The sequence below is a fragment of the Rhinopithecus roxellana genome, chromosome 1 (genome assembly GCF_007565055.1).
Source record: "Rhinopithecus roxellana isolate Shanxi Qingling chromosome 1, ASM756505v1, whole genome shotgun sequence".
NCBI lineage: Eukaryota > Metazoa > Chordata > Mammalia > Primates > Cercopithecidae > Rhinopithecus > Rhinopithecus roxellana.
In genome coordinates this window covers 196117068-196239234 of record NC_044549.1, presented here as the reverse complement: position 1 = coordinate 196239234, position 122167 = coordinate 196117068, and the positions used below count along the sequence as shown (strand labels likewise).

Genomic DNA, 122167 nt, shown 5'->3' with positions numbered 1-122167 from the left:
CAAGGAAGGTCACTCATAGCCACACACCCCAACCCCAGACACCCTGGCCACACATGCACCCACAGCCCCACACAAAGATGCAGATACACACAAATACCTCAATTCAGGAGCATGCAGCTGTTCGTGCACACAGGCACCTCCATGTGTGCACACTCATGGACACACAGGTGCAGATGAGCACACACATGTGAATGTGGTCACACATTCCCACATGTGAAGACATAGCCACTTGTGTGTTGCTTGTGCAGTGATGCACAAATGCAGGTGCACATACTGTGAAAACACCCCCTTCCCCAGGAAAAGCCATTGGGGCTCCTGGGACCATCTTCTCAGCTCCTTCCTTGGAAAAGCCACTGGGGCTCCTGGGACCCTGTCTTCTCAGCCCCTTCCTTGGGGATGGGACTATGGAGGGACCCTAGTTGGCCCCCACTCCTCAGGGAGCCCCTGACCCTGCATGGGGTCACACGGATCTAGAGATCCCACAGCAAGTTAGAGCAAAGCCCACCAGGATGAACTGGTGATTCTGATGGGGTCCTAAGGGTCTCTGGGAAGGAAGGGTTTTTGTCTGGTTCCTTGTGAAGGAAAATGGCCAGGCAGAGAGCCAGGAGAGAGAGGGTCTGTGCTGGGAGGGGACAGTGTGTGACAGCGAGGAGTGGGCTGGATGCAGAGTCTGAACACAAACGAGTCAGCACCTTCTCCTGCAGGTACTGAGGAGCTCCAGAGGGTGATCTGAGTATGTGGGGCACAGGCTCTGGCCTCAGTGCAGTTCCAGGGAGTGAGAAGCAGGCATAGGACCAGCCATCCTTCCTCAAGGTCACCTCAGGGAAGTGCAGAGATGGCATGACCCACACTCCAGCCACTTCAGGGTGGTTCTGCTCCCCTTCCTCAGCTAGGCCTGAGAGAGGAAGGAGCATCAGGTCATGGAGTCTGGACAGGTGGGGCTGCCTGGGGCATACTTCTCTCCCCACTTACCAGCTGTGTGGCCTTGGGCAAGTTATTTAACCTCTCTGATCCTCCATATTCTCATCTATAAAATGCAGACAATAATAGAATCCTCTATCAGGGGGCTGCTACTAATATATATGTCAAAGAATAACCCAAAGACTTTTCGCTAATTATTAGCTCTCTGTTTATTTTTGTATGAGGAACCTGTATCTACAGATTGATTTCAACAAGAGTTATATGAGAGGGGAGAGAAAAACTGCAGACAGGTAGGCACGGGAAATCTTGTTTGCACATTTTTGGGTGAACTGATTTGCTGGTGTCTTGCTTTGGCCAACTCTGGGTATAAAGACAAGTGTTTCAGTTTTCAGATTCCACGGGCAACCTTGACAGCATTGCTGTGGTGCCATGTGCGGAAGTCCCTGTCATGTCTCTGGCACCTGCCACCAGGCACCTCCCCACCCCCAGCTTGATTAGATCAGGTCTGCTCCATTCCCTCATTGGAACCCTCTGCAGGGTTCATTGAGATAAAAAGTGTCCAATGGTTACAGCAGCTGCTTGCACACAGTAAGTGCTCAATAATTATTCACTCTTAGTGTTCCCTCTATTCATTCAACCAGAACTTGTTGAGCAGTTCCTCTACCCCAGGCACAGAGGTGCCGAGGTGAGGCAAACAGTCTCTGGCCTCCAGGAACTCTCAGGTCAGCTGAGGAGAGAGACAGACTGGTCACAGGTCACCATTCCATCCAGCCAGTCTGCCACCAGGCAGTCAGTGAGTGCCAACAGCATGCCAGCTTCTCCAGGCCCGGGAGGGACCTGGAGGTGAATCTGACTTTCTTCCTCCTTTCAGGGAGTTTCCAGTCCAATCAGAGGCGTGGGAAAAGCCATGATGGAGCTGGGTGGGGAAGGATGCAAGACCGCGCTGCAGCACCGCAGGGCTTCCCCCACATCCCCACCCCATCCCTGTGGCAGTTCTCAAGTTCCCAGCCTCCTTGATCAGATCTGGGTGGAGAGGGGGCTGTCAGGGAGTCCTGTGTCCTTCACATCTCCCTAAGGCAAAGGAGCAAGGAGGGGTAAAGGGAAGGTGGGGAGAGCCTGGGAGAAGGATTTTCAAGGGAAGGAGGTCGTCAAAGGGGTCAAAGATAGGGACCCTGAGAAACCTAACCCAGGTGGGCCAGGTGCAGAGCCAGGCAGCTGGTCTGTCCAGGTGAGTACCAGTGCCACTCCTAGGTAGCACTGTCGGTCCCAGGCACCCTGAGGATGACCTCCCTATCCCTCCGGCAGGTGGGCAACAGGGGTGCTGGATAAGACACTAAGGGCCCTGGCCAGAGCCACGAGGAGGCAGCTGGAGGGGACAGTGCAGGTGCCCTGGCGGGTTGAGGGGCAGGGGCAAGTAAAGAGTTAAGCGGTGGAGTTGCCTCATGTGAGGGCTTTCCCTGCCACACACCAGGCAGGTGCTGCGGATCTTGGTGCTCAGGTTCCAGCACTGACAGGTGAGACCTGGCTGAGCTGTGGATGTAGTTTGGCCACTGTCCCCATGGGGGCCTCCGGGGCACCACAGCTGAGCTGGGCAGGGTTGCAGCCTGGCTCAGGCTTAAACACACTACACTGTCACTGGGCCCCTCCCCTGCTCCCAGGAGCCCAGGGCAGGGTGACCTCCAGTGGGTATGCTCCTCTTGACCCCCACATCCAGGGGCCAGAACAAGCTTCTCCTCCCCACCCCCAGCCAGCCCACAGCCAGCGCTAAGCACAAAGAAGTCTGCCTACCCACCTTCTCCCCACAGGTGTGCCTTTACATACACTGTCTCTCTTATATCCCTGAGCCTTGCACACACACAACACACATATACACACACATGTACGATACATGTGCACACACAAGCAATACACAGGATACACATACACAGCAAACACATGCCATGAACAACCTACAACACAAAACATACACACAGACTCTACACACAACTAATAGAAAACACAGTTGCACACATACATGCAAACACACAGGATACTTTCCTCACATTTTTACTTTGAGCAACAAACAACCAAAGAAAGTTTAAAAATTGAAATGGGACTCAGATTTGAGAGAATTGTTCCCACTCCCCGCCATATCTTTCTCAGTGGCCCTTGTGGCATTTGGGAAGCGGGCCCCAGGGCCAAGTGCTGGTCTTAGCTCAGTCAGCTTCCTGTCCGTCATGTGGGCTGGCCTTGCCAGGTGCCCTCCCCGGCCACCCGCCTCAGACACAGTGGAACTGGCCTCAGGCTGTCCAGTCACAGATCCACGGGACTTCCCTAGCCCTCCACCCCTCTTGCCATTTCCACACACCACACTCCCTGCAGACCCTGCTGGTTGTGGGTCACCCGGGGAAGGCCTCACTGCTGAGTGTGAATCCAGCCTCTCTGGGCCTCTGGGGGCCAGGGTGTCTGTGGCTATCTAACAGCCTCTGTTTATGAGCAAGGCCCTTGTCATGGAGTGAGTCACCGGATGCCCCCTGCCACCCCGGTGAGGGCCAGGGCCAGCGGTATGCCCATTTTACAACTGAGGATCTGAGACCCTAAGAAGTGGGGCACACCAGCTCGGGCTCAAGTAAATTGGCTGAACCTGTGTTCCTAACTCTGGGGTCAACCCACCGTGTCTGCTCCCTTGAGCCATTTTCTTTGAGCCTCGTGAGGGCCCCAGTGTGGGTGCACGGGGTTGTCACCCCTGCAGGGCAGTCAGTGCCAAGAGCTTACAGGGCTGGTCCAATTACTTGGCTTTCTCATGTGCCAGGTTCTTCTTCTCCCAACTGCGGACAATGGCAACATCTTCCCTATGGGCTGTGGTGAAATTAAAAGGTTAATCCATGTACGTCCTGGCTACTATGATTAACTTACTCCTAACAACTATTGACCACCCCCCTCCCCGAGGAAGCCCTCCTTAACACTGAAGTCTGGCTCAGGTATCCTTCCCTCCCTGATGCTGGCCTCTCTTGTACCCATTACCCACCACAGCCCTAACCCAGCACCCACACTGTGCAGTAGTCACCATTTAACGCGTCTCAGGGTCGGGGACCACAGACACGGGCCTCTGCATCCTGTGTGGAGTGTGTATGTTGGGGGTCTCCTTTCTGTCCTCTAGGCCAGTGTGTCTGCATGCTCAGGAGGCAGCTCACTGCCTAAGTGCAGTCTCTCCAATTCCTGGGCCCTAGTGGGTAGGGAGCAGCACCTCCCTCCTGCCTCCTCAGCTGAGCCTGAAGCTGGGGTCACAGGATCAGTAGGGGCTCCAGGAGTTGTCCTGTGACTGATCACAGTCACAAAGCTCCTTCTACCCCCTAGAGCCTCCCCACAAGCACACACGTGAACAGGCCTCCATAGATAGCACAGACACATACAGCTCCCCAAGACTCGGCCTCATCTGAGGGGGGCACTGTCAGAGGTTCTTAATCTCAGGGGCACCTTCAGGATACCCCTTCCCTCAGGTATCCAGGGCTGAGACCTTGGATGCTCCCTTCCAGAATGAGGGCCCTGTCCTACCAGGACCCCCAGTTGGTTAGGAATTCACCTGTCTTCCTGTCTGCCTCCACTCTGCCATCGAGAGGATACCAGCCATTCCAAGTACCCACAAGCCTTGCCAAGTGACCCTGCTAGCACCCCTCCAGTCAGGACCCTCCCTATGGGACACGGCTGGCTTATGGGGACCCCTCTCAGCCACATGTCCCATGCTAGTTCCAGTCCCATCAGGCAAGTCAGCCCTCCCTCAGGCACTGATGCATGACCAACCAGGACTCATGGCATAATGAAAAGGACCAGGTCAGGGGGTGAGATGAGTCTGCCCTGGGATAGCCCTTAGGAGGTCATATGTAAAGTCCCTGGAGTCCAAGTGTGAAAGTGTGTGCATGTTGTGAATGTGTGTGGCTGTGGTGGGGGCAGGGCTTACAAGCCTGGAGAGGCTGATGGGGCCACCAGGAGACTTCCTGGAAGAGGGAAGTCCTGGGTAGCAGTGAGAGAGAGGCACAGGCTCTCTAGGAGCCAGGGGAGGCAGGCTGAAGAGAGGCCCAGGTGTCCCTGTCTGAGCCTATGCTACTGGACACCCTCCCCCCCAGCACCCGCCCCCCCTTCAAGGATCCTCCCTGCGGCTCCCTGTGGCCAGCAGCTCTGCAGCACTCGGCTCTGCTCCACTCTGCTCAGCTCCGCTCCAGGAAGGCCACCTCCTCCTCCCCCTCCTCCTCCCGCTGTCACCACTCACCTCTCATAACCTCGAGGGGGTGGGGACCCCAGGGCTGGACACACCCCACCATAGCCCCAGAGCTCAGCCGGTCGGACGGACGGACAGTTGGACGCAGGACCCCAGAGCCTGAGGTGGGCAGTGTGTCAGGGTCCCTTGCGGCCTCCTCAAGGTCAGTGCCAGCTGGGGAGGCAGCTACTCTGGGGCTCTTGAGACTTGTGGGGCACACCCCAGGCCCTCATCCCAAATCATGGGCCGCAAAAGGGGCTTTACCCCAGGGGCATCTGGGGCAGGCAGGACCAGGGGAAAAGGGATGCCCCTATGTCCACAGGCCAGCCCTGGTCCGGGGGTCTATCAGGAGAGGCCCCAGGCTGGGGGCCAGCTCCTTGCAGAGGCCTCTCTGGGGACACCCCGCACCGGCCATGGGGAGCTAAAATTGGAAAGTGGCGAGTGGGAGGCAGCTGACAAAGCTATTTCGCGGGCTCTTCACCGTGCTCCGGTTTCAAGCTCCTGCTCCATTAACCTGATCCCCAGGGCCTCTCCACCCCCACCCAGCTGATGAGGAGGTGCCTCCATCCTCAGGCCAGCAGCACAGCCATCAGGCTGGCAGCCTCTGCTGTGGGGAGGGGCAGTGGTGGTCTTCTCTTACCCCAGATTCCAGAGGGGGTCACTGAGAAACCCGATCCTGAGGGGAGGCAGGCAGAAGTCTGTCCCAGGTCTGCTGTGTGACCTTGAGAGGTCCCTGCCCCTATCTGGCCCATGACCCCTCCATCTGTACGAGGAGACTGCGGGCAGGGTGTGTGGGGGGAGGGGGTGGCAGGGGAGATGGCTGCAGGGCTGGGGATGAAGATTTGGGGGAGGATGAAGGGTGGGCGAAAGGGCCACATCAGCCACCTCTTTGCCCTGTCAGCCCAAGGGGTGCCTGGACATGTTCCTCCCTTTAATTTGGGCCCTATGTCTGTACCCATGGGGTCCTTGGGAAGCCCCTGGGCCAGGCTGAAGCAGGGTAGGAAGGGCAAAGGTGCTAACTGAGCTGCAGGACGGCCCAGCAGTTCTCCAGGGGACAAGAGAGGCCCCCGCTGGAGGGAGTGGTGAGACTCAACCAGGGCCTGATTCTGGTCAGCACCTTGGACAGCAGCCAGTGCCCTCCCTGGCCCCGCCTGGCCCCACATCTGCTACTCCAGGGCACCTCCTCAAATAGCACAGCCTCCAGCCGGTGCCCAGGGCCTGAATACACAGAGCACTGAGAGAGTGGGGCAGTGTGGTTACGGACACAGGCAGGGACTGGGATGTGGCAGGCTGGAGCTCAGGGACTTGTTGGGGGAATGGAGGTCAGTGACAGGCTGGAGGCTTAATGCGAGGGATGGAGGCTTGGCTCTAGGGGCAGCACCTGGGGTGGTCATGGGATCTCAGGGAGGGGAGTGGGAGTCAGAGAAAGGGTCTTAGAGAGGCTGGGGCTTTGTGAGGAGCTGAGGGAGACTTGCTGATCGAGTGGGGACCCTGCAGGCAGAAACCTGACTGTAGTGATAAAGGCGGGGTTTCTCCGAAGGAAGGTCATGGGGGCCCTGGCAGGAGCGGTTTTAGCAGAGGGTGGGGCTGGTGTGTCTGGAAGGTATGAAGATGTAAATGAAGGTGAGGGAGGCAGGCTGCGAGTAAGGGCTCTGACAGCAAAAGCCTTGATGGGTGGGTGGGGACAAGAGCAGCAGCTGGGATGGGGCACTGGTGTTTGGTGGCCTGTGAGCAGTGGGGGCACAGGGGTGGGCAGAGTGATGGTACAAGGTCCCCAAGGGGCTGGTGAGACAATCTCTCTTCAGAGTGGGGTCCCCACTGGGGTGGCAGGACAATGAGGTGGGGCTAAGCTGGGCTGGAGACTGTAATTCCCTCACCCAACCTGTCTCCCCAGCCCCGTCCAGGCTATGGGCATCAAGACAGCATTGCCGACGGCTGAGCTGGGCCTCTACTCTCTGGTGCTGAGTGGGGCCCTGGCCTATGCTGGCCGGGGCCTCCTTGAGGCTTCACAAGGTAATGGCTGTGCCTCGGGGCAAATGGACAGGACCCTTCTTCCCCTGGGGGCTTCAGGGTTCCAACCAGCAAAGCCAGAAACTTACAGGCTCCGGACCCAGGGTATTCCTTCTAGAATGAGGCTGGATCTCCCTTTTCAGCCTGGGGCTCCCATCTCAGATAGGCACTGGAGGCTGGTGGAGCCAGGTTCAGTCACAGGAACACAGAGATGCAGAGACACTGACAGAGAAATGGACACAGAGTCACACACATAGATACACACACACACCGCACACACGCAGGCCTGGACCCAGGCACACACACACAGACCTAGACCCAGACACACACACACACCCCGACACACACACACACACACACACACACACACACAGACCTGGACTCAGACACACACAAACATACACATACACAGACACACAAACACACAGACATATACACCCCACCCCACCCCCCACACACACAGTCAGAGGCCTGGACCCAGACACACAGCAAGACCCAGACCTGTGGCCCACTCCTGACGCCCTTGCTCCCCAGGGTGGGGGCAGCCTTGTCCACAGGGGAAGGAGGGGCAGGGGATGTGAAGGCCCCTCTCCCTGAGGCCACACTGTGTTCTCAGATGGGGCCCACAGGAAGGCCTTCCGGGATTCTGTGCGACCTGGCTGGGAGTACATTGGCCGGAAGATGGTAGGTCCCCCACACCCCAGGGTCCCTCCCATCCCGAACCCTTCTCCCCTCTTCGCTGTTCCAGATGTTGTCAAGTAACAGAGAGCCTCTCACAGCTCGGGAGCCTCTGGCTTGAGCTTCAGTGCCTTCAGCTTCTCCACTGGCTCCTCCTGTATCCTCCTGGGACATCAAGTTTGCCCGGGCCCTGCTCACTTGGGAAATGGGTCACATTAGTGGAGTGTGCTTCAGCGGAGCCTCCAGCACCTCCCTTCCCAGAAACAAAGCAGTAAAGGGGGAATGGCAGGCAACGTACGGAGGAGAGGGCGAGCTTCGAGGGACCCAGCAGCCCCTATGGTGCCCTTCACTCCTCTCTACCCTTCTGCCTGAGTACTTCCTTCAGAGAGGAGTGTGGAGACCTGCAGGCACTTGTGTTTGTGTAAAGAGGACACATTGGGTTTGGCTAGTGGTAAAAAATAATAATTATTAAATTTAAAAATGATAATAATAAAAGAAGAACATGAAGGCTGGGAAGGTGCTGGGGCTCTGACCAGTCTAGGTTCCAGCTCGTCCTGCCCCCTCTCCCACCCTCACCTGCCCCACCTCCTCCTGCTCCGGACTGCCCCAGGATGTGGCTGACTTCGAGTGGGTGATGTGGTTCACCTCCTTTCGCAACGTCATCATCTTCGCCCTCTCCGGACATGTGCTGTTTGCTAAACTATGCACGATGGTTGCCCCACAGGTGAGCTGGACCCGGGCCACCCAGCCTCCCCCTGCCAGTTCCTGTTTCATCACAAGGGTTGTGGGAACCCCTTCCTGGGGTCACACCCCCATTTATATGGCAAAACTGAAGCCTTCTCCCTGTCCACAGCTCCGCTCCTGGATGTATGCTGCGTACGGGGCCCTGGCTGTGGTGGGCACAATGGGCCCTTGGTACCTCCTGCTGCTGCTTGGTCACTGTGTGGGCCTCTATGTGGCCTCACTCTTGGGCCAGCCCTGGCTCTGTCTTGGCCTTGGCTTGACCAGCCTGGCCTCCTTCAAGATGGACCCCCTAATCTCTTGGCAGGTGTGAACTGGTGCAAGGGTAGAGGGTGTAGGGATAAGATCCCAAACCTCTCACTTCATCCAAAGTCCTTGCACCCCAAGTATCCCCAAGTATTCCCTTCACATTTCCACCTGTCTTCAAGCCTTTGGGTATGCCCTGGCCACACGATCACCACCTGCATCACAGGAGGAACTGCCAGCTCATCCCCTGCTCCTCGCATTGCTGGGACAGAGCAGTGGCCAAAGTTAACTGCTCTGGAAGAGAGGAAGGGACAGGACCAGGCTGGGCCCCTATGGGAAGCTAGGGAGTGGGGAGTAGGTTTTCCAGAGACAGGAGGCACCCTAGTGAGCTGGTGGCCTGTTCTTTCCCCTCCAGAGCGGGTTTGTAACAGGCACTTTTGATCTTCAAGAGGTGCTGTTTCATGGGGGCAGCAGCTTCACAGTGCTGCGCTGCACCAGCTTTGCACTGGAGAGCTGCGCCCACCCTGACCGCCACTACTCCCTAGCCGACCTGCTCAAGTACAACTTCTATCTGCCCTTCTTCTTCTTCGGGCCCATCATGACCTTTGATCGCTTCCATGCCCAGGTGAGGGGACACTCTGTGGGCTTCTAGAACAGGGCTGAATCTCCCTTTTCAGATTGGGGTTTCCATCTTAGATAGAATTCCCGAAGCAGGCTGTATCCCCATCCTCAGGCATGGTTCCAGGATGAAGCCATGTCTCCCCTTCCTCCTCAGACCCCAGGATGGGACACCTTTCCCCTCCAGCAGGGACCCCAGGGTGGAGATATGTCTCTTTTCTCAGATAGGACACCCAGGCCATGAATGTTCTCCTCCCTCACAAATGGGGCTCCCAGGACAGAACTGGGTCTCCTGTGACTGGCTGTGAATCCTCCTCAGACTCCAGGGTGACCTGTGTCTCCACCCTCAGGCAGGACTCCTGGATAAAGCCTTGTCTCCTCCTGCCCCAAGTAGTTGGTGAACCCTCCTCAGACAGGGCTCCCCAGGCAGGGCTTGCCTCTTCCCTCAGACCCTTCGCATCCCCTCAGGTGAGTCAGGTGGAGCCAGTGAGACGCGAGGGTGAGCTGTGGCACATCCGAGCCCAGGCAGGCCTGAGCGTGGTGGCCATCATGGCGGTGGATATCTTCTTTCACTTCTTCTACATCCTCACCATCCCCAGTGACCTCAAGTTCGCCAACCGCCTCCCAGACAGTGCCCTCGGTGGGTCCTCAGAAGAGAGATGGGGGCAGGGCTGCCACCCCAGGAAAACAGACCCTCTGCACCCCCACGGTGCCACAGTCGGGGAAGCTGAGGCCCACAGGGCACAGCACCTAAGGGCATGGGAGCAGGGGCTTATTCTTTCTAATGCATGGGTCTTGGCATTAGCTTCATCCTGTGGGGCCAGAGCAGTATCCCACAGAGCCCACCCACTTCACCAGGCATGGCTGATTTCCACAATATGGGGGGGTCTCCGTGGGGCAGGCAGAGCCTGGTGTCTCCACAAGGAAATGGTGGGACAGGGTCTCCATGGGGGGCAGGCCCCAGGCGATGAACCCCAGGCAGTGATGGTGCCCTGTCCCCAGCTGGCCTAGCCTATTCAAACCTGGTGTATGACTGGGTGAAGGCGGCCGTCCTCTTTGGCGTTGTCAACACTGTGGCGTGCCTCGACCACCTGGACCCACCTCAGCCTCCCAAGTGCATCACCGCGCTCTACGTCTTCGCGGAAACGTGAGTGCCGGCCAGGGCGGGGGATCACCCCCTTGAACCACACCTTCCCCTAGCCTCTTCCCCCATGCCCGGGGAGGTCTGCACCTGATGGACACATGGCTATCTGCTTTTCTTTTACAGGCACTTTGACCGTGGCATCAATGACTGGCTTTGCAAGTGAGTAGGGGTGGGGTGGGGGTGGTCACAGCCGTCCTGCCAGGTGTCTGAGCAGGGCAGTGCCAAGATGGGTCCACATTTTAAAAGATTACCCCGGGCCAGAGGAAGCAAAGAGAGCAGTGAGGACGTCTTGGCAGAGGTCTAGGTGAAAGATGTGGAAGTTAGGACTTGAGTGAGGGCCCCAGAAGTGCAGAGAGGTGGTGGGAGGAGGGTCACACAGACAGCAGCCTGGACAGGACGTGGCCATGAAGTGTGGGTGTCGGGAAGGAGAGGGAGATGACGCTGAAATTCCTATCTGCAGCCTGGGTAGACGGAGGGCAGTTTCCAGAGAGGGCTTCAGTTTAAGAAATGTCTAGCTGCAATTTAGGAGATATCCCTGTGGAGGTTCAGGGAGGTGGTTGGGTCTGAGGGTCTGGGGTTCTGAGGGTCTGGAGGACTGATGGAACTCAGAGCATCCTGAGTGTAGGCAGGTGGTTTTTAGGCTTTGGGAGTGGGTAAGTCCTCAGGAGAGGTAGTGGCTTGAGAAGAGGAGAGATGGGGATGGCTGAGATTTGGCCTGCAAGAGCTCTGCTTGGAAGGAAAAGGAAGAGCCAGCAGAAAGGACTGGAAAGAGTGGTTGGAAGGGCAGGAGAAGAATCAAGGTCATGGGCCACTCTGAAAGCCAAGGGAAGACCATCCAGGCATGGTGGGGGCAGCTGGGTCAGATGCCACTGAGCCTCAAGGAAACTGGAGACCAAGGATTAGCGCTGGTGACATGGAGGTTTTCAGCCTTTCACTGGCAAGGCAGGGGCAGGTAAGGAGGGAAAGTCAACTGAGGAGTAGAGGAGTGTGTAATGACTCCTGGAAAAGCCTGGGACTGCAGGGGGAAGACAGGAGTGGCTGAGGGAGAAGAAGGATGCGTTAAATAAAGATAGGAGAGAATGGGACATGCTAAGAAGAATTATTCAACAGAGAAGCTGGTAATGCAGGATATAGGGGTGATTGATTTAATCACCTCAGGAATGAGGTCCCTGAGGAGGAAGGAGGTGATGGTGTCTAGTTCCAGGCAGAGGCCTGGCTTCAGTGGGAGGAGGAGGAAGAGAAGCCAGTGTAGATGCAGATGAAGGCAGGTTAGTGTAGACACATAAGGGATTCCACCTAAAGGCCTCAGCCTTCTCCAGGAAGCAGGAGGCACGGCCATCAGCTGAGAAAGCCAGGACTGGGGACATGGAGAGAGGCAACATATATGCCTATCCCCACAACCCAGCCTGGATCCCCCCACTCATACTATCTCTCCACTCATACTTGTGGTGAGATAAGGACACAGTGGCCCTTGCAGAGCATGGGAGAAGCAGCTAACTAGAGAAACCTTGGCACTGAGCACCCAGGTTGTATTGGAGGTGGCGGGCTTATGAACTCCAGCATGTGAAGATGTGAGATTTCCCCCATGGGGCTAGCTGCCTGGATGTAGCTGAGAAGAAAGTAGGTGATTGGGCTCTCACAGATGGGTGAGAAGGAAGAAGTCAGGAATAAGGGTTTTTAGATTATTTATAGTGGTGACTCATTGGATATAAGCCTGCTAAGGACAGTGGTGAAGATGGGAGGGTCACAAGATCAATGGGATTGAAGAACGGAAGCTGGGGGGCCAGGAGGTCAAGAGGGGCTGGGCAAAGAGTGGGAATTAGAAAGGAGTGAACTTTCAAGTGGTGACAAAGTTGGGGCATGGCCATGGGTGTGGGTGGCTGAGGTGGAGTGGAGAAAAAAGCCATTGGAAATGAGGAGGTCGAGGAATGGAAAAGCTGGTTATTCATGGGTCTTCCACTGAATTTATTTAACAAATATTTACTGGGCACCTGCTGCATGCCAGGCCTGTTCTAGGCACTGGGGATACAGCAGTGAACATGGCAAAGACCCTGACCTCCTGGAGCTTACAGTCTAGTGGGGTGAAACAGACCATAAACAGGTAAACAAACATAACTAAGATAATTTTGGAGAGTGGTAAGTGTTATGAAGAAAATAAAATGTGCAATGGGATAGAAGTTGGCAACACGGTAGAGGCTTCTTTAGTTGGGGTCTGGGCGGGCTTCTCTGAGGAGATGATATTTGAATTGAGATTTGAGTGATAAGGAGATGTGGAGCAGAGAATACCAGGTAGAGGGTGCAACAAGGGCAAAGGCCTTGAGACACAAACCAACTGTGTGGGTATGAAGGTCAGAAAGGCCAATGAGGCCAGCATAGTGAACAGGGGGAGCATGGTGACTGATGAGATCAGGGAGGGAACAGAAACCAGACCACTTGGGATCTTCTAGCCAGAGTAAAGAGACTGAGTTTATTCCAGTTGTAATGGGGAGCTATTCAGAGGGGTTAATCATGGAAGTGATGTGACCTGAGCTACACTCTCAAAAGATACCTCTGGCTGCTGTGTGTAGAATGAACTGTGGGGGCAAAAGCAGAAATGAGAAGACCACCTAAGAGGCTCTTGCAATAATTTATGTGAAAAGACAGATCATCTTGACTAGGGTGGTGGTTGTAGAGGAGGTGAGCAGTGGTCAGGACTGAGAGGAGCCAACAGAATTTGCTGGCTTGCTTGGATGTTGGTGATGAGGCAAATTGAGAATCCAAGAAGGCACCAAGGCTTATACCCTGAGCAACTGAATGGATGGTGGTGCCATTCGCTGAGATAAGGACAGAGCAGGGTTTGAGCAGGGATAGGGGAATCTGTCAATCAAGTGACATGGCTAGTAGCAATTGGATATACAAATCAAGAGAGACTGGCCTGAAGACACAGATTTAGGGATCATTGGCATAGAGACACTACTTGGAATCTTGGGTCTGGATGAGATCATTTGGGGAGTAAATGAACAGAGCTAGAGAAGCTATAATGTCCCAGGCTGAGCCTGCCACAATTTGAAGTTGGTTGGAGGAGGAGGCGCTACCCGAGGTCAGGTTGAATGCACCCAGGGTGACTGTGTTGAGGAGGTCCCCTGTTGTGTGTCCTCTCCCATCTCATCCCTGCCCTTTCCCATACTCCCAGTGGTCCTTCTCCCATTTTTCCTGCAGATATGTGTATGATCACATTGGTGGGGAGCATTCCGCTGTGATCCCAGAGCTGGCGGCCACAGTGGCCACATTTGCCATCACCACTCTGTGGCTTGGGCCTTGTGACATTGTCTACCTGTGGTCATTCCTTAACTGCTTTGGCCTCAACTTTGAGCTTTGGGTGCAAAAACTGGCAGAGTGGGGGCCCCTAGCACGAATTGAGGTGAGCAGGGAAGACCTGGGGCTGGGACTGTCTGGGTTATGGAGGGCAGCGGGGCACTTCTGCTTTCTGGAGTTGTCCAACCACCTGGCCCCCAATCCAGAACTTTCTCACCACCACCCTCCTGGTTGTCAGGGCAATGGCTCACTCTGTGGGAATCTGCCCATCCCTCCCTTCTGTGGGGAATGGAGCACCTGGGCCTTGCCATGTTGGTCAGGCCTTGCCCTCTCTCTGGACCTGTTTCCCCATGTTTAACAAGGAGGGAGAGCTGACCTGGGGCTCCCCAAGACCCAGACATAGCCCTAAGACCTGACTGGCCATGTGGGTAAGGCTGCTGACCCACCACGTCCCCTTTCCTTTGGCCTCTTGTCCCGCTGCCCATGCTTTCCTGGACCGAATAGGCCTCTCTGTCAGTGCAGATGTCCCGCAGGGTCCGGGCCCTGTTTGGAGCCATGAACTTCTGGGCCATCATCATGTACAACCTTGTGAGTCTGAACAGCCTCGAGTTCACACAGCTGGTTGCCCGACGCCTGCTACTCACAGGTGAGGGACAGGAGTGTGGGGTTACAGAAGGTGCTAGGCATCAGCCTCAAGGACTGTGACCTTCCAAAATACCTCCTACCCTCTCATCACCCCAGGACTCAGCAGGGAGGGCCCATCAAGTGGGGAGAGGGGTGGGAAGAGAAAGCTCGCCGAGGATGCGGTGCTGCTCCCAAGCATCTATGACTCCCTCCCCACACAGGGTTCCCCCAGACCACGCTGGTCATCCTGTTTGTCACCTACTGTGGTGTCCAGCTAGTAAAGGAGCGTGAGCGAACCTTGGCACTGGAGGAGGAGCAGAAGCAGGACAAAGAGAAGCTGGAGTAGGAGGGAGCGGGTAGAAGGACGGGCTCTGCTCAGCTATTCTTGGGCCATATGGGGCCTGACCGATAGAATAAAAGACTTTTCTACAAGGGCTTGGCTGCTCCCTGCCCCTTCTTCCCACAGTCCCCTGGCTCCACGTCCATGGTGGCTGAAGAGCTGGAGGCTCTAGGCCTCAGGCAGGGGAGGGTTCCCACCCATAGGGAGGAGGGGACACCAGATGGAGGGCAGAGCCCATCGACCTTGGCAGCCCAACAGCGGAACATTGAAGCCCTAAGTCTTCGAAACACCTGCTCACTGACTTGTGGAGTACTGATGCAGACCCTGAGCTGCTTGCTCAGAAGGCGCTTTATTCTTCCTAAAGAAGGAGACATGTCTGCACTGTACACTGCACTTGATGCAGATGCTCCCATCTGACAGACGGGAAGACTGAGTCCTGTGGGGAACTTTGCCAGCACACTCAGCCAAGCTGGGGGCAGGGCCAGGACATGGCCTGGGATACCGCCCTGTGGTTCTGGTTCATGGATCAAGACAACTTAGGGGGATATGGCAACACTGGAGAAGCCTCTAGTTTCTCATCCTTGCCCAAAAGTCCAGGACTAAGCAGCACTTCCCTTTCCTTGGCTGACACAGCCCCTGGGGCACCATAACTGGATCCAGGTAGGCTCTGGCCTAGCCTCTTCCCTGGAGCCCTCACAAGGCCAGGTCAATGAGTGTCACAGGATGGGAGGGGTACTTAGTTCAGTCTCCCTGAGCTGGTCACATCTTGGTCAGGCGCAGCACATTGAGCCGCACTGGTAGGAAGGTGGCACCTGCCGCGTAGGCGATCTCCCGCAGGACACCCTCCCACTTCTTCTCCTCCTCGTTATACCTGGGGGTGAGAGAGAGTGGGGACAAGGACGGGGAGCTTGGTCAGCTGAGTCCAGAGTGGAATGCAGCAGAGATGGGTGGCTGAGCGCGCTCGGCCCATCTCTAGGGAGATCTGCTCCTGAAAATCCCCAGGCTCTGGGAAAGGAGACCTTCACAAGACCCAACTCAAGGAACACCCACCCCACACTCCAGGAAGGGTCTTCCTCCCCAGGAAAGATCACCTCTCAAGGGGTGTTCCCATAGTCCTCAAAGTTCCCCTCCAAGAAAGTCTACACTCCCCACACCACCCCATCAATGTTCTCTCCTTGAGAACTTCCATGCTCTATTTCTACTAAGTCTCAAGTCCCACCCTCCGGCAGCACTGCTCCCCAGGGGCTGCCTGCAGCAATGGGGATGGCTGCAGATTCAGGAAGGAGATGCCCCAGAGGCTAAAGCTTCCTTCCCCCACCCCCACAAAGGACCAGCCATAGAGAGCAATGGTTCTGAAAGGCCAGGGCTCCAGCTGCTTCCCAGTCCTAGTGGCAGCCCTCCTTCCACACCAAGCACCTGGAAGGCAGGAGACAGGAAATCCGGCTGCTACTTGGGCCCTGTTTCTGTGGGTCTGTGACCTAAGCGTGGGTCTGTTCCCGTCTGCAACATTGTTGCTGCTCCACAGTGGGGCATGGTGCCATCTGTGCAAGCCCAGACTTTCCCAACAAACTGGCGAGAAACAGCCGAGCAGGGTATCTGGGCTGTTTCTCCCTACAGGACTCCCTAGAAGAGGGATCCGCTTTGCCCCCAGAGGAGCTTGCCCAGTGCCTTGGTACCCACCATGGTGCTATGGAGTGTCAGCCTTGCTCATGATGCCCCCTGGCCTCCCTGGGGCCGGACTCACCTCCAGATGTCATTGAGCTCTGTGGGAACCAGCTCTCCAGACTCAGTCTCCAGTGTGGCAAAGCCACCAATGGCATAGAGGGTACCCACCAGGCTGACCAGGCTGAGTGAGCTACGCTCCTGTGGGAAGGCTTCAAAGGGTGCCCACCTGGGGGTGTGTGAGAAGGTACATCATTAGGGTGCCTCGGCAAGCCCAGTGACTGTCCCTGCCACACAGCACCCACAGCTCCAACTGCAACACTTTGCAATCCAAGCCCCAAGCACCCATGCCCCCACACTGTTCCCCTTTCTGTCCCTCTGGTCTTCCCTTCCTTCCCCATTCTCTTGCTCCTCTCCTTTCCTTTCCTTGTCCTCTTGCCATTCTATCCAACCTGTCCAGCAAAGTCCACCATGGATCTCCCCACTGCCCCTCCTCCTCTCCTGAACTAACTCTACTCTCCAACTCATGACCCCTGTCCCTAGCAGGCCCCCAGCCTTGCCCTGGATGCAGTCCTCTTGCCCCTCAGTGGCCCCTGCAGCCCCGCCCCCCTTGCACACCTGCTCCGTCCTTCTCCCTTCACAGCCCAGTTGTTCTCAATGTATCTTCGCTGCCCTGGCTCCTGCCTTGGGCCTTAGTCCCATCCTCCAAAACTGCCCTCCCTGAGGTCCCCAGACACTGCACACGCACTGAGGTCCTACAGCACACAGTCCTGCTGACGTGACTTTCCTCACCTCCTATCTCTCCAGCCTCACCTTCATGGCCTCCTTCCTGGATAACGCAGCTGCCCCCACCATCAAGGCTTGGACCTCAGCTCCTCCCATTTACACCCTCTCTCCTGAGGGAGCTTGGCCCCTCCATGTGCTACTGACCCCCAGATCCCTCCCTCCAGCTCAGCCCTCTCTCTCCCAGGTGGGGCCCTTTTGGACACCCCCAGGCACTTCAAGTCCACATGTCCTAACTGGACCCTCACTTTCCCTACCCAATCCCAATGATTATCCAGTAAGTGGCCTCCCACCCTCACTCAGAAGCATGTACTTCTCCCCCTCTCACCCCCACATCCAATCAATAGCTAAGCCCTGTTTCTTCCACCTCCTAGACTCTTGCTACTCAAAATGTGGTTCACAGCCCAGCAGCATCAGCATCTCCTGGGGGTGTGTCAGAAATGCAGACTTACAGGCTCTCAGCCCTCCACATACTGAGAATCAGAATCTGCACTTTAACATGATCCCCGGGAGATTCACATGCCCATCACAGTGTAAGAAGCCCTGGCCTGTCTTTGTCCAATGCATCCCCTCAGCCTCATCCCCGCTGTGCCCCCAGCTCCAGGCCTTCATCACCCCTGACCTTCCTGTCCCCGGGAAATCCCTAATCTGCTCTCTATATCAGCTGCCATGAAGTACTTTAGTAGAACACAGATGAGATACAGTCCCTCTTCTGCTGGCCCTCACTCCAGCCCCAGCACCGCCATCCCATCTCCATCACCCACCCGCCTCCACCCCGTCAGGGCAACGCCTTCCCTCCTGTGGGCCTTGCATTTTTTCTCCTAACTGCCTCCGCACCACATTTCCTTGGTCTGGGACAACCTCCTCCCACCACCCTCACCGTTTTTGCCAGCTGAGTACAACTGTCTCTCAGTTCAGTTTTCTCTTTTCTGGTGTCCCAGGCAGGACAGCTTCTGTCTTGTTCACTGCTATATCCCTTGCACCACGCCATTGCCTGTTATGAGTCCCTGAATGAGGAACCTGGCATCCCCTCCCCCAGCCCTCTGCTCACTGCTGATCAGGAGAGAAGGTCTGTTTCTATGCTGATGTCCCAACTCAACACTGGAGACCCAAGACAGGGACTGCGGCTCCTGCTGAGGCTGACAGAAGCCCAAAGCCACACAGTTGTCCTTGGCGGAAGGGACAAGCTTTCATACTTATTGTCTGCGATGCTGTACACTTCGGCAGAACTGGTCAGCCCTGTGTCGGTGACCCCAGCTGCCACAATAATGCGGCCATCATGGACAGTGGCCCCAAAGAGTGAGCGGGCGGTCTGCATGGGTGCCAGCGCCTTCCACTCGAACTTCTTGGGGTCATAGACGCACATCTTGTTCAGGCACTTCCTGTGGGGTGGAGGGTGGGAATGGGTGGAGAGAAGCAGGAGCCCAGCCATGCCTCCCTGCAATCGCCTGCCGGGGTAGCCAGGACAAACCCCTGACAGCCTCTGAGGGATTCTACCTATGCTCCGCAGACTCGCTCCAGGCCCAGTCTCACCTGTCACTGCCTTTGCCGCCAATGACGTAGACAAGGTCCATGTGAGAGAGCACTGTGTGGCCATACACCGCGTAAGGCAGCGGGTCTGATTCACCCCATTTGAATGACCTGGAGGAGATGGGAGTGGGGGAGGGGGTGGGGGGTGGGCACCCACCCAGGCTCGGCTCAGTCCCTGTCTCTGCACCCATGCACCCATCCACCGAACACATATTCGAGGTGCATCAGATCAATTGCTGGAACTTCCCAGGCCTCTCAGTTCTTTGCTCCCACCCTGCCCTCCAACCTCCCTGCCCTTACCCAAGCCCACCTCCACTCTAAGCCCAAGGCTCTAGCTCCAAATCCCACCCCAGGCCCTAGACCAGCTGCGGCCTCCATGCCCCACCCACCCCCAGGGTGCTCAGCCCCACCCCAGCCACGCTTACAGCCTGTCGTAGCACATGACCGAGTCCAGGCAGCGCTCGCCGTCCTTGATCTCTCTGCCACCGACCACGTAGATGGAGTTGAGAGCCTCTCCCAGGCCAAAGAGGCAGCGGGGTGAGGGCAGTGGTGGCATCCCCAGCCACTCTGAGTCCAGGTGGTCAAACTGCAGGCCAGGTGTCCAGTCAGCAACTGCCCCCTACTCCCCCAGCCCCAGCCCAGCCCCACTCAGTCCCGCTGCCCCAGATCGCAGAGGAGGTCGGGAACCCAGGTAGGGCCAATGCAGCCTGGAGGCGCCCTGAGAGAAAGTGCCCCTCCTGCCATCAGGCTGAGAGCAGATGAGTGTCCCCCACGCCCAGGCAGGCTCCTGGCAACCACCATTATAGCAGGCGGTAGGGCACCACAGCACAGAAATGATGGGGAGCTCTGCAAGGGAGGTCCAGCTATGGCCTTGCTTTCCCAGGCTGAACAGCTCCCAACTGAGGCCTGCCTGCCCCCTGCTCTCCACCCCATCCCACTGTTCAGGAAACTTCTAAATACAGTCCTGCCTTTCGCCCTGTAAAATCTACAGTCCACAGCCTTGTTCACCTCCACAGCCTTGTAATAAAGATATTAATACTAGGGGCTCATGTTTTTGGAAAGTTTTCTGAGGGCTGAGCACTGTACTGATGAGCACTTTATAAGCATCATTTAACTTTCCAATGACCTTATCATGCAGGAAGAATAGTATCCCCACTTACAAACAGAGGCCCAGAGAGAATAAACAATGTGCTCACACTGCTGAGCTAGTAGCTGGTGAAGCTGCCCTCATCCCCCAGTGCAACTGTAAGGCCTGTGAGCTTAACCCTGGCACCAAGTGCCTGTCACCTCTCTCGCTGGTCAGGCCTCCCTGAGCATGCTGCTCACCAGGCTAAGCCCCAGTTCTATCCCTTGCTTATCGTTTCTTGGCTGGCAACACTACCATCTTCCCCTTCACATCTCCAAATCCCACCCCACTGGCAAGGCTCAAACTTATATGGCCAGTCTCCAGGAAACTGTCTCTGCCCTTTGAGATCTCACAGTCACACCCCAACTCAGACCTGGCACTTCACTCTGCTGATCCCTTCTGGGCCTCAGTTTCCTCATCTGTACAATGGGAGGACCAGACAGGATTGTTCCTTTGTCTGGGACACTGCTGTGAGCTCCAGGCCTGGCCTTCACGAAGAGGCCCTGCCCAGGATCCTTACACAGACCTTGCTCCTCCTCACTGTGCCCCACCCCAACCCCTGTGCAGGGCCAGAGCCTCCAACATATGCCATCTTGTGGCTACCTCACCCCTGAAATTGAGATACCAAAGTTATGCTGCTTTTTGGCAGTTGCCTATTGACTGTCTTCAGCCTTCAAGCAGATGGCTATCAGTCAACCGCCCCAGTCTACATCTCACCCTAGACCCAGTGGCATTTCCTTGTGTAGACACAAGCCCCTTCTGGGCCCCAAGACTGCCCCCAGTGCCCAGAGCCCAGCATTAGCTGGTGGCTCCCAAGGCTGGTCAGGCACCTGCAGGAAGTATGCGCTCATGGGGTCCTCTTTGTTGTCTTCGTTGTAGAAGAGGCCTCCAGCCACAAAGACCTGGTTCTCCTTGGTAACCAGACTGACGTGGTTCTTGGGGACCTGGTTGGAGAGGGAGGCACAGTAGCACTCGTTGGCTGCTGGATCGTAGGCCACAGCGCCCTCCTCACTGATCATGAAGATGAGGTCCTGCAGGAACATGCCGAAGCGCAGGGTGTCGTTGAGGATCCCAGGAAGGAAACGTTCGGCCTCCTCATCCTCCTCTGCTTTGGCTTCGCCTGTGCCCTTATCAGCCTCCTTGACCCCGGCTGCGTCTTTCCCCTTCTTTTTCTTCCGCAGCGTGGTGATGCGGCCCTCGTGTGCATCCTTCACCATCTGCACCTTGCGCAGCAACTCGGGCTGGGCGCGCACGAGAGGGTGGCGCTCCACGCGGCTTTCTAGAAAGGCGCGCGGCAGCAAGCGGCAGCGCACGCTCTCGAAGACGGTGGGCAGCGCGCGCTGGCGCTCAGCCTGCGCCTCGGCGTCGCCGCTGCCCGCCCACCGCATCACGGCCTCGAACACCGCCTCCTCCTTCTCCACGTTAAGGCCGTCACTAGAGATGATGGCGATGAGCTCGTCGGCCGAGAGTCCGAGGAAGTCAGCGTCGCGCGCCACCAGCGAGAAGTGAGCGCAGATGAAGTCGCGGGCAGCCACGGCGAGACGCGCGCAGTCGAGCAGGAGGCCAAGACGGAAGACGGCCAGGCAGTTGGAGAGGCACAGGCGCTTCTGCAGGAAGGACACGCAGATGGTGAAGATGGAAGGGATCTGGAAGCGGTGCGCCGCGGCAAACAAATCCTGCACGCTCGCCTCGTCCAGCGCGATCTCTGACGTGTACAGGTAGTGCAGCACCTGGGCCACCACGTCTGGGGACACCTCCTCCAGGTGCAGCTCGCCCGCGCGCTCAGGCTCCGCTAGGAAGCGCGCCCGGAAGTAGGGGCTGCAGGCGGCCAGCACCAGGCGATGGCACGGGAACTCGCGCTCGCCCGCCCGCACCACACAGTCGAGGAACTTGCCATGGTCCAGCATGTCCTTGAGTCCGTCTTGCAGGAGCGTCTGCTGGTACAGCCGCTGCTCCTCCGCCTGCTCCAAGCCCAGCGCCATGATGGGTGGCCTAGGGTGTGGTGGCGGTGCCAAGGGGGCTCCTCTCTGTACCCCTGCTCTCCTGCTGGGGCTTGCTTAGACTGCGCAGCTGTCTTCGAGGGGCTATATATAGAGGTGGCCGGGTCCCTGTAAGGCGAGCCGCCTAGCCTCCTGCACATGACGCACAGGGGACAGCTGGGCAGAGGCCCCCTCCCGGAGAAGCCTTGACTCAGCCCCGGGGGCTTATGGGACGGAGGTGGGGTGTCTGGGCCCTTCTGAAAGATGAGGGCCTGGCTGCCTCATTTCTAAATGGAGCACGGAGAGGCCTTGACTCCGGATTTTTTGGTCGGAAGATGCCCCTAGGAGAGTTGATGGCCTAAGCTCTGACCCTCAGTCCAGAGACGGGGAAGCATTGGAGCCCTTTTTCCAAGGTCTCCCTTCCTTCATGCTTTCTGGGAACATCTGTCCTGGTGCCTCCATCTTCCTTCTCGGAATATGTCTCATTCCAGCCATCCCCGGATACAGGGTCCTTGGGTTTTCTGGTCAGAACTTGGACATGTTCACTTTTTGGCGGCCCTGTTGCCCTGCCTTTATTTTAAGAGGCAGGGTCTCACTATATTGCCCAGGCTGGACTTGAACTCCTGGGCTCAAGCCATCCTTCTGCCTCAGCCTCCCTAGTAGCTGGGATTACATACATAAGACACCACCCCCGTTGCCTCACCTTTAAAATGGGAAGAGCTTTTCCTCTTTCTGTGCCTCCTCCTTGCAAGAAAGCAAGAAAGTACCTTAGGTAAACAAGGTTGCCCCTTTCCTATGAGGCCTGGGACAGGACATGTCACTCTGTTAAGCCTCAGTTTCCCTTCCTACACAATGAGGAGGTGGCAAAGTTAGATGCTAAGGGCCTCAGTTCAGCTCTGCTGGAGGTTCAGAAGCACCAAGGTACTGTGTCCTGGGAGTACACTGTTAGAGGGTGTTAACACTTCTAAGGTGTCAGATGTGCTAGAAAATTAATTTCTTAGGATTCTACTATTCTAGGTTTTTAAACCCCCAGGGTTTTAACATTGTAGGGGAGTGACATTCTGAATTCTAGTGTTCAAAAAGTAACACTACAAGTTTAATATTTCAGGACTTCAGCTGTCTATACTCACTATTCTTGGTGCATATTAGGCCAGACCTGAGCCTCCCTGGCCATGGGGCCCCTGCACCTTGTCTATGGTCTGAGGCACCAGGGTTGAAGCCCAGGACAGCCAGTCTTGATGCCTACCTTGTTCCGGACTCCTGACCCACCTCCCAACACCCTCCCCAACCCGCCCCACTGCCAGACACACGCGCTCGCACATACACATCAGCCTCAGTCACCAAGATTAACTTGTTCCCAAAGTGCCAGAGGCTGCAGCTGTGTGTTAAATTTAGCCCCCAGGACACTGGGATGAACTGTTATGAGGCACACCCCCATCATTCCTCTGAGTCACTTGTTTATTACGTCAGGCGGGGGAGTGGGGGAGGGGGGCGGGTATAGGAGAGATGACAGCAGGCTGGGCTAGGACTGAGTCACCTCCCTTTTGTGATCTCAGCAATATCACTCTCCGTCCTTTTTTTTTAGGTGGAGTTTCGCTCTTGTTGCCCAGGCTGAAGTGCAATGGCGCCATCTCAGCTCACTGCAACCTCCGCCTCCAGGGTTCAAGCGATTCTCCTGCCTGAGTCTTCCTAGCAGCTGGTATTACAGGTGCCCACCACCACTCCCGGCTAATTTTTTATTTTTATTTTTATTTTTTTGTATTTTTTGTATAGACAGGGTTTCACCATCTTGTCCAGGCTGGTCTCGAAATTCCGACCTCAGGTGATCCTCCCACCTCGGCCTCCCAAAGTGCTGGGATTACAGGCGTGAGCCACCGCGCCCAGCCTCTGTCCCTCTTAAACGGTGCATCTGACTGTCACTTGCTCACCCCACCAGCAGGTCCCAGAGGGACACAGCACCTGGGCAAGCTCTGGAGGTGGTCCAGTCCCTCTTGATGAAAAGGCAAAGGCTCACTCGGGGAGGGCAGGTAGTGAGATTCCAGCCCAGCCCTGGACTGCAGGGCATTGCTAGCAAGCACAGCCAGTGAGGAGACCAGGCTTGAGAGGGTAGGCACCTTGGCCAACTCACACAGTGGACATGGGCTGCACCAGGATTTGAAGCTGATCTGCCCTCCTCCAAAGACTGTGGGAACCCTTCCCTACCTTGCTGCCTCCCAAGAATTAACAAAAATGTTCATCAATTGTAGTCTCATTTTCAAAGATCAGGACAGAAGACACTGACTGAACAATTAACTTAGATTTATCAAATGACTTAATGAAATATTTTTAGACTATGATGGATTCCATAGTGCTCACTCCCTACCAGGCATTCCAGTAGAACATGTGTATGTGGCTCATTCATTCATCAAGAACCAACCGTACACTGCTTTAAATGCTGAAGAGGCAGCAGTGAGCAAATCAGGCAGGAATTCCTGTCTTCATGGAGCTTACATTTGTCAGGAGGTCGGGGCAAGGTTGGTAGGGGAGACAGAAATAAACAGTTATACGGGGCATCAGATGATGGTCATGGCTGTGGAGACAAGTGAAACAGAAGGCGCATGGCAAGTGGCAGGAGGAGGTGGTAACGATTTTAAATGGAGTAGTCAGGATGGACTCACCGAGAGGATCACATGTGAGAGGGGTCAAACTCTGGAGGATTCCCGGTAGGGGAACAGCTGGAGCAAAGGTTCCGAGGCAAGAGAGTGCCTGGCACGTTCCCAGAACAGCATAGAGGCCAATAGGGCTGGAGCAGTGAACAAGGAGGTGAGTAGGAGGAGGTAAGGGGAGAGGTTAGGGTAAGGGATCGTGCTGACCCCCATGGGCCAGCATCAGGACTTGGGTTTTCCTCTTAGTTGAGATGGGGAAACACTGTTTTATTTTTTAGTTTTATTTTTTGAGGCAGGATCTCACTCTGTTGCCCAGCCTGGAGTGCAGTGGTGTGATCACAACTCACAGCAGCCTCAATCTCCTGGGCTCAAATGATCCTTCTACCTCAGTCTCATGAGTGGCTGGGACTACAGGCACCCACCACCACATCCAGCTAAGTATTAAAATTTTTGTGGAGATAGGATCTCACTATTTTGCTCAGGCTGGTCTCGAACTCCAGACCTCAAGTGATCCTCCCACCTTGGCCTCCCAAAGTGTTAGGATTACAAGTGTGAACCACCATGCCCTCACTGTTTATTTTTAAATTATTACTGTGGAAAATACAAATACATACCAAAGTAGAGAGGACAATATTCTGACCTCTCATGTACCCATCTCCCCACTTTGATAACTGTCAAGTCTTCAAGTCACAGCCAACCCTGTTTCATCTCTATCTCCACCCACTCTAATCATCCCAGGAGGTCCCCAGAGGTTGCATGTGGGTGTAGAAAAAGAGAGGAGAAAGGGTGACTCCAAGACTTTTAGTGGAATCCAAGGGAAGATGTCATCTCATTTCATCCTTTTAATTTTTACTCGTTTAATCTTCACACCAAAATTATAAGGTAGGTATTATTTTTCCCATTTTACGGAAATGGAAATTTAGATGGCCAGCAAATAGGAAGCAGTCTAATATTTTAAAAACAACTTTAATGAGGCATAAGTGGCATGTGATAAACTGCACTTATTTAAGGTGTACAATTTGATAAGTTTTGACATGTGTATATACATCCGTGAAACCACCACTGCCACAATCAAGACAGGGAACACATCTGTCACCCACGAACTTTTCTTCATCCCCTTTTAAAACCTCTCCTCCATCTCTTCCCACACACCCCAACCCAATCACTGATCTGCTTTCTGTCACTATAATTCATTTGAATTTCCTAAAGTTTTATGTAAGAGGAATCATACAGTATGTACTCTTTTTTTTTGTCTGACATTGTTCACTCAGTATAATTATTTTAAACTTCATCCAGGTTGTCTACTCATATTTTTAACTGATAGCTTCTGCCTTCATTAGGAATCTTAGCATATCACAGGGCCATTTAAGGGAAACACAAAATAGGCCGAGTACAGTGGCTCACGCCTGTAATCCTAGCACTTTGGGAGGCCAGGGCAGCTGGTGGATCACCTGAGGTCAGGAGTTCGAGACCAGCCTGACCAATATGGTGACTCCCCGTCTCTACTAAAATACAAAAATTAGCTGGGCATGGTGGCATGCGCCTGTAGTCCCAGCTACTCGGGAGGCTGAGACAGGAGAATTGCTTGAACTCAGGATATTTGGGTGGCAGATATTTGTCACACTTTGTGGCCTTCCTGCATCTCCTAAATAGTCTTCCTATGTTTTGGACAGTCCCATGTAAGTAGTTCTTCTCCCCTGTGGTAGAAACCAGAATTTATTTTCCCAGCTTCCCCAGGAACACAGACATGCCACTGAGCTCAACCCATCGTATGCGCCCATCCCAAAACATCAGTTTGGAACAGGAAGCAGGAACCTACAGCATCCATATTTTGGTGAAGATGGCTGATGGACAGCAGTGTTGGAACTTCTGGAGTCCACTTTCCACTGTCCACCATACAAGCTGAGGGATCTGTCCCTACTGGCTGTGGTTTGGCCATTGTCTGGGCTATGTAGCCTGCAATCCTGACTCGAGCACTCCTGAAGGTTCTGTAATCTATCTGATACCACACCAGCCAGTCCAGTGAGGATTCTGTGGTCTGCTGCTAAGAGGGCTGTGTGATGTTGAAAATCATTTCAGGAGTATTCCAGCAACAGATGCTGAAGGGCGAGCTTGAGAAGTTGAGAGAATTTCTAATAACCTGCTTGCTTCTTCACTGACTTCTGGGTTAAAGGTGGCCTATGATGCAAGAAGTTGAGATGCTGGAAATGCTCTTATGTGACATAAAAGGATCCAAAGACAGGCAGCCCAGAATGTTGGAGTGGATTTATTAGGTATGTCATCCATCTGTTATCCATCCCCACCTGTGTTTGCTGAGAGGGCTTAGAAGACACTTTTGCCCATCATTGAATAACTTGTTGGTGAGGAATGCTGGCAACTTTGATCTGTCAGGGGTGTAGGTGGGAGCCTGTGCTTTGAAGTGGCCTTCCTGCTTTCAGGGAGGATCATGGGATCTTAGGGTTGACAGTGGCCAAGGAATGGCTCATAAGCACCAAAGGCAAAATGGGCATGGTTACTGGAATAAGCAGCAGGGCTGGAGAGGGTGGTAATCAGATGGTCTGACCTACAGAGATCCCTGGGAGTGACTAATGCATTGTGGGTTTCCTAAGAATTGAAAGAGTTCTACTAAAGTTTTACTGATATGTATTCTGAATCCGGATTTGCCTTCTCTGCCTGCCACATTTCTGCTAATCCCTCCATCCATAGACTTCATGCCTTACTCATTTTCATGGAACCAAATTCAAGCCTGCTTCTGATCGAAGATCGCATTTTGTAGCAAGAGAAGTGAGGCAAGTCTTCCAGTTAATGGTGGCAGATAAAATACATTTTTTTTGCTTCCTTTTGAAAGCTCACTACAATTAAAGTAGACGGTAAAGAGAAAAAAATATATAGCATACACTCTCAGGAACATAGTATACAACATACTCTACAGGGACATAACAATACCACCATGGATTCTGGAAAGCAGGTGATGTGTGATGTGCAGTGTAGCAGTCCTCACTCTAAGTCAGCAATGGCAAGCCCAGATGCAACTCTTCTATACCTCAGAATCCACAGAGAAGGTCCAGAATTGGCAACACTGGGTACCTTTAAACATATAGGAGAATCAACCACCACCTGGTAGAAGCCAGGGGTTTCATTTCCAAAGAAGATAAACCAGGGGGCTCTTGACTAAGATACTCAGCAGAGGTGAAGGCAGTGGTGCAATGTGAACACTGGGTAATTAAGAGAAACTCCATATTCTAAATGGAAAACCCTACTCCCACTCAGCTCCCAGAAAGCTGGCAGGTCAGCTATGACCTCCAAACAGGGAATTGAAACTGAACGATCTGACAGCCCAAGAGGAAACAAAAAGATATCAGTAAGCCTGGTCAAATCATCCTACATTGAAGCCCTCTAATTAACAAGGCCCTTCACACATGCTGAGTTTCCAATGAGCTCTTTGGCGATTGATATGGTTTGGCTGTGTCCCCACCCAAATCTCATCTTGAATTCCACTCAGCTCCCAGAAAGCTGGCAGGTCAGCTATGACCTCCAAACAGGGAATTGAAACTGAACGATCTGACAGCCCAAGAGGAAACAAAAAGATATCAGTAAGCCTGGTCAAATCATCCTACATTGAAGCCCTCTAATTAACAAGGCCCTTCACACATGCTGAGTTTCCAATGAGCTCTTTGGCGATTGATATGGTTTGGCTGTGTCCCCACCCAAATCTCATCTTGAATTGTGGCTCCCACAATTCCCACGTGTCATGAGAGGGGCCCAGTGGGAGGTAATTGAATCATGGGGTTGGGTCTTTCCCTTGCTGTTCTCATAATGAATAAGTCTCACGAGATCTGATGGTTTTATAACGAGGAGTTCCCCTGCACAAGTTCTCTCTCTGCCTGCTACCATCCATGTAAGACATGACTTTGCTCCTCCTTGCCTTCTGCCATGATTGTGAGCCCTCCCCAGCCATGTGGAACTGTGAGTCAATTAAATCTCTTTCCTTTCTAAATTACCCAGTCTCAGGTATGTCTTTGTCAGCAATGTGAAAACGGACTAATACAGTGATCTACTTTTTCAAATGTTTGAAAGGACGACTTCTGGCCTGGGCTAAATGGTGTAAACTTGTTTCTCCCTGTTCCTTCCTGTCAAGTACAACTATAAACTGTGAAAACAATGCAAGAGGCAATCAGAGGATAACTCTGAAAGCTGGCAAGGGAATTATGCATTAGTTTGGGACCCTAAGAATAAAGGAAAAACTCAGTAGCAGGATATCTTATGTACCCCCACTCAGTGGAAGATGACCCAGGCCTGGTGTTTCCCGACCCCCAGCCTATCAATAGAAATCAGTCAAAACAGGTTCAGCCTTCTTACAATTTGAAGAGGAGTCCCTCTGACAACTCCACATGAGCCCAGCATCACCAGAGGGGAGATTCCTCAGGTGCCCTACTAACAATTCTCAGTCAGGGAAAGCACTCTCTTTTCACACTGGGCCCGAAACTCACCTCCCCTGCCAAGAGACGCTAGGCAGCCTGACCTGGCAACACCACTTCTGCCCTCTCAGGCAGCACCAGCAGGAACCAGCAGGAGCTCCAGCGTGCCAAAGAAACCAAGCATATGAAAAGAACACCACAAAGGCTCTGAAAATTAAATTGTCATTGGAACCTCAGCCCACTGCAACCTCAGTCCTCAGACCAGGATATGCATGATAAATGTAAACAAGGCAACTGATGTTGCAACCAAGGAACTAAGTAGGACCCAGAGTCTCCTAACATGATAGCCAAAATATGTAAGACACAACTGAAACCTGTCATACCAAGAATGAGGAATATCACAACTTGAATGTGAAAAGAATCAACTGGCACCAACACTGAGATTAACCAGTTGTTAGAATTATCTGAAAAGGATTTTAAAGTGGCCATGATAATAATGCTTCAACAACTGATTCAAATTTTATTGGAATGAATTAAAAAATGTTTAAATTTCACCAAAAAAAGAAGTTATATAGAAGAACCAAATGGAAATTATAGAACTGAAAAATACAACCACAGAAATAAAAGCCTACTGGATGGCCTCAATAGGAGAGAGATGACAGAAGATAAAATCAGTGCTTGATTGAGGACAGATCAATAGAATTTATCCAGTCTAAACAATACAGACATAATATAGTGGGAAGAAATTATATATGTGTATATATGTGTGTGCATCTCTCTCTCTCTCTCTTTCTCTGTCTCTCTCTCTCTCTCTCTCTCTCTCTCTCTCTCTCTCTATATATATATATATATATATATACACCTAATAAATCCACTCCAATCTGGGCTGCCTGTCTTTGGATCCTTTTATACATATATATATATATATATGTATATATATATGGACAGAGAGAGAGAGAGTCAGTCTCAGGGGCCCATAGGACAATAACAAAAAAATCAACGTTTGTATCACTGCATATCATTGCAGTCTCAGAAGGAGAGGAGAAAGAATAGGCTGAGAGAATAACTAAAGTAATAGTGCCTGAAGACTTCCAAAATTTGGTTAAGACACAAACCAGCACTTTCAAGAAGTTGAGAAAACCCCAAACAGAATAAACCCAAAGAAATCCATGCCAAGACATGTCATAATTAAACTTTTGAAAACTAAAGATGAAGAAAAAAAATCTCAAAAGCAGCCAGAGAGAAACAACACATCACCTGTAGTTAAATGCCAATTCCAATGACAGTGGATTTATCATCCAAAACTGTGGAGGCCATTTGGGAGGCGTAGGCAAGCGGATCACTTGAGGTCAGGAGTTCAAGGCCAGCCTGCCCAACATGGTGAAAACCTGACTCTACTAAAAATACAAAAATTAGCCAGGTGTGGTGGCACACGCTGGTAGTCCCAGCCACTCAGGAGACCAAGGCAGGAGAATCACTTAAACTCAGGAGGCGGAGGTTGCAGTGAGCTAAGATCATGCCACTGCACTCCAGCCTGAACTCGAGCACTCGCTGGACACAGCGAGACTCTGTCTCTAAAAAAAAGCAAAACTATGGAGGCCAGAAGGAAGTAGTACAACATATTTCAAGTGCTGAAGGAACCATCAGCCGTGAATTTTGTATCCAATGAAAGTATCTTTCAGGAATGAAGGGGAAGTCATCCCAGGAAATCCCCATAAAAGGCTTACAGGAACTACAGGAACTAATCAATGAGTTCAGCAAAGCTGGAGGATATAAGATTAACACACAAACATTAATTGCATTTCTATTTACTAACAGTGAACATGTAGAAAATGAAATTTAAAACTTAATACCATGTACAGTCACTCAAAAGAAAATGAAATATTTAGGCAAAACACATACAGGATATGTATGCCAAAAACTACAAAATGCTGATTAAAGAAATAATGGAAGAGCTAAACAAATGGAGAGACAGAGTGTGTTCATGAGTTGGGAGACTCAACATAGTAAAGATGTCAATTCTCCCTAAACTGAATTATAGGTTTTATTCAATGCCTATCAAAATTCCAGCAAAGTTTTTAATAGATTTAGACAAGTATATTCTAAAATTTATATGGAAAGTTAAAGACCCTCAAATAGTTAGAATAATCTTGACAAAGAAGAATAAAGTGTGAGGAATCACTCTACCTGATATTGTCTTCCTATATAGCTACAGTAGTCAAGATCATATGATATTGGCAGAGGGATAAACATATAGATCAATAGACCCGAACAGAGGACCCAGAGACCCAGAAATAGATCCAAATAGGCTCAACCGATTTTTGACAAAGATGTAAAAGCAGTTCAAGACTTTTCAACAAATAGTGCTGGAGCAATTAGACATCCATAGGGGAAATAATAACCTCAACCTAAATCTCACACTTTATACAAAAATTAACTTGAAATGCATTGCAGATTTAAGATGTAAAACATCTAAAATGACCTTGAGCCAGGTATGGTGGCTCATGCCTGTAGTCCCAGATCCTCGGGAGGGTGAGACAGGAAGAGGATTGCTTGAGCCCAGGAGTTCTGGGCTGTAGTGCACAGTGCTGATTGGGTGTCCACACTAAGTTCAGCATCAATATAGTGACCTCCTGGAAGTGGGAGACCACCAAGTTGCCTAAGGAGAAGTGAATTAACACAGGTTGCAAATGGAGCAGGCCAAAACTCCCATACTGATCAGTAGTGGGACTGCACCTGTAAATAGCCACTATACTCCAGCCTGGGCAACACAGCAAGACTCTTGTCTCAAAAAAAAAAAATCTTGAAAAAGAAGAAAGTTAATGGTCACACACGTCCTGATTTCAAAACTTACTACAAATCTCCAATAATCAAAACAGTGTGGCACTGGCATAAAGACAGGTATATAGATGGTGATAATTTTAGGTGTCAGTTCGACTGGACTAAGGGATGTCCAGCTACCTGATAGAACATTATTTCCAGTGTGTCTGTGAGGGTGTCTCTGGAATAGATGAGCATTTCAATCAGTTGTGCATTGTGGATGGGAGTGTAAAATAGTACAGGTGCTTGGAAAAGAGTATGGCAGTTCCTCGAGAAATTAAAAATCAAATTACCATATGATCTAGCATTTCTACATTTGAGTATATACCCAAAAGAATTAAAAGCAGGGCCTTGAGGCCGGGCGCGGTGGCTCAAGCCTGTAATCCCAGGACTTTGGGAGGCCGAGACGGGCGGATCACGAGGTCAGGAGATCAAGACCATCCTGGCTAACACGGTGAAACCCTGTCTCTACTAAAAAAATACAAAAAACTAGCCGGGTGAGGTGGCAGGCGCCTGTAGTCCCAGCTACTCGGGAGGCTGAGGCAGGAGAATGGCGTGAACCCAGGAGGCGGAGCTTGCAGTGAGCTGAGATCTGGCCACTGCACTCCAGCCTGGGCGGCAGAGCGAGACTCCGTCTCAAAAAAAAAAAAAAAAAAAAAAAAAAAAAAGAATTGAAAACAGGGCCTTGAAGAGATGTTTATATACCCATGTTCATAGCAGCATTATTTACAATGCCCAAAAGGTGGAAGCAACCCAAATGTCCATTGGTGAATTAATTAGTAAGCTAAATGTGGTATATATATTATTCAGCCTTAAAGAGGAAGGAAATTCTGACACATGCTACAACATGGATGGAGTGTGAGGACATTATGCTAAATGAAATAAGCAGTCAAAAAAGACTAATATTGTATTATTCCATTTATATGTTAAATGCATAGAGATAGAAAGTAGAATGGTGGTTGCTAGGGGCTGGGGCAAGAGGGAGTAGGCAGCTACTGTTCAGTAGTACAGAGTTTCAGTTTGGAACGATCAGAAGAGTTCTGTGGATGGATGGTAGTGATGGCTGCACAACAGTGAGAATGTATTTAATGCCATTGAACTGTACACTTAAAAGTGGTTAAGAAAGTAAATTTTGGCCGGGCGCAGTGGCTCAAGCCTGTAATCCCAGCACTTTGGGAGGCTGAGACGGGCGGATCACGAGGTCAGGAGATCGAGACCATCCTGGCTAACACGGTGAAACCCCGTCTCTACTAAAAAATACAAAAAACGAGCCGGGCGAGGTGGCGGGCGCCTGTAGTCCCAGCTACTTGGGAGGCCGAGGCCGGAGAATGGCGTAAACCCGGGGGGCGGAGCTTGGAGTGAGCTGGGATCTGGCCACTGCACTCCAGCCTGGGCAACAGAGCGAGACTCTGTCTCAAAAAAAAAAAAAGAAAGTAAATTTTATGTTATATGTATTTTACCATAATTTTTTTTAAAAAGAACACAGAAGGCCGGGCGCGGTGGCTCAAGCCTGTAATCCCAGCACTTTGGGAGGCCGAGACGGGCGGATCACGAGGTCAGGAGATCGAGACCATCCTGGCTAACATGGTGAAACCCCGTCTCTACTAAAAAATACAAAAAACTAGCCGGGCGAGGTGGCGGGCGCCTGTAGTCCCAGCTACTTGGGAGGCTGAGGCAGGAGAATGGCGTGAACCCGGGAGGTGGAGCTTGCAGTGAGCTGAGATCTGGCCACTGCACTACTCCAGCCTGGGCGACAGAGTGAGACTCCGTCTCCAAAAAAAAAAAAAAAAGAAAAAGAACACAGAGACCCTTGGCAATCCCTGTACTGGACATGACTCAGAGAATAAGTAAGTGAGCATCTTTTTTAAAAAATTTAAAACCAAAGTATAAAACTTATAGAAAAAAAAAACAGAAGAATATTTCAGCATTTAGGGCTATGGAATAAGTTTTTATACTTAACACCAAAAGCATGATATATAAAAGGAAAATGTGATCATCTAGATCTTACCAAAATAAAAATCTTTTGCTCAGCAAAAGACCATGTGAAGAGAATAAAAAGACAAGCAGCAGATTGAGAAAAATATTTGCAATATCTAGACACACAAAGAACTCCCAAATTCTAAAACATACAAACAATCCAATGAGAAAATAGGCAAAAGGCATGAACCAATGTTCCACCAAAAAGGACATACAGATGGGAAATAATTTAATGAAAGGAAGTTCCGTATCATTAGTCATCAGGGAAATACAAATTAAAACCAAAATGAGATATCGCTACATACCTCTCAGAGTTGCTAATATTTAAAAAATAATGACAACACCAAAATACTTGTAAGAATGCAGAGAAATTTGATCACTCACATTGCTACTGGGAAGGTAAAATAGTACAGCCACTGTAGAAGACACTTTGGCAACTTCTTTTTTTTTTTTGAGACGGAGTCTCACTCTGTAGCCCAGGCTGGAGTGCAGTGGCCGGATCTCAGCTCACTGCAAGCTCCGCCTCCCAGGTTTATGCTATTCTCCTGCCTCAGCCTCCCAAGTAGCTGGGACTACAGGTGCCCGCCACCACACCCGGCTAATTTTTTTTATTTTTTTTGTATTTTTAGTAGAGACGGGGTTTCACCGTGTTAGCCAGGATGGTCTCGATCTCCTGACCTCGTGATCCGCCAGCCTCGGCCTCCCAAAGTGGGCAGCTTCTTTAAAAACTAAACATGCAACTATACCATATGACCTAGCAGTTGCCCTCCTGGGCATTTATCCCAGAAAAATGAAAACTTCTGTTCACACAAAACCCACACGTGAATGCATAGCAGTTACATTTGTAATACTAAAAAAGTAGAAACAGCCCTGCTCACCTTTCATGGGCAAATGGTTAAAAAAACCAGTACGTACCAGCCATGGAATACTACTCAGCAATTAAAAAGAAAAAAAAGAAAAAAAGAATGAACTCTTGGTACACGAAAAGACTTGGATCAATCTTCAGGGAATTAGACTGAGTGAAAAATGTCAGCCCCAAAAAGTTACATACTATATGATTCCATTAATATAACATTTTTATAATAACAAAAATTTTAATGGAGAATGGATTGGTGGTTGCCAGTGGCTAGGGATGGAACGGGTGGTGGCAGAAGGGATTGTGGTGTGTAGTTAGTTGTAAGATGGTAATGGTAACAGGTATCTTTGTGGGGTGGAATTGTTCTGTATCTTGATTGTGGTTGTGAATATATGAACCTGCACAGGTGATAATACTGTATAGAACTACACACACACACACACACACACACACATGAATACAAGTAAAATTGGGGGAAAGATAAGTGGATTGTGTCAATGGCAATGTCCTGGTTGTGATACTGCACTAGAATTTTGCAAATTGTTACTGCTATGGTTTGAATGTGTCCCCTCCAAAATTCAGGTGTTGCCCTGAATTTTGTGATAATGTGATAATATTAGGAGGTAGGGTCTTTAAGAGCTGACTAGGTCATGGGGGATTCTCCCCTTGTGAGTAGGGATGATGGTCCTTACAAAAGAGGCTTTACACAGTGTTCAGCTCTCTTGTCCTTTGGGCTTCTGCCATGTGAGGGTAAAGAAAGAAGATCCTCACCAGATCCCACGTCTCCACTAGGCAGTGCCCTAGTGGGGGCTCTCTGTGGTGGCTCTGAGGTTCTTTGGGGCATCCTTTGAAATCCAGGTGGAGGAAACCACACCTCCAGAGCCTGTGCACTGTGCTCCCTGGTGGAGATGGCACCTCATAGATGCTACCAAGGTTTACCACCTGTGCCCTCTGGAGAGTCAGCCACTACAGGCTACATCATACCTGGGTCCACCGGAGCTTCGGCTTGGACAGCTGAGGAGTGCTGTACCATTGTCAGGGAGCAGAGGTTTGGGTTGGCACAGGGCAGTGAGGGATGAGGTCCCTTAGGCACCCAAGTCCCCTCTTCTGACATAGTTCTGTCCTCCAGGCCTGGGCACGCTAGGCCTGTAATAAGAAAGCCAGCCCTGATGATCTCCAAAATGCCTTCAGGGTCATTCCTCCATTGTCCCCTTGACAAACAGGCTTCCACTAATCTATGCTACTCTCCTTATCAAACTGTTGCTTGGGAACACCCTTGGTGTTCTCTCTCAAACACATTGTTTCATTCTTTACAACATGGCCAGGCTCAGAATTTTCTAAATCTAAGTTCTGCTTCACTTTTGATTATAAAATCTGTTTTTAATTTATTTCTCTCTTCTTGTATTTTACTGTAAGCAGTCAAGAGAAGCCGTGCCACATGCTCAACACTTTGTTTAGAGATTCCTTCTGCTAAATATTTTATTTCACCACTCATAAGTTCCTCCTTTTACAGAACACTAGGAAGCAAACGCGATTCAGCCAAGTTCTTTGCCACTTTATGACAAGGATAGCCTTTCCTCCAGTTTCTAATAACATGTTCCTCATTTCCATCTGAGACCTCATCAGAATGGTCTGTACCATACACATTTCTATGAACATTCTGATTATGACCACTTAGGTAATCTCTAAGAAAACTGAGGCTTTATTTATAGCTCTCTTCTGAGCCCTCACCAGAATAGCCTTCACAGTCCATTCATGACTATATAGGGTTTTTTCTTAGCCTGTTCCTCCAAACTCAACTCTTCCCAGCTCCAAAGCTGCTTTCACATTTTAAAGTATTTGTTATAGCAACATCCCCACTTGGTACCAATTTCTGTCTTAGTCTGTTCAGGCTACTGTAGCAAAATACCTTTAACTGGGTAATTTATAAACAATAGAACTTTATCGCTCACCGTTCTAAAAGCTGAGTCCAAGATCAAGGCACCAGGAGATGCAGTATCTGGTGAGAGCTTTGTCTTCTTCATAGATGGCCGCATATGGCAGAAGGAGCCAACTCAGTGTCCTTGCATGGTGAAAGGGCAGGCAGCTCCCTTCCACTCTTCTATAAGGGCCAGTAATCCCATTCATGAGGTAGAGCTTCCTGACTTAATCACTCCCCCCAAAAACCCACCTCTTTATACTGTGGCATTGTGTTGTAGGTTCCAACAGGTGAATTTGGGGGTTGGTGGGGGAACACCAGCATTCAGACAATAGCACCATCCTGACCTCATGACCTGTGGCTAAGTAGGATGGAACATCGTCCTGTCTTGTCTTCCTTGATGTGTATATTAATAAGTCAGGGCTCTGTAGAGAAACAGAATCAACAGAATAAAGAGATATAAGAGGGGGTGTATTACGGGCATTGGCTTATGTGATTATGGAGGCCGAAAAGTTCCACAATCTGTCCTCTGCAGGTTGGAGACCCAAGAAAGCTGGTGATGTAATTCAGTTTGAATCTGAAGGCCTGAGATTAAGAGGAGGTGATGATATAACTCCCAGTCCAAGGTCAAACGCAGGGGAACCTGGAGTTCTGATGTCTGAGGGCAGGAGACGACGGATGTCCTGGCTCCAAAAGAGAGAGTGAATTCACTTTTCTTCTGCCTTTTTGTTCTATCCAGGCCCTCAGTAGATTGGATGGTGCCCACTCATATTGGATGAGGGTGGATCATCTTTACTCAGTCTACTGATTCAAATGGTGATCTCTTCCCAAAACCCCCTCACAGACACACCCAAAAATCATGCCTTACCAGCTATCTGGGTGTCCCTTCATTCACTTAAGAGTACACCTAAAACTAACCATCACGTTGGAAAAGATGTATGTATATGTATTAATTTTTCCTCCTCATAGTCCTCTTCTGTTTTATAAAGAGCCTGGTTGGTGATGGTTCCATTTACAATACAGTCCATACATTTCAGAACACCAAATGGGATCACAGAAAAGGAGCAGCTATTACCAACAGATCCTGGATTTGGAGCTAGATGCAGTCAGTGATGAGAAATTACAGTGTCCCCTTTTGGGAAGAGGATGAAAACATTTTTATTTATTATGAGGAAACTTGTTAATCAATAGTATTTTGTTGTTCCTGTTGTATGGAAGAGGATGTATGCTGTTGTTGGGCTGTGAACGGCTAGATTGTGGGGCATGTTTGTTATGCTTTGTGGCCACCTAGCATGTTTGCAAAGACTTTTTCTCATTGGGAATGAAGTACCTAGTGCATTCCACCTACCCAGCGTAGAAAACACAACTTGCTTCCCCAGCCTCCCTTGCAGCTAGTGAGGTAGGAGGTGGGACTCAACTCTGGAGGCGGGGCTTGGACATCAGACCTAATGAGAACTAGTTAAAACAGGGATGGGGTGGAAGAAGCAGCTTTCCAGTAAGACATGCTCACAAGTGTGCCATGTCAGTTTACCATTGCCATGGCAACACCTGAAAGTTACTGCCCTTTTCTCTGGAAGGTACCAAATTTTTCCTAGAAATTTCTGCATAATCCTCCCTTAATTTGCATGTAAGTAAAAGTGGGTATGACTGCAGTCCTGCCTCTGAGCTGCTATTCTGGGCACACTGCCTATGGGGTAGCGCTGTTCCACAGTACCAGTACCTCTGCTGCTGCTGTACACTGCCGCTTCACCAAAAGTTGCTAACACCTCTGGCTCACCCTTGAATTCTTTCCTAGGTGAAGCCAAGAACTCTCCCAGGCTAAGCCCCAATTTTGGGACTTTCCTGTCCTGCATCTCTGGGGCATAAACGTGACAGATCTGCCACTTAGACACACCCACATGAGACTTTGATTCAGGTAAGAGGGAAGCAAGGAAACATACTGCAGACTCGTGTTCTCTGAGGGTGGCAGAGAGGGGTTTAGTTTTGGTGGGAGGGGCAGTCGAGACAGAGCTTCTTATGAGTAGCCTTCAGCATTGTTAGTTCCAAGCTGGGATGACAGTCACACCTCCCCTGGGGCAAGTGGTGCAGGGTGGTTTGAGTTTGGTTTTGGCTGCATAACCCCAGAGGCTGAGTCTCTGGTTCTTCTAGAGATTTAATTGGCTCTGTTGTTTGCAGCCAATAGCACTGGTTCACCACCCACTGCCATGCTCTCCTGAATGCCACTGTGCACCAAGTACTGTGCTGAATGGAGGGGAAGTGGCATTGTTCAGCGCCTAGAGAACATGGCTTTGGGATCAGACAGACTTGGGTTTGAATCTGGCTCCACCACTTTCTGGCTGTGTGCAAGTGGCTTTACCTCTCTGAGCTCCTTTGCTTAGGTTATCAGCAGTCTCAGAAAGTTGTGGGGTGAGGAATGACCACAAAGTGTCCCCAGCACATAAGAGTTATAGTCTTAGGCCACAGCTCCCCAGGTACACAGGCATAGTTTTGGCAACAGAGGTTTCCAGAAGCCCTATCTCTAGCTGGAGAGAGGCAGGAGTGAGGTGGAAGTTCAAGGTGGGGTCCTGCTGAGCTGCTTTTCCTTCCCTGTGTGGGATCCCATTCTCTTCTCCATTCTCCACAGGCCCCAAGGCTATCATCTGTGGTGACAGCAGGTTTATCCCACCTGCAGCCAGTGGAACCTTAGGAGCCACTGCTCCTCTATTTGATTGCTGACTCTCCAGAGACTTTAGGAAGCAGCTCTACAGGCTGGATACTTCTCAACCTGACCTCTAGAGACTGCAAGGCCCAAGTGCAGGAGAGGATATGGCTACTCACTAATCTTTTTTTTTTTTTTTTTTTTTTGAGACAGAGTCTTGCTCTGTCACCTAGGCTGGAGTGCAGTGGCGTGATCTCAGCTCACTGCAACCTCCGCCTCCCGGGTTCTAATGATCCTAATGATCCTTTTGCCTCAGCTTCCTGAGTAGCTGGGATTACAGATGCGGTCTAATTTTTTTTTTTTTCAGTAGAGATGAGGTTTCACCATGTTGGCCAGGCAGGTCTTTTTTTTTTTTTTTGAGACGGAGTCTCGCTCTGTCGCCCGGGCTGGAGTGCAGTGGCCAGTTCTCAGCTCACTGCAAGCTCCGCCTCCCGGGTTCACGCCATTCTCCTGCCTCAGCCTCCGAGTAGCTAGGACTACAGGCGCTCGCCACCTCGCCCGGCTAGTTTTTTGTATTTTTTAGTAGAGACGGGGTTTCACCGTGTTAGCCAGGATGGTCTCGATCTCCTGACCTCGTGATCCACCCATCTCAGCCTCCCAAAGTGCTGGGATTACAGGCTTGAGCCACTGCGCCCGGCTCCAGGCAGGTCTTGAACTCCTGATCTCAAGTGATCCGCTCACCTCAGCCTCCCAAAATGCTGGGATTACAGGCGTGAGTCACCGTGCCTGGCGGCTACTCACCAATCTTTCCAGCTCTCCTCTCCTTCCCGACACCCCGCTGAAGTAAGGCATGATGCCGGAACTTGCTTTGGATGATGACATGGAAACAGAAGTGGTACACCACTTCTGGATGGCAGCACTGAAGAGCCAAGGTGTGATTCTCCACCTTGTCTTTTCCCTGGCTCTGGTCAGTCTAGAGGCCCATGTTGATATGGAGGTGCCCCAAGGTCAAAGCCTGGAATTCTGGGTCACCAAATAGAGAATGACTGCCCTGGAGCATCTCCTCAGAGCCCTAGATGTTGAGTCACGGAGGTTAGGAGGTGGTTTGTTACCACAGCAGAACTCAGCCTAACCTGACTTATTCACCTGTCCTGGTTCTAGAAAGCTACATAATCAGGGGGTAGGTAGGCCCAAGGGCACCACTAAGCCAGGGTGCCTGACCTCCCATCTCATTGATCCTTTAGAAGGAAGGAAAGTCCGGCCTTCCCCAGCAGGGCAGTGCTGCTCTGACCTATGCATGCTTCAGGACATGAGATGTTAGCAAGCTGCTTGGTCCCAAAGAGCAAAATGAGGGAAAGTGAGTGCTCCAGAGACACCAATCATGGTGCCCACCGTCCCACAGCCACCCAGAGGCCTCTGCCCCAGAGCCTAGGATGACAGTGCCCAAGACTCTGGAGTGTGAAGGTGGAAATCCTGTGAGAATGAGGGAGGTGGGGAGAGGGCTGGAGGAAAAAGAAGTGACATGCAACCTGATATAGCAGAAGGTGAACAGACTGGAAACACAAGAGATAAGTGGAATCCACACAAGAGTTGGGGAGGGAGCAGCCAGGCCCCCAGGCCTGTCAGTCAGCCTTGTTTCAGGGTCTCTTGAGCAAGCCCGTGTTTCTTCCATTCATAGCAGGACTGTGTAGAAAGGCAGTGCCAACATCCTAGGAACCTGCACCTCCTTTCTGGCCAGTCAACAAATCCGCCCATGAGACTTCTCTCCCAGTCCCTCCCAGTCCTGGAAGGTCCTGTCTGACCCTTTTCTACGTATGCAGAGGTAAGTGCCATAAGGAGACTCATTCTGCATGTGTCCCCGGGGCCTAGAATTCCATTTGGCACGGAGTGAGTGCTCTCTGTATATACTACTTGTGCCATGAAACAATTCTGAGTTCCCCAGGGAGAGCCATCTGCTCCTCTGGAGGCCACCACCTGTCTTCTATCTGAGCTTTTGTCTTCCCGGGCGCCTAAGTCAGCATCTCTGTTATCTGACCCCTTCTGACCTCCCCTGCCCACCGAGGGAGGGATGAGTCCATACTGCTCATCACAGCATCCCCAGGGCTCAGCACCTAAGTGGGAGCATTAGTTCCTGCTCTCCCAGAGCTCCTGTGGCTCCATGCCTGGTGCTCACAGGAAACCACACCTACACAGGCCCTGGCCTCCTGTAGCCATTGCCTTCAGGACCTCTCTTTCATGCCCCTCTGCCTCTGACCTAAGACCCACCTATTTGCCCCTCCCCCATCCCCCACTGCTGCCCTTGCCTCAGCTCCTGACTCTGGGTAGTCCCCAAAGCCCAGCCCCTTGCTCTGGTCCAACAGTCAAGGCAGGCCAAGTGCAAAGAAGAGGCTGGGCCAAGGGACACGAGTTGTACTGACTTTATTCCCCTTCACTCTTCTCACTCACATGCCTGCTGTGCCCCACACTCTGGGGCTGTGGGGTGCCTGTACACGAGCAGTTGTCAGTGGTCTCAGCACACGCCTGCGCATGGCCATTCTGCTACCACCAAGCCCTCTGTGAAGGGCACCGTGGAGACTACAGCAGCATGAGCCAGGGTTGAAGGCTCCCAGAACTGTGGCCACAGGGCTTGTGTTCATCACTCTAGCCACCCATCCCCAGCTGGCCTGAGACCAAAGAGCCCCAAGGAGCCTGGTAGACCCAGGCTCCAGGCCTCAGTTCTAGTCAAACAGGCTTAGAAGTCCAGATGGACAGTGGGTCCCCCACAGATCTCCTTGGGAGGGGATGATCCTGCCCCCTTCCCCCAGCCCTGGGAAGTGAGGATGGTACCCCAGTCCCCTCATTCTGACATCTGGGGGCATCTTTTTTTTTTTTTTTTAATAAAAAGGAGATGTAAAAGCTAGTAAAACAGGAACCCCTATCCATACTGGAACTGCTGAGGTGCCATTATTGCTTCTGGCCTTGTGGTCTGGCAGGAAAAGAGCCCCCACCAACAATGGCCCAAGTGAAGAGTGTTTAGCACCAGGGACACAGGCTCCTATCCCCAGTGGGGCAGGGACCTCCCAGGAGAGGGGTTGGTTGTGCCCACCTGGAGCTCCCATGACCGTCTTGACCAGTCCCTGGCCAGCTGTCTGGACCCCTCACCTGATCCCAGAGGGAAAGTGTACAAGAACAGGAAACCCATGTCCCGGGATAGGGTTTCATCCCCACAACTGTCTCTGACCTCTGCTTGTCAGTATGGCCCGACAGGTCTCAGCCTTCAGCCTGGCCAGGGCCACTCAGGCCCACTCAGACTGTAGTGGGGCCAGCAGGTGATGACACCATCAGCCCCTGTGGGAGACCTGGTGCCAGTGATGAGGATTGGAAACCCATGGAGGTCCCTGCCTACAGCCCACTGGGAGGGATCAACTTTTTTTGGGAAAATGTGAGCCAGCTCCAAAGAGCTGCCAGGCACTGGGACCAGAGGTTAGAAATAGCAATGGGGAGGGAGGTGGGGGGACCCTGAGGACATCACGGAAGCCCAAAGATCAAGGAGTGCAAGGAAGAAAACGAGCTACAGTAAAGCAGGGGCCTGGAGTCCCCAGCCTTGGGGTGGGGGCCCTGACCGGAAGCCTTCCTCCTTGGGGAGGGGCGAACCCTCTCTCCCCTAGGACAGCAGGGGCACCCGAGTGTATGTCTACAGCTCCAACATCAATTGGGCAGGGAAGCTGCTGGCACTGTCCCCTCCAAGCCCAGAGAACAACCAGGGTGGTGTGGCTTGGATTATAAATCCTCAGATCACTCGGGCACCTCAGGCCTGCCCAAATCTGTACAGAATAAAGTGCTTCGTTTATTGATGATTAAAATGTCCCCAGCTCCCTGCCCCAGCGCCATGGGCCTTACAAGGAGGTCAGAGGGGTTGTCAGTCCCCCTAACCATTCCCCCGGGGCCCGAGCCTCTTCCCACTCCAGCCATGCTGGGAAGGCAATAGTGTCGGGGAGTGGTGGGGGTTTAAGGTGCAAAGAGTATAACAAACAAAATTGTATAAACACAATAGGAAAGAGCTTAACTAGGAAACATGTAGCTTATGGAACCTTCCTCCCCATATTAAAGGCAGGAATAAAGACAGCAAATGACAACAAAAAAGGGTTTCCTATTAGTGCTAGCCTCATGGGGGCAAGCAGTGGGGTCTACGCTGTGCCTCCCCAGTCCCCCCAATCCCCCGAGGGGCCTGAACATGCAGGCTCCTTTACCAGCAGTGCTATGGGCGCCCCACCCACCGGTACAGAGGCCCAGGAGGGACGAGGATGCTGGAGCCAGCCAGGGACAGGTTGTGGCAGGGTCTAGAGGGAGGATAAGGCCTAGAGCGGGCCTTTGGGGGAGCAGAGATGGACACAGCCACACTTGTTCCTTCTGGTGTGGGATATATGGCCAGAGTAGCTGGTGAGGAACTGGGGTGCTCTGTGAGCAGCCACCCTGCCCCTGCCCCACTAATAGCACCTTGAAACCCTACCAACACTGTCCAAGCCTCATCCTAGGACTCTGCCCCCGAAGCTGGTGCTGCCAGTCAGTCTGTCTGCCCACCCAGGGTCTGGCTCACAGTGCTGTGAGGCACAGCAGCTTCTGGGGACATCTCTGGGACTCAGGACCCTTGGTGCCACCTGGTGCAGGTCAGGGATCCCTGGGCCTGCTGGCAGCAGAGTGAGTGGGGAAGGCAAGTCCCTGGGGTCCAGCCCCTGCCTGCCCTGCTCCACACAGTGCAGCACTGGTCTGCAGTCTTCGCACCTCGCCACCCCCCACTGCCCACGCTCACCCGGGTCGAGTCTCAGGCCCTGCCTCAGTGCCTGTGGCCCTCAGACTGGGTCTACAACTCCTCAAGGGTTTGCGGGGGTGGCACACCAACTTCTCCCCAAACCCTCCAAGATGAGGAAGCAAATTAGGGGCATAGGGGACATGGGGATAGGCTGCTGAGGCTGACCCAGGCTCCACCTGGCCAACCCCTCTGGTGCAGGCCTTGGCAGAGGGACTGGCCACACCTGCTGCCCAGGCCCCTTTCTTTCTGCTGCAGACCCCCAGCACCCCCCTCACCTGGAGGCGGGTGCTGCAAATAGTTTCTTTTTCCTTCACTTCCAAAAAAAAAAAATAGTAAAGGCTTCAAGGAGTCACAGAAAGTGGGGGCACTTGGTAGTGAGGTGCCCTCCACCAGCTCTGGGGGCCGCCAGCCTGCACACCCCTCATGGTCGGGGCCTCAGGCAGGGCACATCCAGCCACTTCTGGACGTGGAGCAGGGCCCAGGCCTCACTGCTGTGCTCCCCGGAAAGGCAGTGGGTCCTTCCTGGAGTGGGCCCTGGCTCCAGGCCCCAGCGGATGCACGGGTGCAGCTCGGCAGCTAGTTGTTGGCGTTCATCCTCCCGCCGGTGCCGGCAGTGGTGGGGAAGAGCGGAGGCGGGGGCGGCAGGTGGGGCGGGGGTGGCAGGGTCTGGGGCAGCCCCGAGAGCAGGGGCAGTGCGTGTGCCTGGGGCTGGGTTGGGGGCAGGCCTGGGGCAGCGGAGGTGCCATCGCCGGCCAGGGGGTGGCTGACACGGAAGCACTTCTCCTTGTGGGCCTTGAGCATGTTGGAGAAGCGGAAGCGCTGGCCGCACACGTCGCATGGGTACGGCTTCTCGCCCGTGTGCGTGCGCCGGTGCCGCTTCATGTTGGGCCGGCTGGTGAAGCTCTTGCCACAGATCTCGCAGATGTACGGCTTCTCTCCTGGGGGTTGGGGATGGGCAGCAGGGCGTCAGTGAGGGGTCGCCACACCCGTCTCCGTCTCCCATGGAGCCATAGTTGGACCCAGCCCTGGCGCTCAGATCCTCCCCGACCCTGGGGCATTTTGTGCCAGCCTCACCCAACCCTGGGAAGCAGGAAAGATGGGTAAACGGAGGCCCAGACTTGAGAAGGGGTGTGGTCAAGATTATTCCAGGTGTCCTGAGCGGGGCTGAGAAGGGGTCCCGGCCCAGCATGGGCCTGAGGCTGACCCACGTCCCACAGGGCAGCCTCACCTGTGTGGGTCTTCATGTGCTCATCGAAGTACTGCTTCATGTTGAAGTCCTTGCCGCACCACTGGCACATGAACTGCTTGTGGCCAATGTGGATGCTCATGTGTGACCGCAGCTGGTACTTGTACTGGAAGCGCTCATTGCAGTTCTGGGGGTGGGGTTTGGGGGTGAGGCCCAGGCACAGAGCAGAAGAACAGCCTTTGTGGAGGGAACAGCTCCCCTGTGGCCACAGGGCCAAGGAGGGACACACTCAGGGGCTCCTGGGCAAGGAGATGGGGACGTGAGGGCAAGCCGAGGTGCATCTGGATGGGCAGTGCATGGGCACAAGGAGAGGCCACAAGCACCCAAGACTTAGGTGGGGAATGGAGGTCAGGAAGTGGGAAAAAGCCACAGAGTAGAGGGAACCCCATGCTTAAGGCATGAGGTCCCTCATTCTTCTTCCTGATCAGAAGCCCAGCTCCTGCCCCCACCTCCCCACCTGCAGCTCTGTTGTCTCATCTCTGAGCTCCAGGCCTGGGATGCTCCTGAATCCGCCTCCCCAGAAAGCCTGCTCCTGGGGCTGCAGCCCACCCACACTTCCCACCCTGAGTGTGTGGGGCTGGGTTGGGGAAGGACGGGCAGGAAGGGGGTGGGCCAGAGAAGAGTAGGGGCTGGGTGGGAGTGTGAGGCAGGGGCTGCAGACCTCAGAGGGTGGGTCTCTCTCTTTCTGGACCCTACATTCTGCCCCCTAGCCCTTTGTTTTTCAGCAGCTGCTCTCCCTGATTCCTGCCCCTCCCAGGTGGCCCCTCGGGCAGGCCAGGCAGGAGATGGAAGCTCACCTCACATCTGAACGGCTTCTCCCCTGAGTGCTGCAGGGAGTGCACCTTGAGGGACATGCTGCGCTTGAAGGACTTTCCACAGGTCTCGCAGGTGAAGGGCATGTCCTTGGTGTGGGCTACGAGGTGGGCACCAGGGCCGTCATGTCTTACGGGCCTGCCCAAGCACCCCCACATTGGGCCCAGACCCTGCCTCCTGGGGCAGCCCTGTGCCACCACCCTTCCCTGGGGCTGGCCTTATACCCTGTCACAGGACCTGTGGTGATTCCCAGGAGAGGCCCCCTGCCTCCATGGCTGGGTCTCCTATCTGCTCTGAAGGTCTGCCTCAGACATGCCGGGACTCTGTGGTTCTTTAGCCTCTGGCCAGTTGAAGTGGCCAAGGCTGCCTTGCCCCCAAAGCTTCAGGGAAGGACTCTGGATGGACCTGGCTTCAGCTCAAATCCTGGCCCAACCACTGGCTTCCTGCTCAGTCTCTCTGGGCCTCAGCTTCCTCTTCTATAAAAAGGGACTCATAGTGGTCCTGAGCCTCAGGGATGGTGGGCTTTATAGGGGACCATCTGCAGAAAGGCCCTGGCCTCAGGCCCTAGCCAGCAGTCTGGAGGAAGTTAGGTGCACTCCTCCCAGCACCCACTGATAGCTGAGGACCAACAAACTTTAAGGATCTGGTAGGAGGCCACTGGAGACAGAAGGCTCCCCTCCAAGCTCACAGACACCAGTCCTGGTTTACCCAGCATGCTCCTGGCTGAGACCTAAAGCCGCAGGGTCCCAGCTTCCAGTCAGTTCACACTGGAGGGGCCCCAGCACTGTCCCATGGAGAAAGGGATTAGGACCTGGCCAGGGGCTCACTGTCCGCCTTGGCTACCCCTCCCCCTCAAGGCCCAGACTTGGGGCGGGCAAGGAAGGCAGGGCTATAGGGACATGAGACTCTGCCAGGCCCACATACAGCGGGTAGGCAGCCTTGCCTGGGGCAGTGGAGTGGCCAAAACACACACTTGGGTGACCTCCTTACTGTGTCCAGGCATGAACCCTGAGGGGAGGCTGCATTCAGAGAGGCCTGAAGCCCTATGAGGACCAGAAGGTAAGAAAGAATCAGAGGCACAGCTGTCATCAAACTGACACAGGGCCTGTACCAGCCCATACAGCACTTTGTATAATTAGGAAAAGGTATTCCTTTCCCTGAGGGGACACAAGCTCATGCCAGGATGCACAGCCTGGTTAGCAGTGTGCCAGCTTGATTCCAGTTCCCACCTGCCATCTTGTCCAGGCACCCTTGTGCAATGTGCAGCCTGCCCAACTGTACGTGCTAGCCCTGGCCCCAGAGCCTATCCAGGCTACACCTGCCACTGCAACCAACCTCCCCAGGCCTCCCAGATGAGAGGGGCCTCCTCACCCCTTCACATTGCCCTTGGATGTGAAGTCTTTCCCATCCACCAGCCAGAAGCTGGTCCATCTCTATCCTCCGGCTCCATCCCCCAGTGGCCCAGACTTACCAACCATGTGCTTACGCACGTGGGCCATGGTGTAGAACTTCTTCTCACAGATCTCGCATGAGAACTTCTTCTCCGCGTAGCCGTGCACAATCTTGTTATGCTCATGGAGGGACCAAAGCTTCTTGAAAGCTTTGCCGCATGTTACACACTGCAGAGTAAGAGGACTTGAGGCCCTGGGTCCTAAGTCCCCAGGGCCTTGGACCTGGGCAAGCTACTGCCCCCACTGGCCTCAGTTTTCCCACTTGAAATATGTTGGAGGGCCCTTGATGCCAGCTCTGATGTTCCTAAGGTTGGGGATGAAAACTCCTTAAACACCCCCAAACACACAGCCTGGTGTCCTCCTTCATCCTTGAGTTAACTAGGGTCAGGGGTCACCTCTTCCAGGAAATTCTCCCCTCTGGGCTCATTTCAACAAGGGCTTCCACAGGCATCACCCTTTGTCTGTCTATAGAGCTAAGGCAGACAATTAGCTGAAGGCCCGCCTCTGGTGTGGAGGCTACACACAGAGATAACAGGTCCCACAGGGCAAGCCACTATCACTGCTGCCTCCTCCTGCTGGGACCTGTGCCATGACACCATGGATATCCTCAAGAGGATGAGTCCCAGAGGCATTGGCTAAGGAGGACAGCAGGAGTCTCAAGATCCCATCAAGCAGAGAGTGGACCATATGTCCCCACTTGTTCTCCTGGACCCCTGTCCTGCCCATCTGTGCAGGACACTCCACAGGGATGGAAGCTAGGCCAAGGCTTGGGCAGAAATTGGTCAGGGGGCCCAGATTGGATGGCAGAAGCTTCTTTCTCCTTCAGGAGGGAGACTCAGGTGTGCAGCAGTTAGAGCATCAAAGGGCAGCCCAGGAGGCGGGCAAGTGGGCACAGGTACACAAGGGTGGGGCAGAACACCAGGTGACCCCCAGGTAACACTTTCTCCACAGGGCACTGCAATTAGCCATTAGCTCAGGCAATTAGCACCCACCTACCTGCTACTTTTCCCCCTTCTCCTGGGCCAGAGAGGTGAAAACCACCTGTGGGAGCCTGGCTGGCCCTTGAAGCAAGGGCCACCCTGAGAAGTGAGGCTGGCACAAACAGACTCAGGCTGGCTCAAGGCCCAGCAGCCAGCTCAGCTCCCCTGCTTAGCCCCAGCAGCCTCTGCTCTTCCCAAATTTCTCACCCAATCCCTTTTCCCCAGGCCCATGAGAGCTGGCATCCCCAAAGAGCTGAAAGTGGGGGCTGCCTCCTGCTGGGATGCCCCCCACTCTATACAGCGCTTTTGTGGGAAGTAGAGGATGGCATTCCTCTGGGCAAACCCCTCCTCCCATCGTGTGCTCATTTGTTGCAGTGCACAACCTGTGAAACTACACACAGTGGCCCTGCTGGCCTTCCTACAGCCCCAGTGTTTGTTAAAACCCTGTCTGACTCATCCCACCCAGAGTGGGCTGTCTTCTGGCCTTGTATGCGCAGACAACTCTCCACTGTCATCCTCCCAAGTCCATGTGTCCCCTTTGTCCCTCTGGCCAAGGGTACTGTTTGTTCCAATCCTCTGCACATCTCTTCATGCACCTAACTCTATCCACCTCTCCCAGGGAGCTCGGCTTGATGTTATCCCCTGAGCTCTAACCACCCTGAGAACTAGGCCTGGGCCAGCCTGTCTGGGGGCTAAGTTTGGTCTCCACAGACCATCTAGGCGCTGGGTGCCCAGAGCCCAGTTCTGGCCTAGCCCCACCTGGACAGCCTCTGCCCTGCCCCCAGCCACGTGAGGCCCACCTGGATGTTGCGCTCGCAGTCTGTCTGCCTGTGCAGCAGCAGCTCGCTCTCCAGCAGGAAGCGCTTGCCGCACTGGTCGCAGATCTGCATGCGGCTGTGGGTCACATTCATGTGTTTCTCCAGGTACCAGCGGTTGTTGAAAACTCGTGGGCACTTCTGGCATGGATGGTGCTGCTTCTCCTCCAGCTTCACCTTGGCCCCCAGCCCATCAGTGGCTGGCGGCCCTCGGGCTGATGCAGAGGCCACTCCAGGGGGTGGCTTCGGCCGTTTCCCACCCCGCCGCCCAGCTTCCTCAGGTTCAGGGGTGCTCCGGCGCCGGGCATTCTCCCGGGACCGTGTGGCCATGTGACTGTGGGGAGGGGGGTCTGCCCGGCTGCCTCGGCTTCCCCGTGGCCCCTGCTTGCCCCCAGCCTCCCCCTCCTCCCCCTCCTCCTCCTCAGAGCTCTCTTGATCCTGCTCACTGGGCCCTTCCTCCTCCTCCTCCTCCTCTTCCTCCTCCTGCTCACTGTGCCCTTCCTCCTCCTCCTCTTCCTCTTCTCCCTGACTGCCACCCTCTTCCTCCTCCTCCTCCTCCTCCCGTCCACTGCCACCACCTTCCTCTTCCTCCTCTTCCTCCTCCGCCTCCTCGTCGTCCTCCTCCTCCTCGTCCGAGTGTCTCTGCAGCCCGTCCTCCCGGCCCAGAACCATGGTGGCCGGGCTTGGCCCGGCACCTGGCTTCCCCTCTGGCCCCGTGGACACGTGCAGTGTCTGGTTGTTGAGGTTCACCTCCACGATGATCTGGGACTGCTCCCTGCGGCTGTAGGTGCCAGAACCCCCAAGCTCTTCCTCCAACTCTTCTCCACCCTCCAGCTTGCACAAGCTGGCCGGGGGCCCACCAGCCTCCTCGACACCACCCTCCTTCTCCTCCTTAAAGAAGGGCTGGGCTGGCCCAATGGTGGCAGGCACGGTGCCACCAGCAGTCCCTGCCCCGTCCTCAACACGCACCGAGTAAGGGTCAGGGCCCTCGCGGGCGTAGATCTTAGGCAGGCCTGGGGTGTCGGCCTCCTGCTTGATGTCACAGTAGTAGGGCGGTGCAGCTGGAGTGCAGCTGGCAGCCGGCTGGGCCAGGGCCACAGTGCCCGGACCTGGTGGGCCTAGAGAGCGGGCGTCCAGCAGCTCTTGGCAGGACGCAGCGATGTCAGCCATCTGCAGCAACGAGGCGGCGCTGAGCACCTCGTGGACGTTGGCCGCGTTGACCAGCAGCTTGGACGTATAGATGAAGTTGAGGATCTGCTGCAGGCCACCAGGTGCCAGCGCCTCCAGGGACAGCTCCACACGCTGCAGCTGCTTGTTCTGGGTGAAGAGTGAGTGGAAGAACTGGCTGTAGGCGGCTAGCACACCCTTGTGTGCTGGAAAGACGCTGCGCTGGGGCACCAGCACCAAGTCCACGTCGCAGAGGTCAGGCTGGAAGAGGCGCTGCTCGTTCAGGCGGCCCATCAAGCAGGCAAAGTGCAGCGCCACATCCTCCACCAGCGAGAACTCGGCCGCCGGGGAGTCAGTTGTCTTCTCAACCAGCAACTGCGGGGACAGAGGGCACAGGAGTGGGTCAAGGCCAGTGGGCCCCTGCCCGCCCTTCCCCTACCACCACCCCCAGCGTGGCCGGCCATCCAGGAGGCAGCCCATCACTGGTGGCTCCACTTTACAGCAACAGAGCCAAAGCTCTAGCAAGGAAGGAATTCAAGCCTGAGTGAGCTGCCCTCAGAGCTCAGACTCCACTCGTGACCCTCTGAGGCTGAAGATCAGGTCCTGTCACTTTTCTGGGCCTCTGAGTGGTCTCCTGTGAAATGGGAAAAGTCATCCCAGGAAGGGAAAGAGAAGGAAAGGGGACGAAAGAGAGACCACAGTGACCAACCATCCAGGTTTGCCAGGGACCTGGGCATTTTCTGGGTGCAGGGCTTTCAGTGCTAGAACCAGGACCATCGCAGGCACACCAGGACTAGGTGGTCACCCCAGGAGGGCCACAGGCATTCCTTCAGCGTTTCCTCAGCCCTGTGGATTCTCTCCACATATTCACTCACACATACCAACACAAGCAAGCTTGCCCAGCCCCAAACGCCTCAAGAACAGAATCTGGGCTCACTGCTCACTGCCCAGCCTCTGCCTACAGAACCCAAGGGGTAGCACCTGAGGGAACCCCTCATTGCAACAGCCGTGCAGTTGCTACAGAAGTTGAAATCTGTGAAGAAACCCAGCCTCAGGCCTATACCTTCTCCCTACTCTGGTCCTGCTGCACTGCCTGGTGAGGTCCCCTCATCACAGCCTCAGGTCTAGCCCCCAGCAGCTCTCCCTCACCCAGGGGCTCTGCAGGGGTGGAAGGACACAGCTGTGGAACCTGCCTACCATGCTTGCAGGCAAGAGGCCCCAAGGCCTGCCCCAGACCCTTTTCCCTGTAGACCCCCAGACCCCAGGTCAGGTACGGTCCATGTCCACAGGCTCTGGGAAATCCCTGCCTTGGAGGTCACACCATCTGGGGCTTCCAGAGCCCTAGGGGAGGCCCTCAAAGTCTGATGGGTCAGACTATCAGGCCTGTGGGCAACATCCAGCACCTGTGAATTGCCTTGAATAGAGGCCAACTCAGTTACCCCCAGCTCTACCACAGCAGCCTCCCCAAAAGGTGGGCAGCACAGACAGGCAGCCTGCCCAGTCCCTGCACGAGGACCATCGCATAGTGATGTGCAGATGTTCAGTTAATATCCACCAACCACCAGCCCGGCTGGACTAGCCCCACTGGTTCCAGGTTCTGGCTGTCCTCAGGGTCTGCCCAGCCAGGTCTGAGCCTCCTGAATTCAGGAGGTACCTTGCCACAGTATTTTGATGGCCACAAAACTATCAGCTCCATAGCTGTCAGCGCCTCCCTGGGGACCCTGGGATGAATCCTGGCCCCATCCATTCATAGCCTACCCGCCCCCCCCCCCCCCACCCATGCCAGGCCTTCCATTGCCAGGACAGCAGTGGGTAGGCTGGGACTGGGCAGGGGTGGTGGTGGTTGAGTTCCTCTTCTCAGTCACCTGAATGAGTGAACCCACCCTGGGCCTCAGGAGGAGCCTCCCTGAGCCACCAGGGGCCACCTGTCTCCAGGCCTGCCCTGGACCCTGCCCCCTACACCCAGCGGCCAGGGCAGCAGCCATCCTGTGCTCCCTCACATCCCAGTCTGGCCAGGCCCCTGGCCAAGGCTACCATCTTCCTCGAGTTCTCCACTACACCCCTTACCCCAGCCAAGAAGCCATCCATCTGCCCCTCTGTCCCAGGCTGTCCAGGCCTGGCCAATCTAACTGGGATGTGGCACCAAGCCCCTCCCATCTCCCTCCTCTGACTCATTCTGATTCATCTTCTGGGACCAACCCTACTACACAGATGGAGAAACCGAGGCTCAGAATGAGAGGGTTCCACAATCCAGAGCCCCTGGACTCCCAGCTCTGCTAAGACCACCCCTTCCTTGCTAGACTCCACATGGCTGGATTTCTGAGCCTTTAATGACTTAAAAAGCAAGAACACCCCTTCACCTGGGGACTAGTCATGCTTCCCCACACTCACCACTACCTCCTCTACCTGCTTCCTCCTCCCTAGAGCCACTGCACCTGCAGGTCAGTGAAGGATCAGGGTACAACTTGGGTTGCAACAGGGGCTCCTTAGGGTCTCCAGGGGCCAAAGAGTGGCAGAAGTGGCTCAGATAAGGGCTTGCCGAAGCCAGGCCTGTTGGGGGAAGTCCACCCCAGGCAACAGAGCCCCAGATCTCTCTGCTTTCCCTTTATGGAATGCCCTCCACTGCCCACCTGTGCCCACTTGCCACAGGGAAAGGGCAACCTTCCCATGTGCACTTTGGCCTCTAGGCCAAATGAGGCCTGACTTTGGCCCTCTGGCCTCTCAGCAGGAAAGGAGGGGAGTGCTGCCTCAAATACTCCATTGCTAAGGTGGTACCCTCAGACAAGCCAGCACCATCCTTGGCCCTTGGGAGGCCCTAAACCTCACGACCCGATTGGACTCTCTTGACTGGGCACAGAGATGCTGCCCGAGTCTACAAGTGGCAGCCCCTCAGCAGGGTTCAGCCACCTCCGTGTCTGGCCCCTACCACACAATGTCCACCAGCTGTGCTGGCCTCCACAGCCAGATGTGCTAGTTCCCGGAAGCAATGGGTGCCCCTCCCCTTCCGGCTGTGCCAGCTGCAGTCCAGGTCACTCCAGCCTAGCTAAGATGCAGGACCAGGGAAGTGGTCAGGCACTCTGGTTGCCAGGGGGTTTCATGCCTTAAAACCCTTGCCCCAAGTCAGGCTGGGGATTGGCCAGGTGCCAGGGACATCTCTCCAGGCTGCTCACCCAAGTCAGAGCCTTCTACACCTGAGGGGTACCTTGCCTCACTGACGAGAAGCCTCATCTCTCTACCTTGCCTCAGAGCCTCCCTGGAAAGCCCCATGATGAAACCTGGGGAGTCCATCTGCGACCCCCTCCCATGTCAATTCTTTCTATGCTGGGCAGCAGTGGATGGGCCCAGACTGAGCAAGGGGGCACAGGCTCATGACCTCTAGGCTCCTCCTTTTGGTGAGGGAGTGTCTATGCCAGCCTCCTCTGTGCACATACCTCCCCTCTTTCCCTTGGAAATAGACCCAGAGAGGGCGGGGGATCTGCCCAAGGTCACACAGGAGTTGGTACTGGAGCTATGGGTGTCCTCCCACACCCCCTTGGCCCGGGTCATCCCGAATCCCCAGGCAGGGCGGCTCCAGCGCCCACGTGGCCCAAGGCCCAGGCGGGAATCCGACTCCCTCTTTCCCCCATTACCCAGCCTGAGGGCGGCGCCGTCCAGGCGCAGGGGAGCGCCCTCCTTCGCCGGTGCCTAGCAAGACCTCAGCCTCGAGCGCCGGCGCCCCCACCCCAGGAATTTAACCCACTCCCCACCGAAAGCCGCGCCACAGCGCCGCATTCCCAGCCCGCGGGACCCAGCAGATGGAGCAAGGAGACCGGGGGAGGGGGAAAGATCCCTCCAGCCCCTCCACCAGAGCCCGCGGGCAGTGCGCCTGAGAGGTCAGAGCTGGCAGGTGGGCGGATAAGCGGGGGGACAGGCAGGGCCCTGCGTACCATGGTGCCGTGGCGCTGGGGGCTCACAGGGCCCCGCGGGATCGCGCTGCCCCCGGCGGCCAGGCCGGGGCCGCTCCATGAAGCGCTGCGCTGGGGGCCGCCCCCGCGCAGGGCCCCGCGACCATGGCCCCCGGGGGCGCGGCCGGGCAGGCGGAGGCGCAGGGCCGCGGCGAGTCCAGCGCCGAGCAGCTGCGGCCCCAGAGCCTCGGGCGCGGCGGGCGGGGGGCGCGGGGCGCCGATTGGAGCCCGCGCGTCAGCTGGGGCCGCCGTCTGGACGCTTAAAGGGCCAGGCCGCCTGCGTGCCGGCGGGGGGCGCGGACACGCGTGGTGTGCGCCGTCCCCGTGCAGCCCGCCCTGCTGCACGCTGCCCTCCACCCCCCAGCCCCTGCTCCAGCCCCCAGCCCGTCCCCACTGCTCACATCCGAGCAGATGGACCCCGGCCCCACCCTCCCGTGCTGAGCCTCCTTTCTGCCGGGAAGTTCGTCCGGGAGTCAAACATCGGTGCCCTCCGGTTGCGCCACGGAGGGGAAGCTGCCGTGAAATTAGGAAGCTGAGCGCGCCGGGCCCCGGATCCGATCAGAAAAGGCTTCCACCCGCTTCCCTGAGCGATCCCACGCTAATCCCACTGAACCCCGCACCCCGGCCGCGCTCATCACCCCCACCCTCTTGCCTGGGCTGTTCTGACCTGGGGGTGAGTCTGGGGTCCCCAACTGGTCCAGTCCCCCATCCCTATCCCAGGGCGGCGCAGGGCTCATTTTGCTCTGTGCCTCCAGGACTTGGCTCCAGTGGACCCATACCTACCTGGCGGCCTCATACTGCATAGGGCCACCCAGGGCAGGAGATTTAAAACCCAGGACTACAACTGCAGCGATCAAGTCCTCTAAGGTGACTGGCCCAGGACCAGGAGACAGAGGGACCAGAGGAGTAGGGGCCAGAGGCTCAGGCCCCACTGTGCCCCTCTAGCCGTGTGACCTGACAACTGCTGAGTGGCCCCCCCTGCTCAGCCTCTGCTGGGGAGATGCAGCCAGGCTTGCGGAATGCTGCTCTGGCACGGACACCCGTGGGGGCAGGGGGCTGGCTCTGTTGGCAGGAGGCTGTAAAGGAATGCCGCCAGGCTGAGCAGGCAGCAGGGTGGGGACCACAGGGCATTAGACCTGGCAAGGTCTGGATGGTGACTGGGCCACCATTGTAGAGGAGAGGCCTCTGTGAGCATCCCCTACTCCTACCCCAAGTTGACTACTGCCCATCTTGGGTCACTCTCATGTTGCCCCCATCTCGATATTCTGCACCCCTCCCCACATATGTGCGCTTGTGTTTACATACAAGTCCATGTCCAGCTGCAACAGCATCTCCTGGGTATGCTGCCCTACTCATGAGTGGGCAGGAACTCTGGCGCTGGCTCAGGGTGACTTGGTTCTAGGTGCCAGAGGAGAAATGGAGGAGAGACCAGGGTCTTAGGCAGGTGCCATGAAACAGCCTGATGGTCTGTCCCGTAAGACTGCAAAGGCCTCCTCCCCCACCCCCACTCTCTGCCAGAATACAGAGGGCTTCAGGACAAGGCTATCCCAGAGCCAGGGAGAAAATGTCTCAGGGGCCAAAGCTGGGGCATCTGGAAGCCCCTGGCAGCTGCTGCAGACATCCTGCACCTGCATGGGTGCACAGACAGCTGGCCCAGCTCCCAGAAACCCCAGGTTAAGGCCAGGCCAGAGCAGCTTACACGCTTCTGACCAGCTAGCCCCCTGAGGGCTGCCTTCTGCCTCTTCCTCCCAGCCCACTTCCTCATCTGACTCACAGTGGATCCTAGCACTGGCCCAGGAGGTAGTAAGGGAGGGGCTGTGTGCCCATTGGTTGGATAAGGACTCTGAGGCTGAGAGCGGGACAAATCACTTAAGGCATCAACATCAGGAGCCAGGGGAAACGGAGGTGGAGAGAGGGGACCTCTCCACGGGCCGGAAGAAGCCTGGCAGAGAGAGCTGCATGGGACATTGCTAGGCCCACTGCCAAGTCAAAGCTTGACAGAGGGTGTGGCCAGCGTGACTGAGGTAGTGATGCTGGCCCTGTGGGGCCTTGTTGGGGCCTTGGCTCCAGCAGTCAAGCTGCAGGAAGGGCTGGAGGTTGGGTGAGAAGGGAGGGGACGGGTGGTAGGGAGGCACTCAGTCTCCCTGAAGGCCTCGGCTGTTCCCCTTTTGTTTCTCTGGCCTGCAGCTCATCGGCTGGGGAGTCCCAGGGCAGAGCCTGACCTGTGTGAGCAGCTGTGGGCACCTGACAACACTGGATCTGGCAGGAAGGAGTGGTTTGAAGAGCTATCTGGTGGGCCCAGAGGGCTGCTCAGAGCTGAGCCTTGAACTTGAACTTGAACCAGAGCAATGAGGGAGTGGAAGGGCTTTCCAGACAGAGACAGCTCCTGCAAAGGCCAGGAGGTGGAGACAATTTAGTACCTGCAGGGAACTAGAGGGGATTTGGTGTGGTGGAGTCAAGATTCCTGTTGATCGGTTGTCTGGTCGGTGGGAGTGAACAGGTGGAGCTAGGCAGAAGCAGAATTTCTCTCTTGGTCCTGATGAGGGGCATGCAGGAGCTTCACTTCAGGGAGGTCAAGGCAGGCTTTCTGGAGGGAGGGACTGAGTTACTGTGGAGGTGACTCCTAGGCCAGAAATGCATGCCCCAGGGATGAGTCAGGAGTCTGGAGATGCTCACCCAGCAAGGACAGAGCTTAGTGATCCTTTACACATTTGGGATTGGGTCCTGGCAGGGTCGGGAAAGCTATGCCCCTGCCTCTGGAAGACAGCTCATGGGTTTTCTTTCAATTTCCCTAGGTATCTACCCTCAGTGCTGGAGCGTCCCCAGGCTTGGTTGGGGAAACCAGATTCAACCCCACTGAAGTTGGAAAGAACAGCCCAGGTTGTGGGTATGCATGTGTGGGAGCAATGCAGGGCTGAGTCGGCCCAGAGGGCATGGAACTGTGTGTAACAGCCTGGGCAAGAGGGAGAGCAGAGTGGGCAATGCCAGAAAAATATAGGCAATGCAACTCAACTCACACATCATGGGGCTGGTGGGGTGGCAGGGAAGTTCAAAGCTACCCAATAGGCGCTGACCCAAAGCCCAAAAGTTCTAAGCAGGGCGGGAAAACATGAATCCGCTGGGTGTGGGGTAAGGGTGGAGGTTACACCTGAATTCTGCCTCCACTGAACCCAGCACTAATAGGCTACAGCTGCCCTTGGTTGGGGGCCTCATGCAAACCGGCAGGTTGTCTGGTTTCCTCTCACAGCATAAACATCATGGCTTTGGCATTTCAGGTCTCTCTTCCAGCTTCCAGGATCCTCTCCTGCCCTGTTGGTTCTGGGGACCTTGGGCCTCTCCCTAGTGATTAAGCCTGGCCCCAGACATGAACCCTCTGGGACTCCTTCACTTCTAGAGGCACCACCTCAGGGGCCACCATCTCTGAACCACTGATGTATGCTTGGTTTTCTAAACATTTAATACACCACAGTTCTAGGAGGAGGAATCCCTAGCATCCATTTTTCAGATGAGCTGAATTATAGAGAGGTCAAGCAAATTGTCCTCCTTCCAGTTACCCAACTGGGAAGCGGCAGAGTAGAACTTAAACCCAAGCAGCCTGGTTCTGGCCCAGAGTCCTTAAGGATTGTACCGCAGAATAGTTGCTCATAGAAGTCCCCCTGCTCTTCAAAATAAAATCAAATTAGGCTGGAGGCATTGAGGTCAGTGAGGACTCTTTTCAGGCTTTCTCTGGGAACCTGGCCTGATGGGAGATTTTAGTTACTAGAGGTCCTAGGTGACCAGAGGCTGGTGAAGTGCCAGCCTATACACCCAACCCCTGTGGGCCAGGTTCACTGGGAGGCAGATTCGTCTGCAGGCTGGGAAGGGATAAGCACCCCTGGTTGTCTATCATGTCTGAATGTGCCAGCCATATATACCCTCGTTCAGGGTTTGTGAGCCATAGGAGGCCCAGGATCAGGGCTCAAGATGCAGAATGCAGGTGTTTGTCCTGAGACCTCAGGTCACTCCATTTGTTGTTTCTCAGACAGGGTCTTGCTGTTGCCCAAGCTGGGCAGAGGTGCAATCATGGCTCACTGCAGTCTCCACCTCCTAGGCTCAAGTGATCCTCCCACCTCAGCCCTGAGTAGCTGGGACTACAGGTGTGTGTCACCATGCCCAGATACTTTTTTGTTCTGTTTGTCTTGATAGTCTTGCTATGTTGTCCAGACTGGTCTTAAACTCTTGGCCTCAAGCAATCCTCCTGCCTTGGCCTCCCAAAGCACTAGAAATACAGGTGGCCACTCCTCCTTTTACCCTGATATCCTCATGGCTCTGGGCTGAAGAGATGCAACCCTCTCCAAGCTAGCCTGGATTCTACAGGCTGTGAAGCTCAGCTCCGTCTAGGGAGCTGGAGCTTGAGGGGTTGTAGTAAATGATGGGTCTGGGGTCTCCAAGAGGCAGCAGGCCCACCCGGGGCCTTCTGATTCACAGTGAGGGTGGAGGCAGCAGCAAGGGAGTACTACCTCTACCTTGTACTGAAACTTTGAAAGAAACCAGACCACTAAAGCCTCCTAGCCCTGTGTGTATGTGGCCAGGGCAGATTCCCCTTGCCTTGTATTTATCAGGCCCTGACAAGCTTCCCAGTCTGTCCTGAGATGAACGTGTTCTTTCATGGTACCCAACTCCTCCCGACACCTCTGGACTCCTGAGGGGCCTTTACTGCATCAAAGAACTTCTCCCTGCTGTCTTCCCAGCTCATTCTACCACAAGGCCCTCATGGGCCTGCGGGCTCTCACCTCACTGTGGGCAACAGCGGAGTTGATTCTCTGTTCCAAAAACCAGAGTCCTCTGGAAATCTGAACCCAGTCCCTTTCACCTTATGAGGCATGGCTTCCACATCTTTTCACCTGACCACGTTAGTCTGCAACACTCGTTCAAAGCTCAGCATTTGCCTTGAAAAAGTGAGTCGTCTCCTTTTTTTCTTTTTTTTCAGTAGAGATGGGATTTCACCATGTTGGCCAGGCTGGTCTCAAACTCCTGACCTCAAGTAATCCACCTGCCTTGGCCTCCCAAAGTGCTGGGATTACAGGCGTGAGCCACTGCACCCGGCCACCTCCCATCTCTTCTAAACAGTGATTCCCAGTTAGTGTCCATAGTCTCTTGCAAGAGGGGCATTTTCCTTGAATTACCTTACTACCTATTTAATGCCCAGCTAATTCAGAAGAGTCAAGACCAAAGTCCTTGGCACATTTTGCCCCCAATACTGCCCAACTATCAAGCTTACCACTATCAGAACTTGATCCTGCATTTTCTTTACGATTTTAAAGGAATGCATCCAGATTTGACAAATTTCAGGAGTTGCTGAAATAAAGAGTCCACTGTTAACTCAGTTTAAAAACTGAGTGTCTGCAGTGAGAAGTTAACTGCAATAAGTTACGTTGTGTTCACTAAGAAAATACACATTCCTTTCAGTTCTGAGGAGACAAAAGTTAATTGTACTTCCCTGCAAATTTGTATGTGTATGCTAAAAGAATGTTTTCTCTGGGAGTGAGTGATATGTGCTGCACTGACTGATGTACTGCTGTTAGGGAGGGAAATGTAGAGGCTGAAGGTAAATGGACTGTCTCTAGGCAGAAACTCACAGATGGGATGTGACATATTCGTCCCTCAGCAAAGACATCTTTATGCAGGTCACTTTAGCTGGACAACAACAAAGTGTAGGGGAAATCTGGAGTTTCCAGGGGAGGAAGACCAAACATCATTAATGCTTACCTGTGTAGGTTAAAATCTCTGCCTGACATTCTCTCTAGCTCCACCTCCTACACCCACCACTAACATTCAGCTAGAAGAAAAGGAGCTGCCAAAGGAGATGAGGTATCTTCACTGGCTGGGTCGGCAGAAAGATGAAACATGCACAGACTCAGACTTAGACTAAGTATATATTTTAATTTCTACAAGGTCCCCTTTCAAGTTTTAGGGAAATTTAACTGAAGTGTATACAAATTAGACATTGCTAATATGTACAAAAGTATTTTATACAGTTTTTGAACAATACTAGCTATTTGCAATAAACAAGATGTTACAAAAACAGTCCAATAATGCATTTCCTATTAAGAAGCACAATACACAACATAATTCAATTTTATTAAAAAATAACTTCAAAATACAGAACAATCCCCTTTAGGAAGAAAGGCTATTTCTGTAGTTCACTCTGTCAGTAAACATACAAGTTGAATGCTGCAGCAGAGGGCTGTCCTCCATGGAGAAAAGAAATGAGGCTTCTAGGGCCTATCTTTTCTGGATAAAATTCCACCCACAGCTGAGATGGGCAAAGTTATTGCCTGTGGTAGGCAGAATTTGAAAATGCCCCTCCCCCTTTCAGTGAGCTAATCTCCGGAACCCGTGAATATGATGAGATGAGATAGTACTCCTGCAATTATGTTCTATCGCACAATCGACCTTCAGATATATCTGTGGGTTTGAGCTAATCATATGCCCCTAAAACAGAGGAGGACGGGAGAGAGATATGAAGCATGAGAAAGAGCAGGAAGGCTGGTTTGAAGCTGGAGGGGACCACACAAGAAAGAATGCAGGCAGCCTTGAGGAGGCGAGAGGGGCCCCCAGCTGAGAGCCAGCAAGGAACTGAATTCTGCCAACAACCTGAATGAGCTTAGAAGCAGATTCTTCCCCAGAGCCTCCATGAAGGAATGTTGTCCTGCCAACCCTTATTTCAGCCTTGTAAGACCCTGAGCAGAGAAGCCAGCCACACTGTGCCAGACCCATGAGCTACAGAACTGCTAAATGGGTGTTGTTTTAAACCGCTAAATTTGGGGTAATTTGTCACACAGCAATAGAAAACTAACACAGTGCCCAAGGGCAACTTTTCTTAATTACATTTGGCAGTTTCTGCTTGGGTTCTGAATGCATTTTTTTCCTACTGACTAGTAGTAATATTCTCCTTTGCAGGCAACCCTTGAAAACCTTTAAATCATACTGTTTTGTATTCAGTATCCAGTATTGTTTGTTTGGCCAAAGTCCTGTTTTCTAATGTACTTCTGTCTATCAACCTGGCAAACAACTGACCACCTTACCCTGTTTTCATACCTTCTTTGGGTGATAGTTTTAATACATTCAAGGACACCCTCCCTCCACCAAGGGTTGTCAGCTCCCTACAACTGAGGGCTCTTTTCCACTTCCCAAATACACCAGACAAGGCCTGTGGTAGGGTGGTGCTGAGTTCTACATCAGGCATCCAATATGAATTTCTTCTGCATAATTGGATTAAAGTGGCACTAAGGTGATTAAGTACACTTGGGGAACAAATTCAAAGTAAAGATTAAACACACACACACACTAGTTTTTACAGGTCCAATTATTTTTGGAGGAACCACCCAGAGCCATGAAAATATATAATTTATGCTATACCCTCTATCCCTCTTCCCCTGTCTCTTGCACCTGGGTGAGGTCATGCAAGGCTTTGAGTCAGCTGCAGGTCACAGTGGAAACAGGAAAAACATGCTGGTTACAACAGTTCAGCTGCTGTTGTGGTAATATCCTGTACTTGAAAGACTTGAAAGCCCTGCAAAATGTCTCCAGGATGGTGGCAGTTAGATTTTGATGTTACTTTTGAAGTCCAGTCTTCACTCTTCCAGAGGTACACACACGCAGTAGACTTGAGTGGCCAGTATCTCCTATTGCCAATCCTGCCTGCTCCAGGGGACCCCAACCCACATCTGTACTTGAGAGAAGCCCCCCAAACAGTCAAAGTGAAGATGGCTCAGAATAAACCATTTTTGGTGCCAGTGATTTTTTTGAATTTAATTTTTCTCTTTTATGGTATTTAAATATATGATCTATAAGAGTAATGCTTAAAGAGGTACCAAAAATTACCAAGCACCAAAGCATGAAGTAGAATAGAATTGCTTTTATAACCTAAACTTCTGATCGGTATTGATTAAAAAGAACATAAAATAGTAAGTCCTCAGAGACAGTGCAGGTATTTATAGTTAAGGCTGATTGATTCTTCCTAACCTTGCCCACAAGCCTGAAGTAATACAGACTGTGTGGGACGTATCATGACCACTTTCCTAATCCTGTGAAATATCAAAGAAGTTAGGAATGAATTAAGAACCCCCGAGCCACTGCCTTATACTCCTGGTTACCAACAGTATCAATTCTGGGTGGTTTGTTTTTAGAGCACATTATGTACAAGACTCTATGGAATCAGTATATAAATATTTGGCCGCCTTTAACAGTTCTCCTTCACAGTTCTATGCTTGGCAGCATATATGCTAAAACTGGAAAAACAGGCAAAAAGAATCTGTATTCTAAGGAATACGTGAGATAAGAGTGAAATAGACTTAAAATAATATTGCAAATTATACATAAATTTCACGATTTCTTGATTCAAGAAAATGAAGTTCATTTCCATAGTTGGCTACTGTAAAATGTGGCATAAAAATATTTTTAGGATACATATCTGTATTTTAAATTCTTCTCCCCACATGTAAATGAACGAGTAACAATTAAGAAGTATCTATTTTTGAAATTCATCTCTGATATTGAAATAGAACAACAGACTGTCATTAAGTTTTTTAAGCTTTTAAGTTGCCAGATATTTACAAATAAGATATAATTTGTATCCATAAAAAGGACATTTTCAGCTATATCTGCTGCTCTCACTGGGGCTCCGGTGATGAGAGTAACTTCGGTCACTTTCACTGTCAGAGCCATATGATCTACAACTCCTGTAATAACAAAATATATAAAAACCTTATAACTATAAAATCTTTGAATTCCTCTTGTAGCTTCTTTTTTATATGAGTGGCTTGAAAATATCAATAGTGTTTTCACTATTTCACTATAGTGTTTCACTATATTAGTGGCTTGAAAACATCAATAGTGTTATATAACTGATGCAGCACAGCACAGACGTAGGGTACTGACTATGGCAACGCCGTGGACTTTTTCTTTTTCTTTGTTGCACAGGTTGGAGTGCAATGGCATGCTTTCAACTCACTGCAACCTCCACCTCCCGGGTTCAAGTGATTCTCCTGCCTCAGCCTCCCTAGTAGCTGGAATTACAGGCACCTGCCACCACGCCCAGCTAATTTTTTGTATTTTTAGTAGAGATGGGGTTTCACTATGTTGGCCAGGCTGGTCTTGAACTCCTGACCTCAGACGATCCACCCGCCTCTGCCTCCCAAAGTGCCCGGCTCATACTATGGACTTTTCAAAGATGTTTTACACGACAAGTTGTAGTAATGTCAAGATTAAAATAAAATAAACATCACATCTTAGGAAATTTGTGTGAAATACATTCATGAAAATGCTGGGACCACAAAAACAAAAAACCAAAGAGCAGAATAGTTTCCCATGTTAACCAAAATGAGTATCAATATTTGAATAGATTACCTGAGAAAAGTAATGGGGAAAAGGTGCACAAACAGTTTCATTAAAGAAATGGAAACCAAAATGGGGTCCAATGAGGGGTGGCGGCGGCCCTGGGCATGAACAGGACCACTGGGATACTTAGTCAAGAGGACCCGGTCATGGGTGCACACACACACGCACACACACACACACACACACACAGACACAGACATGAAACCAAGTATAGTTCTCTGGGGTTCAAGGACAGAATAGAATAGTCGCCAAGACAAATAATTTAGGAGCAAGGGGAGCCGCAGTAGGAGCAAAGGCTGTCTTAGAGGCACATGGGAGGGACTGTATCCAATAATTAGGCATCAGGGAGGGCTGCCTAGTGACAGTGGAGATCTGCAGGGTAGATGGGAACTGGCCATTTCAAGTGGCAAAAGAGGAGATGGTGAAGAGGGCATGTGTGTCTCCAGGCAGAAGGAAAAGTCCCAGCACTTTAAAGGAGGGAAGCCAGAAAGAGTCTGAGCTAGAGTTGGTGCTGAGGAGGCTGGACCTGATCATGAAAGCAGTAGGGAGTCCCTGAAGAGTTTCAAGCAAGGGAGTATCCAGATCACACTGATATTTACAAGCATCAATGTAGTTGCAATGAACAGGGGAAGGCAAGACCAGAAGCCACCAGAAAAGGACAGTACAAAAGTTAACATAAAGACTTTTGCAGAAACCAAAATATGTTAAACATAATACATATAATACATAAATGTATTTTGCTAAATAATTGACAACCTATAAACCTCAATCCTGCTGCTGAAGCAAATGATATTATGCATTTTTTTATTTAAAAAAAAAAGGAGAAACTGGCTACTGCTAGCAAGTAGTTCTATTTAAGCAAGTGGCCATAGTTTGGGTGGCCTTCTTTCTTTCCAAAAGAAAGGTCTGTCCAAGATATGTGAATATTTAAAAACCCATTTTAGATTCAAACATTAATAATAACCAACAGATATTACTTGGCAACTCTTAATATAAAAGCCACTTTTAGTGGCTGCTTGTGGGTTGTTCAGATTTAATCAGGAAGAAGTATTTCTGTCCTTGGAAGGTTACACCGCTTTCTCTTCCACTAGCAGCCCGTCACCTCCCATTCAAGTGCCCACCATGGCCTGCAGTGCGATAAGGGATGATAAAGGAGAGAGACCCACCTGGACCGCCGATTATAACTTCTGCCTCGGTGGTAACTGTCACTTCTCTGGCTTCTACTTCGACTCCGACTCCTGCTATAGTAGCTATCGTAGGTGTAGGACCTGCTTTAACAGCAACAACAAACACTAAATTTTCCCACTCAAATACTCATATGTTCCTATTTCTTTTTAGGATCTTAGGAGTGTTCCAGCTTAGAACATGGGCACTAGGTGACAGCGTGAGGATATATTTCCAAAACAAGTACTGGAAACATTTAACAATTGCCCCCAAATGAGACTTAACATAATTAAAGAGAAAAATTTTAATTTCTTTTCTGCATTGAAAAATACCATAAAATTAACAAGTTAGTTTGAATCTGGTGGATCTTTGTAGGCAATTATATTCAATAAACACCTGCCATTACAATTTGATACTGTCATTTTTGACACTGGAGTACAATGGGACAACAGATAAAACTTGTCAAAAAGACCTCATTTAGAAAAGGTATGGTTTCAGGAGACAAATATATGCGTTTAGTTACTCAATAAAATACCACTTTGAACTAACAGTTTATAAAACAAGATCTTTCAGTTCTGCCCCACTGGTGGTTTCCCAATCCCTGTTCGTACCTGGACCGACTGTGGGGATCATATGAGCTGCTCCTGGATCTGCTCCTGCTGGACGTCCTAATATTAATCACATGAAGGACCATCATCTTATAGATCAGGGCAGGATGGGCTATACCAAATATCTAGATATTTATTTGCCCACCAAGGTGACAATACAGTGAAATCCCACAGCTACATTTGTTTTGTTTTCATATCAAAAGTATATTGGATTTTCTAAAAAGCCTATTGGATTTCATAAGATGAAGTTTTACGCAGTTCTTCTCTGAGATGCATATAAAGTCACTAGGGAGGCTCTAAACTGGGTGGAGTGAGGGGAAAGGTCTGTACAGGTAGGACCTCTGTTAAGTAAAGTGAAGTGACAGCAGTAGAAAATACCTCAGAGGCAAAAGAGGGAAAGCAGCTAGGAGAACTAGAAATCTGGGGCCACCCTTCCCCCAATATATATGCTTCTTCCTCTTGGTCCCCTCTCTACAATCTTCCTATCCCAATCTCTAACCCATGTCAAGAGGTGAATGCAGATGTAAAACTTAGGTTAAGGAAGATGCATGTGGGGGAGGTGGAGGCAGGGGTCAAGGCTTCTTAAATATTTCTACTGCTTCTCTTGTCTCACTCTGATAAGATCCCAACAGAGGAATAGTCAAGAATTCCACAGCTCTTTCACAGAAAAAACTACATGAGAAAATAGGCCAGTATTATATTCAGTAATGAAATGATTCTTCTCAACAACTACCCCTCTATCTATATAGCCTTAAAAAGTGGACATGATGGAGACCACATCACAGAGCGAGATCACAAGCTCACCTATGACTTTTGTAACTCCGGTAGGAACTGCTCCGGCTTCTGGTTCGGCCTCTGCTGTACCATCCTCTGCTCCGACTTCTAGAGTAGCTTCTTGATCTACAATTAAAGCAATTGAAAAAATATATAATTATGTTAACTCACCATGATATTAAAATTAATTACTGGTAGGGCAGGAAGAGGAAAACACAAGAAGAAGAAAGGCCTCTCACAAACTCCTGACAGTGGATGTGACAGTGTCAGCTAATGAGGAAATCTCAAAACAACCATGGTTAAAATCAAACAGAAGAAAATGAAGAAAAACAAGAAAAGGCTGGCACAAGTATGTTCATAGAAGACTGATTTATAACACCAGTAACACTGAGAAGAAAATAAACCAAATCTCCACTAATGGTAGAATGGGTTAAAAACATTAAGGTAGAGAGACATATAAAATATTCTTAAGAAAATGAACTACAGCTACATGTATCATCCAGGATATATCTCTAGAATACAATGTTGAATGAAGAAGGCAAATGTAGAATATCTATATATATAAAAGTATTTTATTTATAAAAAATACAAACGTAACATTGTATGAAGATAGAAACATTTGGGGTAAAACGATAAAGACAAAATTATAACCAAAGTTTAGAATAATGGTTAACTTTGGGACATAGGCGTGCAACTAGGGGTGGCACTGGTACATCAAAGCTCTATTTTTTTTTTTTTTTTGAGAAGGAGTCTCGCTCTGTCACCCAGGCTGGAGTGCAGTGGCGCGATCTCGGCTCACTGCAACCTCCGTCTCCCAGGTTCAAGTGATTCTAGTGCCTCAGGCTCCTGAGTAGCTGGGATTACAGGCATGCACCACCACGCCCGGCTAATTTTTGTATTTTTAGTAGAGACGGTGTTTCACCATGTTGGTCAGGCTGGTGTTGAACTCCTGACCTCGTGATCTGCCCACCTCGGCCTCCCAAAGTGCTGGGATTACAGGCGTGAGCCACCCTGCCCAGCCCAAAGTTCTATTTTTTTAAGCTAGATGGCAGGTACATGAGTATGTATCACATAGTTTTTTATACTTTAATTATTTTTATGTCTACTACTTAATAAAACAAGCAAAAATGTAAGCAGTACAATTCTGCCCCTCTGCATTCACTTGGCTCCCCACCCTTCTCCCCTACTTTAAGCCTGTCATTCAGGAACAGAACAATACCTCTGTGTATCGGTGACATTATGTAATATCACCATAGGTTTTATTCAGTATGCACTTATGTTTTGGAAGACTGACCTGCTTCCAGTATATCTGCAAGAAAATGAATACATCATGTTCTAATAAGATCGTAGTCTTTTATTCAACCAAAAATAATAAAGCCAGACCCTATGAGGTGACTGAATGATGAGTAAGACACAGTTTCTGACTTCCAGGAGTTCGCAGCTTAATGGGGGTGTCAGGCCCAGGCAGGTAACCAAAACAGGGAGGCAGGGCAGCACTCAGGCTTATCCCTCTCAGTCTACTACCTGTTAGCTACATAGCCTAGAACAAGTCCCTGAGCCTTTCATGCCTTGCTGTCTTCATTACAAACTGAAATACCACCCACTCCAAGGCAGAGGTGGGAAGGTAAATGAGAAAAGTGGCCAGCATCACTAATAGTTCAGAGCTGTCTCTGTGTAAATGGTAAGGCGGATCATAAGCAGACAGGAAGCCGGAGTCGCTCAACAGGCAACTACATCTAGCAACGGGAACTCAGAGAGAAAAGGCCATGAGGAGGAAGAGAAGCCGATAACACAAGGATGAAATGGCCTGAGTGGGAGAAAGGAGAGCTAGCAGAGGGCTCCAGCAGTGAGGCAGAAAATATGCCACAGCACTGGCCATCGGAAGTACCTGAAAGTCTTAAGTCAGTAAACTAAGAGATGCAGGGAGGGGAAGGCACAGAAGGCAGCAAGCACACAGCCGAGGAGAAAATGGGAGACCGAGTATAGATGGCACGTGGCAGTTCCTTTTTTAAGAAGTCTGGGTAGGCAAAGGAAGAAAGACTGATGAATGACTAGAAAGGAAAAACATGTCAAAGATTCTTACGGTATTTTCAGTTCAAATGATGAGTATCAAGCACAATATAATAAGGGATATGAATAATTAAGAAACAGGTAAAACCATAAAATATTTACAAGAAAAAGAATGCAACACAACTGCTTACTAACTTCCTATTACCATCACAAATATTTTTAGTTTTTAATTCTCATCTGTTATCTATTCTATGCTGACAAGTTATGATGCAATTTATAATAACAAAAAACCTTTTCATAAAGGTGCAGAGTGACAAAGTTGAGGAAAAGGTGTTTTAAATTCTTTCATTGCTTTTCAAACAACAACAACAAAACCTAAAGATGATCGTGTTTATCCCTATCCCACATCTAAACTAAGACGCATATCTTGGACAGGTAACTTTGCCTCTCTGGCCCTCACCTTCCACATGTGTAAAATGGAAGGTTAGATTAATGATCTGCAATTCTATATATTCTATCAATTCAGGATTCCCTTCTAAGGCATCGCTGACTGGCAAGAAGCAGCCTCATCTTTAAAGATGGAGAATTTACCAACTATCATGGGAACTCATTTCTAGTGACAGAGAGCTTTAAATTGATAGTAATAAGAGTTTTGTAAACGCAGCCCAAATTTCTCCTCCTGAAATTCCCTCTCCCTAAGTCCTCAATCTACTCTTTGAATCACACAAAACAAGACTTCTTATTCCTTTCAGATATTTGGAAATAGTGATTCTGTCCCTAATTCTGATATTCTTCCAAGCTAAACAATAACAGACTCTCTTTGGGAGAAGGAAAGAGAATATTGCTCACCGATAAGATGATGTGGAGCTTCTCGATCGACTTCTTGAGTGACTATAGGAGACAGACCTTGTTCTGTGTCTTGATTTGGTTTCAGATTTACTTCGAGATCTACTTGGACTCCTGGACTGGCTATCATCATCCCGACTAGGTGTCTGCTCATCACTTGAACTCTCCTGATTTCTTGGTCTACGGTTTAAGCGTGCTGTCTTTCTTACTTCATCAAAGAGAGACCCAGGCCGAACTTTATTTTTGCTTTTAATTTCTATTCTCAAGCCTTGTGGTTTCATTTCAGGCACAGTGGTCAACGCCTTAACTTCCACAGCACTGGATGTGGCAGCAGTAGGTGCTGCCAGGTTCCCCACACCTTGCAGGGGCTTCCATTTCTTATCAATGAGGTTGATCTGGCTCTTCTCAGCCACGTCCTTCTTCCCGGTACTTTCTCCAGCACTAGCCAAGCTAGCAGAGCTGCTGTCCTGTTTCCCCACTTCACTCAACACTTTACTTTCAGACATGCTGCTTTCCTGTTTTACTACCTCTGCTTCAGGATGTTCCGTTGCCATATCCTGCTTCAGAACAATGTTTATATCTGGGGCATCAAGCCGTGCATTTCCTAGAGGGGAAGCCTCCTCTACCTTTGCTGGGGAACTCCTATCAGGAGTACAGATCTCCATGTTGTCATCTGTTTGAAGCACATCTTCCACTCCATTGGTAACACTTTCTTCAACATGCTGAATGTTTTGCGAACAGGTCACATTTTCCTCAGTATTTAAAGCTGTGGGAGAAATACTGAGTTTACTATCATCTTTAGTAAACTGATCAAGATCTGAGGAAACAGTCACTGTATTATGTTTACCTGAAAGGCTGCCCTCTTCACAGGATTTCTCAGGTTTTGGAATATTATCTTTTATGGTTTCACTGTTTTCAGAAACTTTTTTCTCTTTTGACTCCTGAGTAACTTGCTTGTCATCAATCTCCTCCTCCTCCTCTTCGCCAAATTCTAGTGGAGGCTGCCAGTGAAATGCTTGCTTTCGTTTTGGAGCCTTGTGCTTTTTGTCTTTTTTCCCTTTCAATTTCTCTTTCACTTTTTTGGTGTGTTCTCTTTTAAGATTTTCCTTTGACCCATGTTTGTGCTTTTGTGGCTTTCCTCTATTGTTTTCCGAATTGGAACAGGACCCCTCAGACTCAGAAGTTGATGTGCGCTGTTTGCTTGATTTCCAAGCACCATTATCATCAGGCAGTGAAGTATTTGCAGACGACTTGGTTGTGGGTTTCACTTTGATGTGAATTTCACTAACCTCTGATTCAGAATCGGATGTGGCCTCACCTTCCTCCTTGTCAGAGGATGGCCGGGAGTCATTTTTACTGTTTTTAGTTACATCTCGTTCTGAATTTGACTCAGAGTCCCATTTACTACCAGCATAATTCTTCCTTTTAGGCTTACTGCCATTTCTAAGGTGATCAGAAAGATTCTCTTTCAAAGTTCTTTTTTTTGAATGAGGGCATTCCCGTTCAGGCTTGGATTTTTCTTCACCTCTGTTTTTTTCTTGTTTATTATGTGTTCTTTCCATTTGGCCCTGCTTCTCTTTTTCCTGGGTTGACTGTGTAGCCTGAACACTTGACTGCTCACTGTCTGAAGAATAATCTAAAGATGATCTGCTTTCGCTATACTTTCTCAAACATGAAGACCTGTCTCTACCTTTGACATATTTACTGTGAAGTGTCTTTTCAGAGCTGCTGCTGTGTTTTTTATGTGAAACACTATTTTTTTTCCCACTGGATCTAAGTCTCCTCTTACCTCGCCTTCCATCATCACTGCTAACAGAACTATATGAAGATGATCTACTACACTGTGAATGATCACTGTATTTATTTCGTGAATGAGATCTAGATGATGGAGACCTAGACCTTGAATGTGAACTAGCTAGACTACGTGATCTTGTATATGATCTGGAATAAGATCTACTCCTAGAAGATCTGCTCCTTGACCTTGGTGAGCTTTCTGAACTTCTATCACTGTATTTTGAGTAAGTGCTCTGATCACTTTCTGAATTTTTTTCTCTTTTATGGTAGGATGATGAGCTACCAGTCTCTTTAATATTTGCTAAACTGTAAGTGCTTTGGATGGGTAGCAAATGGGTTGTTTTAGCTTTCATTTCCTGAATTCGCTCATAAGAGGGCTTCCAAGGTTTCTGTCCAGGCTTCCATCTTGAAGGGGGCGGACTGTCACTCAGTGGTATTACAGGAATATTTTCTGCTACAACTGGTTGTACTACTACATTTTCATTTTGTGCCATGGTTGCTCTTAAAGGTTCTGTTTTAACTGGTTTATTTTCACTTAACTGAGAAGCTGGTTTTCTTGGTGATTTTGATGTTCTCTTTCGGTGCCCAGACTTGGAACTAGATCTGGACTTTGATCTACTTCGAGACTGTGATGAGGACTTTGACGCAGTCCTTGATCTTGAGCTTCCTCTAGAATAAGACCGTGAGTGAGATTTTGATCTGTATGAGTCTCTGCTGGAATGGGTTAAAGAGCTCTGGACATCCTTATCAGATTTAGACCAGTCTCTCTTTGATGAGTGATGAGACGACAATGAGGAAGAACGAGAACTCCTTTCTCTATCACAAGAGGATTTCATTCTTCGAGTGGAAGATTTTGAGGATTCTATGTCAGATGGTATAAGAATCCTTCTCTTCTTAGTTTGCTTGTGTCTTCTGCAATGTTTCTGCTTTTTCCCTTTCTTTTTATGCTTAACCTTTTTTTCTTTTCTGCGTTTTTTATGGTGGCCATCAGAGTGTCTTGTTGTACTAAGGTCTGAATAATATCCATTATAGGACCATGATCTGGATCTCTGGGACAAGCTTCTTTCATCCCATCGACTTGAACAGGGGTCACTTAACCTATAGAAAGGACATAATATTCATGTGGTGATTTATAAGCATGTTTTCTACGCCTAAGACACAGCTTTGTTAACAACAAAGTTCCCAACCCCATTAACACTTTAAGCACACGCAAGAAGCATGAATCAGAGTTATAGGCCTGTCTTGTTATGCTTTCAGAGACACACACTGAGAACTAACAAATTCACTTATAAAAGGATTTTTTTTTTTTTAAGCTAAGCAAAGAACCTTACATATGTTAGGAAAATGTGTTTGAAAACCAAACCAACTAATCACAAGAATACTGCTGAACTCAATCACAAGAGTTCCTGGCTGTTACCTGCTCCCAACCCTCTGCCTCTCAGAACAGTTTTTAAGGGTGAATCAAACCAAGGTCTTAAACTATTTGTTGATTTTCTGAAGATGCAGGATAGCTGCCTGAAACTAGCATGAAGCTTGTTTTTTCTCCGCCTCACAGAGGTAATCCAGATTTCCCCTAAGACTGTAAACCACTTAAAAAAGAAATTGAGGAAAAAGTACACGAAAACAGATACAGGCTTTACAATCTGAGCGTTTATGTCAAGGCTCAGAATTGAAAGTCCTCAGCACCACTGTGTCTGAGCCACTTCTACACAGCAGATGCATTCCTTTTCCTCCTTTTCCCAAATCCAAACCACTCAGCAGGATGCCCCCAGAGAAAAAGAGAATACTACCATGGAGGATCACACAGGGTCCCATTAGCATATTTTTCACTAGCTATTCTGGAGCCTGTCCCCTTCCTAAAATAAATATTCCACTGTGGGACAGTACTGAAGGTAAGAGATGTATACACTTCTAAAAAAGCAACAGTCTCTGAGATCAAAAGTCAACATGCACACCGAGTGCAGGTTTTCCCATTTACCAGTGAACTCATCAGTGACCTGGCTGGCTAGGAAAGAATCTGCTATATAATTTCTAAGTCCTAATTATTTCTAAAATTGACTAAGAGGTAATTAAAAGATATAGGCTTATAGTTTTTGTTTAAGGAAAGCAGGATTTTGATTGAAAAACCCAACTAGTTAAGAGTACTACTTTCACCAAGTAGTCCCAAATGTATTTCCTTTGGTCACAGTCTAATTCTGACTGTGAATCTTTCACTGACTCTTTAATGAAAAGTCCAGAATTGTATCCAATCCCTTTAACACTTAAAATATAACAGACACAGGATTGTGCTTTTACTCAAAGTTCTTACTTATCTCCTTTACTCCATTTTTCTCCACTGGGTGGTCTATATGCTCTTAATCTCTGCATTTCCTCTTTCCAGTGAGGAGGAGTTTCACTGCTGTCATCATCATCTGACTCAGAACAGGATCTTGATCTTGGAGGTGTGTGATAGCGCTTTAAAAACAAAAAGAATACCATTTTTTAAAATGCCTCTCCATGACAGTCAGCTATATGACAGAGTTAAGTGAAAGACCCAATCTCAGATCATCCCATCAAAGGTAATGATTTAAGTTACCAAAAGGATGGTCTAAAGTTCTTTTTTTTTTCTTTTTAACTTTTATTTTAGGTTCAGGTGAAGTTATTTCTTTTTTTTTTTTTTGAGACAGAGTCTCACTCTGTCGCCCAGGCTGGAGTGCAGTGGCCAGATCTCGGCTCACTGCAAGCTCCGCCTCCCGGGTTTATGCCATTCTACTGCCTCAGCCTCCCGAGTAGCTGGGATTACAGGCGCCCGCCACCTTGCCCAGCTAGTTTTTTGTATTTTTTAGTAGAGACAGGGTTTCACTGTGTTAGCCAGAATGGTCTCAATCTCCTGACCTCGTGATCTGCCCGTCTTGGCCTCCCAAAGTGCTGGGATTACAGGCTTGAGCCACCACGCCCGGCCTCAGGTGAAGTTATTTCAAATAAGGCATTAAAAGAGATGGGCAAGGCTGAGATTCACCTGTAATCCACATAAAATTTTCCTCTTTAAAGTCTTAATGATTTCTCAGCATACTCACTGATGGTTTCACATGTTCCTCCTTTCATACTCAATTAAACCCATTCAAACACAGCAGTATACTTTGCTCTAACAGCAATACCTTCCCATAACCATGGAAAGTACAATTAGTTCCTTGAACAGATTTTGTATTATATCTAAAATTAAAGCTAGGATTTTAACAATAGGTAAAAATCTTTTATTAGATACATAACTTCAAAAAAAGTCTTATCACACATACAATTGTGCCCCTTCCTTTAATCTTCCGTCCAGACTTTGATACAGATGGTTTCTGATCACTTACAATGGGTGTAACATCAGGAATCTTCCTAGGAAAAGAAGATTGTGATGAAAATTAAAAAGAAGCAAAGAAGCAAGAATTTTTAATAATGAAAACATATTATGTTAAGCTATTAATTCAAAGATACATGCCATTTTGCAATCGCTTTTTAAAACAAGACAATATCAGGCTTTAAAAATATTTAATAAACTAAATAACTTTATGCGAGACCTAATTATAAACAAGGACTCTTATACTTTTCAGCTTTCAAAATATCTCTTCATAGGGAACTTATCAATAACACCAGCCATTATGGTATTTCTGTTCATGAAACATTTTCTTTTAATAATTCTAAACTTTAATATAAAAAATACATTAAATACTATTTTCTCAGACTAAATCTAAAGCGACACATTCACTCTTCCAATGCAGAGAAGTAATCGTTGAACAAGTTGACAAAAGTAACTTATTTATGATACTAAATTGTATCTCCACTCACCATGCAATTAATTATACACTATTCAAATTAGAAAGCATGCTTCATCACTCAAATGGATCTGAAGAATTCAACTAACTCTCTATTCTGATAACTAAAACCTTACCGCTTTAATAAAAGGCAAAGGCAAGAAGATCAGGAATAAAATCTTTCCAGATCACCAATAAGGGCTTCCCTGACCAACTTGCCCAACCTCCTCTCCCTACTAGAATGTGAATTCTGAAAGATACAGTACATATCACTCAATAATCTGGTATCTCCCATATTTCCTACATATCATTCATTAATCTAATACTCCCATAGTATCTTTCAATGTGCTTCAAACATGGATCATGTTCCATACATGAGTGTGGAATGCAATGAGCTGACAGAACTGTGTCTCAGAGAAATAAAAATATATAGTGTAGTCATCCCACTTACGGTTCAGGTTCTGCAGTAACAACAGGCATATCTCTTCTCAGTAAAAATCGGTTCTCAGGCACTGGAGGAATCTCTTCTGGGCGGACCACAGGTTTTTCCCTTTTAGCACTGGAATCAACTGACCTTTTTTCATTGGTGTCACTCCTCTCAGAGTGACTTTGAACAAACCAAGTCGCTGATTAAAATGTATAATGTTTGCATTTCATAATAAAAGCACATAAAATTAGACACTGAAACAACAGCATAATTAATGATAGCTTACAAGTCTCACTCAAAAGAGTTATATGATTTTCACAAAGAGAAAATATATCAACCCAGTGAAAAACCCAAAGACTAGAATTTTGATAGGAAAATTGGTAAACGATCCTAACTTTTTTATTTTAAGAGTTCCAGGAGGTCAGGCATTGTGGCTCACACCTCTAATCCCAGTACTTTAGGGGTCTTAGGTGGGAGGATTGCTTGAGGCCAGGAGTCAGAGACCAGCCTGTTCAACATAGTGGAAGACCCTGTCTCTACAAAAAATTTAAAAATTAGCCAGACATAGTGGTACACGCCTGTAGTCCTAGCTTCTCATGAGGTTGACGCAGAAAGATCTCTTGAGCCCAGGAGGTGGAGGATGCAGTGAGCTATAATTGTGCCACTGTATTCCAGCTAGGTAACAGAGCAAGACCCTATCTCAAATAAAAAAAAAAAAAAAGAAAAAGGCCCAGGGCGGTGGCTCACGCCTGTAATCCCAGCACTTTGGGAGGCCGAGGCAGGCAGATCACAAGGTCAGGAGATCGAGACCATCCTGGTTAACACAGTGAAACCCCATCTCTACTAAAAATACAAAAATTAGCTGGGCATGGTGGCAGGCGCCTGTAGTCCCAGCTACTCGGGAGGCTGAGGCAGGAGAATGGCGTGAACCCAGGAGGCAGAGCTTGCAGTGAGCCGAGATTGTGCCACTGCGCTCCATCCAGCCTGGGCAACAGAGCGAGACGCCGTCTCAAAAAAAAAAAAAGAATTCTTAGGACTATTTTGACCTGAAAACTGAAAACACACAAATCTTTGAAATGAAATGCCTATGCTACCTACTCCTAGATTTGCCAGATTTCAATTTAGATAAAGTTTAAAAAATGCTATCCTTTTTCACTAACAGGTAATAAAATTGAGTTTATAGAATTATACATACTTTTCCCATTCCAGAGAGTTTGTTTTTAGGTAAAAGTACATTGGTGTTTTACACATACCCTTTTGGATTCATTACATGTTTATTCCTTGGTTCTTCTGAACTGCTTGCTTCCTTTCGCCTCTTTTTAGAACGTTTAACTTTTGGCCTCCTCTTATGTTTCCTCCTTCTGCTTCTCTCATGTTCAATTTCACTTTCTGAAGATGATTCTGAAGAGGAAGAGGAATTGGAAGAGGAATCCGAGTCTTCTGAATGAGTTGGTTTCTTCCTTTTTTTCTCAAAAACTTTTAAGAAACATTAATAAAAACATTAGTACTAAACTTCAGTGCCTTTCAGAGTAAAAAATGTGTTTACTGAATATCATAAAATATGTTTTACATACAGCAAACAAAAAATTAAGTATAGACAGCTTTTTTCAAGTTTATAATAAAATTACTGGCAAGATTGTAAGGAAATAACTCCCTTGTCTTTATGAAGCCTATATTCTGGTTGGGTCAAATAACAAGAAATAGGACTGGTGCAGCAACTCCTATCTGTAATCCCAGCACTGTGGGAGGCCAAGGTGAGCAAATCACTTGAGGTCAGGGGTTCGAGACCAGCCTGGCCAACATGGTGAAACCATGTCTCTACTAAAACTAACAAAAATTAGCCAGGCATGGTGGTGCATGCCTATAATCCCAGCTACTCCAGAGGCTGAGGCAGGAGAATCACTTGAACCCAGGAGGTGGAGGGTGCAGTGAGCTGAGACAGTGCCACTGCACTCCAGCCTGGGCAACAGAGCAAGACTCTTGTCTCAAAAAAAAAAAAAAAAAAAAAAAAAAAAAAAAAAAAAAGAATTGCATAATATGACAAATGATAAGTGCTAAGACAGAAAAACAAAGCAGTGTAAAGAGAATAGGAAGACTGGGGTAGTTTAACACATTTGAACAGAGACTTAAAGGAGCAAGGGACCGTGTCATGCAGATATCTTGACGAAGGCTGTTCCGGACAAAGAGAATAGGCAGCACAAAGAACCTGAGTGGTTGGCATGTCTGAAAAAGGGTCAATGTGCCTGGAAGGCAATGAATAAGGGAAGAGTTTAAAAGAGACAGCAGACAGCTGGACCAGCCAGGGCCTTAGAGACCACCGTAAAGACTTCTGCTTTGGACGATTGAAGAAGGGAGTCCTTGGAGAGTTCTGTGCAGGCGTGACATGAATGCAAACTATGGTTCAAAGGGATCACTCTGGTTGCTGTTAAGAACAGACCATAGCGGGCCTAGGATATAAGCAATGAGACTAGTTAGGAGGCTATTGCTGCTGACAAAAGATTATAGGACAGAGGCAAGGTAAACAGTTATGACACTACGGCAATAATCCAGACACAAAATACTGGTGGTTTGGATCAGGCTGGTGGCAAGGGAAGTAAGAAAAAGTAAGATTTGACAAGATATGCTAAAAGATTAAATGTGTAAGGCATGATTCAGAGGCACCAAGGGCTATTGCTATGCCACTAATTCCACTACTCAAATCTAGTTACAGTCTTCAACAATGCTGTACCTGTGGCTCAGCTTCATCTACTGTCAAAACAGTTCTTACCATCTTTTACTGATTTTGTGGCAAGTACTCCACAGTCAATAACTCGCACATCTGCATATGGTCTGCTTGCAGCATCGGTTTTCAGATTTTCAATTTGTTCGATTACTTCAAAACCAGAAATAACTAGTCCAAAGACGACATGCACCCTGTCATAGTACAAATTCAAGAAACAATTGGTTTGATGATAATTAAGCTATAAACAGTAATCAAGACAATTAATTGTAATCAATGACATGTCCACAGACTTGAAAATAAAACCAAACTGTCTGTTGTATGAAGCAACTAGAATGGAATGAGAACTTGAAATCTGCTTCATAAAAGGAAACCATTATGCAAACTGGGCCTCAGTTTTCTGCCTTTAATACAATGGTTCTTAACCATTTTAGGGTAAAGATTCTGTAACATTCAGACTTCACTTGGTACTTGGAAACCTTCCTTACAGGGACACCTGAAATTGTACTGCTTACTATCCGACCCATTTTGGAAAACAGAAAAAAAAAAAAAAAGAATTATATTGCTGAGAAGGCCATCCCTGAGCACAGATTAACTCCTTCAGTGACATGAGAGCCATGGGGTTTCAAAACGACTATATTCTGTGATTCTAAAGAATAGTTTGGCTATGAGATTAAGCCAGCCATCAAGAGGGCTCCCTTGAGGGCTCAACCATGGTCCACTCTCTCTTTATGGCTGGCCACCCAAACACTTCCCCAATGTAGTAAGAATGTAACTCTTACCCATCCAGGTGTGGAGCAGGCTTTGTGGTACTATGTAATAAACACCAACACAAAGATGATGTCAAACAGGATGTGTTCAGGTGAAGAGAGCAGAAAGGTTTAAACACAGCATGTAGAGAACAAAGAAGTAAAGATAAAAAGATAGGGGAAAAAGTTAAACATGATATACATCTAACCTTAAAAACCCCAAAACAGCAACAGTAGCCATTTTACTAATTTAAAAAACTCAAAATTATAATGAATTACAATCATCTCTATTAGATTATATATATGTATATATATGAAATCAGTTTGATTTTACTTATAGCCATAAATATACAATATGAATACACATAAAAATTAAAGTTACTCTCAAATCCAAAACAACAAAACACTTAAAAAAAAAAAAAAACCTCAAAATTTATCAGCATAATTAAATAAGAAAAGCACCTCTTATTTGCCCTATGGAAAGAAAGTGTGATTAACATTTGCCTCACACACTTAAATGTTTTCTTATTTGTTATTTCTCATACTGAGTCAGTCCACATTTTTAGGCAGGCAGACAGAGGTAGGTCTTAGGAGTTCTGTTTCCAGAATTCCTGCCCATCTTTCTTCACCCAAGGTGAAGCTCTGACACAGCAACTCTGAAAATGCGATAGGGAGAAAAGCTTCAATCTGCCATCCCTTCTGACAGCAAAGTAATGATGGATAACATTACAGACATTTTAAATTTCCATGGCCCAGAAAACACCCAACCGGCTTCTTCTACAGTCACCAACTGTCAGACAGTCACTCTTGGGAAGCCTACGGGGTACATTTCGTTAAGATATTTTGAACCCAAGCTAGTTTTCCCATAGCATTTTCACAGATCTTCACATTATATGAATTGCAGTGGAAAACATTCAAAAGCAGATAATTAGACTCAGAATTATATACCACAAGCATCTTGATTTATAAGAATGAGAAATAGATATATAAGAGATAGAAAATTTGAAAGAGAAAAATATCACTAGATGTCAGGCCATGTTAAAGCAGTCAACTGTACTAGAAGCTCCCACATAAATTTTTGTATTCATTTTAAGGCAATTTTAAGACATGTAAGTGAACAAAACCCAGTTTTTAACCTTTGTAACAACGCTAAAAATATTTATTGTACAAGGATTTGTAATGCTTATACTTACATTAAGAATATTCAGTTCTGTAAGAGCACTACATAATTTAATTTAAAAAAATTAAAATGTCAACTTAAGAAGTTCCAGAATTTTAAAGAAAATATTAAGTTTTAAAAGCACAAATCTCTAATATTCCTTAGAAGACTGAAAAGTGGAAATTCACGCCAATGTAATTACAAAAATAAAAACAGCCAGCAAAAAGAAAACAAAACAAAAACTAGTGAATTAATGAGCCACCAGTGTTTAAACCATTAAACTAGCATCCAGAAACCACCTTGGATGGTAACTTCAAGATAGAAATGTGCTTTAATTATAAAACTTTACCAAAGTACACTAAAGACAAGAAATTTGTACAGAAGCTAGTGATTCTATTATATGAAAGATGTAAAGAATGCTTTTATTTTTATTTGTTTATTTTGAGATGGAGTCTCACTCTGTTGCCCAGGCTGGAGTACGATGGCACGATCTCAGCTCACTCCAAACCTCTGCCTCCCAGATTCAAGTGATTCTCCTGCCTCAGCCTACTGAGTAGATGGGATTACAGCCATGTGCCACGAGGCCCGGCTAATTTCTGTATTTTTAATAGGACGGGATTTCACCATGTTGGCCAGGCTGGTCTCAAACTCCTGACCTCAGGTGATCTGCCTGTCTCGGCCTCTCAAAGTGCTGGGATTATAGGCGTGAGCCACCACACCCGGCCAAAAGTGCTTTTAAAAAAGTAAATTTTTCTACAATGTAAGGGGTCAGCCCCAAATATGTAGAAGTAAAAACAATGTATGGGTTCCAGATTAGATACATTCCTTCTCCTTCCTTGATCCTTTCCCCCATAACTCACTGATCCTGTAGTATTGGGGAAAGCCTGTAAATTTTACTTAAAACATAAAGAGCCCAATTCAATATGCCATCCTGGCTAACAGAAAGGCTGTAAAAACCACCTTATGGCAAACCTTTGGAGAAAATGGTGAAATAAAACATTCCAGAGTAACGTAGTGATGCAGCAACATACTACTTGAGATTCAATTTGAGGATGGAATAGCTATCCTTATGATATTCAAATTTAGTTTTTCATTCAAATGAAAACTGCCAAGAATAGGCAAACTTGGTCCTTTATTGTAGTAGTGCAGAAAACAAATGAAGACAGGAATGACTCTTTCAAGGACAACTCAGCCTGCCCATGGTGCCTAAATCTGATGTGAATGATTTAAGTCCATTACTTGCATCTGCAACTCAAGATACAGAAATAAAAGTTTGTACTTTAATTGGATTAAATTACATATTAAGAATACTAAAAATATTTAACAAAAAGAAGCCCTCTGGGGTTCTCAACCTACATTCCAGGAGTAGAAATCCCAATGTAAAGCAGGGTTACTGGCACTTGGCTAATACATGGATGAACAGAGGACATTAGCCAAAGAGGGTTACAAAAGGGCAGAGAGAACTAATATGCACAGTCCAGACTATTCAATTCTACTAAAAGAAGCAGAGAGTTCATCTCACTAACTCTTGATCTTTCAGAACTTTCAATGGAAAAAATAATTGCATTGATCTTAAAAGCAGCTGTTTAAAGAGCTATGCAATGGTGACACATGCTCAGTAAGTTAAGGTCAGAGGCTATGAAAAATGTTTAAAATTTATATATGCTTATGAAAACATACCTAAAAAAGAAAAAACCACAAAGAACATTTCAAATTATAAAACCTTTCAATATTTATGCATTTCCATTTTCTCTTTTACTTAGAGACAGTGATTTTCCTGTTTCCCCGACCCCTGAATCTACTTTAAAAAACATGTGTGCAAGGTATTTAAGCCTTATGAATCCTAGAAATTGACAAGTGTCACTGCTACTCCAAAACCAATCTATAGTTTTATACCGTTAGCAGATAAGCTTTTGTGCCCTTATACAGAAATGACTAATTCCACACTGAAATGAGAACTAAAACCATACTACAAACTATAACCCCACTCCCCCACCAGAAGATGTACAGGAACTTGGTGGAAACGAGCCACTGAAGTTAAAATATAGTTCCCAGGATTAAACATGAAAAATAAAACGCACTTGTTTTACATGTACTGCTGCTATACAGATAAAGCAGAAAGTTTTTTTTTCTTAAAATGTTTCAATGCACATAACAACAGAATTAAAGAGATAAAGGCAAAGAAAGAGAGAGAGCCTTAGAGTAATGAGACATTACCTTTGGAGCGCACGGTGTAACACTCTTTCTGTAAATTTTACACAAAAATGGCAAGAAATAAATTGTAATACACTTTTAAGACAAGACTGAATCTATGTTTTAATATCAATATAACTTTGAAATTAAATATTTTCAAGTTTTATGCAGAGCAAGAAAGCTTTTTTAAATGGAGGGCTCTAAATTTTCTTTCATATGGGATATTTACAGAGAGATGAATTATGCTTAAGAAAAGCATTGTGACTAAGTGGGAATCTATTTAGATGCTTAATATTGTAACACAGAGTGCCAATAATAGCTATTAACATATTACATTTCCTTTCACAAATCCCAGAAATTAGCTAAGACAATATTTTCTCAAAAGAGAATAGTGCATCTTGAATACATACATAGATATAAAAAATCTGAATGCCCAGGAGCAGTTACTACCAGTTGAAAGCAAAAATTTCATTAGAAAAAAGTGAGTTAAGATCATCCAAAACAAAATTTCAAGGAACTTTTAACTAACTCACATCAAACAGTTAAAGAACCTTCCATGCTTCTACATTTGAAACCTTTGTTTGGTGACATAACACAACAGACTACTTTCAGGAGTTACTGTTCAGTGACATTAGATGCACATTGAAGTTAAGTCACTGAACATAATAATAAAGCAGCATAACCAACTACAATTTCAGGGACCTTCTCAGAGAATAAAAAGACAAGAGAGATGAAAGCGTAAGTGCAGTCAAATCTTAGCCACCATATCTTCTTTTCCTGTCTAATCTCTGATTTTCCCCATTATGAAGAATTTTTTTTCAGAGAACATACACTGACCAATTTTTATCTGTATTTAAACAAATAAATTTATTACTACTCAGATCAAAATACTATTATACCATGAACAAAATGCTTTATAAGAGTTTTGAATGTAATAAATCTTGAAATATTTAAAAATAAGCTTAAATTTATCATAAAGGCATTGACAACATGAATAAGTGTCAAAAAAGAACATAATATTTGAAATAATGTGGGGTTTTCAATGAATGTTGCAAAAAAAAAAAAAAAAATAAGTGACTGTAGCTGTAAAGTAGTATGGAAGAGGGAAATAAAGGTAACTTCTGTCCACTTTAGCTTTTAACATGTGATGCTTTCCCTTCAACTCCTGAAACTATCATGCTGCCAGGGAAGAGGCACCAAATTGTACAGAATGACAACACTTGTATAAGGGTAATGGAAACTAACCAAGCCACTTGACAATGCTCTACCCATGTGTTCCAAAAGGCACCACAATAGAAGTGCTTCCTAAAAATCAGCACTAAGTTAAGGTAATACACACCAAACATTACTAGATAAAAAATTTCTTAGACATTGCTAGTACATAAGTTACATAAACATTAAGTTATTAAGCCTGGATGTTAGGGATGACACTTGATATTCAGAGAATTTGGTTTATGGCTAAGTTTCACAAACATCTTAGCTCATGAAAAAATCTGAAGTCAACATATGAAGGTATTATCCCAAAAGAAAGGAAGGAAAAAGCTAGAACTTCTCAGGTTATTAACACTTACTAGCATTTCCTCTCACATAAATTTATGAATATGTGGGTAGAAAAAGCATTTCTACCCCAAATCTAGTTTTATTACCCAAAATGTCAATATAGCTTTACAAACCCCTTAAAACCAACCACTCCTCAACTCTCCTTGCTCCACTACTTTGCAACAATTAGCACTCCTCTCCCTTTCAGGTACTTGCAAGTCAGATTCTTAAATGACATAAAACATATTCTAGAACTCCTTATGCCCCGCCCCCCCATTGCCCTATTTATGACTGCTAAAATGTAGCAAACATGTTTTGTTTAAAGTTCAAAGTTTGTCTCTTCTACATTATCTTGTTTTCTTACATTGTTATAATTATTAATGACCACTGACAGTGGCCAGTGACAGGCACTGTTCTTGCAGGCTCTGCAGACGTACTCTACGGCTGTGCAGACTCATGTTCTAACAGCAGCTGATGAAGAGACTTCTGTTGCTCTTGATTTAAGATGAGCCCAATACTTCTTTAAGACATTTTTCAGACTAATGAAAACTAGGCAATTATGACTATTTCCATTAGGCAAGACAATGTTTGCACACAAATCATTCCACACATTCAGAAACTTAGGACTACCCTATAAAACACTTTCTTCCTTTTACATCCATATTTTCATACCAATGTTTAAGAAAAACTAACTCAAGGTACATACGAAACTAAAATCAAGGTTTCCTGACAGCTATATTAGTGTCCTATCCCAAAAGTTACTTACTACAAAGCTATAAACTATTTACTTAATCTTTTTCATGACTATTTTATACAACATCTTTGTCTTTTTGATTAATGTATATAAAGACAATGACAATTACAGTCAGAATTAATAAGCTATCACTAACAGCGAAAGGGGGAATGTTTCCCCAAATGTCACTTTGTTTTCCAGCAAAATGCTTGATGCTTCTAATCCTTAACTAAAATAAATTCAGAGCAGAGTGGTTAATAAAATTTTGAGCTTAAATAAGCTTAAATTTATAGTAAAGGCATTAATAATATGAATAAGTGTGCAGGATTCTTTTTCTAGCTATCAGTTTCTTCCAGATTATAAGTAAAATTTCTATAACTTGGACTTTACATGCTTTTTCAAGAATTTAGCATAATCTACAGAATGAAAAGGTTGGACTAGATAATCTCTAAATCCTTTTCCATTCTATGACTCTATAATTCTAGTTTTTATTGTGGTTTCTTCCTATTCTTTAACCTAAAAAATAAATAAGAATACAAAGGACAAAATAAATACCAAATTAACCTGGTAGCTTTAGTCCCAAGTCTTTGAATTCCTTCAAAAACGTTCAAAATAAAACCACTGTTTCCTTAGTGATTCAAGGGGATAGTGCCATATATCACTTCTTCCACATTTCTTGAGCAGTACTATTCCAAAAAGAATCAAGTTTTCTTCTATATAGACCCCCGAGAGCAAAATCATTATAACAAATACAGTAGTAGAAATAAAGTTACTATAAAAATTACAAATAGATTTATAGAAGAAAATCTGATTTTCATTATGTATATAATTGTTCCAGCCAAAGAAAGCAATATAAGCAAAATTATGTTGAATAAAAATGACATATGCCTAAGGAAGGGGGAGTTTTTAAATGTGTAAGTAATGAAGACAGTAATTAATGCACAAAACACAAGAATCCTTGAGGGATGTTTTGCAAATACCCACACTAACAGCACCAAATCTACTCCTTAGGAATTGCAGAGTAACAGATTCGTAACAAAAACTACAAAAACAATTTTGCAATGATGTATTAAAAATCCTTATTGAGCTCATAAAGCAGGAACTATAAAGACAGTTCTTTTTATTTTACCATCATTCTTACACTATCCTTTCTTTTTCAGATTCCAGAACTGACACTCAAGGTGCCATATGAGGAGCTGTGGTAACAGGGTAAAAGGCAGGAGCCATCCTTTGGAAGCCATCAGCAAGCTCTGTGACCATCAGAGCTATTATCTGTGATCATATACATAACCTGAAGACAGCGTATCATATTTTAATACTTTCAACTCCAAAAGGCATAGGGCTTGTAAAAACATAGTTTCAAAGATTTTTCTTTCATCAGCCACCATCTCCATTTTTACCTATCCTTCCCATAAATGCAAGGATATGTTTTAGTTCTGAAACATGAAAGTTAATTTGATTTTATCCTGCAACTCTTGAGAACTGATCTTTCTAGCCAGCATAAAGAAAGTATACAGACACAAAAATCTTTAGAAAAAATACAGGAGGATTAAATAGTCAATTACTTCCAAGATTGCTTACTCCTTTCCAAAGGGACTGCAAACCCCTTTCTAGAAGGAAATTTCAAACTAAAAGTAAAAAATTTTCTTTCAATCAGAAGTTCACAGTGATTTTACTACCATCTAAAGTAAATTAACTTTGAAAATAAGCGTAAAAATTGTAATTGCAATTTATTGATTTAAAATTATTTGGCATTCCTCCTCAAAAATTGTAGTCCAATATAAAATTAGGCCATGTAGAAAACAGTAAAGGCCTTTACTAGATATTCCTAGAGAATACTTAAGCAAGTACTAAATAAAATAAAAAGAAGATGTTTTTGAAGGGAGAATTTCGTATACTGAATTTTAATTAGTGTATTTTTAACGATAGCATTTTTAATGAGTTTTAACTCTAACATTTTATGAACAAGCTAATGTATGTAACAATATCAAGAAGCTGCTGCTACTTGATAAATCAAATTTTAATTGTACTGATATAAAAAAGGAAATCTAAAAGAAACTTTAGAGCCCTCAAATGGTAGCTTCTTGACCAATGAATCATTATGTTTTTCATGTTCACAGTTCAGATAAGCTTAAAAATGGAAATGGGAAACCTCAACCAAAGGATAAACAATTTTTACATTAAGTTACTATTAAAAAGTCTTTCTGAAATATTTCTTTCTGCTTTGTATTGGCTCTTAAGAAGGTTAAGAATAGAAAATCACTCTATTAAAGAAGAGTAATAACAAATAACCTATGGGATCAAAACAAGATAAGAGAACAACCGTTGTAGTAGGTCTTTTACCTGTATAATTCTAAGCATAATCTTTTATCAGTTTTCCATTTTTAGGACATTCTTAGGAATAGAATGCCCCTTATCTGAACTTTATCAGATCATGTAGAATATATTTTTCAGAAAAATTTAACATTTGAGTTTTATATGTCAGTAATATACTCCTTTAAAGACAGGGAAGCGCCATTCATACTCATTCATTCAGAAAGATGACAAAGAAAATGTTTTCAATAAATCATTAATGAAATATTTCTCCAACATACATAGCACAACTGAGATTCACTTCCAATCAAAAACAATAACCCTCCTGCTGGATAGTTATCTTTCACATTTTATATGACAGAATTATGATAAAAATAGGTTTTGAAGCAGCTTTAGTTAAGAATATAACTGAAAGTATGCCAAAGGATTTATTTAGAATTTTCAGATAAGAAAAAGGTAAGTTTTTGGTTGTGCAATGCACATACATGTAAATATATTTGCTTTTTCAAAAGCAAATTTAGTATTCTTAAGTTTCCTGACTGACAATCTCATAAATTTTGGTGGAAATGATAGCAACAATGGGTTATTTCAATTATGCATGGAGACCTCATAAAATTTGAGTTTTCTAAAATGCGTGCTCAACAGCAGGTCACCTATCTCTATATAACATCAGAAAATAACAGTACCTCTCTCAAAATTGCCTCAAAGAGCAACAGTAAGAGAAAAAAACAACCATGCAATGGTTTACTCAAACTGCTTTCCCTGCTGAGGGGGTACAATAACTGAATCTGCTACTATGAACAATTTTTACATGTTCATCAATAGTTTATGTTCCAATCTAGTTTTGGTAAGTGAGCACTCAAATTTAACAGGGGCTTAAATATGCCGTCATCTTTTTTGAAGATGACGGCATATTTTGAAAACAATGTGTAAGTTTTAAGTTTTTTAAGTCCCATTCTTCCAATCCAGGATATATGCTGAATGCTGAGGCAGTTGTTACACGTTGTAAGTTTCTATGATATTAGAAATTAATAATAAAAATAAAGCTGACAGAATTTTAGCATTAAACTTGGTTTAACTATACCATCTTTCTTATGAACAGCGCTTCTCTGTTTAAGAAAAGCTCATCTCTGAATTATGCCTACTCACATGAAAAACTGGGAACCATTGGTATGTTTCCCTCGATTTGCCATTGACAAAAGGAACGCTCTGTCATGTTTGAGAATAAAGTTTTCATCTGTTTGAAGAAAACACAAATTTGTCAGTCTCCAATTATAAGTCACTTTAAAGTAATGTTCAAGTAATAAATAGAAAGCAAAAGATGAAATTCCTCTTCTGGTCAGTACAGATAACTTGACTGAACACTCAGAAAAGAAAAATTTAAGCTAATCAAATAACAAAAGCATAAAAAGGCCAAAAGATACTAATTAAAGCCTTGAGGAAAAGAACATATATTTAATACTTTATACAAACAGCCTTAGAACAGTCACTTTTAGTAGTAATATACTTTGGCTAAATGATATTTAAATTATTAACTTTCAGGGAAAACTAGTAAAATTTTAGAAAAATCTCTAGCTTACTTCCTCCAGATTTCCAATTAGCTTGCCTAATGTACTATACATGGAAGAAGTTTAATAATCTTTTTAGGTGTTTAATTTTTATACAGTAAATTTATTATTCAACTGAATTGAAGCTAGACTATGAGACCAAAAAAATTATGTTATAGTAAGTTACAGGAACATATCTAAATTAAGTATGTGTATACTCAATTGTATCACAAAATTATCTAAGCAAGAAAGCCCTGTGAAACAAAAATTTAAATAGCAAAATACAATTTTAAGGTACAAAAGTATCTGCCACAGGTAACAACCACAAAGTGGCCTAAAGCATTAGTTTTAAATTGCTACATAATAGAACCAGCTAAATAGCTGTTTCCTACTAGTTCAAAGGAAAAAAAAATCTGTGATAAAGATCACTTAGAGTTATTTTAATTCCAGCAGGAATATCCTTGAAAACAAATGTCCTTTTAACATTCATACAAACAAATCTTCTTCAGAACAAACAGAAACATAGAAAACTTTAAAAAGTGATTACCTTGGGAACAGGCTTCTGAAAAAGAGTAGTAATCCATTTTCCCCCAAAGGAAATATAAAAGACTATTATAACACTGAAGCTATTATAGCGTTAAAACCTAGTAATATTAGATTTCATTACAAACCTCTGCAACTGACTTTTCTAAGGCTTTTTGGGGCAAGTGCAATAGTTAGATTTATGCAGATGCTACTATTATAAGAATAAACACAGTCATAGTTCTAATATACAAAAGAAAACATACAAACCTTTGAAAAAGGAGGAAATTCAACTTTTATTCAAAGAAATTGCTTGGTTTAGGGGAAAAAAACCCCCACAACTAGACTCTTTTCCCTGATGTGAAATTAATAACCCATTGGGAAATGAAAAAAGATACAGAAGCATGTATGAAATAATACACAGAATTTTCCAAGTCTTCAAGCAATATAGAAATCCAGCCACAACCTGACCCAGACTGTCCATAAATTTATTAGGAATGGTGCAAGGGAACAGAATTGGAGTTTGTGTTACTGAGCTTCGTTCTCTTACCTTTTCATTTTGCAAAAGACCACATTCTCTATAAACAAAAGAATATGTTGACAGTTTTAGGCAGGAAGATAGGAGTTTTCATGTATATAGTTGCCTAACCTCCATGCTGAAAGTCATGTTTAACCATAAAGTTAGCCTTAATTAATCTTGTCAATTAAAAATTATATATTACAATATAATTTATCCCCAAATTCATGCAAATAAAGTATTTTCATGCAGCATTAGTTTCATGCAAAAAGTGAACTATAAGTAAACCTCTTCTCATTAAAAGTATATGATCAAACTTGCTTTAATATCAGAACTGAAACAAAAGACCGTAAAATAAGCCTTACCTTTAAAATATCCACCATAAATTGATTCTCCACCTTTTCCATTACCTGCAAATAATGAGTTCCATTAAGCCATAATGAACGTTAAAAATATACTAACACATAAATCAGTTTTGATAGCTTCAATTTGCTGAAGGAAACCTTGGAATGTTATAATTGCTGCAATAATCAAAATTCTCAGAGTCCTCAATTAACTTCATCTTTAAAATATATGTCAAATCCCATTACAATAAATACCATAAAAAAAGCCATCTTCACAATCCACTTATTTCAAACAGTAACAACATCAAAAACATTCTAGAACAAAAGCAATAAGACAGTACTTTGGCAATCATTGTAAAGGAATTCACTAAGTAACTATAATATTAATAAACTGCATAAAAACAAGATAAAATGTCTTACGTGGTACTTTGCTTTTTCATACATTCTGGATCTATAATATTCACTCATCCAACAAGTACTCACTGACCACATTTTATATCACACTGTAATTGACACAATATTTACAACTAAAAGTAATAATGAAATACTTTAGAAACTGATAGATGGAGTTATTAGGAACACAACTTTTAGCTCTACCTTCACTGAAGTCCCCACCCTGAATCATAAAGTTTTTAACCACACGATGGAACGTAGAACCTTTATAACATAACTTCTTCCCAGTTGTTTTCCCAAGGCCTTTCTCTCCTGGAAAAAAAAAAGAAATGAAATTTAATTATACATACATCCTTCCATAGAAAGAACCAACCAATTAATCCTGTGTCAAATCTTGCTGGGCACTGGAAGAGATATAAGAAGTAGATGACATGATAATTTAACATACACACATGCATGCAAACCAAAATAATACAAAGCAGCATGTAAATGTAAAATTGTGTGGTACAGACTCTACATGCTATAGGACATAATATTAGACACACTTGTCACTCTAGTTAAAAGAATGAGGTCAGGCACAGTGGCTCACGCCTGTAATCCCAACACTTTGGGAGGCCGAGGTAGGCAGATCACTTGAGGTCAGGAGTTTGAAACCAGCTTGGCCAACAGGGTGAAATCCTGCCTCTAAAACAAAAAAACCAAAAATTAGCCGGGTGTGGTGGTACAGGCCTGTAGTCCCAGTTACTCAGGAGGCTGAGGCAGGAGAATCACTTGAATCTGGGAGGTGGAGGTTGTAGTGAGCTGAGATCACACCACCACACTCCAGTCTGTTTTTGAGACAGAGTCAGACTCCGTCTCAAAATAAATAAACAACAAAATTAAGGAGTTAGGGCAAAAATTGCATATGTGTATCCAAGTAAGAATTTAAAATTTCAGCGTGTTCTAAATTTTTTTTTTTTTGAGACGAAGTCTGCCTCTTGTCCCCCAGGCTGGAGTGCAAGGGCGCGATGTCGGCTCACTGCAAGCTCTGCCTCCCGGGTTCAAGTGATTCTCTTGCCTCAGCCTCCCGAGTAGCTAGGATTACAGGCGCCTGCCACCACGCCCGGCTAATTTTTGTATTTTTAGTAGAGACAGGGTTTCACCATGTTGGCCAGGCTGGTCTTGAACTCTTGACCTCAGGTGATCCGCCTGCCTTGGCCTCCCAAAGTGCTGGGATTACAGGCTTGAGCCACCACGCCCGGCCAGTGTGTTCTAATTTTAAAGTAACATTATAGATGTTTCCCTCCCCATTTTTTCTATTTATTTAAAATGTATTGTAAAATTTGGAATACTAAATTTTTTCAAAGTAGTGAAATTCATAAAATTCCATCAAATCAATTTTGAATGTGTGCTATTATTTTATAAACTAAAATGTATAGAGAAGATTCCATTACATAATGTAGATTCTTACTCTTTTTCATTTTTGAGATCATTCCTTTCTAATATCTTCCCCTTAAGAAATGCTTCCCTGATTTCATATAAAAGTCAGTATAAGTAACTTTTTTTTTTTTTTTTTAATTCACAAAACTAATTTCACAAGTCCATTATTCTTCCAGGAAAATATCTATTCTGTTCAGCAAGGTAAAACTGTTAAGACACAGCTTCTCATCGGAAATAATAATTCACTTACCTGAGCACAAGCAAAGGAAGTTTTTGCACGTTTTTGGACATATGTCTGAGAAGAGCTGAAACATAATGCGACCAACTGAAATAAAATACATAGGGAAAAAAGTAGTAAGCAAGTTAAATATATCATTTTAATGGGAAAAAGAAACAGGGCTAACAAATTAGAAAGTCTATTTTTATAATTCATTTTAATTTGTTAAAAGATGTAATGGGAAAGCATTTAACTGGGTGATACCTATGAACAAGAACACCACTTTGTTATTGTTAAAATTTACATGCAGCCAAAGTGGTTCCAGCCCCAAAATTACAGGATTTTAAGTGTGTTTTAAAGGAACTTTGTATTATTAGATTTCTTGTAGTAGTATAGTCCCCTATCTGAACTATAATCTTCCTTAAAAATACTCTCAATAGTTGTTTGATTTATGCTTGGGCCCTTCCAGTGATGAGAGTACATCAAAAGATAGTAATTCTGGCCAGTATTGTTAAAAAGAAAGGTCTCTGTCTCTTTATTTTCAGCTTTCTTCCTTTAAGCAAGAACTGTTAAGAGCCACCTTCCTGAATTGCACCAATCACACTTAAAATTCACATTTTAAGCTAGGCATGGTGGCTCACACCTATAATCCCAGCACTTTGGGAGGCTGAGGCAGGGAGGGTTGCCTGAGGTCAGGAGTTTGAGACCAGTCTGGGTAATGCAGAAGAACCCATCTCTACAAAAAATTTAAAAAATTAGCTGGGGATGGTGGCACATGCCTGTAGTCCCAGCTACTGAGGAGGCTGAGAGGCAGGAGGTTCACTTGAGCCCAGGATTTCAAGGCTGCAACGAGCTATGACCATGCAGTGAGCTTTGATTGTGCCATTGCACTCTAGCCTAGGTGACAGAGCAAGACTTAAAACAATACCTCCCATTCTATTCCCTGAGAGAGCAGAAAGAGAAGAGGTTATGGTTCCCTACAACAAACACGAAATTACAAGGAAAAGTCTGCAACTTCAATTTATGCCAGAGAAAAATGGTTCTCAAACTTTGGTCTCAGGGTTCTTCTAAACTAATTATTGAGCTTTTGTTTATGTGGTTCATATCTATTGCTATATACCATATTAAATGTTAAAACTCAGAAATGTTTAAAACACAAGAATACACAAGCACACGTTCCATTAGCTGTCATGGCAGTGATATCATCACATATTAAAATATAATCTCTGGAAAACTTGACTGTATATTCACAAGAGAATGAGAGCACAAAAGGTGAATCATAATCTATTACTATAAAAACAGTTGTGACTTTATGGACCTGTTGAAAGCATATCAATAAGAAATGTAGTTCTGATTTGCAATTAATAACTCTCTTGAGTTCCTTTTCCCTGTATTCTACAAGATCTTTTCCATTATAAACATTTTTATTTATTCAAAAGGACTTACAGAATAAATAAAAATTAACTGTGGACCAAGCATAAATCATGTTCAGAACAGATACAAAATGATTCTGTATCACTAAGATTGTAATTTATTCCTGGCCATATCAGTCACTTCCTTTGAGGAGGAAACAATGATACTGCATTATAGACATCGGTAATGGGTAAAGCGGGATCATGTGAGAAGACCTTCCTGTGTCAACACTCTTAGCCTATAGCTTTAAAAGAGCCAAACTATAAAGCATTTTCAAAACTTTGTAGCTATTCTTAAAACCTAAGGGAATGAACAAAAAGACAGAAAGCAAGCAGAAAGGAGGACTCAAGATTTGCAAGCAGGGAGCAATGTATCTAAAGTCATTTCAGAATTTTAAAAAAATACCTATAATATCAGTAATAGTAACTATCACCGTACTTATATAGCAACATTTTACCAGTATAATAATTGTATTTTCATCAGTCCTCATAAATCCCTGGGAAATGGCTTAGCTGGTGTCAAGTTCAAAATCATCCAGCTTTGCATACCAGAAAGACTTAGATCTTTGCAATCCCTGTAAGATGGCTACTTTTCAGGACGGAAGACATAATCCAAATAATCAAAACGTAGGGCTTTTCTTAGGACCATAGTAACTTCAACATCAGGTGTTTTTTGTTTTGTTTTGTTTTTTTTTTCAAAAACTTGTGGCCAGGCGCGGTGGCTCAAGCCTGTAATCCCAGCACTTTGGGAGGCCGAGACGGGCGGATCACGAGTTCAGGAGATCGAGACCATCCTGGCTAACACGGTGAAACCCCGTCTCTACGAAAAAAAAAAAAAAAATACAAAAACTAGCCGGGCGAGGTGGCGGGCGCCTGTAGTCCCAGCTACTCGGGAGGCTGATGAGGCAGGAGAACGGCGTAAACCCGGGAGGCGGAGCTTGCAGTGAGCTGAGATCCGGCCACTGCACTCCAGTCCAGGCGACAGAGCGAGACTCCGCCTCAAAAAAACAAACAAACAAACAAAAAAAAAAACAAAAAAACAAAAAAACAAAAACTTGTAATGCCTCAAAATGAAAGCTGGTCAAAGTTTCAAATGTTCTTAGTTTCTCCTTAACAGATGATTGGAAATTGTGTACCCTCCAGTAGTATAATACACTTGAAAACAGTTAAAATGTGATTACATTCCTATCCAATATTCATAGAGGGACAGCTAACTAGAATGGTTTAAAAAAAAAAAAAAATCTTGGCTGGGCATGGTGGCTCATGCCCATAACCCCAACACTTTCGGAGGCCGAGGCAGGCAGATCACCTGAGGTCAGGAGGTCAAGACCAGCCTGGCCAACATGGTGAAACCCCATCTCTACTAAAAATACAAAAATTAGCTAGGAGTGGTAGCTGGCGCCTGTGATACCAGCTACTCGGGAGGCTGAGGCAAGAGAATCGCTCGAACCTGGGAGGTGGAGGTTGCAGTGAGCCAAGGTTGCGCCACTGCACTCCAGCCTGGGCGACAGAGCAAGATTCCCACCAAAAAAAAAAAAAAAAAAAAAAAAAAAAAAAAAAAAAAAAAAAGAAAGAAAGAAAGGAAAGAAAGAAAGAAAGAAAGAAAGAAAGAAAGAAAGAAAGAAAGAAAGAAAGAAAAAACAAATCTCACCTCTAATATCTTACCCTCTTCTAGCTTGGTGCAAAAAAAAAAGTCTTTTGCCCTCTGAACCTCACGGCATAAGGGATAGAGCAGAGGTTTTTATCTCCTCTATGGCATTATGTTGTTAAGAACAAGAGGAAAAATACAACAAAACTGAATTGTTTTCACTTCAATAAATACAACAAAACTGAATTGTTCTCACTTCAATAACATGGTGCAAGGTTAAACATTGGCAGACCAGAAAAATAATTTTAAAATCCTGAAAACACACATTAACCCAATCAGGTTTGCAAGGCATGACAAAGGCTGAACTATGGATATTCAGACATTAGTTGAGTCTACTTTCTTAAGTTAAAATGTTTGTATATATGCAATTTGAAGGGTTTAAAAACAAAAAGGTCAAAAAAAAAAAAAACAGCATTACGATTTCTACCTTTATAAAGAGGTAATCTAGTATTAATTCCCTTCAAATTAAATCCTGAGATTGAACACTACAGGATACAGATCAGCAAATACTAACTCGAACTGAAGCTCATTAGCAAGATTAACAGGTTTTCAACAGACTTTTTTTATTGAATTGTATTATTTTATAGAAAACAGGCTACCATGTGATGATACTTTTATTCTGAAACTCAAAATAGACAATATTCTAAAGATATGGTCTTTAAAGAAAAAAAAAGGCAATGTGGTTCATTAGTCTAGTTAGTAAATATATTCGGTGATGGCAAGCATAAACTATGAATACAAAATATATTGAAGATAAAAAAATTAAGCTGTAGTTACAATAAAGAACAGACTGGAATGAATTTGCATAAGTCTCTCTGACTCCCAAACTGATGAGAAAAATGAGTTTGCCAGTAACCCCAACTCTGTAAAGAGTTAAGAACCCCTGCTGATGATGCCTCTTTGGAAACTAACTGCTGCTGACTGAATAAATAAGATCTAAGAAAAATGTATTACTCAACAAACACTACTTATAATTTAGTGGAATTTAGTAATCTTTTAGAATCAGTCAATACTGGCTGGGCACACCTGTAATACCAGTGCTTTGGGAGGCAGAGGCTGGAGGATCACTTGAAACCAGGAGTTCAAGAATCAGTCAATACTATTGATACTATTCTTATACATAGTTTTCGTCCACAGAATTAATGTTATGCCAATAAATACACAGCTCTATAATGATAAGACTAAAATCTACAGTTAGTGTAAACATTAGTATGTCGCTTTTATACATGGTTAAGGAAAAAAATGACACAAAGCAGGACTAGTTTCTAAATTTAATCTGAAAATACAAACACTGAGATCCTTAAAAGTAAGACAGGGGAACAACATTAAGATTAATCAGGTAATATCAACACATGTTAAGCTTTGGCTACAGACAGGAAAAGTCTATGCCATGGTGTAGATTCTGATTTGGCCACTAGGTGAAAGGAATAAAATCACCAAGTACACAGATGGAATAAAATCAAACATCATCTTTCAATACTGTTCCTTGTTTTCAGAAATAGTTGCGCTGGAGTCAATGGTTTAAAAAGGAGACATGTATTATATACATAGAAGATATGGTAGTTGGAAAAGTGAGCATCAAGTAGAAAAATGTTGCAGGGGTTGATATACTACAGAAGGCAAAGAGTAGCCCACAGAACAATTAATTACAAGCAAGGGGTGAGGAAAAGAGCAAAGGTTAAGAACAGATCACACTAGGTACGCCGAGAGGAAAATTTAGGAAGAAGATTAAGAAACAGGAGCAGCATTTCAATAACATTGGGCGATTTACTCAAATTTACTGAGATCTTACCCATATGTCAGGGAATCCAACAGCATTATATACTGTTGTGCCTGAGTTTCAAGAAGAACATAGTGCCTGAGTTTCAAGAAGCTCACATCTTGGCTCGGAATGACACATGGAAATGCAGTTGCTACACAATATGATGAGCCATAATTAGTATGAACTAAGGGCACTTATATATAACCTAGGTCTGACTGATGTGTGTGAACGCAGAGAGATAGGGACCATGACTGCTTTACTTACCACTATATTCCCCAGAGACTTGCGTAGTGCCTGGTACAGAGTTAGGTGCTCAGTATTTAATAATACTACTACTCAAAACAAAATTATTCAAAGACAGATTTACAAAATACACTTTCACAAATGAAGGAACACCCAAATACACAGATCAAAATTATTCACTACATACCAGGAAAACGTATGTAAGTGGAGCAACACCAAGATATCAATTAATAAAGCTATTTATTTTTGGAGATAAAAATGGAAAAAAAAAAGCCTCCTAGTATCCAGCCAGTAGAATCATATCGCTCACAAAGAAAAAAGAAAGAAAACCAGCTTTAGACACCTTACGTTACAAAATGGAGACAACTGAGCATGGTCTACCATTTTTAAGGAATAATGTAAGAATTCTATACCTAGCAAAAGAAATACAATTACGTTTTATCCTGAAATATCTATTTGAATACATATCCTTGAGATATAAGTCAAAGAATTAATGAATGAGAACTAGGAGGAAGAGCGGCATTGGGCACTGAATTTTAATTCCTTACAAAATTAAACCTAAATCACTATAATTATGGTTTTAAAATAAAAGGAAATGAGGCCAGATGTTAGAGCTGCCAGGTACGACAATGCAAACAGTGTTAATTATGGTTTTAAATGTTATCAGTATTAGGAAACAAAGTTATGTAATGGCAACATTTTTTTAAGTACCATCTAAAAATGTTCTTCCTTTGGAATAGGAAATGTTCTCATGATTCAAAAATCAGTGGAAAAAGGTACAGGATGAGAAGACTTGTTCCCACCCCTATCAACAGGTACTCACTTTCATTAATTTTCTGTGTATTTTTCTAGTTTCTTTTCATACACAAGCAAATATTGATATATTCTTATTTTTCTTCCTTTAAAAAATGGTAGATTATGCACACTGTACAGCACCTTGCTTTATTTACTTACTAACATACCACGAACTTTTCTTATGCCTGTGATATAAAAATAATTTGTTGTTTTATTTTTTAAGAGGCAGAGTCTCGCTCTGTCCCCCAGGTTGTAGTGCAAAGACACAACCTCTGCTCACTGCAGCCTCAACCTCCTGGGCTCAAGCAATCCTCCTGCCTCAGCCTCCTGAGTAGGTGGGAACATACGGGCATGCCACCATGCTTGGCTAATTTTTGTATTTTTGTTGAGACAGGGTCTCACTATGTTGCCCAGGGTAAAAATAATTTCAACTGGAGGAAGGTAGTGGGGAATCAATAAAAATCAACAAGAAGGATTTGGACTGGTGAAAGAAAATACATATCCTCATACTTCATAGTGGGAATCAACAGGTAGACTTTTCTGAAGCAGACAGAGAGGAAATAAGGGTTTAGGCATACTTTTTTTTTTTTTGAGACAGAGTCTTACTCTGTCACCCAGGCTGGAGTGCAGTGGCACGATCTTGGCTCACTGCAATCTCCGCCTCCTGGGTTCAAGAGATTCTCCTGCCTCAGCCTCCCGAGTAGCTGGGATTATAGGCACCTGCCTCTACGCCCAGCTAATTTTTTGTATTTTTAGTAGAGACGGGGTTTCACCATGTTGGCCAGGCTTGTCTCGAACTTCTAACCTTGTGATTTGTCTGCCTTGGCCTCCCAAAGTGCTGGGATTACAGGCGTGAGCCACTGCGCCCAGCCAAGGGTTTAAGCATACTTGAACAGGTATTCACCGGTAGAACTAACAAAATTTTACATCTTTCAAGCTTCTTTGGTGAGAGGGGCAGCAACCTAATAAAAGATATAAAACAAATGAAATAGCAAAAAAATAAGAAATACAAGGCCAAAACAACTTATTTAGTCACATGAAGCTTTTTCCATGACATGTCCATAAACACCCAGCTAAAGGTTTCCTGCAGATAGTACAAGCAAAAACTCAAAAGAGAATGTATTTACTGGCTCATGTAGTTATGACAAGGATATTAGTGCAGATCAGAGAATCAAAGAGCCAGGATGTCAGGAAATGAGGCCAGATGTTAGAGCTGCCAGGTCTGACAATGCAAAAAGTGTTAAATACCACTTATTCGTCCCAATCACTTCATATACTCATAAATATTTTCATTAATGAATAAAGCTAAAGATAAATTAATCACTTAGGAAGATAAAAGGAAGAATACCAAAATTTAGAAAAAAGAATTATAAGATACTATGCAGAATAAAAACCAGGCCCAATAAAGAAACTAAAATGCTGCTAACTATCCAAAAGAGTGCTGCTATTAAATCTTCAGATATAGATGAATTACTTCTAATCTTCAAGTAACATTAAAGTGTAACGCCGTATCAACTGTTCTACAGCACAGCAAAAGATGAAAAGCTTAACTTTTTCGAAACAAAGTAAAATCGAAACCAAAGCCTGGGAGAGATGATATAAAGCAAATTTAAAACCCCATATGCCAATCTCATTTAAAAGAGACACTATTCAATATTAGGAAATCTAATATAGTTTATTGACGTGAAGGAAAAATCCTATAAAAATCCCATGATAAGGCCGGGCGCGGTGGCTCAAGCCTGTAATCCCAGCACTTTGGGAGGCCGAGACGGGCGGATCATGAGGTCAGGAGATCGAGACCATCCTGGCTAATACGGTGAAACCCCGTCTCTACTAAAAAATACAAAAAACTAGCCGGGCGACGAGGCGGGCGCCTGTAGTCCCAGCTACTCGGGAGGCTGAGACAGGAGAATGGCGTGAACCCGGGAGGCGGAGCTTGCAGTGAGCTGAGAGCCGGCCACTGTACTCCAGCCTGGGCAGCAGAGGAAGACTCCGTCTCACAAAAAAAAAAAAAAAAAAAAAAAAAAAAAAAAAAAAAAAAAAAAAATCCCATGATAGAAAAAAAAAAAAAAAAACCCCATGATAGAAACCAAAAGCCCACGGTGAAATTCAACATTCATATCTACTACAGAAACAAAATATATTAAAAAAAAAATTAGAAAAAAGAAATTCAACATTCATTTCTTTATATAACACACATATTCTCAGATACCTTTCAAATCAACAATCAGCAGTATGTTTAATGGTGAAACACTCCTATAACATTAATTCCACTGAAGAAGAAACAAGTCAAAAGTAGTTGTTAGCATCACTACTGTTTAATGCTGTTTCAGAAATTCTAGTCAACACAAGCTGGGCGTGGTGGCTCACGCCCATAATCCCAGCACTTTGGGAGGTTGAGGCAGGTGGATCACCTGAGGTTGGGAGTTCGAGACCAGCCTGACCAACATGGAGAAACCCTGTCTCTACTAAAAATACAAAATTAGCAGGTGTGGTGGCACACTCCTGTAATCCCAGCTACTTGAAAGGCTGAGACAGGAGAATCACTTGAACGCGGAAGGCAGAGGTTGCGGTGGGTGGAGATTGCGCCATTTTGCGCTCCAGCCTGGGCAACAAGAGCAAAACTCCATCTCGAAAAAAAAAAAGGAAATTCTAGTCAATGTAAGTAGACAAGAGGACAATATGAGAGATTTGCAAGTAAAAAAGAGCACATTTATCATCATTTGAAACATTATACACCAAGAAAGTCCAAAAGAACCAACTGAAATACCAATAAATACTAAAGTTGTTGATATTGATATTATGACAAACAAAAACAAGTAGAAAAAAATACAGTAAAAATCACATTCTCAAAAGCAACAAGAAACATTCTAACTACATAACCATAAGAGTATAGGATCTATAAAAACAAAACTCCAACTTTCAGAGGCATAATGCCAACCTGAATAAAGGGAGAGATACCTTGTTCTAGGACAAGACTCAAAATTGCAAATGTGCCCAATATTCTCTAGAGTAACCTATAATAACTTAATTGCAACCTTCAAAAATACCAGTGAGAGGCCGGGCGCGGTGGCTCAAGCCTGTAATCCCAGCACTTTGGGAGGCCGAGACGGGCGGATCACGAGGTCAGGAGTTCGAGACCATCCTGGCTAACACGGTGAAACCCCGTCTCTACTAAAAAATACAAAAAGCTAGCCGGGCGAGGTGGCGGGCGCCTGTAGTCCCAGCTACTCGGGAGGCTGCGGCAGGAAAATGGTGTAAACCCGGGAGGTGGAGCTTGCAGTGAGCTGAGATCCGGCCACTGCACTCCAGCCCGGGAGACAGAGCGAGACTCCGTCTCAAAAAAAAAAAAAACAACAACAAAAAAAAACCCAGTGAGACTTCTGAGGGAACTTGACAAAATGATCCTAAAGGTTGTCTGAAAGAATAAATGTGCAATTCCCCTGCTTGAACTTTTGTTTCGAAATTTTCAAATCTAGATGTTTGATGTTTTGCCGTATTTATCCCTCTCTATACACACAATCTTCTGGAACAAACTGAAAGTTAAAGACACTGTGACACTTCACCCCTAATTATTAATACTTCAGCTTATACTCCTAAAGAATAAACATATTCTGCTACTTAAATCCAAAACCATTACTACACCCAAGAAATTTAATAGTGATTATCATCTACTCCATAATTGTGGCATAATATGAAATATTACATTTGACCTCTGTCCCCAGTTTCTAGCAGAGTGCTCCTAAAACTTGTAATTTTCTAAGTGATAGGACTGATAGCAGCATCTTTTGTTCTATTTGATTCCTCCCCCTCCTCCTCCCCCTCCTTCTCCTTCTTCTTTTTTTTTTTTTTGAGACTAAGTCTTGCTCTGTCACCCAGGCTGGAGTGCAGTGACCGGATCTCAGCTCACTGCAAGCTCCGCCTCCCGGGTTTACGCCATTCTCCTGCCGCAGCCTCCCGAGTAGCTGGGACTACAGGCGCCCGCCACCTCGCCCGGCTAGTGTTTTGTATTTTTTAGTAGAGACGGGGTTTCACCGTGTTAGCCAGGATGGTCTCGATCTCCTGACCTCGTGATCCGCCCGTCTTGGCCTCCCAAAGTGCTGGGATTACAGGCTTGAGCCACCGCGCCCGGCCCTTCTTCTTTTTTTTGATATAAGAGTCTTGCTCTATTACCCAGGCAGGAGTTGCAGTGATCTCAGCTCACTGCAGCCTCCACCTCTGAGGTTCAAGCAATTCTCCTGCCTCAACCTCCTGAGTAGCTGTGATTACAGGTGCTCGCCACCATACCCAGCTAATTTTTGTTACTTCTTTTTAGTGGAGTCAGTGTTTCACCATGTTGGCCAGTCTGGAACTCCCGACCTCAAGTGATCTGCCTGCCTCGGCCTCCCAAAGTGCTGCGATTACAAGCATGAGCCACCACAACCAGCCTACTATTTGATCTTTCTTTCAGATTCTTGACAGAGAACACTTAAATCCCTTAGCATTCGCAACCAAAGAAGAGACTCCTGGCAGACCCCTAGATAGCTTCAGGATAGGGGCTGGTTGCCAGAAAAACCATGCCTTGGTTAGAGGTCTAGAACTTTCAGCCTCACTTTCCAACCTTCAGAGAGAGAAGAGGAGCTGGAGATTTACCTAATAATTGATCACACATATGCAATCATACACATGATAAAATAACTGATCATACATACATATGTTTTTAGCCACGAAACCCCCTAACTGGCAGGGTTTAAAGAGAGCTTCCAGACTGGAGAAGACAATGAGTGAGGGTGGCATGTCCAGAAGGCCCATGCATCTCCCCACCCTCTGCACCTACCATACCTTGCCCTAGGCATCTCTTCCGTTTGGTTGTTCCTCAGTTATATCCTTTATAATAAACCAGTTATAGTAAGCAAATTGGCTTCCTAGGTTCTGTGAGCTGCTCTAGCAAATTACTGAAGCTGAGCAGGGGGTTGTAGGAATCTCTAATTTACAGCTGGTTGGTCAGAAGTAAGAGTGACTCAGAGGCTGGGCACAGTGGCTCATGGAGGCCGAGGTGGATGGATTACCTGAGGTCAGGAGTTTAGGACCAGCCTGGCCAACACGGTGAAACCCTGTATCTAATAAAAAATACAAAAATGAGCCGGGAGTGGTGGCAGGCGCCTATAATCCCAGCTACTTGGGAGGCCGAGGCACGAGAATCGCTTGAACTCGGGAGACAGAGGTTGCAGTGAGCCAAGATCGTACCATTGCACTCCAGCCTGGATGACAAGAGCGAAACTCCATCTCAAAAAAAAAAAAAAAAAAAAAGTGACTCAGGACTTGCGATTGGCATGCCCGCAGTGGGAGCAGTCTTGTGGAACTGATTTCTCTTAACTGGTGGAATATGACACTAACTCCAGGTAGACAGTGTCCAGAATCAAATTGAACTGTTGGACACTTAGTTGGATTTGAAGAATCTGTTACTGTGGGAAAAAAACTCCTCATAATAGTCCATATTCAAATCTACCCAACTACCCCTACAATGCCCTTTATGCTTTTTTCCCCTTTTCATTCTTTTTAATGGCTGAATGGAATTCTGTTGTTTGGCTGTACCAAATTTTACTCAACCAATCCTCAACTGATTGGCATTTGAGTTCCTTCTAGTTTACTGACAAATATACATCTATTTTTTAAAATCCAGGAACCTCATTCAAGCATTATATACCCACTTGGTTTTCATAGGTTGGCCTTTTTTAATGTAAAACAGTTTCCATCTCCCATCTTTTTTTTTTTTTGCACCCTATTAGAAAGCATGTCAGGGCCGGGCGCGGTGGCTCAAGCCTGTAATCCCAGCACTTTGGGAGGCCGAGACGGGCGGATCACGAGGTCAGGAGATCAAGACCATCCTGGCTAACATGGTGAAACCCCGTCTCTACTAAAAACTACAAAAAACTAGCCGGGCGACCTGGCGGGCGCCTGTAGTCCCAGCTACTGGGGAGGCTGAGGCAGGAGAATGGCGTGAACCCGGGAGGCGGAGCTTGCAGTGAGCTGAGATCCGGCCACTGCACTCCAGCCTGGGCGGCAGAGCGAGACTCCGTCTCAAAAAAAAAAAAAAAAAAAAAAAAAAAAAAAAAAAAAAAAGAAAGCATGTCAGTTTGACCTGTTAAAGTACCTTTTTTTTTTTTTTTTTTTTTTTTTTTTTGAGACGGAGTCTCGCTCTGCCGCCCAGGCTGGAGTGCAGTGGCCGGATCTCAGCTCACTGCAAGCTCCGCCTCCCGTGCAAGTGCAAGCTCCGCCTCCCGGGTTCACGCCATTCTCCTGCCTCAGCCTCCCCAGTAGCTGGGACTACAGGCGCCCGCCAGGTCGCCCGGCTAGTTTTTTGTAGTTTTTAGTAGAGACGGGGTTTCACCATGTTAGCCAGGATGGTCTTGATCTCCTGACCTCGTGATCCGCCCGTCTCGGCCTCCCAAAGTGCTGGGATTACAGGCTTGAGCCACCGCGCCCGGCCCAAAGTACCTTTATAACTGAGATATTAGCCACATCTTAGTTGTAAAGGAATTTTCCTCCATTTTAAATTAATAATCTGTTGGATGATACTTTGCACACAGCGCAACTTTTCACCTGTGGTTTGGCCACTGATGACTACTTTCTGAACCAGTTATTACCCTGGGGGTTGCAAAATGATGATTCTTCTGATTCCATCAATTCTGTATCTATCAAACTTGAATCTTTCTGTTAAGAGCTGCACGCACCCACCCCATGTCAATAGCAACACAGTATCAAGACAAAAAGAGCCTGGATCCCTCACATGGACAGACCTGATCTGCTGAATCTGAGTCCTGTGTGACAGAAAAGCAAAACTTTTTTTATTGTTTTAAGTATTGTTATTTAACCTTTATGTTAGAACCAATCTTATCATTTAGCCTAACCAGTACAAGGTATCTTCATATGAGGGTAAACTATACAGTCACTAAAAGTGATTACATATCAGAGGGCTGAGGTGGGAAGATCACTTGAGGCCAGGAGTTTGAGGCTACACCACACTATGATCATGCCTGTGAACAGCCACAGTACTCCAGCAGGAGCAACACAGTGATACTCTGTCTCTAAAGAAAAAGTAAAAGGAAATTTTTTTTAGGGATAGTATCTCACTATGTTGTCCAGGCTGGTTGGTTTCTAACTCCTATGCTCAAGCAATCCTCCTGCCTTGGCCTCCCGAAGTGCTGGGATTACAGGCATGAGCCACTGTGCCAGGCCAAGAAAAAAATAAAAATTTAAAATAAAAGTAAAGACAATATATTAAAAAATGTTAAAAAGTGATTAAAGATTAATTGGTGTTTAATAAAATAAACATTGCTGAATTAAGAATCAGGCTTCAATTCTTTGTACAAGTATACATACATAGTTAAGGAGTGAAAGCAGGAATTCAGGATTTCACTCTACAGCACTAAGTCTCTTGGACTTTAAGATACAGTCTCTGGGAACAAAAGGGACCAAAATCAAAGGTCTACCTGCACAATACCTAAATATGAAAGCCCCTTAACTCGACTTAGTGTCCATACTCCTGCACATGCAATGCTTAAAGCAACTTAAAAGAAAAAAGTCAGATACTGTGCTATAAATACTTAACAAATACAGACTGCTCTGTAAGAACAGTGACAGATTTTTAAGAAACATTGCATTATCGAAAATCACACACAAAAACAACTGTTTCCATAGAAAAATGGGAACTGGGGGGGACAAGGGAGTTTCCAGTTGCAGTAAAAATATTTTTTTCTTTAGGAGTATCAATAGTAAATTTTAGCTATAAGAGGACATTATAAAATCTAAACATCTTTGAGGAAACCCTACAACTGACCACACCTTATTTCTGCCTCCATTCCCAGCACCGTCATTATAGTGGCCTTCAAATCAGTTAGGACAAACAAGAATGACTCAGAGCAGCAGTGCTATCCAACTGCTCTTCTCTCCCACACCACTCTTCACCACCTGCTTATCCGATTGTTATACCAAATAGCAGTGTGCCTAATTAAAATTGTGCTCCTTAATCCACCCTATTAAAGTTCATGTTACAAAAACACAATCTATAAGATGACATTATTTAATTACTCTGCTCAACAATCTTCTTATGTAAGCACTATTACACTGGAGTCCTATTATTAGGTTAATAATAGAACTAATAGGTTAATGAGCATATACAGTGCAAGTCATTTACATTTCAGGCCATTGCATCTAGTCACTCTACTCATGAGCTTATGACCTAGGGTGACCTTGAGAGGGGAGATGCATTTCTCCTATTCCCTCAGTACAAACCAGATCCTACATGCCTCTCTTAAAGTAAGAGTTATTTTGAAAGTGAGTCTAAAATTAGTTTAATTTTGAATATAAGCAAATATTCCTGTCCTGTTAGCTTTGGAACCAAATTAAGAACAAAACTGTATAGTACTTCCATTTCACAAACAGGTTGTTAAATGGCTTGACCAAGGACACAAGTAGTACTCAAACATTTGCCTGAATCCTTTGTCACCTCTTAAGACTAATTTCTTGGTATCACTTCCAAATACTTTACAATGTTTGCTAAAAACACATTTTCAAGTCTGTTTTTATGAATCTTAAGCAGTAAAGCAAATCCAAACATAACAGTAATTATATTAAATGTATATAGTTAAACACACTGACTAAAAGACATTCTCAGTGTGGGACAAGACCCATCTATTTGTTATCTACAAGAAATCCACTTTAAATATTATATAGAAAGGTTAAAAGTAAAAGGATTGAAAATGATATACCATGTAAACACTAATAAAACTGAAGTAACTATATTCATATCTGAGGCAAAGGAAACTTCAGAGTCAGGAAAGTTACTAGGAATATAAGGTGTCATTACATAATAATAAGAGTTCACGAAGAAGACAACAATCCTAAATATGTATGCACCCACCTAACAGCCTCAAAATAAATGAAGCAAAAACTAAAAGAACTTAAAAGAGCGGCCGGGCACGGTGGCTCAAGCCTGTAATCCCAGCACTTTGGGAGGCCGAGACGGGCGGATCACGAGGTCAGGAGATCGAGACCATCCTGGCCAACACTGTGAAACCCCGTCTCTACTAAAAAAAAAAAAAAAAAAAAAAAAAGAACTTAAAAGAGAAATATGGCCGGGCATGGTGGCTCATGCCTGTAATCCCAGCACTTCAGGAGGCTGAGGCAGGTGGACTGCTTGGGCCCAGGAGTTCAAGACCAGCCTGGGCATCATGAAGAAACCCTGTCTCTACTAAAAATACAAAAAGTTAGCCAAGCACGGTAGCTCACACCCGTAGTCCCAGCTACTGGGGAGGCAGAGGCACGAGAATCACTTCAACTAGGGAAGTAGAAGTAGAGGGTGCGGTGAGCCAAGATCATGCCACTGCACTCCAGCATTCCAGCCCGGGCAACAGAGCAAGACTCAGTCTCAAAAACAAAAAAACAAAATAACAAAAAAAAAAAAAAAAAGGAGAGAAATAGATAAATCCACAATTATAGTTGCAGACTTCAATACTCTTGGTAATCAGTAAACAAGTAGAAAATCAGAAAAGATATAAAAGAATTGACCAACACTCATAGCCAACTGGATTTAACTGACATTTATAGAACACTCTACACAAAACCAGCAGAATGTACATTCTTTTCAAGTGCACGAAGAACTGAAATCATGTGTGTTCTCTAGCCATAATGGAATTAAATTAGAAGTCATTTGAGACTCTGTCTCAAAAAAAAAAGGCATCAAATCAACAATCTATGCTTCAACATTAAGAAACTAGAAAAAGAACAAAATAAAAACTGAAGCAAGCATTAGAAAGATAGAAAGAAAGAAAGCAATGAAATTGAAAACAAAAATAGAAACAAAATTCAATCAGATCAAAATCCGGTTCTTTGAAAATGCAAAATGAATAAACCTCTAGTCAGACGGACAAAGGAAAAAGACAAAAGGCAAAATTATCAATATCAGGAATGAAAAGAGACATCACTACAGACTCCATAGATATTAAGAGGCTGTGGCAAACAACTCTAAGGACATAAACTTGATAACTTAGATAAAATGCACCAATTTCTTATTAATAAAAACCGCAGGCTGGGTGTGGTGGCTCACACTTGTAATTCTAGCACTTTGGGAGGCCAAGGCGGGCAGATCACCTGAGGTCAGGGGTTTGAGACCAGCCTGGCCAACATGGCAAAACCCCATCTCTACTAAAAAATACAAAAATTTGCCAGGTGTGATGGCAGGTGCCTATAATCTCAGCTACTCAGAAGGCTGAGGCAGCAGAATCATTTGAACTCGGGAGGCGGAGGTTGCAGTGAGCCAAGATTGCGTCACTGCACTCCAGCCTAGGTGACAGAGTGAGACCCCGTCTCAAAAACAAACAAACACAAACAAACACATTTTAAAAACCCCACAAACTACCAACACTTAAGAATAGACCAAAAAAAAAAAAAAAGATGTAAATATTCTTACATCTGTTAAATCAAAATCTTAAATGACTAAACAAAATTATAAGGAACAATCCTGGAATCATTTCAAAAACCATCTTAATAGATTCAGAGAAAAACTCATACACAATTTAAAGACTTTTAGAATACATACCTGCATTTACTCAGTGGCTTTATAATTCAATAGTTAACTTATTTGCTATAAAATGTGCACATTTCTATGGATAGTAATTGAAAAGACAATGTGCTGTATTCAACTGAATTTTTATCAATACTTCTTCATCTCTCATTAATGTGGACAGTGTGGCCATTTTTAAAGTGATCTTTCCTTATCAAAGTAAATCAAAGATACTGTTTTGTATTTATATCAAGTGAATTATTAACTATACAAGTAGTCAAGAGTATTACTTGAGTAAATACATACTGACACATGTATTAATGGTTAAATCCTATAAAACAGGATACGATACTTCATACAAGTGAAGTGATCCTCAAAAGTTGTGTAAAATCGGCTGGGTGCAGTAGTTCATGCCTGTAATACCGGCACTTCGGGAGGCCGAGGTGGGCAGATCACTTGAGGTCAGGAGTTAGGACCAGCCTGACCAACATGGTGAAACCCCATTTCTACTAAAAATACAAAAATTAGCTGGGGGTGGTGGCACATGCTGTAATCCCAGCTACTGGGGAGGCTGCGGCAGGAGAACTGCTTGAACCTGGGAGGTGGAGGTTGCACTGAGCCAAGATGGCGCCCCTGCACTCCAGCCTGGGTGAAAAAGTGAGACTTCGTCTCAAAAAAGAAAAAAAAAAAAAAAGTTGTGTAAAACCCACTATTTAGTTAATATACTCAACAAGTGCTAGTATTTTATGAGACTGAACCATATGAAATTGCCAATTATTAAATGATTAAACCTAGAACAATGTAAGCACTGCATTCCCTGTTTTATATGATTCAGCATTCTTAAGAGTGCTAATCACATCTACCCATCTATCACAATTAATTACCTTGGATGTTGAGGACTGAGGTTCGCTGAACATTTGTCAAACATTTTCTGGAGATTTTTCACAACACAGGTTATGTGCAAATTTAGGACCTCAACATTTACTAGGAAAGGAGTACTTAACATAACTACAGAAATTTTTACTTGTACTTTTCTTAAGCTTTTTAAATTTCTTTTTTTGAATTTTTTCTTAGAAACAGGATCTTGCTCTGTTGACCAAGCTGGAGTGCAGTGGTGCAATCATAGTTCATGGCAGCCTTAAATTCCTGAGCTCAAGCCATCCTTCCACCTCACACTTCCAAGTACAGGTGAGCACCACCATGCTTGGCTAACTAAAAAAAATTATTTTTGTAGAGACAAGGTCTTGCTATATTGCCCAGGCTGGTCTCAAACTCCTGGCTTCAAGCAATCCTCCTGCCTGAGCCTCCCCAAGTACTGGGATTACTGGTATGAGCGCCACCGTACTTTTATCTTTCAGCAATCTACTATTTTTCTTCTCTTTTTTTTTTTTTTGAGACAGGGTCTCGCTCCATCACCCAGGCTGACATGCAGTAGTGGTATAATCTCTACTCACTGCAACCTCCGCTTACCAAGCTCAAGCAATCCTCCAGCCTCAGCCTCCCAAGTAGCAGGGACTACAGGCAAAAACTAAGAGAGCCACCACGCCCAGCTAATTTTTGTATTTTTTGTAGAGATGGGGTTCACCATGTTGGCCAGGCTGATCTCGAACTCCTGAGCTCAAAATGATCCACCCGCGTCTGCCTCCCAAAGTGTTGGGATTATAGGCGTGAGTCACCAAGCCTCGCCTATTTTTAATTCTTAACAAAAAATAACCCTGTTATCTGAAGCATGGATTCACTACAGAATAAAGATTAAAGTCCATCAAGGCTTTCTAGTAACTCTTACTTAAAAACAAAGATCAATCAAGGCTAAAAACACTAAAAAGAGAGAGAGAAGGCAACCAAATTTCTAGGATTATCTCATTCCTTTGCTCAAAACCCTTTAATATCTTCCTACCTCACTGAGTCAGTCCTACAGGCCATTTCCTACTATTCTCTTCCCTCTTCTACTCCAGCCACACTGGGCACCTTGCTGTCCCTCAAACATGCAAGTACAGTCCTCTATTGTTTAATAACCAGGACGGATTCTGAGAAATGTGTAATTAGGCAATTTCATCATTGTGTGAACATCATGGAATGTACTTAAACACACCTAGATAGTACGGCCTACTACACACCTAAGCTATATATGGTCTATTTGATCCTAGGCTACAAACCTGTACAGGATGTTACTCCACTGAATACCGTAGGCAACTTTAACACAATGAAGTATTTGTGTATGTAAACATAGGTAAACATTAAAAAGTTACACAAAAAAAGGTATTCTATATAAGACCACTGTTAAGAGAGAGAAATGTCATTTGGCGCCTGACTGTATACTACTTCTCACCTCAGGGCTGTGCTGTTTCCCTCTACCACGAATGCTCTTCTTAAACATGGCTCACTTCATCTCTTTCTGATACCTGCTTAAATGTCATCTTCTCAAAATGGCCTTGTCTGACCAACTTATTAAAATAGTATCCCAACTACAAGTCACTGTTTTTTTCCTAGTTGTCTGTCTTCCCCCCAATAGAATATAAACCATAAAAGGAAGAGTGGCCTTTATTTTATGCGCTGCTCTATCTCCAGACCCTAGAACAGTAGCAGGCTCTCATAAGAATATGCAGAACCAGATGTTGCACAGACAGTATATATATATATGCCTCCAATTAAAACTTCTGTCATAGATAACAAAAAAACCTAAGAAAACAGTTTGAAACCCTGCACGCTCTGCTACTTAGAATGAAGTAACTATGCTTTAGAAGGAAATGTTTCATTTTCAAAAAAACACACTTTAACAAATGGCTGGATTCCCAAAAGACAAAACAGTAACGCTAAGTGCATGCACGCTGCAATTCTGCTGATACAGAACGCTCTGGTTTATCACAAAAGACGTTCATTAAGCCATATTCCCAGGAACCACGAAATTCTAGCTAAAGATTCTTAAGGAAAAATAGAGGTAGCGTTAACATTAAAGTAGTGATGTATCGTGATTAGGAAACACACATTTCCTACTAGTCGAAACTTCATAGCACCAAGCAAGATAACCGGAAATCGGATCAGGAGTGTCTGCCCCACGGAGACACTGGGAGAGAAAAAGTCTCTCAAAGAACTGCACCTCATTTTCTTGGCGCCAGGCTGGCTACGAGGACTCAGTCCGGAGATGCAGGGGGCGGTGTGGGGTTTGGGAGGAAGAGGCCAGGACTGCGAGTTTGGGGTGTGCCCAGGCCACCTTCCTCTCCCACTGATTTTCTCTCAAGAGAAAATGTAAAGTTGACTGCGCCTCCTACCCGCTCCCAAAAAGGACGGGGGGAGGGTCGCTGAGGGTAGACCCCTCCCCTTCGCCAAGGCAGGCCTCGGCCCCAGCAGCGCTCCCCAGTCTCCAGCTCACCGGGCTCCCGGTTGATCTCGATGTCGAAGTGGCACTGCGGCCGGTCCTGCGCCCCCATCGCGACCGAGGTGGCGTCAAGAGCTGGGAGAGAGGGGGAGGAAAGCGGTCAGGGCAGGGGCGAGGGCGGGGGCGAAGGCGGGGCTGAGACGAAGTCCGCGCCACGGTGCCTCACACCGGCCCGTCGCAACAGCGCAGGAAGCCAAGACTGAGGCCCCCTCCCGCCCCAGGCCTCGCGGCTCCCACGCAGCGCGTACGCATGCGGGCGAGCTCTTCACCTGGCTGGCCTCCAGCCTGAGCGGGTCCCAGTGAGCAGAGGAGAAAGCGCTACCACTGCAGCCAGACCCCAAAGCCGCTAACGGAACGCCACCTCCTCCCCCGGGCCCGGCCTCCCAATGCCACGCTAAATCCCGCGAGAGTCGGGACAAATACCGCGAGAGTACAGTCTAGATGGGGGTGGTCAACCGAAGGTGGTGGCAGCGGGGGCGCACGCACGGGGGCGTGTCTGGGGAGCTCTCGAGGAGCCTCCAGCCAAAGCTCCTATACCTGCGCGCTCCCTGTTGGCCCCCGGCTTTGAAGTGAGTCGCCCAATGTGAAAGCCGTGGATGCGCCTGCGCCCTCCGTCTCGTCCGGCTGTGAGCGTCTGCGGTATTTTCGGATACCGCGAGACTTCCCTGTTTCTGAGCGCTGTGAAGGAGTTGAGTGAAGTGAGACTTTGAGTTTTCGTTAGCCAAGACGTCGTGTCACTCTGTGTTCTTGTTGGCCGGGGGTGGTTATGTCCGTGTCCTACTGTTAGGTCTTTTAGGCTGAGGAATGTGTTCCTTCCCGCTTTGGCACCAGCGTCACTGGCACCGTTTCTGTTCTGTGCTTACTGGCCAGTCTGCATCTTTTCTGAAGTTTCAGTTCCAGTCTTCTGCGCGTTTTTAAATCTGGTTCTTCGTGTTTAACAGCTGTGGATACAAATGTTTTGTTAGATAGATATATGTATGTTCTGAATAAAAATCTTTTGTTACATAAATGATTGCGAAGTCTTTCTCCCAATCTGGGCCTGTCGTTTCATTGTTTTGAGTATGTTTTTGGCAAAGAAGTTTTTAATTCTGGTGAAGTCAATTGGTCAGTTTTATGTTTTATGGTTTGTGCTTTTTCTGTGTTAGGAAATCTCTGCCTACCTCAAGTTCGTGAAGATATTCTGTGTTCTCATATATGTTTTACATAGTCTTTTACGTGTAAGTCTATGATCTAATAGCATTAATTTTTGCTTATGTTGTCAAGTGTCATATTTTCCTATCGGGATATACAGTCGTTCCATTACCATTTGTTAAAAAGACTTATACATTGAATTACCTTAGCCTTGTGACCATATATGTGTGGGTCTATTTCTGGATTTTTGTTCCAATGATCTGTGTATCAGTACTACACTATCGTTTTTTAACTATAAAATATACATTACATTAAAGTTGGCATTTTAACCATTTTTAAGTGTACAGTTCACTGGCATTAATTGTATTTCACACGGTTGTGCAACCCTCAGTACCGACCATCCATCCACAGAACATTTTCCATCTTGCAAAACTGAAATTCTGTATCCATTAAACAGTAACTCCCCATTTCCCTCTTTTCCCAAGTTCCTGGCAGCCACCCTTCTACTTTCTCTCTGTAAATTTGTCTACTCTAGTATTTGCCTACTCATACTTGAGTAGAATCATACAATATTTGTTCTTTTAGGCTGGGCGCGGTGGCTCACTCCTGTAATCCCTGCACTCTGGGAGGCCGAGGCGAGTGGATCACCTGAGGTGAGGAGTTTGAGACCAGCCTGGCCAACATGATGAAACCCCATCTCTACTAAAAATACAAAAAATTAGCAGGACGTGGTGGCGGGCACCTGTAATCCCAGCTACTCAGGAGGCTGAGGCAGGAGAATTGCTTGAACCCGGAAGGCGGAGATTGCAGTGAGCCGGGATCGCGCCACTGCACTCCAGCCTGGGCAACAAGAGCAAAACTCTGTCTCAAAAAAAAAAAAAAATTCGTTATTTTGTAACTGGGTGATTTCACTTAGCATGTCTTCCATTTCATCCATGTTGTAGCATGTCAGAACTTCCTTTTTTGAGGCTGAATAATATTCCATTGTATGTATATATCATATTTTGTCTATCCATTCATGTGTCAGTGGATATTTAGATTGCTTCTACCTTTTGGCTATTGTAAATAGTGCTATTATGGGCGTGGGTGTACAAATACCTGTTTGAAACTTGCTTTCAATTATTTTTTGTATATGCCCAGAAATGGAATCACTGGATCATAAACTAATTCAATTTAAGATTTGTCCAGGAATTACCATACTATTTTCCATAGCTGCAGTATTTTACATTTCCATCAGCAATGCACAAAGGTTCCAATTTTTCCACATCGTCACCAACACTTGTTATTTTTTGGTTTTCTTTATTGCCATCCTAATGGATGTGAAGTGGCACACTTTTAATTACTGTAGTTTCATAGTAAGTTTGGAAATTGGGTTCACTTAGATTGGGTGTCCAATCTTTTGGTTTACCTGGGCCACATTGGAAGAATTGTCTTCAGCCATACATAAAATACACTAACACTAATGATAGCCAATGAGCTTAAAATCGCAACAAAATCTCATAATATTTTTTGAAAATTTATGAATTTGTGTTGGGGTGCACCCAAAGTTATCCTGGGCCACATGTGGCCCATGGACGGCGGGCTGGACAAGATTGACTTAGATCATTTCCGATCTGTTTCTGCACCTATGTCACTTTTTTTTTTTTTTGAGACAAAGTCTCGCTCAGTCACCCAGGTTGGAGTGCAGTGGCGCGATCTTGGCTCACTGCAACCTCAACCTCCTGAGATCAAGCAATTCCCCTGCCTCAGCCTGGAGGGTAGCTGGGACTACAGGCACGCGCCACCACGCCTAGATAATTTTTTTGTATTTTTAGCAGAGACAGGGTTTCACTATGTTGGCCAGGCTGGTCTCGATCTCCTGACCTTGTGGTCTGCCCGCGTTGGCCTCCCAAAGTGCTGGGATTACAGGGGTGAGTCACCGTGCCCCGCCACCTATGTCACCTTTTTAAAGTGCAGTCAAACCTTTGGTACTTCACACCATCACAGAAGTGCTGTGGTTTGTTAGAGCTTGCCCATCCTACCTCCCTGAGAGGCCAGTTTGTCTATTAGAGGAGCAGTCTCTAGGCTGAATTAAGAAGCTAGCGGTCTTGAATCTGATTTGCTGACAGTTAAGATTTGAACAGTATGAAATGTACATGCCTTTCTGGAGATGAAATAGTTTGATAAAGCTAACTTTCATACATGGATTCATGAAAGGAAAGGATGGAGAGCACTGCCCAGCTTTGTAATGACTGTGTTCAGGACAGCAGCCTTCAATGTAAATAGGTTTTAGAGCTCAGGAATGAGACATTTAATTTGGGGTGTACTTAAAGAACTTTAATCCTGGAATTCGTTCTTATCTTGACATTCCAATAATTCTCATCTTTCTGCCACTGGTTATGTGACCTGAGACAAATCACTTTGGTCTCTCAGAAGTTTACTTTCTTCACCTCTAAAATAAATGAGATAAAATATCTCCTTTCTAAGGTCCTGCCTCTCTCAAAGATTATTTTATTCTGTCCTATGATTTGAAATTGTATTTTAGATGATTCAAAGATAAAGTATGCAATTTGGTCTGTGCTTAAGGTGAAGAAACTACTGGGACAAGGCAGGCCTAGGGCTAGTATCAACCAAAGGGACTGACACCTCCCCCATCTCTTCCAAGAGTGGTAGAAAGTTGGTATCCAAAGAGTTTACAAACTCAGACTTAATTTGTCTATGATTTACCATGAAAGAGAACGAGTGGTAGTACGAATTTTCAGGTAATGATTCTGGGTGTTTAGCCTTTTAGAGTGTGATAACGCCAGCAATTGGAACTCCAGGGGCTAGGACTCTGGAAAACAATCAAGAATGTTAGTGGGGAAAGAGACAAAATAACTTCCTAGAAAATAGAAATGATCAAAATTGACTCAAAAGAAATAGAAGTCCTGCATAAACCAATAATCACTGAAGACATTGAATTAGTAATCCCAAATCTCCAGACAACTGTGGAAGACATTTTGAGACAAATGGGAAATTTGATTATGGTCTAGATGTTAGATGAGACCAAAGAAGTATATTTAATTTTGTTAGATGTGATAATGAAATTTTGATTATGTAAGAATATGTGGTGTGGTGGTTCTCACCAGTAATGCCAGCAATTTGGGAGGCCAAAGCAGAGGATCACTTGAGCCCAGGAGTTAGAGACCAGCAACATAGTGAGACCCTGTCCCTGCAAAAAATTTAAACACTAGCTGGGCATGGTGGCACACACCTTTAGTCTCAACTTCTCAGGAGGCTGAGATGAGAGAATTGCTTGAGCCAGGAGTTGAAGCCTTCATTGAGCTGTAATTGTACCACTGCACACCAGCCTGGACGACAGATTTAGACCCTATCTCTAAAATGTAAAAATAAAAAAGAGAAATGTCTTTGTTCTCTTGTCCTTGTTTTTTTTTTTTTTTTTGGAGATGGAGTCTCGCTGTGTCACCAGGCTGGAGTGCAAGGGCACGATCTCAGCACACTGCAACCTCCGCCTCCTGGGTTAAAGCGATTCCCCTGCCTCAGCCTCCAAAGTAGCTGGGACTACAGGCGTGCACCACCATGCCGGGCTAATTTTTTGTATTTTAGTAGAGACAAGGTTTCACCATGTTGGCCAGGATGGTCTTGATCTCCTGACCTCGTGATCCGCCCGCCTTGGCCTCCCAAAGTTCTGGGATTACGGGTGTGAGCCACCGCACCCAGCCATCCTTGGTTTTTCAGAGATGCATACTGATGTATATAGGAATGAAAACACATGACATCTGGGATTTGCTTGCAAATACTTTCCCCCTCCCCCAGAGGGCCATCTTGCCCACGAATGATCAAAGGTTAGTTTTGGCACCACATGAGTAAATAAGCTATTTAGATAAATTCCTTTACATTCCTTTGTACCTACTCTAAGTTATTTACTCAAGGTAAGGATTAGGCTACCTTCAGCCAGATCTATTACTGCAGCTTATGCAAATTCCCCTGGCCTTCCAAGAAGGTTTGGGTCTATTTGTTATAACTATCTTTAATTTTTTTCCCACCAGCCTGACTGAACTCTGACAATGAGAGAACTTGGATCTCATCAAATTCATATGATAAAACCACTGCAACAAACACTTCTTGTCAAATAGGGTCCTTACTCATTTAATAGTGACCCTATTTGTTTGCTGATTTCATCCCTTAAATTCTGCTTTGAATCCTTGACTCTTACTCTTTTTCTGGAAATCACCTTTGCCAAGCAGACTGGGTTTGGGTAAACATTTTTCAAATGCCGTGATGCTGATGAAAGCCATATTGGCTGGGCCAGTCCGTCTGAGATTAGTGCCCTTATAAAAGAGACCCAGGGGCTAAGCCTGGCAGTTCACGCCTTTAACCCCAGCACTTTGGGAGGCCAAGGACCAAGGATAACTTGAAGCCAGGAGTTCGAGACCAGCCTGGGCAGCAAAGTGAGACCTCATCTCTACAAAAAATTAAAAAATTAGCCAGGTGTGGTGGCACACACCTGTAGTCCCAGCTACTTGGGAGGCTAAGAGGGGAGGATCACTTCAGCCCAGGAGTTTGAGATTACAGTGAGCTGGGATCGCACCACTGTGCTCCAGCCTGGGCGACCGAAGGAGGCTTTGTCTCAAAAACAACAAATAAATGAGACACCCAGAAGAAGCCCCTCACCCCATCTGCCCCATGGGGTTACAATGAAAAGATGGCTGTCTGTGAACCAGGAAATGGGCTTTCAAGGACACCAAATTTGCTGGGGCCCTGATTGTGGACTTCCCAACCTTCACAGCTATAAGAAATAAAGTTCTGTTGTTTATAAGCCACCCAGCTTACAGTATTTTATTACAGCGTGCAAAGGGACTAAGACAGGAAGCGATCCTAAGAAACTACATTCAGAGAGTGAGGAGGTGAAAAAAAGGATGATAACCAATGCAGGTGTGCTATTAACCAGCTACCACAGTTGCTGATTGGAACGTAATCCTGCTGGGGAACTCTGGGAACACATACAGAAGAAACATGTCAGGATTATCGCACCTGAGGATATCTCTTGAGAGTCCCTGGTTGAGAGATGCTCCCGGGGGTGATAATCATTAGGTTCTTCTGGCCTGCTACACCTGGGCAAAGCAGACTTCCAGTTTTAGGAAAATATCCTCAGGAATACGGATGCAATATGGACAGTTGGGATTCAGCTGGAGCACAGTTAGAGGAATAAAGTTCAGTTAAGTTAAAGTTCAATAGGCCGGGCGCGGTGGCTCAAGCCTGTAATCCCAGCACTTTGGGAGGCCGAGACGGGTGGATCACGAGGTCAGGAGATCGAGACCATCCTGGCTAACACGGTGAAACCCTGTCTCTACTAAAAAATACAAAAAACTAGCCGGGCGAGGTGGCGGGCGCCTGTAGTCTCAGCTACTCGGGAGGCTGAGGCAGGAGAATGGCGTAAACCCGGGAGGCGGAGCTTGCAGTGAGCTGAGATCCGGCCACTGCACTCCAGCCTGGGCGACAGAGCGAGACTCCGTCTCAAAAAAAAAAAAAAAAAAAAAAGTTAAAGTTCAATAAATGAAAGTGAAATGCTGATAGCTTCTGCCACAACTGGCAAGTCATTTTGTTGTTTGCAAACAAGGGAGTGCTTAGGAATGGAGAAACGCAGATGTTTTCTGACCTACGGGAAGCACTTGATAATTTCCATGTGGAATTCCTGCAGCCTCCATGTCTGGATGATTGTTCAGGCATTTCTGGGCTTGCATGGTGCCCTGTCTGTGCCAGGGTGTGAGTCTTTTTTTATCTTGCCAGTCTTAGGAGCTCCCTTATAGTAGGGCCCAGTGCCCTCCCTCCTTAATTTCCTCACAGTAGAGCCAAGCTCAGGGCCTGGTCAAATGAGGATTCACGTTATAATTGAATCGATGACCACATAGGTGAATATTACTCTATAAATGGACTCGAGAGAAAAAAAAAACCAGTTGTAATGAAGGATATTTGCTTAGCTCTTGCCTCTGCCTGCATGGCTAGTTCCCTTGATGGTCATGTGTCAGGTTCCTTGTTGTTCATGTCTCAGCCGCAGTGTTACCTCCTCAGGTCATGCCTTATTCTATAAAGTAGTCACACAAACACTCCTCAACATGTCATCCTGTTACAATTCTCTTTAAAGCACCTCTAATTTTTTTTTTTTTTTTTTTGAGATAGAGCCTCGCTCTGTCGCCCAGGCTGGAGTGCAATGGTGCGATCTCAGCTCACTGCAAGCTCCGGTCCCAGGTTCACGCCATTCTCCTGCCTCAGCTTCCCAAGTACCTGGGACTACAGGTGCACGCTGCCACGCCTGGCTAATTTTTTGTATTTTTAGTAGAAACCGGGTTTCACCATTTTAGCCAGGATGGTCTCAATCTCCTGACCTCGTGATCTGCCTGCCTCGGCCTCCCAAAGTGCTGGGATTACAGACATGAGCCACTGCACCTGGCCAGCACTTCTATTTAAAAAAAAAATCTATATCTATCTATCTATCTATCTATATATTTATAGGCTAGGTGTGGTGGCTTAAGCCTATAATTGCAGCACTTTGGGAGGCCAAGGCAGGTGGATCACTTGAGGTCAGGAGTTCAAGACCAGCCTGGCCAATATGGTGAAACCTCGTCTCTACTAAAAATACGAAAATTAGCCAGGTGTGGAGGAGCATATCTGTAGTCCCCACTACTTGGGAGGCTGAGGTGGGAGAATTGCTTGAACCCGGGAGGCAGAGGTTGCAGTGAGCCAAGATCATGCCACTGCACTCCAGCCTGGGCGACAGTGAGACCCAGTCTCGGGAAAATAAAATAATTAATTAATTAATTAATTTTTGGACATAGGCTCTCACTCTGTTTCTCAGGCTGGAGTGTAGTGGTGCAATCATAGCTCACTGCAGCCTTGAACTCCTGCCTCAGCCTCTTAACTAGGTGGGACTGCCGGTCCCTACCACCACACTAGGCTAATTCTTTTTAAAATTTTTTTTGTAGAGATAGAGTCTCTCTATGTTGCCCAGGCTGGTCTCAAACTCCTAGGTCAAGCAATCCACCCACCACAGCCTCCCAAAGTGGTGGAATTACAGGCATGAGCCACTGTGTTCAGCTCTGCAAAGCACTTATTACTACGTGAAGCTGTCCTTATTTATACTTCATTGTCTGCCTCCCTCCCAGCAAGAATAAAGGTTCCATGAGAGCAGGGGCATTGTCTGGCTTCCTCACCATGGTGTTCTTTTTACATAGTAGTCAATCAATAAATATTTGTCGAATTACCTAAACACAACAGAAATGAAAACCACCTCCCCTTGGATTTAAGAAGGAAGGAGAAAGTCCTAGTGACTCAACAGAACATCCAGATTCCAGTAGGATCTGTGGGACTTTCACTGGGAATACAGATGACAGATTAACAAACTTCGTAAAATTGCTTTATTCAAATGGAATAGATTCAAAACATTATATGTATAAGAGAATAATGATAAAATGAAGACAGTATGTACCCAGCGTAAGCAATATACCTGGCCAACCAGGCACGGTGGTTAACACCTGTAATTGCAGCACTTTGAGAGACCAAGGCGCATGGATCACCTGAGGTCAGGAGTTCAACACCAGCCTGGCAACCCCGTCTCTACAAAAACACAAAAATTAGCCAGGTGTGGTGGCACGTAGCCGTAGTCCCAGCTACTCAGGAGGCTGAGACAGGAGAATCGCTTGAAACTGGGAGGTGGAGGTTGCAGTGAGTCGAGATCACGCCACTGCACTCTAGCCTGGGAGACACAGCGAAGCTCCTTCTCAAAAAAAAAAAAAAAAAAAAAAAAAGAAGGAAAAGAAAAAGAAAAAAGAAATATACTCAGATCACCTTCAGTAACAGAGGTGTATTGCAAAGGTTTAGGGGCACATGAGATAGCACTGATCAATTCCTCTCTAGCCTTATCATTACCAGGAGTCCCGAGAGGTCAAACTGAGATGTCAAGAGGCCTCATGAGGAAGTGGAAAAATCGCTTAACATTTTGTGGAAAACAACTTGATCTCAAATTATCTGATCTCTTTGTTTTAGCTGTCATATCCTCACCTCATGAGAGTGATAACGGCAGAAGTCACCACTCTTGCAACTCCTAAGAGGTAAGCTTGGAAACCCAAGAGAACAGGCTGAGACCCTGTGTGGGCTGTTGGGAGATCAGTTGGACCCCACAGGTTAGAGATGGGCTCAGATAGGCTGAGTAGAGGCTCAACTCTTGAAGCAGGAGGTCCTCTGAGAAGGGAAAGTGGTTAACTGAATCTGGTCACAGACTCTATTCAAGTTTGGTTTGGTTGAGTTTTTGTTTTTAAATCAACTTTCACAGTGCTGTTGATTCCTGGGTCCTTCAAGAGGGATGGCAAATGCTTGTGTTTCAGGCTGCCTCTGAAGCAAATAGCTGGAGATGGGCTGGAGTCCAGATAGCTTGCTGGCCTGCATCAGCTTCACCAAGGTGTCTCCCCAGGGAGGGGCCCTCTGGAGTGAAGGGCAGGCTGTGGCTAAAGCAGCTTGGCTGTTCTCAGAGGCTTCTGATTTACCCTGATTCAGTCCTCTGCCTGCAGACTAAAACATCATTACAAAAGACAAAGGGAGGGAAACATAGCAGGTCACAAACCCCCTTTCCACTGGAGGAGAGCTGGGCTTTGTCTTCAAGGCTGCTTCCCCTCCCACGCAGGAAGCTGCTCTTAACTGCCAGACCCCACTGGCTTGCTCAGAGCCCAGCAGAGGAGCCTCTGGTGCTAACACAGACCGCCCCACCTTCCCGCCCTGCCCTGCCTGCCTCTGATATGTGCTGCAGCCAACAGAGAAGGTTCCTGCAAGGTCACATCACCTTGTGCTGGCAGCAGCCAACCTTGGGGGCCTGCTTTGCACCTTTTCACTTTCTTATCTTCTCTGACATCTAGGAACCCACATGGCCACAAATGCTGCTTGTTAGTACAGGGGAGCTAGCTCCCCTGCAGGCAACTCCCAACCAGTGTCTCTCAGGTAGACAGTTTTAGAACATTCTAAATGCTTCTCAGAGGATCCCACAGAACTGAGCCCCTATTGCTTACTGGAGTGACCTCAGTAACACTCTTTTAGTGGCTTTTCCTCCCCGTCTTAATCTCCCTACTGCCTTACTCATGCTTCCTGAAATCATCTCCCAAATAAAACTACCTGCTCCCAAGGCCTTGTCTCAGGCTCTGCTTTAGGGAAAACCCAAACTGAAACATCAGCCCCTGCTCACTTTATAGCCAGTGCTAGTCTGATGGCCTCGTCCCAGTGTCTATGTGTGCCAGGCTCTAGGTAAACAACTCAAGCTGCCTCATAAAGGGGACAGCTCCTATTCAACTCCAGCTGATGGCTACCCTGTGGATCTGCAAGTCCAGCATTACTAGAAATCCAGACTTTAATGGGAAATCCTCTTTTTTAAAAAAAATTATTATTTTTCTAGAGATGGAGTGTCCCTGGGTTGCCCAGGCTGGTCTCAATTCCTGGGATCAAGTGATCCTCCCGCCTCAGCTTCCCAAAGTGTTGGCATTACAGGCATGAGCCATCATGCCGGCTCCTCTTATTTTTAGTTAGCAACTAACTCAAAATTTAAAACACTGCATAGCCCAAACACATCTGCTGACCAGATCAGGCCCATGAGCAGCCCACTTGTGCCAGCTGGTATAGAATATGGTACCAATCCCATGAACAGTGGAGGAGGAAGACTACAAATGGGCTAAAACCATAGGAT

The 122167-nt window shown here is 46.6% G+C and overlaps 5 protein-coding genes and 1 long non-coding RNA gene across 17 annotated transcripts; 2 read left to right on the top strand and 4 right to left on the bottom strand.

The window, feature by feature from the left end:
* Positions 1-1119: 1119 nt before the first annotated feature.
* LOC115899089 lies at positions 1120-7434 on the bottom strand. Of its 2 annotated transcripts, none has more exons than XR_004058712.1 (3): positions 7255-7434; positions 3676-3759; positions 1120-1837 (listed from the first exon to the last, which is right to left on the bottom strand). It is a non-coding gene; the product is annotated as an uncharacterized LOC115899089 (long non-coding RNA). The 2 variants fall into 2 exon arrangements; XR_004058713.1 differs by lacking the exon at positions 7255-7434 and adding an exon at positions 5168-5644.
* On the top strand, positions 5048-14946 carry HHATL (hedgehog acyltransferase like). Of its 4 annotated transcripts, none has more exons than XM_010374327.2 (12): positions 5048-5318; positions 7050-7168; positions 7782-7849; positions 8454-8567; positions 8697-8891; positions 9246-9455; positions 9917-10088; positions 10451-10595; positions 10716-10751; positions 13791-13992; positions 14409-14532; positions 14732-14946. In XM_010374327.2, the coding sequence occupies exons 2-12, from the start codon at positions 7063-7065 to the stop codon at positions 14854-14856; spliced, it is 1497 nt and encodes a 498-aa protein (XP_010372629.1). In that variant the 5' UTR covers positions 5048-5318; positions 7050-7062; the 3' UTR covers positions 14857-14946. The 4 variants fall into 4 exon arrangements, with proteins under 4 accessions (XP_010372629.1, XP_010372627.1, XP_010372628.1 ...); XM_010374325.2 differs by having other exon boundaries at positions 14391-14532; XM_010374326.2 differs by having other exon boundaries at positions 5144-5280; positions 14391-14532.
* Positions 14947-15161: 215 nt separating this feature from the next.
* On the bottom strand, positions 15162-22033 carry KLHL40 (kelch like family member 40). Of its 2 annotated transcripts, XM_010374323.2 has the most exons (6): positions 20782-22033; positions 19251-19411; positions 18829-18936; positions 18492-18677; positions 16595-16741; positions 15162-15721 (listed from the first exon to the last, which is right to left on the bottom strand). In XM_010374323.2, the coding sequence occupies exons 1-6, from the start codon at positions 21931-21933 to the stop codon at positions 15610-15612; spliced, it is 1866 nt and encodes a 621-aa protein (XP_010372625.1). In that variant the 5' UTR covers positions 21934-22033; the 3' UTR covers positions 15162-15609. The 2 variants fall into 2 exon arrangements, with proteins under 2 accessions (XP_010372625.1, XP_010372626.1); XM_010374324.2 differs by lacking the exon at positions 15162-15721 and having other exon boundaries at positions 16660-16741; positions 18347-18677; positions 20782-22009.
* A 19570-nt stretch (positions 22034-41603) lies between these two features.
* ZBTB47 (zinc finger and BTB domain containing 47) lies at positions 41604-54753 on the bottom strand. The gene is made up of 6 exons (XM_010374321.2): positions 54390-54753; positions 49282-50838; positions 47522-47669; positions 46035-46150; positions 45220-45364; positions 41604-44929 (listed from the first exon to the last, which is right to left on the bottom strand). The coding sequence occupies exons 1-6, from the start codon at positions 54390-54392 to the stop codon at positions 44568-44570; spliced, it is 2331 nt and encodes a 776-aa protein (XP_010372623.1). The 5' UTR covers positions 54393-54753; the 3' UTR covers positions 41604-44567.
* LOC115899084 (translation initiation factor IF-2-like) lies at positions 53947-58045 on the top strand. 2 transcript variants are annotated; one of them, XM_030935473.1, is made up of 5 exons: positions 53947-54335; positions 55163-55274; positions 56595-56699; positions 57203-57294; positions 57683-58045. In XM_030935473.1, exons 1-5 carry the CDS (start codon positions 53974-53976, stop codon positions 57837-57839), a joined length of 828 nt encoding a protein of 275 aa, XP_030791333.1. In that variant the 5' UTR covers positions 53947-53973; the 3' UTR covers positions 57840-58045. The 2 variants fall into 2 exon arrangements, 1 of the variants encoding a protein (XP_030791333.1); XR_004058692.1 differs by lacking the exon at positions 55163-55274 and having other exon boundaries at positions 56595-56809.
* Positions 58046-60309: 2264 nt separating this feature from the next.
* NKTR (natural killer cell triggering receptor) lies at positions 60310-111928 on the bottom strand. Of its 6 annotated transcripts, none has more exons than XM_010374319.2 (18): positions 111603-111734; positions 111328-111408; positions 91588-91662; positions 90123-90230; positions 89547-89591; positions 87745-87832; positions 78692-78721; positions 77958-78103; positions 76444-76666; positions 75215-75370; positions 74260-74347; positions 73293-73438; positions 70038-72082; positions 69194-69956; positions 66365-66460; positions 65564-65620; positions 64955-65059; positions 60310-63130 (listed from the first exon to the last, which is right to left on the bottom strand). In XM_010374319.2, exons 2-18 carry the CDS (start codon positions 111383-111385, stop codon positions 63043-63045), a joined length of 4317 nt encoding a protein of 1438 aa, XP_010372621.1. In that variant the 5' UTR covers positions 111386-111408; positions 111603-111734; the 3' UTR covers positions 60310-63042. The 6 variants fall into 6 exon arrangements, with proteins under 6 accessions (XP_010372621.1, XP_010372622.1, XP_030791274.1 ...); XM_010374320.2 differs by adding an exon at positions 89215-89242 and having other exon boundaries at positions 69194-72082; positions 111603-111714; XM_030935414.1 differs by lacking the exon at positions 111603-111734 and adding an exon at positions 111871-111928 and having other exon boundaries at positions 69194-72082.
* Positions 111929-122167: the final 10239 nt, after the last annotated feature.

Bases quoted from the DNA above. Each gene is read 5' to 3' on its own strand.
- HHATL (XM_010374325.2), top strand. From the start codon at position 7,063: ATGGGCATCAAGACAGCATTGCCGACGGCTGAGCTGGGCCTCTACTCT. The intron at 9,456-9,916 runs GTGAGGGGACAC...GCATCCCCTCAG, and splicing joins TTGATCGCTTCCATGCCCAG to GTGAGTCAGGTGGAGCCAGT. The intron at 10,089-10,450 runs GTGGGTCCTCAG...CCCTGTCCCCAG, and splicing joins CCTCCCAGACAGTGCCCTCG to CTGGCCTAGCCTATTCAAAC.
- KLHL40 (XM_010374323.2), bottom strand. From the start codon at position 21,933: ATGGCGCTGGGCTTGGAGCAGGCGGAGGAGCAGCGGCTGTACCAGCAG. The intron at 18,937-19,250 runs GTAAGCGTGGCT...CATCTCCTCCAG, and splicing joins GTCATGTGCTACGACAGGCT to GTCATTCAAATGGGGTGAAT. The intron at 16,742-18,491 runs GTATGAAAGCTT...ACACACCCCCAG, and splicing joins TACAGCATCGCAGACAATAA to GTGGGCACCCTTTGAAGCCT.
- LOC115899084 (XM_030935473.1), top strand. From the start codon at position 53,974: ATGGGTGTCCTCCCACACCCCCTTGGCCCGGGTCATCCCGAATCCCCA. The intron at 54,336-55,162 runs GTCAGAGCTGGC...CTGTGCCTCCAG, and splicing joins GCGGGCAGTGCGCCTGAGAG to GACTTGGCTCCAGTGGACCC. The intron at 56,700-57,202 runs GTGGGCCCAGAG...CAATTTCCCTAG, and splicing joins GTGGTTTGAAGAGCTATCTG to GTATCTACCCTCAGTGCTGG.
- ZBTB47 (XM_010374321.2), bottom strand. The intron at 47,670-49,281 runs GTGGGCCTCACG...CTTACTCTGCAG, and splicing joins ACTGCGAGCGCAACATCCAG to TGTGTAACATGCGGCAAAGC. The intron at 45,365-46,034 runs GTGAGCTTCCAT...CCCCACCCCCAG, and splicing joins AGAAGCCGTTCAGATGTGAG to AACTGCAATGAGCGCTTCCA.
- NKTR (XM_030935414.1), bottom strand. From the start codon at position 111,385: ATGGGGGCGCAGGACCGGCCGCAGTGCCACTTCGACATCGAGATCAAC. The intron at 72,083-73,292 runs GTAAGAACTTTG...TCCTTTCTATAG, and splicing joins AAATGGAGTAAAGGAGATAA to GTTAAGTGACCCCTGTTCAA. The intron at 63,131-64,954 runs GTGGGTCTCTCT...TTGTTATTACAG, and splicing joins AGTTATAATCGGCGGTCCAG to GAGTTGTAGATCATATGGCT.